Genomic DNA, 138,233 nt, shown 5'->3' with positions numbered 1-138,233 from the left:
AGCAGGCTCAGAGAGGGTGAGTGACCCGCCCAGGACCACACAGCAAGCACAGCCAATCCAGGTGCTATTCCAGGGCTGAGCTCTGTGCTCAGGGCTCCCCAGACCCTGCCCTGGGGGAAGGGACCAGGGACTCCCAGCTGCCTGGCCCTCCTGCCCCCACCCCCTCCCTCCACCCTGGGTGCCGCCCACTTCCCACCTGGGCGGGAGGGTCTGTGGCTCAGCGCAACACAGGGGCGAGCCCGGTGATGAGCCAGGCACATGGAGCAAGGACAAACTCACACACAACTCCCCGTCACCGGGTCCGGCTCTCCCGCAGCGGGACAGGAGAGAAGGGGGGTGAGTGATCTGCGTCAAGTCCCCAGCGTTCCGGCCTGTGGCTTTCCTGGTCCTGATGAAAGCGAACCACTTGCCAAAGCAGGGCTCCGTCTACCCTGGGAGCCAGCTCGGCCCCTGCTGGCCGCTGCCTTCCGTCTTCAAACCAGCGGGGTTCGCACCCCACTGCGGCCTGGTGCCCCTAATACCCGACACTAAGGCAGCAGACTGCCGTCCCCGCCCGCCCTACCGCGCTAGCTGGCCGCTGACCAGATGTGCCACAGGCCACTCCCAGCAGCCCAGGGCACTGGCTCTCTCTTGGATGCGACCAGGAGCAAATAGGAGGAGGCAGGTGTGTCTGCGGGAGACGCTCGCGCCCAGCTGAGCTGGCAATTCAAGGGTCTCCTTGCAAGCTGCCCCTTCCTGTCCCCCCCCACCCCGGGGGCTGCACCTTGTCTGACCTTGTCTGACCTTGAGGCAGGTGCGCTCTGGGCTCCTGGTGAGCACACTCCAGAGATGTCGCACCCACACCCCACGGGCGAGGGCTCCTGGGTCACCAAACCTCAGCCCCAGGACAGGCAGGCGGCTCCCTCTCACCGTCACTGCCCTGGACCACAGCAGAGCGGCTGCGGAGGCTGGCCACCCAGGGAGGCCTTCCCGGGCAGCTGGGCCAGGGCCGAGCTGACCCAGCAGCAGACGGTCCCTGGCCCACCCCCGCGCTGGCCGTGCTGCTCTCCCGAGAGCAGTAGCCGGAGCCTAGGGCTCGGCGGGCAGCCAGGGTGCAGCCCACAGAAAGCCAGGCCAGGTGCACCGACTTCCACCAGCACCGCCCCGTGACGCCGAGCCCTGCCACGGGGCTTCTCGGCCATGTTTGTTCTTACGCTTGTCAGCCTGGCAGGCTTCCTGTTGTTTTTTTAGCAAATCTTGTGTTTGGAGGAAAAGCAACTGCACCCAACGGTGTCATAAAAGCCGGCGCATCCGCTGGCACAGCACAGCTCCTGCTGAGCCACGGGGCTCGGGCTCCCCTGGACGGCTCGGGGCAGAGCCGTGACAGGCCACGCATGCAGGCACAGCCGGCGCCCGTGAGGTCTGTGTGAGAAGGGCTGGGCGAGTGTGGGCGTGGGAACGCGAAGGCAGATTGGAGCTGACCCTGCAGAGGCCGCGGCAGAGAAAGCAGGACCAACGCCCGCAAAGATGGCCGTGTGTCCAGTCCCTGTGCTGGGACAAGTGGCCGTGTCCCCAGGCCAGAGCAGCGCACTGGGCAAGTTTTATTTCAAATAATTGACAGAGTTTTTAAAAAAATGTTTCTTTAATTATTTGGAAGCCTGAGTTACAGAGAATGGGGAGAGGCAGAGAGAGAGAGAGAGAGCGAGAGAGAGAGAGCGAGCTTCCAACTGCCAGTTCACTCCCCAAATGACTGCAATGGTCCCAACTGGGCCAGGCTGAAGCCAGGAGCCCTGAACTCCATCTGGGTCTCCCAGGTGGGTGCAGGGGCCCGAGTACTGGGCCGTCCTCTGCCACTTTCCCAGGCCACAGCAGGGAGCTGGACTGGAAGTGGAGCGCCCATGCCGGATGCTTGTGTGGTGGGTGGCGGCTCTGTAAGGAGGATTTCTAGACGGAGCTGGGCTGCAAGGGTGGGAGGTGGAGGTGGGAGCCCTGTCCCCAAGGGGGACAGCTGGGGAGGGGGCTCTCATCCGTCTATAGGGAGAAGCGGGACAAGAGAGGCCAACGCCGCCTCTGGCCTCAGCCCACTGGGTTCCGGGGAGGTCTTGGCAAGCGCTCAGGACGAGACGTGGGGCCTGCTGTGTTCTTTTGGGGAGAGACCCAGAGGACGAGGCTCACCGAGGCCAGACCAGGATGGAGGCCGAGGTGCCTCAGATCCAGCCGCTCCGGGCACAGCCGCGGGGCTGTCAGCCTGCTCTCAGCACACGGTCAGACGTGGGGCTGCCAGGTCTTACAGGTGCGGGGAGCCACTGCCAGGGGTGCTTGGTGTCAGGTCCCAGGGTGACTGCAGGGCTGCAGAGAGGTGCTCCGGGCTGTCCAAGGGCAGATCCCCCTTCCACGGCCTCACCCCAGACCCCGCACACTGCTCCCTGCAGGCTATGCATCATCTTGGTCACAGGATGCCGTACGGGGCGTCCCCTGTGCAGGTGCTGGGGACATTGCCTGGTTTCTGGGAGCCACACAGGAGACCAAGGCAATGACATGGAATAGTTACAGTGTTTAACAATTACAGTGATGCATATGGTGCAGGGACCTTCCAGCCAGCTGGTCTACCTTCTAGGCTTAGCTCATGACTCCCAGTGGTGTCTTACCAGGGAGGTGCTGTGGCCTGCGGACGTGGGGTTGGGCCTGGGGCGAGGGCAACTCCTGCCATCCCCACACCCCTGGGTCCTTCACGCTGTGATGAGACCCCGTGATTGGAAGGCAGCGACCCCCTGCTGGTTATGAACGTTCTTTCCAGTTTTAACTTTTATTTATCTGAAAGAGATAGAGAGGGTTAAACACAGAGAGATCTTCCATCTCCTGGTTCACCCTCAGGTGCCCACAGCAGCCAGGGCTGCGCCAGAGAAAGCCGGGGATCAGGAAGTCCGTGTGGGTCTCCCCTGTGGGCAGCAGGGACTTGGATGCTTGACCATCGCCCACTGCCTCCCAGGGTGGACGTCAGCTGGAAGCCGATCGGGCGCGGAGCTGGGACGCGAACCCAGCACTGAGCAGAGATGCAGGCATCCCAGGCAGATTCTTAACCGCCGCTCTCGGCATACAATTCCACTGCCTGCTCCACACCTCTCCTGGGAAACCAAGACCAGACTCCGGGGTGAGGACAGGAGCCTACAGAGGCTTCTGATTTGGCGCCAAAGTCAGGGCTTCCACGGGACCAGCCCCCCACATCCCCCGGGGGATGGAGACATCCTGGCCTCGTTCAGGCTCTGGGGGCCCCTGTGCCCCAGGGCTTGGGGCTGCGTCTCTCCCATCTCTGCCGTCCTCCCATGGGCTCCCCCTTCCCCCATGCACGTCCGTCTCAAAACCCCCTCTGCTGAGCCTTCCAGGGGCTCGGCTAAGACGCGCGTGTCCCACGCGGGCTCCTTCCCAAGTCCAGCTCCCCGCGATGCGCACCTGGGGGCAGCCGGTCATGGCTCAAATACTGGGGGACCTGGGTGGAGCTCCCAGCTCCCAGCCCCAGCCTGGCCTGGTCCCAGCCACTGCAGGCCTCTGTGGGTGAACCGGCGGAAGGGGGGGGGTCTCACTTTCTCCCCCGACCCCCCGTCTCTAGAATAAATGAAAACAAAACCAAACCAAAAGACACACCTGATTGCATTCAGTGCCCACCCAGGTGACCCAGGTTAAACTCCCCCTTCCCAGAGGCTTGGTTTAAGCCCCCCTCCCTTATTTCAAAGATTTATTTATTGAAAATTAGAGTTAGAGAGAGGGAAAGACAGAGAGAGAACATCCACTAGTTCACTCCCCAGATGGTCGCAATGGCCAGGCCCAAGCCAGGAGCCAGGAGCTCCTTCCAGGTCTCCCACGTGGGTGCAGGGCCCAAGCACCCAGGTCACCTTCCACTGCTTTTCCCAGGCCATGAGCAGGGAGCTGGCTCAGAAGTGGAGCAGCCGGGACTCGAACCGGCGCCCATGTGTGTTGCTGGCGTTGCAGGCAGTGGCTTTACCTGTTACACTCAATGCCGGCCCGGGCTTAAGCCCCTCCTGCCACACCTGGAGCCGACGTGCACTCCTCTGTGGCCAAGGGGCGCTTGCATATTCTGGGGGTTGGGGTGCATCTGTGGTGGGGACCTTCACCCCAGCGGGTGCCAGTTCCCCGACTGACCCAGCCACGGCCACAGCAGCCTGAGCGGCAGGCGACTTCCTGCTGCGTGTAGGACTGTCCTCGACCTTGTGTCCGCACAAAAGACAAAGCTCTGGCCTCTCGGGGCCAGGGCGGCCCTCGTGCTGGAGGAGGGGAGGTGGTCGCCGTCCGCAGGGGCTTGGGTCCCGGACGGGCGCTGCTGCCCTGAGGGCGACATCAGGATCTGTGATCTGAAGAACACCCACGAGAGCCCAGGAAGCAGTGCGGTGGAGGCCGCAGCTCCCCAGGCCTCCGTGCATCTGCCTGCCCGGCACCCCCGCCGGGGACGGATGCCCTCTAGGGCCTGGGGAGGGTCTGACTGAGCGCTGCCCCTGCCGCCGGCCTCCCTAGTGGCTGTTCCGGTCACTGTGTCCCAGCGCTCAGGGCCTGGGGCCCCCTCCCTCCCTGCAGCCCTGCAGGTGCAGCTGGGCTGGGCGTGGCTTGTCCCTGAGGAAACAGCCTGGTTAGAGACAGCCAGCTCCAGGTGTGCATCCATGGGGAGCTGCACTTGGGGAGGAGCCCGCGGGGACATGAGCGTCTCAGCCCAGCCCTGAGAAGATCAGCAGAGGGGGTTTGAGAAGGACGTGCGCAGGGAGAAGGGGTAGCCCAGGAGAGCGTCCGGCAGAGATGGGAGACGCGCAGCCTCAAGCCCCGGCACACAGGGGCCCCCAGGCTCCCTGAGCCCCTTCCTCCGCTCCTCCGTCCCGAAGCCTGGCTCCTCCCCCACGGGGGGACACAGGGAGCCTCATTTCCCTCTCCTTGCAGAGAAGCCAGAAGCCCGGAGTGCCCTTTGTCAAGCGCTGTCCTCGTGACGGAAGCGGCCAGCGTGGGGCCGTCCGTGGACCCCTGGGCGTCTTGTCCGTGGGGAGCTGGATGTCACCTGCGGGGCCTGGGTCTCTTCTGCAGTGCGGTCGTTGGTGGAGCCGGCGTGTGCTCACCGGGAGGCGGGGCTCACGCTGCCTGCTCGCCCCCAGCCACGCACGCCCCCTCGCTTGTCCTGGGGACTGTATGAGGTAGGAGCCGCCCGTCCCCCATCACGAAGACCTGCCTCCTCCTGGCCAAACCAAGGCCGGGACATGGCGCCCGCTGTCCTGCCATCTGGTGTCTCACTGCCTTGTGGTCCAGCCACAGTCTCTGAGGTCCCAGGGGCCCACACTGGGAGGTCTGGATGCCTGAGGACCCCTCTCAGGCCCCTCCCCAGCTTCTCGCGGCCGCTGGTGGCCCTCAGCCGTCCTTAGCTGGCAGCTACTTGCTCCCGCTGCTGCCTCTGTCCTCTCCGGGTGCCTGTGCCTTCTCCTGTCCCCTCAGGCCCCTGGCATCCTGGGTGCAGACCCCACTCAGCCGCCACACCTGGAGGGCCGCCGTCCTCTGTGGCAGGTGGCTTGACCTCTGGGCAATGCAGCGGAACCCACGCCCGCTGCAAGGCCTGGACCTGCCCGGTCTCCTCGCGGACACCATCGCCGTGTGAGGTGAGTGATAGGCCCCTTCCCTGCAGTCTGGGTGGCCCCGCCCCCCAGAAGGTGGGGCGCTCCCTGGGTTGGGGCCGGCCGAGGTCCCCATGGCAGAGCTGTGGGAATCAGTGACGGTGGCCGGGGAGGGCCCTCAGCCCCGAGAGCAGGGCGTAAACATTCTCAAAGGCAACGTGGCTTCTCTTCCCCCCCGGAGGTCTCAGGGGGGCCCGTGGGGAGTCAGGACGGTAGAGGACGCTCAGGCCTCGCCCCGCTGCCAGGGCCGGCAGGGCCCCCCCGGGGGAACAGCCCCGCCTGGCAATGCTCCAACCCCGTGGCACCAAACTGCACTGGACGCACAGCTCTGCCCAGGCCGCCGCCGAAACCGTGGGATGAGGAGCCCGCGTCCCACCCACTGCCCGCCCTGGGTGCATCAGACACCAGCTCCGCCTTCTCGGCTCTCGTCCTTGGCCCCTCTGCCCCCCTCCCTCCGGGGTCTGCCGTGCTCAGCTTGGTTTTTCAAATACAGAAACCGCGAGGCGGTGAGCTGTCACTTCGCCGCCGGCAGCGAGAAGGGATGCGTGTGACAGCAGTTGGGGTAGCGTCCCCCAGACAGGACAGGAGGGCGTGCCCAGCTCGCTGGCTGCTCTCGGTGAGGACGGAGTGAGTGGGGGACAGACAGGGCCCCAGGGTGGGCGGGCACCCACGGGGAGGCAGCCGGAGTGCGGGGCTCTGCGGCCTGGGTCTGATGCCCCTCCGCGCTGTAGGATGCCCCGCCCCCCAGAGCCCGCGCCTCTCCAGCCCCCGCTCCCCACTGGCTCCCCCGCTCCCTGTCATCTGCCTGTGGGATCTGTGCACCACGGCAGCTGCCTTGACAACCAAGGTCGAAGCTTCTCGGAACAGCCGGTGGTTCTGGAGCGAGTGCTTCTGGGAGGGCCAGTGGGAGGGGACCCCTGTCCAGAGCCCCCCAACCTGGAATGCTGGTCCCCGGGGATGAGGGCACCGCTGGGTGGCTTCCTCAGGGTTCCAAGTGTCCCTACGCTGGGCCTGAGCCCTGATGGCAGCCGGTGCTGGGGCCGCTCCTACCCGAGGTCCCCCTCGCTGGCCCCCTGCCCACCCCAGGACCTCAGCCACACACAGGCCCGTGCTGTCATCCCCAGGACGCTGGAACGGGGGCTGCTCCGTGCGTCAGCGGCTTTCATGGCTCCAGTGCTGCCGCTCCCGGGGGCAGGAGCGCTCTCGCCGGGTTGTTAGAGAGCCACCCGCCAGGCGGGCAGTGAGCAGGCAGACACGCCGAGTGTCAGGTGCCCACGTGGAGCCGTGAGCTAACAGCTTCCCTGTGAACCGGGCCCGTGCTTTGCGCGTTGCGTGTGATTGCTAAAATTGCTCTAAAAATAAGCACCTGATAAAGTGGGTAATGATCCAAATTGCCGCACCCAGCACCCGGCCCCGCCCCTTGGGTTTCTGGACCAGGGCAGAAGCCACCCAGTCCTCCAGGCCTCCAGGGAGGCCCAGCACTTCCAGCCTGTCCGCCATGGTTGCTGTCACCAGCAACTCCCAGGGGTGGCAGCAGCAGTGGCCGGGCCAAGAGCAGGGGACCTGGGTGCACCTGAGCCCGGCAGTGAGCTCTGCAGGAGGTGGTGACAGGGCCCACAGAGCCGCGCTGGGCCTGAGGCAGAGCCACACCCGGGCATGGCCGGGGCACCGTGTTCATTCCCCAGAGCTGAGCGTGGCCCGGCAGGGCAGCAGGGGAGGGGGCGTGGTCCCTGCCTCGCTCCACGGACGAAGGATGAGGGGCTCACGGGGGGCTCACGTGCAGCTCCAGCAGTGCATGGAAGGCGACGTCTGTTCCAGTATTCAAAGCACGTGGGTCTGAGCCCCTGCTGGGGCGCCTGGCGGAACGTGGGAGAGGGTGGGGGGAGAAGGGGACCCTCCAGGAGTCGCCCAGAGCTGTGTCTTCAGACAGATCAGGCAAGGCAGAGGCCCCTGGGGTGGGCGACGAGGTGGGTACGGGCTCCCAGGCTAAAACACGCACACACTGGATACGGACGAGCGTGGTAGGAAACCGTCATAGCAACGCCAGGGCGTGAGGAACACGGCGGCCGGGGCTGGGACTGACCGTGGAGGCTCCATTGTCCAGGCGCTGGGGAGCCACGGAGGAACCAGAGAGAGGGCAGCGGACGAGGCCCGGGTGGGCTCTGGGCCCAGGCCAAGGGCGCGGAAGCCGCGACAAGGAAGACACCGAGGGTAGAGTGAGAGGCGCCAGCTGTGGGGCGGTCAGAGTCGGGGGTGAGGAGGAGACGGGACAGAGAGGGCACACAGGAGTCTGCAGACCGGGACGACCGTGTGCACAGAGCGTCTCACACACGCTCCCAGCACAAGCGCGTGCAAAGTGGGTGTGATGCGTGCTCCCAGCCTAAGCATGTATGCAGTGTATGCGATGCGTGTTCCAGCATAAGCGTGTACGTGGTGAGAGTGCAATACGTGCTCAGAGTGAGCGTGCCCAGCGTGTGTGAGGTGTGCTCCCAGGATAAGCGTGTGCACGGTGTGTGTGATGCATGTTCTCAGCAGAAGTATTTACATGGTGCATGTGTGACATGTGCTGTAAGCCTAAGCATGTATGTGGCGCGTGTGTGGCACGTGTGTGGCGCATGTGCGGTGTGTGTGTGGTGCGTGTGTGGTGCATGTGTGATGCGTGTGTGGTGCGTGTGTGATGCGTGCTCCCAGCCCAAGCGTGTACACGGTGCCTGTGTGATGTATGCTCTCAGGGCACGTGTGTATGCCGTGTGTGTATGATGCGTGCTCCCAGCCTAAGCGTGCATGTGGTGCATGTGTGGTGCATGTGTGGTGCGTGTGTGGAGCGTGTGTGGTACGTGCTCCCCGCCACGTCTTGCCGTTGGCTCACAGAGGCTCAGGTCTGGGGCCCTGTCGGAGCCGCAGCAATCCCTTCATCTGGGAAAAGAGGACGTGGACCAGGGACCCCGGGGACCCCTTCCTGGCAGAGCGGTGGACAGACGACACCCCAGGTCACTGATGTGTCTGGCTGAGCCCCAGGCTCTGCGGAGACCCTGAGCGGGGGCCGCAGGGAGGGTGCCTGCACAGAGGCGCTGCCCGCGGAGCTGAGCCTGGGGGCGTGGGGGTGACAGCCACACCGGCAGGGTCAGGGGTGACAGCCACACCGGCAGGGTCGGGGTGACCGCCACACCGGCAGGGTCGGGGTGACAGCCACGCCGGCAGGGTCGGGGTGACCGCCACACCGGCAGGGTCGGGGTGACAGCCACGCCGGCAGGGTCGGGGTGACCGCCACACCGGCAGGGTCAGGGGTGACAGCCACGCCGGCAGGGTCAGGGGTGTCAGCCACGCTGGCAGTGTCGGGGTGACAGCCACACTGGCAGGGTCAGGGGTGACAGCCACGCCGGCAGGGTCGGGGTGACAGCCACACTGCCAGGGTCAGGGGTGACAGCCATGCCAGCAGGGTCAGGGATTTCCCTGGCAGAGGTGGTGATGGGCCAGGCAGGAGGCGGAACATTCCAGAATGACAGCTGAGGGCCAGATGGGACCAGGTGAGACTGCTCCATTCAGGGGCCGGGGGCACCAGTGGCCAGTGCAGACGGGTCATTTCCTGGGTGACTGTGCTACTCCCTGCACCATGCTCGGGACTGCCCAGCACATGCCCAGGGTCCACTACTGCAGGGCCCGAGACAGCGCCACCCCCACCCCACCCCCACCCCCACCCCGAGCCGCCACACCGGGCTGAGCCGGAAGCTGCCGGGCCTCGCGCTGTGGGCTCGTTATTTTCGCAGGAACAGTTTCTAGCCACTTTGCCTGCCACTCAGGTCGTTATAAATACATCGTCGGATGCATTGCACAAGTGCTGTGGGTGGAAATCACCCTCCCGCGTTTGCGTGTGGCTGACTGCCGGGAAGACACTGGGCTCCCGGGCCCCGGCCCACTCCCGAGGCCCAGGCCTCCTGCTCCTTGGCCGAGAGCATGGGCCCCGGGGGCGTGGCCGCAGCCCAGTGCTGGGACAGCGTCCTCCATAGTCCCAGGGAAGACTGGATCCAGGAGCCACAGACAGGACGGGACAGGTGTGTGGGGCACGAAGCCCGTTCCAGCGATGGAGGTCTCAGCTCTGCAGAAAGACGGCTTCGGCGGCAGACAGATGGGACCCTGGTCCACACGGGGCAAGCAGGTGGCACAGGAGGACACTTGCACAGGTCATCCGTGCCCCTCTGTGGTTCGGAGCCCACGCTGGCGGGAACTCTCCCTCTAGCTCTCGGCTCCGTCCAACTGCAGGGGAGCTTACGGTGCCCCCACCGCCTCCCACCCCCGGGGGGCTCGCAGCTGCTCTGTCTATGTGGGAAGGACAAGGCCCCCAGCGCCTTGGCCCCTCCCCCTCCCCCACACGCTGTGGTGTCCACCGTGGGAGCTCCACACCTGAGGGGCACCAGGCACGCAGAGTCTTCAAGGACAGAGCAGTGTGGAGCGAGGCCAGCAGGGGCGCGTCGGGAGGTCGGGACGCGCAGCGCGGGCAGGAGGCCCAGAGGTTGGAGCCGGGAGGGTGAGTGTCAGGCCAGGAGGACCTGCGCTGGGAGGCCTGCCTCCACGCCCTCTGCGTCTGGAACGTTCCGTCTCTGAAGCAGGAGACTCTGCTGTGGTCTCCAGGGTGCTGGCCGGGCCCCAGTCACCCACAGAGCTCTCACTGCACAGGGAGACGCAACGCCGTCCCAGACGGCAGGGACAGAGACCCGAGTTTCCCAGAGTCTCAGTGGGTCTCGATGGCCCAAGTGGCTCCAGGGACAGAAGTCAGGCGGGAGTCACCTGTGCGGAGGGGAGTGGGGGCCAAGGGCTCTGATCCAGCTTCCTGCTGCTGCACACCTGGGAGGCAGCGGGACGGCCCCAGTGCCGGGGGCCCTGCCACCCACGTGGGAGACCTGCGCACCGGGCCGGGCCTCTGGCTTCAGCCTGGCCCAGCTCTAGGTGTGGGAATTCGGAGAGGGAACCAGAGGATGGAAGGTCTGCTTGTCTCTCTGTCTCTCTTCTGTCTTTCAGACACAATGAAAATTAATCAACAGAAGCTAAAGTCCGGCTTCCGAGAGTGAGAGAGGTGGCACGGCACCTCCCGGCAGAGCTGGTCACCTGTGCGTGCGCCAGAGCTGCTGAGTCGTCCCCTCCTGGTCTCTGTGTCCCCGCGCTCCCAGCAGTCCCTGGATTCACCCAGGGAAGGTCGGGCTCGGCGCGTCTGTACTGGGTGAAACAGACTGGCCCAGAGTTCTCCGCTCCAGAGAAGTCAACACAGCAGCGTCGCCACCCTGTTGTCCTAACGAGGGGCAGGGCCGTGTTCCAGGGCAAAGTGGGAGCTGGCGACGACAAATGCGCATTCTGCAGAAGTGTACTCATGCACACGGATGTTGAAACAGGACTGAAGATGCGTGCGTGTGCATGGGGGCGTCAGACAACCCGTGGGAAATGGAGGTAGCAGGTAAGTATCTTCGGACGAAACGCATTCTGAAACTCATGCGCAGTTTTTTCGTAGTATGCTTTTTCCAAGAAATTTTTGAGGGCCCCTTGTAAGTTTATATAAATACAATTTTAACAAGATATTTAAGTATAATTCAATATTACATTTTTTAAAAATATTTATTTTATTTATTTGAAAGACAGAGTTACAGAGAGAGGTAGAGACAGAGAGAGAGAGGTCTTCATCCGCTGGTTCACTCCCCAGATGGCCACAACAGCTGGAGCTGCACTGATCCAAAGTCAGGAGCCAGGAGCTTCTTCCAGGTCTCCCATGTGGGTGCAGGGCCCAAGGACTTGGGCCGTCCTCCACTGCTTTCCCAGGCCACAGCAGAGAGCTGGATTGGAAGTGGAGCAGCCGGGACTTGAACCGGTGTCCATATGGGATGCCAGCACTTCAGGCCAGAGCTTTAACCTGCTGCGCCATAGCGCCGGCCCCTTAAATATTACGTATTTTAAACCTACATAAAATGTAAAGATAAGACATAAAAAGGAATGTGTATCATCTGTTCGGGGTTTTCTGACGAGGGCACGCATTTTCAGTCTGTTTGACTGCATTTGACTCTGTTTCATAGAATTACCCTGCTCCGCTCTCTTCAAAGCCGCGATGTTTCTGGTTAATAAGTCTGAGCTGGTTCACACCCTCGCTGACTCCTCGCTGTTGGACCGTAACGTTTTTAAGTGAGACAGTTTTCTCTCTGTGGGAGCAGCCGTGCCCGGCAAACGCAGAGTAAACCCGGCTGGCACTGCTTCCCCTTTCCCGAGGTCCACACCCCTGCCCAGGCGTGCACCACAGCCCGACTACACCCCTGCCCAGGCGTGCACCGGGGGGAAGTTCGGCGAGGGAGTCGCCCTCTGTGTTTTCTGACTTTTCCATTCCAGCTGCACGGATTTCTCGCTTTGTTCCACTCTGGATCAGGGCATCCATTTATTTAATTAAAATCAAGGGCTTCATTGAGAGACGCTCTCTGTTAGCTGAGATATCCCGAGCTGGGCGACAGGATTTCCACAGTGACGGCGCTGGCTGTCAGCACTCCCGCCCGCACCGCTCGGGGTGGATTTCTTGTCTCCCTGTTTGCAAGCTTGGTCTCCATTAATTGCAATTTCCCCAAGGCTTTAGAAGCTGAAGGGGTTTTGTTGCTGCTTCTGTTCTCTGTGTTGAATTCGCTGGATTATTTGATGCCGCTGAAGTGCGGAGGGTTTGCTTTCAAGTGGTTCAATGACATCGTAGGACACGTGCGCTGCCTTACAAAGCGGCTCTTGAACAGCGGTGCTGACACTTCTAGAAGCTTCTTCGCGGCCAGCCGCAGCACAGCGGCGCCGTCACAGGTTTTCCAACATTCGATATCAGCTTTGTCACAAAATGTCACAACTCAGTTCCTCTAAGGGCAAACGCACATCTGCGCAGATCCGACAACTTCGATGCTTGCTTTCTGAGAGTTCGCTTGTCCCAACTGGGGCAAAGTTTGCTTATTTATTTATTGAAAGGCAGAGAGAGAGAGAGAGAGGGAGAGAGATCGCCCGTTCACTGGTCCACTCCCCAGACGCCCACAGCAGCCGGGGCTGGACTGGTGCTCCAGAAGTGTGGGAGCAGTGGACGTTGGGTCAAGGCTAGAGAAGGAGCCCGTCCAGACTCAGCGGGAATAGGGCGTCGCCATAGAAGCCAGGCCACTCCCTGCTTACCTCAACACAGCGTTTCCTGTCCATTCCCAAAGGAATATCCGACACAAATGCCGAACTGATCAGCACCAGGGCAGCCGGTGCAGACCGTGGTCCGCTACTGGGGGGGGGACAGTCCTGCCACTGCCCAGGGAGCCCCATCCTCCGTGAGCCCCTGGAGCAGCCCCACCCCTGCTCTAGCCCCTCCGGATGGGGCAGCTGCCCCTTACCCACTGCTAGCCACCCTGGCTGCTGCAGACACAGCCTGTGGGCTCCTTCTGAGCTCATCTGAGCCCACGCGTGAGAACCACCCACTAGAGTCTTCCACTGGCAGTGACCCGTAACATCCCCTGGTGAGGCCGGGTTGGGTGGCAGCCCCAGGGCGACTGTCCCTTGCCCTGCTGTTTGGAGGGACGCCTGCAGGGGGGGGGCAGCTCCTGTCTCTGCTCCCCGCCTCCTGAGCACATCTCCGCCCACGATGGCTGAGTTTTGCAGAGAACTCGGCTGCCCGCGGCTCCCCCAGGGCTGCCCGTGCCCTTGGCCAGTGTGATGTCCTGGGGAGCCCCCGCCACCCAGCCCTGATGGAAAAGTCCTCCTGCAGAGACTGCCCACGTAGCCGCTGCCCGCACGGACCAAAGGCGCTCACCATGGGCCAGCGGAGAGGCTGGAAGAAGGCGGGACCTCCATGAGAGCCAGGTCCCTCAGGGCCACACGCCGTGGCCCCTCGGCGGAGGAAATCCCCACCCTGGCTCGAGAGCAGGTGCATCCCTAAGTCGGAAAACCGACCCACACTCCCTGGAGGGACGGAGGACTACGATGGCTGCTTGCCTTGTCTGGGCGACGCTGGCCCCCGATGGCCCCATCCCGGATCCATCTCCTTCCTCCTGGCCGGGGCGTCCTCCTCCTCTCTCAGGGAGCCTTGTGCTTTGCAGGCATTGGCTGGGGTGGGGGTGGGGGTGGCTATGGCTGGGCCAGGCCTGCTCCTGTGCCCGCCTCCTTGTCCAACCCCATACCACAGCAACTGAGCAGAATTGCCTTACTACTCCTGGCTGTGTCTAGTCCCATCCTGGAGTTGCGCGTCTGGGGCTTTCCAGAATGTTCTGTGGACCGAGACGCCTTCAGGGGGGACTCCTTCAGTCTTCGAGGGCGCCCATGGCACTGCCTGCTTCCCAGCTGCCCAAACTGGAACACCCACGGAGAGACAGGTGCTGTGGCCTGTTAAGCCACGGCTTGCGACGCCTGCATCCCATGTTATCAGTCTAAATCCCAGCTACACTGCTCCCAGTCCGGCTCGGTGCTAACACATCCTGGGGGGCAGCTGATGACATCCCAAGTGCTTGGGCCCCTGCCACCCACGTGGGAGACCGGATGGAGCTCCTGGCTCCTGGCTCCTGGCTCCTGCCTGGCAAAGTCAGGAGCACTTGGGGAATGAGCCAGGATCTCCCTCTCCGTCTCCCTCTCTCACTACTGCTGTCTTTTAAGTAGAAGAAAATCAATAAATATTTTTATTAAAAACCCAGGGAGAAGGTGCTTTGGGAGGCTGGGCTCAGCTGGGCCCGGAGGTGGAGGCGTCACTGTAGCCCGCTGTCCATCGGCCGGCTGACCGCGGCCCAGCCGTCGGAAGGTGAGGCCAGGAGATGGGAGGGGTGACAGGAGTCCTCACTCTGGCGCTTCCTGCTCTGTGTCTGCAGCTGCGAGAGGCCCCGGTGGGTCCTGCCCTGGCCGCAGGTGTTCCCCGGGGCAGGGGAGGGCTGCTGTGAGACAGAGGCAGATGCACACACACACATGTTTGCACACACATGTGCACACACACCCATACACACGCACACATGCATGCACACACCCACACATGCACACCCCCATGAGCACATACATATGCACACATGCATGCACACACATGTGCACACCCACACGTATATACATACACACACGTCTGCACACACATGTACACACACCCACGTGCACACCCACACATGTGCACATTCATGCATATACATGCATAGATCCACACTCACATGCTCATCCACATACCCCCATGCACACACAACCACACACATGCACACACCCATACACACGCACACACATACACACGCGCACATGCACACACATACCCACTGGTACACACACACGTGTACACCCCCACACGCACACACACACACATGCGCACACGTCTCATGAAGCAGGGTGTTGCTCAGAGAGGGACAACAAGCGACAGCGACACCTGTGAACCCCGACCCCAGAGGCTGCGGAGCTGCCCGGGCGGGGGCGTCGTGCTGCCCGCCCTCCAGGGCCCAGGGCAGCGTCCTGTCTGCAGGCGGCCCCTGCTCTGAGCCGAGGGACCCTGCAGAGCTCCGCCCTGGGTCTCACACTCGGGCGCCATGGCTCGCTGGACTGAAGCCCTGAAGGCTGTCCTATGTCCGGGGCGGGGCTGCTCTGGCCACTCCTCCCCTGGCCTCCTTCTGCGAGCCCGCAGGCAGAGAGCCGGCAGCCCTGGCCACGGGAGAGCCGCCACGCAGGTGCCGGGGTGGGGGAATTAATGGCCCCACAGAGGGGAGTCGAGGCCGGGGCCCCTGGGAGGGAGGGAGGCTGGGGGACGAGGCCTCCAGCCCGGCTCCCGCAGCCGCGAAGATGGAAGTCTGGAGACTGCGTGGGTCAGCCCACAGTGCGTCCAGAGCACTGGCCCTGGCCTCGGGGTCCCAGCGTCATGAGGTGAGGCTGCGAGCCGTGGGTGTGGCTACACTCTGCGTCTACACCATGGCTACACTCCATGCGTCTACACCACAGGTACACTCTATGTCTACACTACGGCTACACTCCATGCATCTACACCACAGGTATACCCTATGTCTACACCACGGCTACACTCCATGCGTCCACACCACAGGTACACTCTGCGTCTACACCAGCCCTATATATTTTGCTGTGTTGTTGTCTACTCCATGTGTCCCTTACTAAGCGTCCGTCCATCATCCCCACATCCCCACGATGTGAATGGCTACTCAGGACTTTGTCCCCAGGTCCTAAGCCCCTGACACACCGGGCGCAGTGCAGATGAAGCAAGGACCCAGTGAGTCGGCCGTGAGAGTTAACAGGTGCAGGTGCGAGCTGTGTGGCTCACGTGGGGTCGGGCCCAACAGAAGGAGGACGTGGTTCCAGCCTGTGGAGCCCTGCCCTGCACCCACTGCACAGCCCACAGGAGCAGCAGCTCAGGGCGGGCGTGGGGCCCACAGGGGCGGGGCCCCAGGCTGAGCCACGCGACCACAATGTGACTATAGAGCAGCAGCATCAGACCTGACCCAGGTGACAGTGACTGCGGTGGTGACCTGAGTCCAGGTCTGGGGGCAGCCACAGAGCAGGGTGGGTGTGGGTGGGGGAGGGGGAGGAGGGGGAGAAGGAGGAGGGGGAGGAGGGGGAGGAGGGGGAGGAGGAGGAGGAGGGGGAGGAGGAGGGGGAGGTGATGGGGGAGGGGGAGGAGGAGGAGGTGATGGAGGAGGAGGTGATGGAGGAGGAGGGGGAGGAGGAGGGGGAGGAGGAGGAGGGGGGATGAGGAGGAGGAGGGGGGAGAAGGAGGGGGAGGAGGGGGAGGAGGAGGTGATGGGGGAGGAGGAGGAGGAGGAGGTGATGGAGGAGGAGGAGGGGGGAGAAGGAGGAGGGGGAGGGGGAGGAGGGGGAGAAGGAGGAGGAGGAGGGGGAGGGGGAGGAGGAGGGGCAGGGGGAGGAGGAGGGGGAGGAGGAGGGGGAGGTGATGGTGGAGGAGGAGGAGGAGGAGGTGATGGAGGAGGAGGTGATGGTGGAGGAGGAGGAGGAGGAGGTGATGGAGGAGGAGGTGATGGAGGAGGAGGGGGAGGGGAGGAGGGGGAGAAGGAGGAGGGGGAGGAGGGGGAGGAGGGGGAGGAGGAGGTGGAGGGGGAGGAGGAGGGGGAGGAGGAGGGGGAGGTGATGGTGGAGGAGGAGGAGGAGGAGGTGATGGAGGAGGAGGTGATGGAGGAGGAGGGGGAGGAGGAGGGGGAGGAGGAGGAGGGGGGATGAGGAGGAGGAGGGGGGAGAAGGAGGGGGAGGTGATGGTGGAGGAGGAGGAGGAGGTGATGGAGGAGGAGGTGATGGAGGAGGAGGGGGAGGAGGAGGAGGGGGGATGAGGAGGAGGAGGGGGGAGAAGGAGGGGGAGGAGGGGGAGGAGGGGGAGGAGGAGGAGGGGGGACGAGGAGGAGGAGGGGGGAGAAGGAGGGGGAGGAGGGGGGAGGAGGAGGGGGAGGTGATGGAGGAGGAGGGGGGGAGGAGGAGGGGGAGGAGGTGATGGAGGAGAAGGGGGGAGGAGGAGGGGGAGGAGGGGGAGGGGGAGGAGAAGGAGGAGGAGGTGATGGAGGAGGAGGAGGGGGAGAAGGAGGGGGAGGAGGTGATGGAGGAGGAGGAGGGGGGAGGAGGAGGGGGAGGAGGAGGAGGAGGGGGAGGGGGAGGAGGAGGGGGAGGAGGGGGAGGAGGAAGTGGTGGAGAAGGAGGAGGAGGAAGTGGTGGAGGAGTCTGTGACTGGCACCGCTGGCCAGGGCGCAGGCCTGGGACGGAGTGAAGGTCAGAGAGGCTCCGCCTGCAGGAAGGCGCAGGACAGCGGGCGCGTGGGCTGGGGGAGGGGCGGCTGGTAGTGGCCCTAGAGAGGAGCCTGGCCCTGGAGAGTCAGGGCCAGAGTGACAGGGCCACTTGAACCTCACCAGGGAGTGCCATTGCCACGGTGACCACCCATGCCCCGGACCCCAGGGAGCACTGACTGCCCGCGCTGCCTGGGCTGGGCCTGTGAGGACCCCAGCAGTGAAACCCAGGGGACGGAGACTGCCCTGAGCCCAGTTTCTGGAAGAGACAATGGAGGCACAGGCAGCTAAAGTGACTTTTTAAAAGCACTGATTTTCATTTACTTGAAAGGCTGAGTGACAGAGAGGGGGGCGACAGCTGGTTTACCCCGAAGATGACTGCAACAGCCGGGCTGGGCCAGGACAAAGCTGGGAGCCAAGAACTCCATCCGGTCGGGTCTCCCACGGCGCAGGGGCCCAGGCACTTGGGCCACCTTCCGCTGCTGTCCCAGGCGCTGTAGCTGGGTTGGAAGTGGAGCAGCCGGGACTGAAAGTGGCGCTGGGTGTGGGACGCGAGCGTTGCAAGTGGAGGCTCCGCCTCTGCACCACAGCTGGGCCCCAGACCGGGAAGTCCGTTGCCCAAAGACGCAGAGCTGGGCCCTCCTGGGCAGAGACCCCGCCTTAGGCGAGCGTCTCCACTGTGACGGGGTGGGGGTCCCAGCTGCCTGTGAGCTGTGGCTCAGGGTGCGGAGGGCGTGGACGTTGCAGCCGCCCCGGTCCCGGGCCTCCTCATCCTGCTGATCGCGCCGGGTGCAATCCGTGCGTTTTCCATGGAGAGTCTGAAAGCTCCATTTTCAAAGGAGGCTCCTCGGGGCCCAGAGGAGCGGCCGCGCACGCCCGGAGCTCCGCTTTGCAATTCTGCAACGAAAGCTGGGGCTGGGACGGGGGAGGGGGTGGCAGGGGAGGGGCGGTCACAACGGCACAGCCATCACCGTCCTGCAGACAGGTGTCCCTTCGGAAGGTGAGGGAGGGCTCATAGTGCTCCCCGACTTCCTGCGTGAAACCTGAGGCCTCCCTTGCTGCTAGCAGGGCCGCGCTCAAGCCAGGGAAACGGAGCCTCCCGGAACGCCCCCCCCCAGGCAGCGGCCCCCCCGGCTCCGGAGGACCTGGCAAACAATGCCCTTGAGCCCGACACCAGCCCCGGGACCACCGAACCCCAGGGCAAATGCGCCCAGCATCTCCGGGCCAGGCCACATGTCCGTTCCGCAGGCAGGCCTTGGGGGGAGGCACTGTCCGCTCCGTGCCAGACCCAAGGACTCGCTCCCCGCGGAGCAGGTCTGTGGTGCGTTTCCGGGAAGGCCGGTGGAGCCTCGGGCGCTGGCCTGGAGGCGAGGAGAGCGCTCGGCTTTGCACCTGCTGGAGCAGGCGGGCCAGTGCGGAGCTGCGTCCTGCGTCCTGCTCGCCTGGGCTGCCCTCCCTCCGCCCCGTGAAGGTCATCTTCTGCATCTCGCTGGGAGCCCAGGAAGCTTCCGGGCAGGCTGTGCTGGGGACAGAAGTCACAAGATGCTCGCATCAGCGGGCCGTCCTTGGGAGCTGCAGAAAGAAAAATAATCGAAACGGCGGCGCGCGGGAGAGGAGCTGAGCCCTTGGAATGGGGTGGACGCTGCAGCCGCCGAGCCCGGCGTTGCCCGCCCCCCACGGGGAATCGCCGTGAAAGAAGGAGGGCTGCGCTCCTGGGTGCCCTGCAGGGCCGCAGTCCGCCCCTTGGGCCCTCAAGCGCGCGGGGTTTGGGGTTCCCAGGAGCTCCTGTGTCTGCGGCACCAGATGGAGGAGGAAGGGCCGGGACTCTCGGGGACGTCGGCAGCCCCTGTAGTGGACGCTCTCGGGGTGGGGGTGGGCTGGGCCTTCCTTGACCCTGGGGGCAGCAAAACCAGCAAACAGCTCCGTGTTGCTCTTTAACTCCGCTAAGGAGCCGCTGGCCTAGCAGGGCAACCAGGGGATGGGGGACGGGTGTTTTTGGGAATTTTCTGGACAGCCAGGAACCGGTCTGGATCCCTGGCCTGAGGGCAGACCTTGGCAGACCCCTGGGCATTAGGGCCTGGAGCTGCTGGCTGAGCTCAGCCCTGCTGTCCGGAAGCCGCAGAGGCCGGGGAGACCAGGGAGGCCGGGGAGGGCGGGGAGGGTGGGCCAGCCCTGGGCCGTGTCTGCTTGCCTCGTGCCTAAACTTGGTACCTAAACTTGGTTAACTCTGTCTGCATCCAGCGCCCTCCGGCCATGCGTGGCCCCCTTGTGTTTCACTGCTGTCTTCGTTCCATTGGTTTTCTTTGCTTTCAACAAGAGAAGGCCCTCGGATCCACCCACTCAAGACCACAGCAGCAACTCACGCGTGCCTCTGCAGGTTGCCGGAGAATCGCTCGTTCCACTTCCACTCCCAAAATCATCTTATCTGTGGATGCCTACGGATGTGTTCTTTCCATTATCTCTTCATTTTAAAGATTTACTTATTTGAAAGAGTTACAGAGAGAAAGATACACACACACACACACACACACAGAAGTCTTCCACCCACTGGTTCACTCCCCAGATGGCCACAACAGCCAGGGCTGGGCCAGGAGCCAGGAGCCAGGAGCTTCTTCCAGGTCTCCCACGTGGGTGCAGGGGCCCAAGCACCTGGACCACCTTCTGCTGTTTCCCAGGCCACAGTAGAGAGCTGGATTTTTTCTTTTTTGTAATAAGGAATCTTTTTTTTTAACAGAGAAGCAGAAGCAGAGAGAGAGAGAGAGAGAGAGAGAGAGGTCTTCCATTCCCTGGTTCATTCCCCAAATGGCTGCTATGGCCGGAGCTGAGCTGATCCGAAGCCAAGGGCCAGGAGCCTCCTCCAGGTCCCCCACGTGGGTGCAGGGGCCCAAGTATCTGGGCCATCTTCTGCTGCTTTTCCCAGGCCACAGCAGAGCTGGAATGGAAGTGGAGTGGCCGGGACTCGAACTGGCTCACAAACGGGATGCAAGTGTTCCCTGCAGTGGCTTCACCCGCTGTGCCACAGAGCTGGTCCGTTCTGTTATTTCCATTACCCAGTTCTTGGGTTCTTTTTGCTTTCCTTTTAATAAGTGGTGTGTGGGCATCTCATATTTACTTTGGATTTTTTTTCACCCAACCGGTTCACTAATGAGGTCAAGTGTTTCTTCCAGTAATTATTGCCCAGGTCTATCAGCCCATCCTCTGTTTCTACTGAGACGATGGAGTGCCACCTGCCTGCCCTTCTGTGCCGTTCATCCGAGGTCGGGTTGGGTGTCCCCGGGGAGAAGGCTGAGTCCAGGGTGCCCTCCCCCTGCCCAGGCTGCACATTCTGGGCTCCTCCCCCTGGCTCAGCATGAACTCCTCACCCAGGCCCACCCACCAAGGGTGCTTGGTGTCTCTCATAGGACAACGGATGGACGGACAGGATAATGGATGGGTGGATGGATGGACATAATGATGGGGGGATGGACAGACAGAATCATGGACTGATGGCTGGATGGGTGGGTTGATGGATGGACAGAGTGATAGGTGGACGATGGACGGACAGATTGATGGGTGGATGGACAGACAGAATCTTGGACTGATGGCTGGATGGGTGGGTTGATGGATGGACAGAGTGATGGATGGATGGATGGATGGATGGATGGACAGAGTGATGGGTGGGTGGACAGACAGAATCTTGGATTGATGGCTGGATAGGTGGGTTGATGGATGGACAGAGTGAAGGATGGGTGGATGGCTTCCTGGAGCTAACGATTCTCTCACTTTGCAGGTCTGCCTCAGGGGTCAGCTGGCCCCCACGGCACTGATGCGAGATAGAAACTAGGCCATGGGATTAGCTGTTGTTGACATCACCATCGTCACCATGCAAGCACACGGTGGCCACTCTGAGACTGAATGACTGACCGGGCAGCTACTCAAGCCCAGGAAGGACCCAGGAAGCCTTGTTTAGTCTACTTATTAACCAGCCCCAGAACTGGCTATGGAGCGCCTCATTTGGTTCTTAAAATTTGTGTTTATAAAATAGCATTTTTATTAAAAATAACATTTACAAATTAAAGTGAAATTGCACAAACAGCTGGATTCTGTCATTGTCTTCTTCATCCCATCTGCTGCAACCTGTTCTCGTGGAAACGCCAGGGCACTTCAGGAACGTCACAGAAACGGGGCTAAAAGGCGAGTTCATTCCAGTGCAAAGACCCTGGAACCCATAAATGGTTTTTCATAACACGCAATTTCCATGAACTTTTGAAGATGCTTTGTGCATGAAGGAGACTCGGTCTGCTGTACCCATACAGATGGGAGGAGATGAGCATGAGGGGTGAGGGGTGAGGGGTGAGGGGTGAACTGTGGTCTCAGGTGTGAACTGTGGTCTCAGGTGTGAACTGGGGTCTCATGTGTGAGGTGTGGTCTCAGGGTGTGTTGTGTCAGGGTCATGGTCTCAGGTGGGAGGTGTATTGGAGTGTATTGTGTGTCTCAGGGGTGTGAGGTGTGTTCTTGGGTGTGACTCAGGTGTGAACTGGGGTCTCATGCGTGAGGTGTGGTCTCAGGGTGTGAGGTGTGGTCTCAGGGTGTGTTGTGTCAGGGTATGAGTCATGGTCTCAGGTGGGAGGTGTATTGGAGTGTATTGTGTGTCTCAGGGGTGTGAGGTGTGCTCTTGGGTGTGACTCGGGTGTGAACTGGGGTCTCATGTGGGAGGTGTGGTCTCAGGGGTGTTGTGTGGTCTCAGGTGTGAAGTGTGCTGTCAAGGTATGAGGTGTGTTGTTAGAGTGTGACCTGGGGTCTCAGGTGTAAGGTGTGGCCTCAGGTGTGAGGTGTGGTCTCAGGTGTGAAATGTGATGTCAGGTGTAAGGTGTGGGTATCAGGGTGTGAACTGTGGTCTCAGGTGTGGCCTCGGGTGTGAGGTGTAGTTTTCAGGGGTGGGAACTGTCCTCTTCAGTGTAATTTCAGTCCTATTCAGTGGTTCCCAGATACGGGCCACCGTCACCCACGTCAGTTCCGGAAACTCCAGCGCCTGAACCGGACACTGCAGCAGGAGCTGAGCGCCATTCTCCCACCCACCCCCTCGTGCCTGCCCAGTCCCCTGTGGAGCCCCCGGACGGTTCTGTCCACACACACGGCCTCCCAGAGCCACTCTGCACTCAGCACCCTGCTGTCACGGGTCATCCACGTCAGACCACGTGTCAGACCCCGTTCTCTTGACGCCTTGTCCATTCATCCGTGGGCGGGCACTTGGGTGGTGTCCACCTGTGGCCGTTGTGGGTGTGGGAGCTCAGCGTCTGTGTGGACACCCCTGCTGCAATCCCTCAGCCCTCGGAGTTCTCACGGAAGTCCAGCTGCCCACACACCCCAGCTGCAGACCTGGGGCAGTCAGGTCTAGTGAGACTGTAAGCAGCCAGTAGCACGGGGCTGATGGCCTCGCGGGCGCACACAGGACAGGCCATGCGGGTCACAGCCAGAGGAGAGAGGACCCAGGAGAGGGCAGCCCTGCTGGTCCTGGGTCTTTGTCTCGCAGACTGCAGCACTGTCAGAGAAGCTTTGTCTGGCCACTGAGCCCCAGGCACGCTGTTCTGCCGTGGCGGCCCTAACTAGCGCCCATGTTCCCAGCTGGGCCGTGCTGAGAGCGAGATGGGCACCCGGGACGCTCCCTCCAGGACGTGGGCCCCGGCTGAGCAGGCGCTGCTGAAGCCCCGCCTTCTAATACGAGGCAGATGAGGGCACCTGTCTGTCTCCCCCGTCTCGGGCAGGGCCAAACGAGTCCAATGCGGCAGGTGCAGGAAGTTCCTGAGGTTTTTCACCTGCAGGTTTGGGGCTCAGGATTTGACCAGAGATATCTGGAGGTGAAATAGCTGCATCAGTAGCCTTTGACCCCACGTAAGTCCCAGGGGCTTCTGTCAAGCTGTCAACTCCCTGTCACTGTGTCAGGTCTTCGATTACGGAACTCACTAGAAGAAATCGGGAGCAAGCGGCCACAAGAGAGCCGCACAGAATCTATGTGGGGGACACAGACGAATGGACTGGAATGGACTGGACGGAATCCAGCTCTCTTTGGGGTCCACACTGTTGTCCCCCAGTAACTCACGGCCGATTCTGCCCTTCAGGCCAGGAGAGCCAGGCTCCCAGCCACTGTGGAGAGCACAGTGCTGGCAGGGATCATGGCGCTGAGCACCACCGAGGACGGTCAGACAGTGGCCTTTGGGAGAGGGTGGCCTTGGGGGTCTCATGGGCCTGTCCAGTTCCTGGATTCCCCTCAGGACCGCAAGCCCCAGGAGGGCAGAGGTCAAGCGTGCCCACCTTACCAAGTGCACCGGGCAGCTCGGCAGCCCTGGCTGTGCGAAGCGTGAGCCACCGGATCCCCGGCGAGCAGCCGCGGCGGCACTGGTCCCCGGCACTGGGCCGCGGGGCTGTCGGAGGGCCTTGTCCGGGGGAGGGTCCACAGCCTCCTGGGCTGCCCATTCCTCCTCTGCAGATCCGGCCAGCGGGGCTCAGAACGCTCAGAAGAGTTGCACCGCGCGATTCCTTCTCCTCGCCTTGTCTCACGTCTTCAACCCCTGGCGCAGCCTGCAGGCTGTAGGAGATCGAGAAGTCGCCTGGAGCGTCCGGGGGGACGTGAGGGTTCCATGCAAACCCTGCATGGACAGACAGGGCTGCTGGAACCAACCTCCTTCCCGCCATGGACGGGGGGACAGGCTCGATCCCGCATCCATTCCCCTCCCGTTTCCCAGGTGAGCTCGCGGCAGCCAGGCGGCTTCCCGGGGCTGAGCAGGTGCTGGGGTGTGGGGCCTGGACTTGGCGTTGTTGTTCGTGTTTTTGTTGAGTTAAACAGGAGCAGAACAAAGGCCGTGTCCTCTCCTTCGGCCTCCGGGCAAGGTGGGGGCAGACTTCTGGGGCCGCTGCTGCCAGGGTGGGGGCAGCAGGGGAGGACGGCCCCCAGGGGCTGGGGCTGCCTCCTCCACGCCTGGCCCAGGCAGGAGGAGACGCCACGGTGCACCCGGGCACGGGGAAGGCCTGCCTCGGCTCTGCCGCACCTGCTCGGGCAGCGCCAATGCCTTCGTGGGGGCCCTCCCTCTGGGGACCGAGCAGCTACCCAGAGCCAGTGCCACCATCTCCTCAGAGACTTGGCCCCCCCTCCTCACTCCGAGAAGTTTCCGGAAACACTGGAGCAAAGGGACAGTGGGCTCCTCAGCTTGGCCAGCCCCACCCCCATGTGGAACAGGACCCTGAGCGGGAACCACCAGTGTGGGTCAGAGGGGCTGGGGGTGACGTGGAGACCCCACAGGCAGCCTCATGTGGCAGCTCCACCCAGCGCTCAACAGCCTGGGCTGGGGAGGGGTGGACGTCACTGCCTGGACAGCCTGGGAGTCACTTCCCGGACAGTGTGGACGTCACTTCCTGGACAGCTTGGGCATCACTGCATGGGGAGTGTGGACATCAGTGCCCGGGGAGCCTTGGTGTCACTTCCTGGGCAGTGTGGACGTCACCTCCTGGACAGTGTGGATGTCACCTCCTGGGCAGCCTGGGCGTCACTTCCCAGACAGTGTGGACATCACCTCCTGGACAGCGTGGACGTCACTTCCTGGACAGTGTGGGTGTCACTGCCTGCATAGCCTGGGCGTCACTGCCTGGCCAGGCTGGACATCACTGGCTGGCCAGGCTGAACATCACTTCCTGGACAGTGTGGACGTCACTTTCCAGACAGTGTGGACATCACTGCCTGGCCAGGCTGGACATCACTTCCTGGACAGTGTGGATGTCACTTCCCGGACAGTGTGGACGTCACTTCACTTCCCAGACAGTGTGGACGTCACTGCCTGGCCAGGCTGGACATCACTTCCTGGACAGTGTGGAATGTCACTTCCTGGACAGTGTGGACATCACTTCCCAGACAGTGTGGGCGTCACTTCCCGGAGAGTGTGGACACCACTGCCTGGCCAGGCTGGACATCACTTCCTGGACAGTGTGGACATCACTTCCTGGACAGTGTGGGTGTCACTGCCTGCATAGCCTGGGCGTCACTGCCTGGACAGTCCGGACGTCACTGCCTGGCCAGGCTGGACATCACTTCCCAGACAGTGTGGACGTCACTTCCCGGACAGTGTGGACATCACTTCCCAGACAGTGTGGACGTCACTTCCCAGGCAGTGTGGACATCACTGCCTGGACAGTCCGGACGTCACTGCCTGACCAGGCTGGACATCACTTCCTGGACAGTGTGGATGTCACTTCCTGGACAGTGTGGGTGTCGCAGTCTGGAGCCCGTGTCGCCCCTGGGGGCGCCGCTGTTCAGCAGAGTCCACGTGGAAGGCAGTGGGGACGCGGGCTCCTCTGCAGAGTCTGTGTGAGTCACCGGGAGGCCCTGCGCTGGACAGGCCCGGGGCGGACCGCAGGCGTCTTCCCTTCTCTGCTGAGAGCTGTGCAGAAAATCCACCTGGGCCCTTCAGCCACGCTTAAACCCAGCTGTGGCTTGACAGCAGCCACTGCTTCCCAAGGCCGTCCCGGGGGCCTCAGTTCCCTCCCCAGGAGCCCAGGGCCATCCTGAGCCAAGGACAAGCTGGTCCCCGCCGGGCCCTGTGGCTGAGCCAGCCTCCACCCTGTGCCCAGGCGTATTTAAAACATTGGCCTAGAAAGCAGAATCACCCACCCTCCTGGTGGTTGAGGGGTTCAGTGGGGTCCCGGGCGCGACACGCACCCCGCGTGGCTGCTGCTTACAGACGGGGACACACACGGGCTGGGGATCTCTGTGTCCCGGCTGCCGGGTGAGCGCTGCCACGCGTCCTCTCTCCGCGAGCTCCGGAAGCCTGTCCGAGACCAAGGCCAGCGGCTGAGGCGGCCGTTGTGGAAGGAAGTGGCTTTTCTGCTCAATTACTCTCCAGACGGCAGCGCGCGGCTCAGACACCTCCAGGGCTCCGCTCGGGAGAGGTGGCTCCGACACCCCCCGCCCGGGAGGGGGGCCACGGAGGGCTCAGCGTCTGCTGACCGTGCGGAGCTGCAGATCTGGCCCTCAGCAAACTCCCACACGTGATGACCGTGGCTCAGAGGAGGAGGGGGGCGGTGGTGATGGTGGCCAGGAGGAGACGATGGTGATGGTGATGGTGACGAGGAGGAGGGTAGTGATGGTGGTGAGGAGGAGACGATGGTGGTGGTGATGGTGGTGAGGAGGAGATGATGGTGATGGTGGTGGTGGTGGTGATGGTGGTGGTGATGGTGAGAAGGAGGAGGGTGGTGATGGTGAGAAGGAGGAGGGTGGTGATGTTGATGGTGGTGGTGATGGTGATGGTGATGGTGGTGGTGGTGATGGTGATGGTGAGAAGGAGGAGGGTGGTGATGGTGGCGAGGAGAAGATGGTGGTGGTGGTGGTGAGGAGGAGGAGACGGTGGTGGTGGTGAGGAGGAGATGATGGTGGTGGTGGTGGTGGTGAGGAGATGATGGTGGTGGTGAGGAGGAGACGATGGTGATGTTGATGGTGGTGGTGATGGTGATGGTGATGGTGGTGGTGGTGATGGTGATGGTGAGAAGGAGGAGGGTGGTGATGGTGGCGAGGAGAAGATGGTGGTGGTGGTGGTGAGGAGGAGGAGACGGTGGTGGTGGTGAGGAGGAGATGATGGTGGTGGTGGTGGTGGTGAGGAGATGATGGTGGTGGCGAGGAGGAGATGATGGTGGTGGTGGTGGTGAGGAGGAGGAGACGGTGGTGGTGGTGAGGAGGAGATGATGGTGGTGGTGGTGGTGAGGAGGAGATGATGGTGGTGAGGAGGAGATGATGGTGGTGGTGGTGGTGGTGAGGAGGAGATGATGGTGGTGAGGAGGAGATGATGGTGATGGTGGTGGTGGTGAGGAGGAGACGATGGTGGTGGTGGTGGTAATGGTGATGGTGGTGGTGGTGAGGAGGAGATGATGGTGGTGATGGTGGTAAGGAGGAGACGATGGTGATGGTGGTGGTGGTGAGGAGGAGACGATGGTGGTGGTGATGGTGGTGGTGGTGGTGGTGATGGTGGTGAGGAGGAGACGATGGTGGTGGTGGTGGTGAGGAGGAGATGATGGTGGTGGTGAGGAGGAGATGATGGTGGTGGTGAGGAGGAGATGATGGTGGTGGTGGTGGTGGTGAGCAGGAGACGATGGTGGTGGTGATGGTGATGGTGGTGGTGGTGATGGTGGTGAGGAGGAGATGATGGTGGTGGTGGCGGTGGTGATCCTTGTTGACCGAGCTCAGTGGCCCCCAGGATGGAAGTGCAGCACGGGGCCGCATCATCCGAGCCCGCAGGGAAGAGCGGTCTCCCCCGTGCCCAGTCTTGGCGGCGAGCGCCTGGTTCTGCATTCCCGTCAGTGGTGAGGCTGTCTGGCTCAGAATCGCCGCGCCTTGGACACCTGAGGATCCACGTCAGGGCTCAGGCAGAGGAAGGCACACGGAGAGACCCCTCCAGGCTCTCCGCGGAGACGCGGCACGGCCAGTCCTCTTGGCAATGCGCGCAGGTGAGTGCGGAAGATGTTGACTCCCGGGCATCTCCTGTTCTCCCTGCGTGAAGTTCATCTGCTTGGCCAAGTAGCTCGCTTTTACCAAGGGCACGTGAGTGGGAGTGGCAAAGCCGCTGGCCCCCGGGGGCAGCTGTGCTGGCCGTGCTGTGGTCCCTCTGCTCCGAGCCCGGCGATGCTGTTGGTACGAGCGGCTGCTTCATCAGTCTCAGAATGAAGGCAGCGTGGAGCAGGGCTGATGCCAGGGTGGACGGCCGTGACCGCAGCAGGAAGTCGCCCCCTACTGAGTTAGGGCTCTGAGCTCGGGGGCTGCTGCCAATGCAGCGTCGTCTGGTCCCCCACGCAGGACCGAGGCGAGATGTCAACAGGTTCCTGCTTTGTCTCTTCTGCCTGGAGCGAGGGCCCCTGGACCTTGGGGGCAGCTCCCTGGGGGCAGCTCCAGCCCCGAGCCCCACGCTTGGAGCATCCCTGCCAGGGGCCAGCCTCACTGTCAGTGCTGTCTCCACACCTTCAGGGCTGGGTCAGCAAGGGGGCTGCACCACCTTCCCCGACTGCTGTAGCCGAGACCCTCCGATGCAGTACGAGACGCACCCCAGCTCCAGGGGCCTGAGTCCCTCGTGTTCCCCATGCCGCCTTCCCTTCAAACCCAAACTGTTTCCAGCCCCACTGAGCAGTGCCAAGTCGGCCATCACTTCCTGCCCCCTTCCAAGGCCCAGAGCCTCCTGGCCAGCAAGGGAGAAAGGGGCTTGTCCTCAAGTCTCTTCCAAGACAGTGGACACCTCTTCACCCTGGTTGCCCCACGGTGAAGCCCCCTGGCCCTTGCACCCGGACAAGGCTGGGAGCCGGGCCTGGCTCCCTGCAGGTCTGGAGGAAGGGGGAGGAGCAGAAGCCTTAGGCTGGGGTCACGGTCATGGCTGTAGCACATGTAAGGACCCACCTGGGCACTGCGGCCCCTCCCGGGGTGACCTCCGCCTCTGCCCGCCTCCCTCTAACTTCATGTCCCCCAACCTCGCATCCCCAGCCACGCCAGACAACTGTTTGCAATTGGGCCACTTTCTTCTGCAATGCGAGTGAATCCTCTTTCTCTGTCTCCTCTCTGCTCCCAACAGAGGAGCCAGCCTGGCAGCAGGCACTCCTGGAAGCCTGGAGATGCGAGGTTCCCTCCGGCCCCAGCCAGACCGGCTCCACAAGCAGCCCCGTCCCGTCCGTGACGCGCGTGGGTCCAGCGCAGTCGCGCCTCCTCTCTCTGGTGCACGAGCCTGGTCTGCGGGTCAGTGGAGACCTCCGGCTCCGGGCGGCACAGCCTCACCTGCGGCAGGTCTGGGGGGTGGGGCGGAGGCTCCAGCTCCTCCTCCCGGATCCAGGGGGCCACAGGCGGGTTCCGCAGGGTGGGGACGACTCGCGCAGAGAGGCAGAGGAGACAGGAGCGTGAAGACTCTCAAGGAATAGTTTCCATCAGCATTTTCCCTTCCATTTAAACTCACCAACTCAGCTACTTAATCAAATGTCATGCTTGAGTCACAGTTACCTCCTTGGGAGGGAAAGAACAATGGCAGCTCCGTTTGGCTGTGGATGGGTTTTAAAAATACTCAGGTCTGGGAAAGCCATTAGGTAAATGGCCTCCTCGGAGGCTTCAAGGAGGGCCCCTGCCGGGCGGCCGCTGCTCCTGCTGGAGGAATAGGGAAGGGACAGGCAGGGCACAGGCTCCGCGCCAGGGGACTTCCTAGGGCGGGTCCTGTGAGAGCTTCCCATTCGTAGACGGTGCACGTGTGTGTGTGCACACACGTGTGCCTGTGTGTGTGTGGGGGTGACGGTTCCCAAGGGGAGACGGATGGGACCTGTCAGAGTGGAGAGGCCCCCCAGCACGGGTCCAGGTCCGCTCTGCGCAAGGTGAAATGCACCACGTGGTCTCACTGTTTAGCACAGAATGTAAATATCCACAGTGTTTCTGCCGAGAGGCGACGAGCAGTCAGGAGAAGGGTGGGGCACCCATGTGGCGAGAGGGACTGAGCGGCTCTCGGCACAGGCTGAGCGCGCCCGGGTCCCGATCTGCAGCCTTCAGTGGGGAGGGGGAGGGCAGCCCCACACCCGACTCGGAACGACTCGGCTCTGCTCCTTGGGCACAGCCGTGGACTTGGGGCTCCGACCCCACACGACCACGTTGGCCACTTTTGCTAGGACACAGTGCTATGTTGTTTCGTTTTTATGAGGCTTATTTATTATTTTATTTCTATGTATTTGAAAGGCATAGGCAGAGAGAGGGGGCACTTCCACCCTCCTGGTCACTCCCCTAATGGTCACAATGGTCACAGTGGGGCTGGGCCAAAGTCAGTCCAGGAGCCCCAGGGCACAAGGACGGAATCATCCGTGCACCCCCCCCCACTCTGGGGGACACTCCTCCCTGCAGAGGTGGAGCACCAGCTCCTGGAGGGCCTGCATCTGCCAGCACCGTGCTGGCCACCGCCCCAGGGCGGCAGGTGCCTGCTCTGCGCATCTCGACGTCAGGACGGTGACGCCTGCGCACCTGCCGGCCGCTTCCCGAGCGAATTCGTGAGGAACATCGCTGCCAGTGTCAGGGATTTATTCCATTAACCTTTGGATAATGCGCTTCAGTACCAGTGGCCTCCGGTGACCCCGTGTGCTCTGCATCCCGAGTTCTCCAGGCGGCCGCGGGAGGGGCCCCGCGGAGGGTCAGCGCCGCTTCGCAGGCTGCGGCCTCAGAGGGCCCGCCGGGAGCCGCACCTCCTCCTCCGCGCGCCAGGTGGCAGCAGTGCGCCCGCCCGCCCGCCCGCCGGCCTCTGGGCCAGGTGGTTGTTCAGGGACCTGCAGCCTTTGCTCCCGGATGGGATCTGCTCGCTCTGCAAACCCCTCGGCCACAGGGCTCTCGGAGCAGGTGACCACGAGTGGCCGTTGCCCGCCAGGCAAAGTGCTGACTTGCCTGGGCCACACGGACCCCTGGCTGGCCCTCTCACTGCGGCTTCCTAGTCACAGAAATCCCTCTGGGGAAGGGGTTGTGAAACCCATTTCACAGATGAGCAGACTGAGGGCCAGGCTGGGTAAGCTGCCCCCAGGTCCCCAAGTGATGGAACGGTGGCCACCTGACGGGACTCCAGCAGCCTTCCCTGCCTCCTGCCGGCTCGTAGGGGTCAGGTGGGCAGGCTGACCCCTCCTCCTGCCACGTGCCCGAGAGTCCCACTCCTCAGAGGCCCAGGCATGAGGGGCTGCCTGCAGACCTCCCCGGGGCTGGGGAGACCCCGGCCCCCGAAAGGAGCAGAGCTGCAGGAAGTCTCTCAGCCCTGGACCTGGCCTGGCCTCCCTGGTTCCTGCGGACGCCTTCCTGGGCAAGATTTCTAAGGTGCTGGAGTCTGAACCCATTGGCAGCGTCAGACTGAGAAGAGAGCCGTCCTCCGTCCACCAGGGGTCGGCAGGTCTGGCCTTCAACCCTCGCCACCGCCTGGCCAGTGGGCTGGTGTGGCAGGGGCCGGGGGTGCCTGGTGGAGCCGGGGACCAAGGTTCCCGGAATTCTGCCCTGAGTCTTCCCCGGGGCAGGCCTGCCCAGAAAAGCTACCGTGCAGGAGCCGGCAGGAGCTGCAGGACCCGAGGCCCCAGGGACCACTGGATCCCCACGGCCTAGGCGGAGGCTGGGATCCGCGCTGGAGGGCAGAAGCTCTGACCCGGACCGCGGAGCCAGGGGCCCACGCAGCGGGAAGGGAAGGGCTCCCCCGGGGTGGGGGGGAGGATGCCCCTCCTCCAGCCTCCCGCAGCCTCTCCCGCGCGCGCACAGCTGCGCCCACAGGAAAGTTTGCGCGCAGCCCCTGTGTGTCGCGCCCCTCCGCGTTCTCCCTCGGGAACGCCCCCTCCCCGGGTCAGGACTCCAGGCTGGGCCCGCCGGGCGCACCCGAGTAACCGGGACAGAACCCGGAGCAGCTTCGCAAGCCATCCGGTTACCGTGGCAACACCATCCGCCGGCGCCCGGCGGTCCAATCGGAGCCTGCGGCCTCTCTCGAGCCTTTCCCAAGGTGGGGACCGGGACGAGGCCGGGGATGGGGAAGGGGCCGCCAGAGTCCCCGCCTGCGGGGTCGCCCAGGCCAGGCCACTGCGAGGCGCAGCAGCGAGCGGGAGCTGGGGTCGCGCCGGGGGCCCCCGGCTCCCGTCCGAGGGGCGGGGGAGGCGGGTGACGTGAGCGGGCCGGGCGGGCGGAGTTGGGACCCGCTTGAGGAGGCGGGGGCGAGCGGGCAGAGAGGCGGACGCGCAGAGGGAGGAGGCCGAGCGGCGCGGGCGGCTCTGCGGAGGGCGCGGTGGGCGCGGGCGGCGGGGCCCCGGGATCCCCGCGCGCCTCCTCCGCGCGGCGCCGCCGCCGCGCGTCCCCACGCCCCGCGCTCCCCGGCGCCCTCGCCCTGCGCGCCTCCCTTGCCAGCCTCCTTCCAGCCTCCTGGCCGCGGCCGTCTGCAGAGCGAGCGCTCAGACGGAGCTCCCGGGCGAGTGAAGCGGCGCCGACTGGCAGCGGAGTCCCCAGCGGAGCCCCTTGACCCGGCGGCGCTTAGAGGGGACCCGAGTCCGCCCGTGCCGCTGCCGCCCAAACCCCGGGGGCAGCGTCGCCCCTTCAGCCCGGGGCTCCGGAGGCAAGATCCGCGCGCAGCGAGACACGCACCGCGCGCGGCGGTGCCGCGGGCCTCGCTCCTCGCAGCCCGGGAGGGCGAAGCCGCAGCCCCTCGGACCCTCGCCGCGCAGCGACAGCACCAGAGCGCGCCCCACGCCGCCGCCGACACCGCCTTCGCTGTGTCGCCCCCGGAGGGGCTCGCCAGCCCCGCGCCCCGGCCGGAGGATGTGCGCCCCCGCGGGTCGCCCGGCTTGAGCCATGCGCCCCAACGGCGGCGGCGCGCCGGCCGGCATGGAGCCCCGCGCGGCCGCGCTGTGACTCGCTGTGCGCCCCGCGGCCGGCGGGCGGCGGGCGGCGGGCGGCGGCGGACCGAGAGCCGGAGATCGGCGCCGCGGGACGGAGGCGAGCGGGCGCGGGCGCCGCGCAGATGGCCGGGGCGAGCAAGGTCTGAGGCTCCGCTCCCCGAAACGTGACCATGTGGATTCAACAGCTTTTAGGACTCAGGTGAGCGGCCGGGCTGGCGCGGGGTGCGTGCGGGTGCGCAGCTGCGTTGAAGCGGCGCTTTCCTCAGTGTTGCGAATAAAGCGACCCCTGCTCGCCGCCAACCGGGTGCACGGGGGCCGGCGAGGGGCGCCCGCCCAGAGCCCGGAGCAACGCGATCCCGCAGGGAGCGGAAGGCTCTCCTGGGCTCCGCGCGTCCGGGATCCAGGCAGGGGCGCCCGCCCCAGCAATCCGGACAGCGGGGCCGGCCGGGCGCGCCCTAGCTCGCGGCGCCAGCAGCGCAGTGTCCTGGCCGGCCGCCCCGGCGCGCCTCCTCCCCAGGTCCCGGGCGAGGCGCGGGCCCTTGGGCGCGGCGGGCGCGGGGGCCGCGGCTCCGGGGCGGAGGGGAGGCGTGTGTAGGGGGGGAACCGGGTTCTCCTTGCTCCGAGAGAGAGCTTTGCAGGGAGACTTGGAGGAAGCCAGAACCAGGGCAGTCACTCTGCCGGCCCTGACCCCTCCTTGGGGCGCCGCGGGCGAATGGGGGTCTCCCAGGCTCGCAGCTGCCGATCCAGCTGTTTTCGGGTGACCCGGGGGCCAGGGAGCGCGCACAGCTGGCGGGCACCTGGGGGTGGGGGGAGAGGTGGGACTCTGGGGGCAGCTTCGCCTGGTGCCCTCCCCCCCCCACAAACACAGGAGCACACACCCCCGGGAGTGCGCTGTGTCCCGGACTCCAGGGCCGGCTGGAAGGATAACGGGGGTCCGGGTCCGCTGCGGGCGGTGGGGGATGTCAAGGGAGACCCTTCTTCGGAAACTTTGCGCGCCCCCGGCTTCTCTAGCTCTCGCCTGGGGCGACCAGGGCGCAGCGTCCTGTTGGCCGGTGGGGCTTTCTCTGCGCTCTCGCCCTCCTGGCGGGGGGCTCCCGCGCAGCCAGCGCGTTTGGGTCCCAGGCTGGAAAGGAGAGCGGAGAGGACGCAGGTGGAGGCGGAGGGAGCCGCGTGCGGTTCTCAAGTTTGTCCACTGGGATGCACTGCGCTCCCGCGTTGGGGAGGAGAGGGCCGGGAGGCACCTGAGCAGGCCAGGCTGCCTGCGCCGCCCCCACCCCCAGATAAGGCCGGGGGAGTGGGGCGAGGGGAGGGAGGATCGTGTGCGCGTCCTGATTTTCAGAAGTCGGCAGGGGACGGGCTGCGAGCGCGCCCGAGCTAGCCAGGATTGATGAGGATTCAGCACCCAGGGGTACAGGCTGTTGAACACAGGGGCCAGCATCTCAAACGTGAGGACTGGCCGCCCTTCTGGTCCTTGGTGCAGCCGGCCTGGGCTGCCCCGGAGCCGGGAGAGAGAGGTTAACCTCGCACCCCTGGGTGTCGGGTGTGGGGCGCTGGCTGGACCTCAGCCCCCTGGGCTGAGCCTGCTTGTGCCAGCTGAAGGCAGCCCGAGTGCTCAGGCTGGCTTTGCCGGGTGTCCCTGGCCCAAGTGCCCTCGCGCTGGGCTGAGGCTGTCCCAGGGTTCAGCCAGACCCCGAGGGGGCAGGGCGCCTGCTGGGGCCCTGGAAGGTTCCTTCATTGTTGTGGTTGCTAAGTTGCCAGATGGAAAGATGATAACATCTTGATAAGGAGGCCAGGGAGCTTGGGGAGTGCCGGCTGGGCGGCTGGAAATTCACGGAGGACAGTCCGGCTGACGCGTCCCCTGGGCCGGTCCCGGCTTCGGCTTTGGGCGGACAGGGTGCTCTCGGTGGTTTTGAAGTTTGACCTCTGTCTCTCCTGCTCCAGGCTGCACCGGAGTCTCTGTCACTGAGCTCCCGAGGAGGAGCTGGTACTGTCACCTCTGTGGGTCCCCCGGGCAGAGCTCTGGGAGGAGGGTCTGGGTCGCTTTGCATCACAAAGGGCGTGCAAGGGAGGCCGACCTGGTCCCCAGCGGGAGACGCACTGCTTAAGGCAGCTTCCCCTGGCCTTGCGGGTGAGCACTGGGCACCCGGCAGCCCGGCTCGGCCCTGGCTGGGGCAGGTAGGCGAGAGGCCGGGGGTCGGCAGGCAGCTGGCTGCGTCGGGGGAGGGGCTTCTCAGCTCAGGCTCCCAGAGTGCGGGCTTGGTTGGTTGTTTCTGCCTGGGACTGAGTTGTGTGTGGATCCTCTTTGTAGACGGAGGAACCAGGTTGAGTCTCAGGGAGCTGCTGCTGTAGGGTTTCTTTGGGGGGTGGGGAGGGGAATGTGGTCATATTGAGGGCTCCGAAGAACCCGCAGCTTGGCGAGGCCGCCCTCGCTGGAGCCCCGGTCGCCCCCTCGGCAGGCGCGGGGGCCCGCTGGTCCGGGAGCGGCTGGAGCAGCTTGTGGGGCGGTGCTTGCTCGGCAGGCAGCCCCAAGTGCGAGCTTCCTTGGGGGCTGGGGCGTGCACCCAGGCCCCGTGCGTCCCCTGCCCTGCTCCCGCCCGGGGTGTGGGGTGTGTCAGCCCAGCACTGGCGCGGTGCCGCGTCCGGGCCTCGAGGCAGGGAGCCGCTGGATTGGCTGTCGCCGTCCCCGGGATGAGTCCCTGAGCAGCTGGGGCCCTGGCGCTGAGCTCTAATGGCTGGAGTCAAACGCTGCGACCACAACATTGGCTCCCGGTGAATCCTGGCTCACGCCGGGTTCCAGCTGCTGCTGCTCCATTGATTGCCGCTGGAATCCATCTCGCGTCGGCGGCTGTGACACTCGTCGGGGACTGGAATGCTCCCTTCAATCACGACTTTAGGAGGCGGCTCCAATCTCCAGGCAGTGAGGGCGGCCCCTCCCCTCCCCCTGGGGCGCACTGCACCGGGGAGGGGGAGCAGGGGGTGGACCCCCCTGTCTGTTCCTGGCGTTTTATTTAATCACCTGCTTCCTTGCCTTCGGTGCCCTGGGGAGGGGAGCAGGGCCGCCCGTCGCGCCTGTGTGCAGCTCTCTACGCCACGCGTGGGCTGCGTGCTCGGGGGCAGGGGTCCCGCACTGGGCAGACCGGCCCCACCCCACCCTGCCTCCTCGTCCCGCCCCAGCGCCTCTGACCCGGAATCCAACAAGGTGCCTGGCGGATGTCGCTTTGCGAGCTTCCTGGGTCTCGCGTTCCCCAGAGAGTTCTTCCGTGGGAGACCCACGGGGAAGCTGCAGAAGGCAGAGCCTTCCGGAGCCAGGGGGCTTCTGGCTGGGGCTGCGTAAGAGACCTCGGCCCTACCCAAACACAGCTGCCAGGGTTTCTTCAAAGGGTTACAAGTCAGCAGAGACCGAACTGATGTAAAGATTAGCTGGGAAAGCCAAATATATCCTTGATCTAGATTTCTGCGTTTGAAGTCTGGCCTGACAGGGCTTCTCCCGCCTGGTGCCAGGCAGATGGGAGGGGCGGGCAGGAGCGGCGGCTTCGAGGGGGCCCGAGCCCAGGAGCAGGGGTGCGGCCGGTTTCTTCCTCGAAGCCCCCTTCCAAGAACGCAAGGGGGCCGGGACTCACGAGGCCGCTGAGTGGGGAGTGGCGGTTACGTAACAGATTAACTCCAGTTAGTCTGCCTCCAGTGACAGGCTGGGGGCTGCGGGGCTGCCCACGTCAGAGCCCTGGGGACCCCCACGCCCAGCCACACAGGGGCTCCCTCCAGCTGCCAGGACGAGGGCCCCTGGCCGGGCTCGGGGCTCCGCACCCAGCCGTGGCCAACCGAGAGTGCTCGGTACTACTTCAGGGCCAGGTCCCCGAAGCCCTCCCAGGACTCCCGCTGCTAGGGGCGGGTGGTGGCCTCCTAATTGTCTCCCAGGAGCCTCGGGACCCGACCTGTGTAATTGGGACGCCAGGAGTGGGGAGCTGACTTCAGAGCTGTGCTGGGCTCCCCCCTCGCCCCTCCCTTTGTGAAGGTCTGGCTGCGGGGGAGAGGCCGAGGCCCCCACTGGTCTGTGAGCAGGAGAGAGGCCAGCCAGGGTGGAGCGGGGCTCTAGAGGGCCAGCAGGTGCAGGAGGGCGGCGCCCGCTGTGGGTCCTGCGCCAGCGTGCTGCAGGATTCTTCTTCTGTACCCGCACCTCTCCCCAGGATGGAAGTCGGCCGTGGCGCGCTGCGCTCATCTGAGCTCTGGGTCTCCTGCCCTGCAGCCTTCCCAGCCCCCGACCACCCGTCTGCTCACTGGCCCTCCTGCCCTTGGCTGTCCTCCCTCTCGTCCTCGCTGCCTCCCACCGTGGCCAGCCCCGTGATGAGGCCCCCGGGGGCTTCCCCAGTGGCTGCTGGACAGAGGCAGCACCAGCAGTGGGAACTGAGGCCGGGCTGTGGGGCTGCGGGACGGGGCGGGGGAGTGTGTCTGCCAGGGGCTTCCTCATGGTCCGTGGTCTCAGAGTCCCTGTGAACAGGGGCCCCGCCCCTCCGCCCCTTCTTGGGAGGCGGCCTGATGTCTAGTGGATCTGCCTGCCCCCCGGCTGCTCCGTCGGGTCCTGCCCCATGCGCCCACTGCTGCTTGTGTGCCCACGTGGAGCCCAGACGGGATCGGGGTCCTGCTACCCTGGATGGCTTCTGCCTTCCCACCTGGACTCAGCACTGCTCCGGGTTCCACCATCCTAGTGTCATTCTGTCGGCTTGAGAATTTGTCATGATTGGCACGTAGATGAGCCCAGGAGAAGCCATCTCTTGTCTCTTCCAGTCATTATCACTTCAGTGTGAGTGAGAGAAGTGGGGCTGCAACTGCCTGGGGTGGGTTTAGGTGGGAAGGGGACGGGAGGAGGTGGTGGGGAGCGGGGAAGGCATCCATAAGGGAGAGAGGGCGACGTGGGGTGGGGGGCTTGGGGCTCGGAGGGAACACTCCCTGGCTTTGCCATGGGGCTCATGTCTCGGGGCTGCGCGAGTTCATTTGCTTCAGGGAGAGGTTCACTGGACACGGTCATGGTGGGCAAGAGCGGTCAGCACGGAGGCCCAAGGGGGCGGGGGAGGGGTCTGTGCAGGTGGCCACAGGTACGCACTTGCTGCTCTCCTGGGGAGCGGCAGGCCCCGGTTGTGCTCGGACACGGCACAGAATGTGGCGTCCTTTGTCACCAGAGCCAAGGCCCCGATGCCCACATCCGGGTTCCCTTCGTCCCTCAGTCCTTGTCCCAGGATCACATCCATTTCAGCCCCCACAGATGTCGAAGCCCAGTAGCGGCATGGGCGGGGGAGGGGAGCTGGGGGTGAAATTACTCAAATACTCAGGCTGGGACGGAGACCAGGCACCCCCACGTCTGTGTTCCAGAATTTCCAATAAGGGCTTCTCATGGGTCTCCCACGCGAGCACAGGGGCCCGAGCACTTGGGCCGTCTTCCGCTGCCTTCCCAGGCCACAGCAGAGAGCAGGATCCACAGGGGCTGCTGGCGCTGCAGGCGGAGGTGCCCCTACTACGCCACGGCGCCTGCCCCAGGATCGTATTTAACTGACCGCCATCCACCCAGACTGTGGCCGTCTGCTTGCCAAGCGGTGTAACCGGGGCCGGTGCCTGTGGCTGCTCCGTGCCAGTCTGCGATCTTATCCTCAGAAGCCCTCTGAGCTCCTGCCAGCCACGCTTCTCACTCCGGGTGCCCACGAGGGACCCGTGGCCAACGCAGTGGACGTCTGCTCAGGACAGGTGTTTCCTGTGGAAATTCCCAGCTGAGCAACGTGGTTTATTTTGAGGCAGACGCCTGCTACCCAACTGCTCCGAGGAGGCCGCCCCGGATGGCAGGGAACAGGCGGCCGCCGTCCCCAGCTGTGTGGCTGGGCTGTGCTGGGACAGCAGCTGCTGCCTTCAGTGGCCCATAGTCCGCGGAGGGAGATGGCTGTCCCAGTCCCAGATGGGCATTCACACCAGCTGGGCACCTCCCATACCAGTTTGTAAGGCTGTGCCTTGAGGACCGAGGAGGGTACGTCGGAAGTGTGGTCACTGGGACCCAGACCCAGAGCTCCCTGAGGCCAGGGCAGTGGGGTCAGCTGGGGGTCAGGCAGGAGGAGGGGCAGCCGGGCTCCTGGAGCAGACACGGCCGGTGTCCTCCATTGCAGGGGCTCCAGTCTGAGGGGATCCCCCTCAGGGAGACACGGGCACCTCTGGCTGCCCCGCCCCGAGCTGCAGGTGCACAGGCTCACTGTCCTGTCCCTGCCCCAGCACCTGCCACTGAGCCTCCGAGACTCCTGTCCCCTGGGTCTCCCTCGTGGGAGGACGAGAAGCAGTGAGTGGCCAAGGCCCGGCTGGAACACAGAGGGCTGGGAGCCTTGTTCCAGAAAAGTCTGTGTTGGTGTGTGTGTGCACACGTGTGTGCTTGTGGGCATCTGTGTGTATGCATGCAGTTGTATGTGTGGTTGTGTGCATCTGTGTGTGTGTGGCTGTGATTGTGTGCTTGTGTGTGGTGTGCAGGCACGTGCACGGTTGTGTGCACACGTTCATGTATGGATGTGGTTGTGGTTGCATGCACATGTGTGTGTGGTTGTGCATACATATGTGTACAAGTGTACATGTGTTTGGTTATGTGCACACATGCGTGGGTGTGGTTACATGCACAGGTGTGGTTTGTGTGCATATGTGTGTGCCTGTGCGAGGTTGTGCACCTGCAGTTGTGTTAATGCTTTTGTTGTGTGCATGTATGTGTACGTGTGTGATGTATGTTTACATGTGTGCGTGGGTGGATGGGGGAGGTTGAGGTCCGTGTGCTCCTGAGCATCTTTTTTTTAATATTTTATTTATTTGAGAGGCAGAGTTACAGACAGAGAGAGGGAGAGACAGAGAGACAGAGAGAGAGAGACAGAGAGGGAGAGACAGAGAGAGAGAGAGAGAGAGAGGGAGGTCGGTCTTCTATCTGCTGGTTCACTCCCCAGATGGCCGCAGCAGCTGGAGCTGGGCTGACCCGAGCTTCCTCCGGGTCTCCCACGAGGGTGCAGGGCCCCAAGCACTTGGGCCGTCTTCCACTGCCTTCCCAGGCATATTAGCAGGGAGCTGGATCAGAGAAGGAGAAGGTGGGACTTGAACTGGCGCCCATATGGGATGCAGGCACTGCAGGTGGAGGCCTAACAGACGGTGCCACAGCGCCAGCCCTGAGCGTTGCCAGGGGCTCTGTTGCCAGGTGAAGAAGTCGTTTTTCACCCAGGCCCCCTGCGCGGAAGCTCACAGGCCTGAGGCTCTGAGCGAGCACGGGACGCACGGGCCTCCGTGAGATCGCGGCTGCTGGAGGCCTGGGAGGAGGCACTGGTTCCACATGGGCTGACGGGAGCGGCTGCCAGTCACCCTCCCAGGGGCCTGGGCAGTGTGGCCCCGGCACTGACGAAGCCTCCACGGGCCGCTGGTGTGTGGGAGGCCTCACAGATTCCATGCAGAAGAACCTGACTCGTGCTGTGAGCAGAGAGTGTGACAGACCTGTCCCCCCCCCCCTTTCCAAATTGGCTGCCTGGCAGGGGCGTCCCCGACGGCTTCCCTGGGGACTGAGGTCAAGCCCTGGGTGGCAGAACAGCCACCGGTCTGGGTGCTGACTCTGACTCCAGTCCCTGAGCTCTGAGAAGGCTCCATGTTGATGCGACTTAAATTACGTCCAACGCCTGAGCTTCGTTAGCAGGACCAAGATCCCTTCGAAACCCTCCACGCTCACCTTCCAGAACTCGGGGTGGCAGGAGAGCACCAGTTCTGCCCAGAGCTGGTGCTGCAAGCTGCCCTGCCTGCTGTGGTGAGGATTCCGGGGGGGTGGGTAGGGGGGTAAGGCCGGGAGGGCAGCATCCCTCCCCACCTCCCCGGGGCTGGCCCCAGCCGTGGGATTGAGAGAGATGCGAGGCAGCTGGGTGGTGAGGAGCCACCCAGGGCTCCAGGGCCTGTGCTCGGCGTTTTCCTTCCGTTTTTCGGAATTCCTGGTCTTGAGGAGTGTTTCTGTTGACAGAAGGGAGGAGCCGGGGGGACAGTCTGGCTTCAGGAGAGAGCTATGAAAAGCTAACGTTTTCAATTCATTCCGTGAAGCTGGTGTTACTTTGATGTCAAGGCAACAGGGACAGTACAGAGAAAAGTGCAGACCAGTGTGATTCATGAAAATAGACGAAAAAGCCCCAGGAAAACAGGAGCGAATGAACAAGGGGGTTCGCTCCACCATGCAAGGATGGCTCAACACCGGGAGACCCTCGGTGCGAGCTCCACCAACAGAGGCGGAAGAAGAGAAGGCGTGCAGGCACATCTCCCGACGCAGTCACATTTGATAAATTCAGCGTGTGTTCCCAAAAAAGGCTCTCATGGGATGGGAAGAGGGGAGGCTTCCTCCAGCTGACCGGGAACATCTACATCAGCCTGTGCCTGGCCTCGTCTGTGCACCTGTGAGACCCTGCGTGCCTCCCCCTAAGGTTGGAGCAGGTGCAGGGTGGCTGTTGTCACCGTGGAGGCAGGGCCTCGAGCTGCTGCATTGCAGGAAGAGAAGGGATGGCATGCCTCGTTTTTAGGTGGCAAAGTCGGTGACCCAGCCTGGGGCTGGCACTGTGGTGCAGGGGGTTAAAGCCCCTGCCGGCAGCACCGACATCCCATGTGGGCGCCAGTTCGAGTCCCTGCTGCTGCACTTCTGACCCAGCGTGCAGTTTATAAACAACAGAAACTCCTAGAAGTTACAGGCGAGTTCTTGAAGGCCACAGAATGGAAGATAAATATACAAAGATAAACTGCATTTCTGTCTATGAGCCATGAATATGTAGACATTGTGGATAAAAGTACAATACCATTGACAGTCACTCAAGAAAGAACATATTTAGATGTAAATCTAAAAAAAAAAAAAAGCTGTGTGAGAATGTGTGTGCTAAGAACTACACGATGCTGATTAAACAAATGTAAGACTCACCCTGGACAGATATACCATGTCCATGGAGCAGAAGACTCAAAGCAGTGAGAGATCAATTCTTAGATTCATATGTATTAATAGAAATTTAGTGCATTTCCCCCTGAAGTTAGTTATTTATTTAAAAGAGAGAAAGATGTTCCATGAGCTCCTGGGGCTGGGCCAGGCAGAGGCCAGGGGCCCGGATTTCCATGTTCGGGCTTCCATGTGTCCTTGAGCCGTGGCCTGCTGCCTCCCATGCACGTGGACAGAGGCGGGTCAGAAGCAGAGCCGAGACTCCATCCCAGGCACTGCAACACGGGGTGCAGTGGCCACCCCAATGCGATTCTCACCCGATTTCCAGCAGTAGTTTTGTGCATAGCGATTATTCTAAGATTTACATGCAAAGGCAAAGATCACAAGACGTATTGTGTAGCTACAGTAGCCGAGAGTGTGTGGGAGAGAACAGAGACGCCAGCAGCACCCCCAGATGTGCCCAGGAGCCAAGCAGTGGGGCACTCACAGGGGGCCGTTTCCACAGAGGAGCTGCCGCAGGACCTCACGGCCAGGGAGGAGGGAGCAGCTCGGGGGATCGCCCACGTCACTCAAACACCAAACCCGGAATCCAGGGTGATGTGAGCAACTCCTGGAAGAAAATCAGACTCTTTTAGATGCAGGCCTGGGCGGAGAATTTTGAAATCTGACACCAAAGTCAAGATCCATAAAAGGCAAAAAACTGATAAATCGGAGCTCATCAAAATCTTAAAGTTCGCTCCTTGGAAGGCCCTCCCAAGAGGATGAAAAGGCAAGCTGCTGAGTGGGATGCGATTTGCAAACGCACCGCTGACAGAGGATTGTTCTAGAATATGTAAAGAGCTCTCCAAAATCAACAATGAGAAAACAGAGTCCAATTAACCATGGGCAGAAGGTGTCAGGGACACCACACCTAACAGGCTACTAGCGTGGCAGGAAGCAGCACGGAGGGGCCGGCGTTGGGCTGTTGGCCGAGCTGCCGGCTGGGGCTCTGTCCCACAGCGCGGTGCTGGGTTCCAGGCCTGGCTCTGCTCCCGGTTCCGGCTTCCTGCCGACGCCGACCCTGGGAGGCAGCTGTGGCGGCTGGGTTCCTGCCACTGGTGTGGGGCAGCACCCGGATTGAGTTTCCGGTTCCTGGCATTTGGAGAGCGAGCTGGCAGATGGAAGCTTGCTCTGTCTCTCAAATTAATTTTTTAAAAAAGTATTTTTAAAAGCACACAGAAGGATGTTAAACATCATTAGTCATTTGAGCAATGCACTTGAGAAATGTAAATTAAAGCCCGAGACATCACCCCACCTATCAGAATGGCTCAGACAGAAACCCAGGCTGCCCCAGCGCCGGCCAGGTGGGGGATGGGAACACGCGTTTGCTGCTGGCGGCGGCTGTGGGGCTTGAGTGCTGTTGACACTAATGGTGCCACCCCTCCTGTGACTGCCACACGGCAGGGCACCTCGCCTTCTATCTGTGGATGACCCCGGCCTGAAGCAGCCCAGGGGTCCCCTGGCCGGTGGAGGGTTAAGCGACGGCTGCACGTCCACTCTGGGGCTCCTCTCAGCCACAGAAGTGAGAGAACTGTGGGTCCCTCTGGCCACCGGTCCGGAGGTAGAGAGAGCTCCTGGGTGCCTGCAGGGCCACGGGGTGGTGGGGGAGGTGGGGGTGGTCAGAGGACCACTGTGGGACGGAACAGCTCTCTGTCTTGACTGTGTCCACGGCAGCACCCAGGGAACCCGGCGAGGGGCACGAGAAGCCCTGTGGCCCCGGCTCTCGGTGCTGGGAACCTGCAGTGACTCAGAAATGGAAACTTGTGTCTGGTGTTTTGGCGGGGTGGGCAAAACTGCCGCCTGCCATGCCGGCATCCCATAGGGGCACCGGTTCGAGTCCCGGCTGCTCCACTTCTGATCCAGCTCCCTGCTAATGGCCTGGGAAGGCATCGGAAGATGGCCCAAGTGCCTGGGCCCTGCACCCACGTGGGAGACCTGGATGGAGCGCCTGGCTCCGGGCTTCAGCTTGACCCAGCCCTGGGTGTTGCAGCCAGCTGGGGAGTGAACCCGCGGATGGAAGACCTCTCTCTATCTCTCTCTCTTCTTCTCTCTCTCTCTCTGCCTCTCAAATCAATAACTCGGCCTCTCCAGGGAAGTCCTTGGCAGCCACGGTGTGTCTGCCACCTCCCGGGCTGCAGGAGGCAGCAGCCTGTGGGTGTGAGGCGTCACCCGTGACGTGGTGGTGACGGCCGCGCGGTGCTGGGAGGAGCGGAGCTGTCCAGCGCCTGACGTGAACCAGGTCAGCTCTGACAGTGGAGCACCCTCTCCGGGGTCAGCGCCACTTCCCTGACGGCTCGCTCAAGTCCCGCACAGGAGTCCAGGCTTCCTGATTCTGGAGCAGCGGGACAGCGTCCCGGGCGCGCAGGTGGACGTGGGGCTGGCTCGCTCTGCCCGCATCCTGCAGGCTCTCAGGCGGAAGCCCTGGGCGTGCATCCGTGGGGCGCCCGTCAGGCCTGGCGAGTGGAAGAAGGGACACAGTGGTCAGCTCTGTCCTGCTGTTGGCCGTGAGCTTCTGTGACTTCTCGTCCTGTCTTTGACATCCATGCCCACGTCGGAGGTGTGGGGACTGACACGGTTTCTAGGCTGTTCCAGCTTCGTGCCCAGTGACCCAGCTGCCCTGTGGAAGCCTCCGCACCCTCGTGGGCTCAGCCAGTCCTCAGGGTCCACTCCATGGACAGTCCTGAGGCCCTGGGTGTCCTCAGGCGCTGCTGTCTGGGGAGGGCTGTCCCAGGGGGCCCAGTGGGCCCAGCTATGCTCTCTGCCTCCTGGCTGGCCCGTGCCTGGCCGTCGCCATCCTGCGGCCTCTGCAGAGCCAGACCCATCTCCAGCTGAGAACCTCCCAGCCAGGCCCCAAAGCAGCCCTCGCTGCCCTGCAGTGGCTGGGCATGGAGACGCCTCGGGGGAAGCTGACTGGTGCCTGGCCGCAGGAGACCCCCCCCCCCACCTGTCCCCGCAGGTTTGCCTGTCCCCAGGAGGGGGAGGGGATCCCGGAAGTGGAGTGGCTCCGCTTGGGTCTGATTTGTCTGATTCTCCACCGAGCACCGCACTCCTGGGGCTTGGCCCGGAGGCCCCGGGCGCCGTGCCATTGAGTCGTGTCCTGTCTCCTGGCCGATCCTCTCTCCGCTCGGGGCTGAAACAGACGAGGCCGCCGTGGACTTTCCTGTGTGGGCCTTGTCTCTGCTGCCCCCACACGCTGCTCTGTGGCCCCAGCACAAAGGCCTCGGGGGCCACAGGGAGCCTGGGTGCGACGAGGCTGGTGCGAAAGCGTACCCCGCTCGAGAGCAGGGCTCCCCACACACAAGCCGTGTTTGCTTGTTGGCTTCTTGTTCAGCAAGCACAGACTGGGTGCCCAGTGCGGGCCATCGCGCTGCGTCTTGGTGTGGTAAAGACAACGTGATGGCCGGCGCCATGGCTCACTTGGTTAATCCTCTGCCTGCAGTGCCGGCATCCCATATGGGCGCCGGATTCTGTCCCGGTTGCCCCTCTTCCAGTCCAGCTCTCTGCTGTGGCCCAGGAGGGCAGTGGAGGATGGCCCAAGTGCTTGGGCCCTGCACCCCATGGGAGACCAGGAGAAGCACCTGGCTCCTGGCTTCGGATCGGCGCAGCGCACTGGCCGTAGCGGCTATCTGGGGGGTGAACCAATGGAAGGAAGACCTCTCTCTCTCTCTCTCTCTCTCTCTCTCTCTCTCATTGTCTTACTCTGTCAAAGAAAGAAAAGACAAAGCAAGGAATTTCCCTTCTGCCTGGGCCCAGCCCTGCCGTGAGGGGGTTCCCGACTCCTGGGCACCAGGGCTCCTGGGCAGACAGGTGCCTGGAGCTGGGGGCGGGGGCTCAGCAGGTGTGTTCTCCTGGGACCCCAGCTGGGCTCGTGGGGCCTGTTTGGGGCGTGCACGCTGGGGGGGGGCACTGCTAGCCAGAGCTTCCGGGCGTTGTCCCAGATGACAGAGGTGCACCCGTGCACCGGCCCGTCCCAGGCTGGGCCTGCTGCAGACCGGGGTCCTGGCCCAGCCGGCCCTCCGGGGCTTCGTGGCAGTTGCCAGTCTGCCAGCTCTGTCAAGAGCAGGGGCTGCGCAGACCCCAGCGTGGGGGGCGCACGTCCACCCTGTGGCCTCGGAGGCCTCGAGCTTGGTTGAGAAGGAGTCTGAGTCCTTCCTGGGCTTCAGGAGGGAGAAGCGCCGTGCCGGCCGCGGTCTGTGCCAGCTGCGGGATGTGAGCTCGGCTGCCCCAGCGCCCCGGCCTCCTCTCCCTCTGCAGGAGGTGAGGGCAGGCCTCGCGGGCAGTCTGAGGTTGGGCGCCTTCACGGAGGCGTGTGTGGCTCAGGCTGGGGAGCACACGCGTGGGCTTGCTCTGCACCGGACACCGTTCCGAGCCCCGGCCCATCTAACTCCTCCCTGACAACACTGCTGTGATACAGGAGCTGTAATTATCTCCTGTTTCCGAGGAGACACAGAGAGGTCAGGGACTTGCTCCAGGTCACACAGCAAGCAGATCGCCAGAGCTGGGACTTAAATCTGTGCCGTGTTCTGTGTCTGACCCCTGGACCCGTGTGCCCAGCTCTTGCTGGTCTAAGATGGCACTCTGCGTCGGAATGCACTTCAGGCGCGTGCCGCCCGCCAGGCTGAGCAGGAGGGTTTGAGCCCCGCGTCCAGGGCCGGTTTCCCTCCTGCCTGTGTCTGTGCAGAGCACACGTGGGCTCGGGGATGTGGTGGTGAGGTCGCTTCAGGTGCTCTGAGCCTGGCCTGAAATGACCACGTGACGAAGGAAGCCGCCATGCTGCTGGGCCCCCTTGTGCAGAGTCAGGCGTGGCTGGGGCAGTGGCCAGGCCCAGTGAGCAGCTCGGGGGGAGGACCACACCCCAGGAGCGGCTCTGGGGCCTGCGGACAGCACCTTCTGCCCAGTGAGCTGGGTGGGGACGGCCCTGGGACCTGCGGCTCTGCTTCTCTGGGCCCGGGCCTGGGGGACTCTGCCCTTGGCTCCCAGGCTTCCATGCGGATCGCTAGGACAATGCCGCCCTCCTGGCCTGGCTGCAGACAGGAAATAGATGTCCGGCTGTAGACTCAGTTTCCCCAGAGTCTGTAGAGCCGTGTTAGCCAGGGGAGAAGATGCCTGCAGGCAGGGCCTGGACTGCCAGGCCTGAGCGCCGACTGCTGCCCAGTGGGCGCCAGGGAGGGCCCCAGGCCTGTCTGTGCCCAGGACACTCGGCCCTGCCTGTGCCCGGGAACACCTGGCCCTGTCTGTGCCCAGGACACCCAGCCCTGTCTGTGCCCAGGACACCCAGCCCTGCCTGTGCCCAGGACACCTGGCCCTGCCTGTGAACACCCAACCCTGTCTGTGCCCAGGACACCCGGCCCTGCCTGTGAACACCCAGCCCTGCCTGTGCCAGAACACCTGGCCCTGTCTGTGCCCAGGACACCCGGCCCTGTCTGTGCCTGGGAACACCCGGCCCTGCCTGTGCCCAGGACACCCGGCCCTGCCTGGGAACACCCGGCCCTGCCTGTGCCCAGGACACCCGGCCCTGCCTGTGCCCAGGACACCCAGGCCTGTGTCCCCCAGGGCCAGGCACCACCCCTGAAAGAGAAAACTCAGCCGAGTTACAACTGCAGACCCTCAGCCCTGGAGGAGGCCCCAGCAGGGGCTGATTTCCCACCCATCACTGCCCACCCTGCAGAGGGAGTGTGCGTGTGCGTGTGTGTGTGAGCACATGCATGCATGGCTTGTTTGTGTACATGCGTGTAGGGGTATGTGTGCATGGATGCAGGCGTGTCTGTGTGGAGGGTGTGTGTACATGAGCACATGTGTGCATGGGTTGTGTGTGTCAGTGTGTGTAGAGGTGTGTGCATGGATGCAGGCATGTCTGTGTGTGGAGGGTGTGTGTACATGAGCACATGTGTGCATGGCTTGTTTGTGTCAATGTGTGTAGAGGTGTGTGCATGTATGCAGGTGTGCTGTGTGTAGGGTGTGTGTACATGAGCACATGTGTGCATGGGTTGTGTGTGTCAGTGTGTGTAGAGGTGTGTGCATGTATGCAGGCGTGTCTGTATGTGTGTGGAGGGTGTGTGTACATGAGCACATGTGTGCATGGGTTGTGTGTGTCAGTGTGTGTAGAGGTGTGTGCATGTATGCAGGTGTGTCTGTGTGTAGGGTGCGTGTACATGAGCACATGTGTGCCTGGGTTGTGTGTGTCAGTGTGTGTAGAGGTGTGTGCATGGATGCAGGCGTGTCTGTATGTGTGTGGAGGGTGTGTGTACATGTGAGCACATGTGTGCCTGGGTTGTGTGTGGCTGTGTGTAGTGGGGTGTGTGCCCGTGTCTGAGCATCATGGATGTTGGGGGGCGACAGCAGGAGACCAGGAAATCACCCCTTAGTCCACCCCTGCCCTTCTGTTCCACTGGCTGCCAAGCCGTTCAAAAACTAATTAACAAACTCTCTCAGCAGCCCTCCAGGTCAGGAATTGTCATTAGCCTGTTTCACAGATGGGTAAACTGAGGTAGGATGGAAGTGAGTGGCGTCTCTAAGGTCAGCAAAGTCGGAAGAATGGTGCCCGAGGGCCCCGCAGCAGAGCCGGGGCCCCTCCCCTTCCTGATGCGCGCAGGGTGTGTCCTGGAGCCCACGGCCCCTGCCCAGGAGGCGTGATGCCCCCCGAGCCGCCCTCCACAGGGTGCAGCCTGCTCCAGCCAGGCTTGGGAGACCACAACTCTGAGGAGATAGGTGTCGTGGGCTTCACTCTGGCCTCCACAATCCCCCTCAGCCCTCCCCTCATCCTGCCACTCCCAAAGCTCCTGCTGTCTCAGCGGGTGGAGCTTACGTCGGTGGCCACAGGGAAGATCTGAATTTCACAGGAGGGACCTGGGCTCAGGTAGCAGATGGACTCAGACTCAGCCAATGGGAGGGACTCAGACTCAGCCAACGGGGACTCAGACTCAGCCAATGGGAGGGACTCAGACTCAGCCAATGGGAGGGACTCAGACTCAGCCAATGGGAGCGACTCAGACTCAGCCAACATTTCTCCTCTGGCTTGCTTTTTGAGTCGAGGTGGACTTCACACTTCGGCAACATGTAGTCCGCACCCCATGTTCCCGTTCTGACACCTCTGAGTCACCCCAGGAGGAATCCTTGCCCTCAGTGTCACACTCCATTGCCCTGGCAACCATGAGTCCACTTCTGGTCTCTGGCTTGACCTGTGCTGCACACGTCGTGGCACCATGGTGTGGGGCTCACCGGCGTGATACCTGGGATTTGCCCACACTGTGGCGTGGGTCCCTGCGCTGAGCTCTGTACCCAGCGCCGGCTCTCGGCTCCCGGCTGCACCAGGACTCTCCATGCATCCCCTCCTGGGCGCCTGCCTTGATTCCACCTCTAGGTATGGTGAGCGCTGTGTGCAAATGCTTGTACACGCGTGTGTCCACGGCTGGCACTGTCGCTGTCTCAGGGCTATGTGACCCCGGGCAGTCCCCGTGGTCTCTCAGCCTCAGCTTCTTCACTGAAGGGCAGTCCCTCCCCTGTGCACACGGCTGCCCGGCATGCACCGTGGCTGCCCCACGTCACAGGATGGAGCAGGCCCTGGCCACACCTGCGCACCTGGATGGGACGGGGCCCAGAACAGCGGCTGCGCTCTGTGCCTCTCGCGGCCCCGGGGAGGAGGCTCAGTGAGGAGCAGCACTCACATGGGCTGTGTGGCTGATGGCTTTGAGCGCTTGGGGAGTGGATTAAAGCCAGGGCCCCTGGGGTGAATCGTACTCTCAGTGCCTTTTTAAAAATTCATTTGTGTATTTGAAAGGCAGAGTTACAGAGAGAAAGGGGGGGGGGGGAGAGAGAGAGAGAGAGAGAGAGAGAGAGAGAGAGAGAGTTTCCATTTGCTGGTTCACTCTCCAAATGGCCACAACAGCCGGAGCTGCGCCGATCCAAAGCCAGGAGCCAGGAGCTTCTTCCAGGTCTCCCACGTGGGTGCAGGGGCCCAGGGACCTGGGCCATCTTCCACGGCTTTCCCAGGCCACAGCAGAGAGCTGGATCAGAAGTGGAGCAGCCGGGACTCGAACCAGTGCCCATATGGGATGTGGCACTATAGGCGCAGCTTTACCCGCCACGCCACAGCGCCGGCCCCTCTAAGCGGCTTCTGCTTTCAGAGCTGAGCCCTGTGGTCCGGTGGAGATGGCCTGAGCCAGCCATTTTCCTTGTAGCCAGGCATCAGTGAGGATGACCGTAACCGCAGTAACAGGGACCTGTGACCTCCGGGAGCCTGGAGCTTCCCAGGCGAGGACCTGCGTGTGAGCCTGTCATGTTTCATTTTCATTCTTTTTCTGCAAAGATTTACTTATTGGATTTGAAAGGCAGAGAGAGAGAGAGGGAGAGAGGGAGGGAAGAGGGGGGAGAGAGAGAGAGAGGTCTTCCAGCTACTGTTTTGCTCTCCAATTGGCTGCCCCGCCAGGGCTAGACCAGGCCAAAGCCAGGAGGCAGGAACTCAACCTGTCTCTGGCGTGGGTGGCAGGGACCCACGTGCTTAGGCTCACCACTGCTTCGCAGGTGCATTTTACCAAGGAGCTGTATCGGAGTAGCCGAGACCCACACCGTACTGTGTATGAGACCTGAGTGTCCCGAGCCCTGACGTTCCTGGCCCCACTGGCCACCCCTCGTTCTCATTCTTGCTTGGCACAGAGGAGCACTGCATCGCTCAGTGCCTCCCCTCCAGCACCCTGGTCACTGAGCAGTGATGGGGTGAGGTCTCACCCGTCTGCAGGTTCCTGTTCCGTGAACCCAGCAGGCAACAGGTGCAGGAAAATGTGTGAAGGCAAGAACAAACCCGAATTAACTGGAACCGAGCATTCTGGAAAGTTCTGGAGTGCTCCAGAATGGTTTGCCTCCTCCCTTCTGAAGGAGGTGGAGAACGTAAATGGCAGCAGACACATTGCTGTTGGAGATTTCTGTTTTTGGACTACACCCAGGGGTGTCCTGGTGTGCAAATCCCGGGGCCCAGCATCACAGCCGGTACTTCTCCGTGGACTGGAGGTGATGGGAGCGTCTGCGCACACGCACACCCTCGGACCTCTGCCCCACCCAGCACCGGGGCAGCTGGGGTTTCCCAGGCTCAGCTTGTCCCGAGTGCTCCTCTCCGGGAGGTGAAGGAGAGGGCGCAGCCAGGGCCTGCGGGCCTTCCGCACGTCCCCTCCTGATCCACATCCACTCTGGTCCCCAGCCAGGGCCCGCGGGCCTTCCCCACATCCCCTCCTGATCCCACATCCACTCTGGTCCCCAGCCAGGGCCCGCGGGCCTTCCCCACGCCCCCTCCTGATCCGCATCCCGTCGGTCCCCATCCATCAGAGGCGGTTGCCGGGGTGCCATGGAAACCTTGCTAGCCCTGCTTCTCATCTTTTATAAGATCCTGGCCCATTATTTTTCCTGCTTTTGTAAGTCCAGGGCCTGAGCAAAATCGCATCCCTGGGTAACCAGGAAATCAGAAGAATGGGAACCCAGTGCCTCTCGCGAAGAGGTTGGAAGCTGCCTTAGTGTGGATCCCTGGGACCCACAGCACTTGGATGCAGCTCCCTGCAGACCCCCGACCTGCCTCGGGGTCCCCATCAGCACTGCCGTGGCCACTCCTGAGACATGGGAGCCACCGTGAGCCGGGAGCTGCTGGCCGATGTGGGCCCGGTGCTGTCCCCCCGGGCAGGGAGTGGGAGGACTGCTGTGTCGTGCAGGAGCCGGGCAGCAGCCTGCGTCATCCGCAGCTGGACTCTGCCCAGCGTCCCTGAGCCCCCTGGACCCCCGTCCGCGGCGCTGGGCAGACACAGATCTACCCGCCGGACACCCCGAGCGCCGGGGGTCAGCGTGCTCACCCGGGCGCCCTCAGATGTGTCCGTCCTGGGGTGCAGGACTGTGAGGGCCGGCTGTGGCTTCTAATGAGCTTTGTTCCTGTGACGCTGGGACGTTTTCTGTGTGTAAGGCCCTTGGTGCTGCTTCATGATCCCCGGGAGGGCTCAGCTTAGGGCCCTGGAGCAGACATACAGGCGCTGGCCGGGTACCAGCAGGCGAGGGGTGGGGGTAGACCCGGTGCAGGCGCTGGCCGGGTACCAGCAGGTGAGGGGTGGGGGTAGGCCCGGTGCAGGCGCTGGCCGGGTACCAGCAGGCGAGGGGTGGGGGTAGACCCGGTGCAGGCGCTGGCCGGGTACCAGCAGGCAGGGGGTGGGGGTGGGGAGGCCTTTAGCAGGTGCAGGTTCTCTCCAGGTCATTGCCAGGGCTGGCCTGTGTCTTGGCACTGCTCCCGTCCCGTGGGTGTGACCGCGTTTCGGCGGTGGTGTGGTGGCGGGCACCACGAGGGGCTGGAGGGGCTGAGGCTCTGGAGCCCCTGCAGTGCTCGCTATGGGAGCCGCTGCTCCGGGCTGGCGGGCCCAGGGCGGAGCCAGCAGCCACACGGGCTCTGCCTCCCCTTCTGCTCACGGCGCTCGCGGAGGACCGTGTGCAGGCGCCAGGCTCACTCCACGCGCGCCTATTTCCGTCGCGCCGCCTGCCTCTGCTCTTCCTTGTGACATTCAGCGTTTTCAAACACGGGTTCTGCACGCATCCCGCGTGAGGCACGGTGCCACGCGGCGGGGAGAAGTCGGCTGGGGCGCCGGCTCCGGCGTCTTCCCACGGCCTCCGCCGCGAGCCTGGGGGCAGGGTTTTCCACGGCGGTGGGAGAGGAGCCAGCCCACCTGCGCCCTCCTCGCCTTCCTGGGCCCAGGGGGGGGGTCATCCCCACGACCACCCCACCCTGACGCCAGCTGCAGTGTCCAGGGGTCCCTGACCCTCGGCCACCCCGGCCTGCCCCGCTGCCCCGCAGGAGGTCAAGTGGAGACCACACGAGCCAAGGCCTCCACACTGGATCACACTGCTGGGCTGGCAGGTGGCCAAGGACCCCAGGCAGGAGAGTCGGGGGTGGGGGCTGGACGCCTCCCAGGGGCCAAGGGTGGGGGCCAACCTCCTGTGGGGAGGATGAAGTCCTGTACCGCACAGGGCACGCAGCCTGCGTGACCCCGAGCCGACGGTGATGGGGCCAAGCCAGGCACGGACGCAGGAAGACCCAGGGGAGGCAGCCGTGGGCTCTGTGTCCTCACACTGCCGAGTGGAGTGAGGGGAGGCACGGGGGCCGCCCACGCTGTGGCCCCCGCCCACGTGTCCTTGGGCAAGGCCAGCACCCGGCCACCCACCTGCTGCCCATCTCTGCCCGCTCCTCCTCTCTCATGGCTGCTGGACGCTGGAGGGGCATTGGGAGAGGAGCCCGGAGGGGCGGTCCGTCCCTGTTGCCACGGAGACAGGCGGCCCATGGCGCCTCCGTTTCATTTTGGGTGCCCGTGCGCCCGTCACGCTCCGCCCATGTCCTCATCGCCCGGGCATTTGCTCGTTCTTTTTTAAACCAGTTCCAAAAAAAGATGATTTGTGTGAAGGGAGTGAAAATTGGGTTTATTTACGACAAATCAGTAGAATCCAAACTTTGGCAAAGCAATCCAGAAGAGGCCGCTGGCTTGTGCGACGCGTCTGCTGGCGTCACAGAGCCTGGGGCTTCCGGTCCAGCTGGCTGGGCCAGGCTCTGACCCCGGCCCCCGTCCTGCTGGGCCCGGAGGCGCCCTCCACAGCTCCCGAGGCAGGCACGCCGGAGCCCACGCCGGCCGCGGGCTGTGCCGAGCGAGCTGGCGGCCTGGAGCCGGAGCCGGAGAGTTGTTGGAACATCCGTCCGCAGCAGGGGGCCGTGCTCTGCCCTGGGGCTGGCAGGGCAGGGGTCGGAGGGTGGCAGGTGCCCCGCTGTCCATCCCCCAGGCTTCAGGATGACGCCTCCTAAACAGCTCCTGTCCTCCAGTGCCTGTACCAAGGGGCATGGGTGGCCGGAAATGGCAAACCGAGGTTTCCAGCTAAAGGCGTCGCTGAATTTGTGCAAAGTAGGAAAAAAATCAGTGCAGCGGCGTTGGCTCCGAAAGTTCCATAAAAGTGAGGATAAAAGCAACGAAGACGAATCCCGCCAGCGCTGCTCTCCGTTTGCTCAGAGTCGGGGCCTGGGGTCCGGCGGGGGCCCACTCCGCAGGGCGCAGGGGAAGGAGGTGCAGGGCACTTGACGGCAGGAGCGCCAGCTGTCCTGAATCCCCGCATCGTCCTGGCCCCTCAGGCGGCCTCTGTACCCCCACCCCCGCTGTGCTCCCTGGAGAGCACGGCTCTGCCCCCCGCCCCGGGGAACAGGTGGCCTGGCTGCATCGCCTGCTGTGCCGGGAAGGGAGGAGCAGTTGGCACAGGCCAGGGGCAGGTCAGGGGGGCTGTGAAGGCCCCGCCTCCCCCCCCCCCACTGTGCCCCTTCCTGCCCAAGAGCTTGCACAGAGTTCCTGGAAGCACACAGAGCCGCCCGGCGTGCCCGTTGCCCGGGGTCTCTCCAGTTCGCCTGCTGTCACTCATGCAGGTCTTTGCTCCGATGGGCATCTCTGGCCCTCCCATGGCCACAGGCCTGTCCGTGCTTCTGTCTCACACCCATCACTGTTGGTGGGCATTGCGGACCATTACCCAGGAGAGCTGTGGCATTGTCCACCTGCTCCTCACGGTTCCAGTGCCTCGCGAGGGCCCACGGTGTCTCCAGGCAGGGCACGCTGACCCATCCATGGGGGACGGTGGCCGAGAGACTGAACGCAGGGCCTGTTGGTCCCTCCAGGACAGGAGGTGGCCTGGGAGAGTCGGGGGGGAGGTCGCGGTCACGAGAGCTGACATCACCACTCGCAGGGCTGTCTAGCCACAAACGCCCCGTGAGAGTGTGGGAGCCGTGGGCAGGGGTCTTGTGGAGCCTGGGAAGTAGTGACGTCATTGAGTGATGTCCAGGGGAGAAGTGAGCCCTGTGGTGAGTGAGTTCCCCGTGAGAGGAGGCGTGCAAGTCCAGGGCAAGGAGTGGGCGTGCCGGTGACGTCATGCAGACGTACGGGGTGGGGGTCCTCACTCATAGCCCCTGCCCCCTGACAGGCACGGCCCTGCGCGGCAGCCCCGCGGAGCTGGCGCCGAGATGAATTGCTTGTGTTTGTAGTAAATGAGCTCTTCAGAGGGAGGCGGGCCCGGACGGGAACTGGCCGGCGGCTCTTCTCTCTCCCCTTCCCCGGGGGGCTGCACCCTGCTCTCGGCCGCTCCGTCAGGCCAAGCGCCAGACACACGCGGGGGGGTGGGGATTTCAGCCCCACTTCTGAGAGCAAGGCTGGCCCGGCCGCGGGCGCAGGGCTCTGGGCATCCGGAGAGACGCTTTGAGGGTCAGGCGTGGGGCGGTCAGTGCGTGTGTGAGAACATGTGTGTGAGAGAACATGTGTGTGAGAGAACATGTCTGTGAAGGTGTGTGTGACAGTGTGTGTATGACAGTGTGAATGTGCCAGTGTGTATGTGCCAGTGTGTGTGACAGTGCACGGGTGTGTGAAAATGTGTGTGTGACTGTGAGTGCGACAGTGTGTGAGTGTGAATGTGGGTGACAGTGTGTGTGAGTGAGTGTGGTAGTGTGACGGTGTATGAGTGTGACAGTGCATGAGTGTGTGAGAATGTGACTGTAAGTGCAACAGTGTGTGAGTGTGAATGTGGGTGAGGATGAGCGTGTGTGATAGTGTGTGAGTGTATGTAATAGTGTGAGAACATGAGTGTGTTGACAGTGTGTGTGAATGTGAGTGTGTGTGACAGTGTGAGTGTGTAAGAATGTGTGTATGAGAATGTGAGTGTGTGAATATGTGAGTGTGAGTGTGAGAATGTGTGTGTGTGAATGTGAGTGTGTGTGACAGTGTGAGTGTGTAAGAATGTGTGTATGAGAGTGTGTGTATGAGAATGTGAGTGTGAGTGTGAGAATGTGTGAGTGTGAGTGTGAGAATGTGTGTGTGAGTGTGAGAATGTGTGTGTGAATGTATGTGTGTGTGAGTGTGAGAATGTGTGAGTGTGAGTGAGAATGTGAGTGTGTGTGAGTGTGAGTGCTGCATTTGTGTGCTCGGGTTCCTGTATGTCCTCTCCCTTCTTGCAGAGACACAGAGTGTGTCCGCCGTGTGGGGGCAGGGAACACACGGACACGCTGATGGGGTGGCTTCCTTCTCGGTACTTTGACTGCCGGATGCTGTGAAATCCGTGTGCATTCAGTAGAAACTGTACTTCACACAGGTACATACATGCACACACGTGTGCACACACATACACTTAGACATATACACATGCATGTACACACACAGACACGAACACATATACATGCACATACATGTGCACACAAACATGCTCATATGCACACACATATGCATATAACACATAATACACATAGACACACACTTGTCATACACAGAGACACACATGCATACACACATAAACATATACATGCATGTACTTACATAGACATACACACACGTACACAAGCACACAAATATATAAACATACACATATGCATGCTCACATATACATATACACACCATAAGTGCACTCACACATAGACACACACGTACATACACACATATGCACACATACATGCATATAGGCATAGATATATACATACATACACACAAACATATATACGTACATACTCACAGACATATACAAACCCACACATACACACATACACACATAGACACATGCATACACACGTATCCATACACGTGCATACATATATGCATATGAACACACATACACACAGATACACATAGACACATGCACACACATCCATACACGTGTACACATACAACATGCATACATGCACACACGCACATACACACATGGACACACACGGTACTCAGATGGAATTACAGGACAATCTCTTGGGTGCGAATCTTTCCGGGATCTGCGTTTGCTCATAGACTGCGTTTCCACGGACTTTCTGAATACCCTTGCTGTGCACGGAGCACAGATTTTTATGCATCAAAATTAGTGCCTGTTAATTCCGTTTTCTGTGAACTTACAGAATCCGTGTACACAGATACAGCCACGGAGGCGGGCAGTCCCAGGGGAGCCCGGGGCAGCCGACCGGGCCGGCCTTGCAGGTGTCTCAATTCCAGTTCCCCGGCAGGGAGACACCAGCGTCCGCGCCCACGGCCCCGCGCGGCAGGACGTCTTGCTCTCGCCCCCCCCACCATGGGTCTGGGATTGCCGGGAAGTGGCCTCGCACGCTGTGTGCATGTCAGGGTTGACGGGGTCGGCCGCATGATTCAGTCCGCGATTCCCACGCTGACCCCATCTGGACACGCCCTCCTGGACACGCCCAGGGCCAGCCCTGGTGTGGTCCAGGTGGGCAGTTAATGCTCACGATGGCCAGAGGGTCCTTAGGCTCCCCAGGATCCCTTAGGGCTGGGCTTAGTTTACCTCTCCAGAGATCCCACTTCCAGATGAGCTCGCGGCCTGAGCTGCTGGGTGGAGCTGGAGTTGGGGACACGGGTCACCACGGGGTACCCTGCGCCAGGCGGAGGCTCCGGGGCAGCGGGGCTGCAGGTCAGCCCGGTCTCTCCCCAACCCCGGCCCGTGCCTTGGGACGCAGTGACCGCCGTGGGCCCCGTAGCTGGCCACTGTCCAGGCTGCTGGTGTCCCCTTAGGACCCCTGACTCCCGTACAGACCCAACTCTGGACGGGGTTCAAGTTCTTTGTCTGACGGGAGCTGAGACAGACGGTGTCGCCCCAGGATTACCACTCAGGGTCTCGGAACCCGTGGGCTACAGGAGCTGCATCACAGGCCTCTGGCTTTGGAATTGGGGCGGATTTGGAGACACAGCGAGGATGAACTTGTGGCCAAGTCCTGTTGGAAATGGAGTGTTCTCGCGCGCCCGTTATTGGTTTAAAATCCCAGGGGGAAGAGTTCAGTGCATCAGAGAGACAGGTGCAGCTTTCAGATTTAATAGCCACACTCGCACAACAGCCCTCTGTCCGGACAGGACAAACACCGAGTGTTATTTCCGACAGTTTGATGAAACGCCTCACTGTTAACCCGCCGGCCACTAAATGCTTGCAGTGTTTGGCGAAACCCGCGGGGAGCCCGTGTCGCCGGCGGCACAGACAGCGTGCCACGGGGAGGACGGTGAGCGGGGCCACCCTGCTGGGCGCCGGCCAGAGCCCCAGCCACGCCCGGCCCCGGGGAGGCAGCAGGCACCGGGCGGACGCCCTGCCGAGGGGCTGGGTGCGACCGGTGCGCCGCTTCTGCTTGCCGCACCCCTGGGTGCAGCTGGGGCAGAGGCCACACCGGGGGCGGGGGCAGAGCTCCACTTGGGGCCCCCAGAAAGCAGCCGCTGCTCACAGGTGCTGGACAGAGCAAGGCCTGTGGGGGGGGGGGTGGGCTGCCGCCCGGGCCCCACCTGCTCCAGAGCGTCCGTGGGGTCCCGCAGCCCAGGGAGGGGACGGTGGCAGCTCCGGGATCTCAGGCAGCTCTCTCTGCATGTGCTGTCCGTGTTTGTGGGGGCCTGGGCCCGGGCCGAGCTCTGGTTGGTCCTCACGCCGACCCTGCGGCGATCCCCACCGCACAGAGAGGCTGAGCAGCTTAACAGGGCTGCACAGCCGGGAAGCACAGGGCCAGGATCCCTCCAAACCTGACTCAGGCCACTGAGGGCTCTGTGGCCCCTGGGTGCTGAAACCCTGGGTCCTCACTGCTGTGACCCCCAATGTCTGCTATGCGTGGCCGACAGATTAGGGTGGGGGCTTGATCCAGATGTGGTGGCCCAGGGAGAGGTCTTGGGGCTGCTGGTGTGTTTCAGGCAGGACCCCACCTCTACACAGGCAGGGCTCTCCCCGCCTCTCCTGCCTCCTGGCCACCCCCCCACCCCCATACAAGCAGGGCTGCCAGTCTCGGCCTGAGAAACCCACTTGCCAGATTCCCCCGGCCCCGGAGGCAACACCAGGCTCCTGCCGCCTGCACTGTAGCTGCTTCTGGGACAGCACCGCCCTGCTCTGGTCCTCGGAGACGCAACTCCACACCCCTGAGCTCGGCCGCCCTCCCCGATGCGGGCCCCTCTGCCCAGGCCCCCCCAGGCCCCACCTCCACCCTGGGCAGCACCTTCCCGGGCGGCTGGCAGCCCCGCTGGCCCTGGGCTCCTGTGGGGCTCTTCCCGGCCCCTGCTGCTTCCCTGTGTCCATCTCAAGCCCACGCCTGTGTGTGCTTCCTGCCCCAGGGCACCCGGAGTCACGCCGGCCCCTCCCGGGGTCTCTCCATGTGTGATGGCGGTGACCAGGGTTCTGTATCGAGTAGGGCTCCGTGGTCGTCCAGGCCCCTGGTCCTCTGTCTGCCCGTGGGAGTCCAGCCACGCGGTGTGGCTCCCAGAGGGACGGCTCTGCTGTGTGACCTTGGGTGTGTCTCTCACCTTCTCTGTGCTCATTCCAAAGTGGGTCACAGCCTCCCTCCTTGTAAAGTGACAAGCAGTGCTGGGGACATCCTGGCTGCTCTTGGATTGTGTGGGGCGGGCAGGCTCCACCCCCAGACTCAGAGGGGCGGAACCTGCAGGAAGGGCCCTCTCCCTGTGGCCCAGGGGGCCTGCCCCTCCCCCAGCCTGGCCCCAGGACCCAGCAGACTGGGAGTGCAATGCCTCCCACCCTCTCCCGTTCTTTCTGCGCTGTTTGTGCACCTGCCTAGAACAGGTGCAAGGTGAGGAGGTCCGAGAGGGGGGCAGGCCTGGGGAGGGGCCGTGGAGGGTGGGCATCTGTCACAGACGGACGGACGGGGTGGGAGTGGGGGAGGGGAGGGGCAGGGCCCTGGGGTCCCGCCGTAGGTTGGGTGCATTTCCAGCCTGCGTAGACAGCTCCAGGCGCAGATGCGGCTGCTGCCGGGGGTGTGTGGGGCCTGGGCCTGCCACCCCGGCGGGTAGGGGTGGGTGGTACTGAGCTCTCACTTCCTCCAGGGAGGCCGACCTCCTTCCAGGGGCTCCTGGCTCAACGCATCTCGCGGGGCAGGCGAGGCCTGAGACTGCCTGGTGCCTGGACGGGGGAGCTGCACTCCCACCTTCCTAAGCACCACTTTCAAACCTTGGCTAACTGAGCCACAGTGCCGGGCGGTCAGGGGAGAGGCTGGCCTGGCCATCCGGGGGCGCCTTCCAGCAGGTCCTGACCCCATGGCCTTTTCCTCCCTGCTTCTCAGACCCGCCACAGACACTGCCTGACCTGGGTGGGTCCTGGGAGGGAGAGATTTTTGCAAGGACCTCTGGCTCCTCCCTTGCTTCCAAAGAGCTCTGTTGAGAAGGATGGCATCTGCCCATTTCACAGACGGGAACACTGAGGCACGGAGCTCAAGGGTCTCTGGTCCGTGCAGAATGGTGTAGACACACAGTTAGACTGAGACCTCTGTGTGCCTGGCCAAGTGGGCTCCAAGGGCCCCTGGGGGAAGAGCCAGGAGTTTGTTGGACAGCAGGCCCCACTGGCACCGTGAGAATGGAGTCACAGAGCGGTCCCAGGCGATGCCTCGGGCCCCTTGCTGTTGCACAAATCCACGGCACCAACCTGCTCTGAGCAGGGCTCGTCTGGACGCTCCGTCCAGCGTCCAGGGTGTGTGTGGCCTCGCCAGACCCCAGAGGCACAGCGTTGCCCGCGGGATCGTGTCCAGAACCCGGGAGCCGTGAATCGCGCGTGTCCCTACGTCATGGGCAGCAAGGACACGACCTCGGCTCTCTGCTCCACGGACGCGTTCCCTAATCCATCAGAAAGGGAGTGCGGCTCCCCTTGCAGAATCCCATATGGAGTCAGCACTCATTTCGTTTCAAGAGCACAGCCTCTCCACGGGGCCGGCGTCCATGGGACCGGTGTCCGGCAGCCACGGTCGGGCCCAGCGCTGCGTCCCTGCCGCCCTGGGGGTGCTTTTCAGGGGGTCTTTGCCGGCCCTGCTGAGGGGTTACCTGCACGCGGTCTGCACGCTGCTAACAGCTCCTGTTCCCACCGAGCGCCTCCTGAACGTGGTGACGGGTCACCTGGCACAGCGTCCTGTCCTCAGCTGTGCTTGGCTTCCCAGGACCAGGGCCTAAGAGGGCAGGCAGCTCCTTTGCCAGGCAGGGGTGGAGAAGCTTACGATCAGCCATCTGGTCAACCAGAGACTACAGCTGGGGGCCCATTGGCCTGGTTATTAAGCCCTTTGCCAGCACTGGGGACGGCAGGACGTGGCAGGTGTCCTGTGAGGGTCACCTCCTGTCCCCTCTGGGCAAATCCAAGCTGCAGCCTGGATGTCAGGGTCCATCCCCAGTCCTCAGCAGCACTGGGCTCCAGGCAGCAGGTGGCTCACCCTTGGTGACCCTGGGACGGTGACCCTCGTCCCTGAAGCTCCCGGGGTCCCCTCCTCTCAGCAGCCCTTGGCTGGCAGCTGCGGGCAGCTCCTGGGAGGCTTAGAATGCCAGAGATGTCCTCTCCCACAGTCTCAGGCCAGAGGCCCGCAGGAGGGCGCTGGTAGGGCCCTGTCCCCCCTCCCCCAGCCCCCAGAAACCCTAGGGAGACCCTTCCTGGCCTCTGCCACTTCTGGTGGCCGCTGGTGCCTGTGCTTGGGCCCGTCGCTCCGGCTGCGCCTGCGCCTGCACCTGTGCCGCCCTGTCCCCAATCCCCCTTTGTCGGGCCTTTGTCTCCACCGGGTCCCCGGGGAGGCAGCACGGTCTCCTTGGCTCAGAAGCATAAGGACCGCTGTCACACGGGCCAGCGGCCGTCCTCAGCCCATGCCCGCTCCACGGGGTCAGGGTTTCGGGGGCCCTCAGAGGCCAGTGCAGTGGCACCATCACTGTCACGTCAGTCCCCGCTCTTTCTTTTCTTTAAGATTTATTGATTTATTTGAAAGGCAGAGTTGCAGAGAGAGGCAGGGGCAGAAAGAGAGGTCTTCCATCTGCGGGCTCGCTCCTTGAATGACCCAATTGTCTGGGGCTGGGCTAGGCTGAAGCCAGGAGCCAGGAGCTTCATCCAGGTCTCCCACGTGGGTGCCGGGGCCCAGGGACCTGGGTCATCCTCTGCTGCCTTCCCAGGCCGTTAGCAGGAAGCTGGATTGGAAGTGGAGCAGCCAGGACTTGAACCGGCGCCCATATGGGATGCCGGTGCCACAGGCGGGGCTTTCCCTGCTGCGCCACAGCACCGGCCGCTCTGCTCGCGCTCTCTGAAGCCCCCCCTGAGGACGCTGCTGAGGCCGGCGGAGGCACGGACGTCCCCGGGATCTGAGGCACAGCCTGGGAGCCAGCACTGGCCGTCTCCGTGGTCCAGACGCTCTCCTCTGATCCTGCATTTCCCCTCCCCAGCGGGAGCTGGGCGCAGGAGCTGGATTCCAATCCCCTGCTCCCCTAAGAGCACAGGAGCCCTCAAGGTCCCTGTGCCCGCAGGGCCACCGTCTCCAAGCGCGGCACCTTCGGCTTCAGCCGTAAGCGCCGAGCAGCCGGCCCTGCTGCCTCGCCCCCATCCCCGCTGGTCCCAGGATGTGGCCAAGCCCAGGCCAGGCCCCCAGGGCCTTCTCACGTCTGCCTGGCGGCTGACCCCGACACCCCGAAATAAAAAAGGAGGATGGCTGAGGCTCAGGGGGACGGCAGCTTCGCTCTGGGTCTTCCTCCTGCTCTTCGCGCTCGGTCAGGGCGCCAGCCTGGCCCTGCCTTTGGCTGTGGGCAGCGGAGACCCGTGCTCCCCGTGTCCCCTGGGGCTGCCAAGGCCTTGGGTCCTCTGATGCCCTGGCTTGCACCAGCCCCGCCTTTAGCTCTCAGCACCCATGCCAAGCGACAGGCCACTTCTGTGGAGGACCTGAGTGGACCTAGTGTCCCTTCTTTTTTTTTTTTTTTTTTTTGACAGGCAGAGTGGACAGTGAGTGAGAGACAGAGAGAAAGGTCTTCCTTTGCCGTTGGTTCACCCTCCAATGGCAGCCACAGCTGGTGCGCTGCAGCTGGGGCACCGCGCTGATCCGATGGCAGGAGCCAGGTACTTAGCCTGGTCTCCCATGGGGTGCAGGGCCCAAGCACTTGGGCCATCCTCCATTGCACTCCCGGGCCACAGCAGAGAGCTGGCCTGGAAGAGGGGCAACCGGGACGGAATCCGGCGCCCCGACCGGGACTACAACCCAGTGTGCTGGCGCCGCAAGGTGGAGGATCAGCCTAGTGAGCCACGGAGCCGGCCCTAGTGTCCCTTCTACCCCTTTTCACCTGTACTGAGCATGGCTGCCACCGTCAGCCACCTCGCACGGCCAGCCTGCAGGGCTGGGGCCCCCACAGGGGGGTGGGAACAGGAGCCAGATGTCCCTGACCCCCTCCAGACCCCTGTTGGCCTCACTCTGCCCTAAGTCTGCTTGCGCCTCTGTCTCTCTTGCACTGTCTCCTGCCTCTCTTATGGCCCTATTGCAGAAGCGCGGACATGTTTACTTCTGTAGCTCAGAGCTTGAAAACGTCTCGAAGTCTACCCTGGGCCCACGACGTGCGGCAGAACCTGGGAGTCTCCTCAGGGAAGCCAAGGTCATCGCTACTGTTCCCAAACCTTTCTGTCTGACGCGGTTCCCTTTCCGTGAGCACACGAAGGTGCAGAAGCACCTGCCCGTACCCCTCCGGCCCCAAACGTGCAGGCTCAGCCGTGACCTGGATTAGCGCCCAGCACCAGGTCACGCCCGGGGAGTGGCCAGGACGCCCTGGGCTCCGATGGGCAGGCGAGGTTCATTCCCACGTGTGTTCATTCACACATGCACGAATTCCCGTGGGCATTCATTCATTCCCACGTCATTCATTGCCACAGGCATCCATTCCTGCCCGCGGTCGTGAATTAGGCCTCATCCGTCCACCAGCCAGGTTTGGTGGGTGCTGGAGCTCACAGTGGAGTGAGACCCCAGCCCTGGGCGTGGCCGAGGGCGAAGCAGCGCTGTGGAGCCCAGCAGAGGCTGTGGCTCTCGGTGGTGCTGACGCGGGCCAGCCCTGCAGGGAGCGTTTCCCTGGGCCTGAGCACTCTGGGGTCCCGGGAGGCCCTCGTGGAAGCAGGGGTGCGTGGGAAGCTGGAGGGGGGTTGGGCTGTGCTGCAGGAGGCCAGAGGTGTCTAGAGCGGGTGGTGGGGGAGGTCTTTGAGCCGCCGTGGACTTGGGCGTGGGGGCACGGGTTAGGGGGCCAGTGGCCTGGCCCAGGGTGCGGGGGTGTGTCCTCAGTGAGCACACGCGTGTTCAGGCCCCAGGGCTGCTGGCCTGGCTGAGGCTGGCTCCCCTCTTTGTCCTAGTCCCCCCGGTATTCCTGCAGGTGCCGTCCCACGCTGCCTCGCACCACGTGGGGCCACCCAGGGCCCTACCCGGCACACCCTGGGCTCTCCCTACCATCGCCCCACGCCGAGAGCAGGCAGGTGCCTGTCTTTTAAGTCTGGGCTCGCAGCAAGGAGCTCACTCGGAGCAGGCCTGGCCGAGCTGTAAGCCGCCAGGTGGATGGAGAACGGCAGAAACGGGAGAGAGGGAGGCGGGGGAGGGGAGACGAGTCCTCGGGTGACCCTCAGCCCGTGGGAGGTCCAAACAAGACGCCCCAGGTGCCGCGCCGTGCTCGAAAACAAACAAGTGATTAGCTTGGGAGTGGCGCTCCGGGAGAAGGCTCTGGTTCATGTTTTTCTCGATGTCCTGCTGCCGTGGGGCTGTCTAGAGCTGACTCAGCTCAAGTCCGCATCCGGGGTTGTTCCTCTCCGCAGACAGGGAAACTGAGGCAGAGGTGCCCAGTGGGCACCCACAATGTGGGTGGGAAGAAGCACTCGGGCCCTTGAGTCTGAGACCCTCACCTGCCCCTGGCAGACCACGGCCCAGCGGCTGCACTCCGGACTGCTCAGTGTCTCCCCCAAAGTGTCCCCAGGTCTTGTGGACGGAGCGGCGTCCAGGCTGTCCCCAGCAGAAGAGACAGACACACCCTGCCCCAGGAGAGGCTTCAGGGACGATGGCGACCAACAGGTGGGCGCCTGCTGGGAGGTCTCTGACTGGGGCCAGAGGGTGGCCTCCTGTACCTGATTTCTGCTCTCAGAGAGTGGAGCCCAGCACAGCCCACGCATGGGCAGGCAGAGGGCTAGACCTCAGGGCCCGGGAGACAGGAGGTGGAAGGGTTTCCCCAGGATTGTGTCCAGGGCGGAGGGCGTCCAAGGCCTCCCAAGCATGGATGATGACCCCTGGGGTCCAGCCCAGAGGGACCCCCGCCCCCAGGCTGGAAGTGGGGACAGGGACCAGGTACAGATGGGGAAGGGTCCAGGAAGGCCTGGGCTCGGCTTCAGCTCCTGGCCAGCGGACTGTGAGTGCCCATTTCCTCAACCTCGAAGCACAGATTGCGGGGCTGACAGCTGCCGTCCAGGGCTGAGCGTGAACATGAACATAGCTTCTGAGCTGTGGCGCGTGCGACCAGGCCATGGGCGGCCAGAATCGTGTGAGCCCAGAAAGGCGGGAGGGGCTGAGAGAGTCGGGCCGCGAGGATGGAGCTGTGCTGTATGCTGGAGGCTTCCCCCAGCCGTCATCTTGACCTTGACCAGCAACTCTTGCCACCACGCCAGGCCACACAGGGGGCTGCCACTGTCCCCGCCACGCCAGGCCACACAGGGGGCTGCCACTGTCCCCGCCACGCCAGGCCACACAGGGTGCTGCCACTGTCCCCGCCACACCAGGCCACACAGGGCGCTGCCACTGTCCCGCCACGCCAGGCCACACAGGGCGCTGCCACTGTCCCCGCCACGCCAGGCCACACAGGGTGCTGCCCCTGTCCCCGCCACGCCAGGCCACACAGGGCGCTGCCACTGTCCCCGCCATGCCAGGCCACATGGGGTGCTGCCACTGTCCCTGCCACGCCAGGCCACACAGGGGGCTGCCACTGTCCCCACCACGCCAGGCCACACAGGGTGCTGCCACTGTCCCCGCCACGCCAGGCCACATGGGGTGCTGCCACTGTCCCTGCCACGCCAGGCCACACAGGGCACTGCCACTGTCCCCGCCACGCCAGGCCACACAGGGCACTGCCACTGTCCCCGCCACGCCAGGCCACACAGGGCACTGCCACTGCCACTGTCCCCACCATGCCAGGCCACACAGGGGGCTGCCACTGTCCCCGCCACGCCAGGCCACACAGGGCGCTGCCACTGTCCCCGCCACGCCAGGCCACACAGGGCGCTGCCACTGTCCCTGCCACGCCAGGCCACACAAGGGGCTGCCACTGTCCCCACCATGCCAGGCCACACAGGGCGCTGCCACTGTCCCCACCACGCCAGGCCACACAGGGGGCTGCCACTGTCCCCGCCATGCTAGGGCACACAGGGCGCTGCCACTGTCCCCACCACGCCAGGCCACACAGGGCGCTGCCTGTGTGAGTCCAGAGCCTGGGGCTGAGGGGCCCGAGGGCCATGCTCAGGCTCAGCAGTGGGCAGCTCTGCTCCTGCCTTAGGCAGATGCTTGTTGATCTCTGGGGGTCTCCTAGAGCCCCAAGAGGTAAGGGGCACTGGTACCACACCTGTGACCCCACTGCCCAAGGACGACCACAGCAGCTCCGCCTCCCTGGCCTCCCAGGGACCCCACAGATCAAGCTTCCACCTTCCTTCTGCTTCCTTCCCCTGAATCCTCTCCTGCTGAACGCCTACTTGGCATTCCTGACCCGTCACCTCCTCCAAGCAGCCTTCCAGGCTCTCCCAAGTACACCTGAACCCACCCCAGCAGGTTGACTGGCCTCCCTCTGGGTCTTGCCACCCAAGATACCTGCTTTCTCCAGTGGACTGTGAGCTCATCACCCCTTTATCCATGTGTCCATTCACCTATCCATCCACCAGTCCATCCATCCATCCACCAGTCCATCCATCATCCATCCATCATCCATAAATTCATAGATCTATTCTTCACCATCTGTCCATCCCTCATCCACCCGTCCGTCATCCATCATTCACCTGTCCATCATCCATCATCCACCTGTCCGTCATCCATCATCTGTCCATCCATCATCTCGCCATGTATCAATCCATCCATCATACACCCACCCACCCAGCCATCAGAGTGTCCATGCACTCGCTCCACAGTCGATCATGCAGGCGTGTTTGGGAGGGCTGTGGGCTGCGTGAGGGGCTGGAGAGGGAGGGGTGGGGCTTTCCCAGTTCTAGAACCCAGCGCCGTTGTCACCGCAGTGGCTGCGTAAGTGGTTATAGAATAATCGGGCAGAAGTGAAACCTCTCAGCACAGGCCCGCTGGTGTTAGTGATTGGCATTAGGTAAGAGCCCAGCTCCCTGGGCACCACCTCGGCCTTGCTCCACAGCACCTGTGCATGGCCCTGGCAGGTGGGCAGGGCTGGGGGCGTCTCCCGAGTGGTGGGGAGAAGACTGAGGACGCCTAGCCCGGTGTCCCCCAGATCCCAAGGCCCACGGATTGGGCAGGTTCCCCCAGGGATGCCAGGGCAGGTGCTGGCAGAGCTGGACCAGGCTTCAGAGAGAGAAACCCATGCGGACCAGGATGGAGTCATGGAGGGCTTCCTGGGGGTGGTGGGTGAGTGGACGGCCTAAGGGGACAAGGAGAGCTCCCTGGTTCAAGCACAAACAGCTGTGGATGGCCCTACCTCCGAAGGGTGTGGACTGCAGGTGCAGTGGGTGCCGAGTGGGAGAGAAAGAGAGACAGGAAGAGAGAAAGGCTGGGACAGAAAAATCCAGATAGGCAGAGAGTGAGGGGGAGAGAGAGAGAGAGAGAGAGAGAGAGAGAGATGACAGATGACGGATCACTCAGGTGAGAGATGTCCAGAGCCAGAGCCTGGGTCCCTGGAGGGGGAGGGGCAGTTGGAGACCCAGTGGGGGCCGCAGGGGGACTCGTGGGGAGGAGTCGGTGGGGGCACAGCTCACGTTCCTGTGAAGGGGGGATGCACAGTGACCCAGCTGGGGGTTAAGGGCCTAACGGGCGCTGGCGCCCTCTGAAGCTCCGCCCCCACCCCCCAGCCCCGCGTGGCCAGCATCCCTGGCATTCACTCCCGCAGGCCTTGTCCCCTCCTCCCATCCAGAGGTGCCCGGGGAGGGCTCCAGACAGAGGCGGGCAGGTGCACAGAAGGTCAATGGCATGGGAGGCAGGCGGTCATGCTGAGCTGGACGCGAGCTCGTGGCCCACAAGGGGCTGTCTCTGGGCTGAGGGTGAAGCGTAGGAGGGTGCACCTGGCAGAGCGTGGGCACCAGCGCCACTGCCTAGGCATCGCCTCCTGGGCACGGGGTGTCAGGAGCCAGTGGCCAAGTGGGCAGCGCCAGGGAGGGTCCAGACCCGGGGCCTGTGGGTGGGTGGGGGGTTGGCTGGAAGCAGTGAACGTGCAGGGAAATGCATGGAGGGTGGGCAGCCCCCGGGGTCAGCATCGCTTTGGCAGCTGAGTGAATGATGGGCGGCGTGGAGCCAGCACGGAGGGAGGAGTGGTCAGGGACGGCCTGCAGCCAGGCAAGATTGTGGCTTGGAGCAGGCAGAAGAGAGAGGAGACTGACCCGGGCTCTCAGTGGACGCTGCGGTGGAGGCCAGGGCAGCTGCGCGTGCCCTGCAGTGCCCAGAGTGACCTGGCCCAGTGCCCGGGGCGCCCAGGCTGACCACAGCATGCCCCCCCTACCGAGCGTGTTTGGGGGAGGGAGGAGGCAGGGCTGGGTCAGGTGGCTGTGTGGTGTCTTGTGGAATGGGCAAGGGTTTCCTGTGACTCGTCCACTCAGGAGCAAGGGCGGAGCCGTCACCCTAGGAGGAGTCTCAGCTTCCAGCCCCCTGCGCCCGTGCCTGCTGCCCGCTCCACTGTGTTCCCTTGGGAAGAAATTCCCCGGCCGACAGGGGGCACTGTCACGCGGCCAGTGCCAAGCTGCCCTGGGTGCTGGCTCCGGGCCCAGGAAGACAGTGTGCATCTGGTGGCGATGGCCAGGACGGTGAGATTTCACAGCTGGGCCACAAGAGGGGACGTTGGAGACCTGCAAGACAGCTGGGGCCTCGTGTGTGTGTGCACGTGTGTCTGTGTAGGCACGGAGAGTGTGTCTCCGGGTTTTTGTGTGCATGTGCGTTGTGCCTGTGTGTACATGTATGCACATGTGTGCACATGTGTGTGCTGTGTGTACATTTGTGCCTGTGTGCATGAGCGTGTAGGCATGGGTGGTGCGTCTCTGTATCTCTGTGTCTCTGTGTGGCTGTGCCTATGCACTTGTGCTGTGCCTGTGTGTCTGTGTGTGACTGTGTGTGCGTGTGTGTTGTGCATGCGTGCTCTTTGTGCAAGTGCGTGCTGTGTGTCTCTGTGCAAATGAGTGTGCGCAGGCTCGGAGGGTGCATCTCTGTGTGCGTGCGTGTGACGTGTGCACAGGCACCTCCTGGTGGGTTCTGAGCCCGCAGCTCTGAACTCGGTGGCCATCGCTCCTCCTCCCCGTGTCCAAGATGTGCTGGGACCACGATGCTTCAGCCCCACGGAGCCCCTTGCCACGGCCTCCCAGACAGAAGTCGGCCTGCCCTGGCTTTCCCTCAGGGACGGCCCGAGGGCTGGAGGTCAGACCAGATAACGAGGGCGGGGCTCTGAGCCTCAGCTCCCCTGGGGCTGTGGGGAGAGTCCAGCTCCCCTGTCCCTGGCTGACACATGCAGCCGTGCCCGCGGTGGGAGCTGCACCAGTGTCTCACTCTGGTCACGCCTTCGGGGTGCCCAGGCCAGGCCAAGGGACCTGCCCCTCCCCCGCCAGCCGTGTGGTCAGTGCTGCCCCCAGCTGTGCGCTCAGTGATCTGCCCTGTGCCAGGCTCTGCGCCCAAACCCACCAGGCCCCTGATGTTTTTCCGGTCTGGTTCTGGAGGCCCCTGCCCCTACACTGACCTCCGGTGGGGGGGGTGCGGCCCTGCTCCCTCCCTGGTCAGCTTCACCTGTGTGAGCGCAACGGCACAGACAGCAGAACCCACACCGGCCGCTGCCTGTGGAGCATCCCGCTCTGGCCGCCCTCGCGGGCTCGGCAATGGCACCAGGAGAGGCAAAGCCCCTGGGGAGCCCGCGGTTCCCAGGGGCGGGGGTCCCCGCAGCGTCGCCCCCACCAGCATGCTCGCAGTGCTTCCTGCAGTCGGGCTTCCGGGAGAGCCACAGCCACCCACCCTCCCTGTCTCTTCTGCAAGATCCTCCGGGCTGCCCCAGGCCTCACGCCGGGCGTCCTCACCCAGGCCCAGCGGCCGCCCCTCCCGCGGGCCGGCCTCTTCCGTGAGGTCTGCCACGCACTCCTGCCGTGGCTCCGTGTCGTCCCAGGGCGTCCGGGACCCCTGCGTGCTGGGCTCCTCAAGCTGCCAGCTCGGCTGTTTCGGCTCCTTCCTTGCTGCCGAGGGGTCGGCCGGCACCCGCGCCTCTCTCCTGCCACCCCCATCCAGCTTCTCTCCTGGGCAGCGGGCGCAGAGCAGGGCTCCGTGAGGCCCCAGTGAGGAACTGGAGACGCCCTCAGCCTGCACCCCGCTGCCCCGGCTCCTGCACGCACGGGGCTGGGCCTCAGGCCGAGCTCCCTGCTCCTGGCGGTTCTTGGTGAGACCCGGGCTGGGAACGCTGCTGGGAGGTGCAGCGTGGGCTCCGCCCCCTCCCACCCAGGCCCTCTGGGCACCCTGGCTCCAGGCTGACTGCTCATGAGGCTCTGGTTCAAACTTGATTCGTGTCTGCTCCTTTGCTGAGAAAGAGATGGAGACGGGGCACGTGGGCAGGCCAGCTCCTGCTGGGGGCTCCACCTGCAGGGGGAGCACAGGGGGTGTGGTCCAGGTGTGGTCCAGGGCGCCTGTCCAGGTGTGGCCCAGGTGTGGCTCATGTGTGGCCTAGGGCGCCTGTCCAGGTGTGGCCCAGGGCGTGGCCCAGGTGTGGCCCAGGGCGCCTGTTCAGGTATGGCCCAGGTGTGGTCCAGGGCGCCTGTCCAGGTGTGGCCCAGGGCGTGGCCCACGTGTGGCTCAGGGCACCCGTCCAGGTGGCCGTGGCTGAGCTGGGGTGGCTGCTGCTTACATCCTGGGTGCTGCCCAGAGGCGTGGGATGGTATCGAGGCGACAGCCGAGCTCAGCGGGCACTGGGCTGTGGGCACCACGCAGCGTGGGCGCCCCTGTCCTGCTGTGGAGCTGCTGCAGGGGTGCAGGGGGCCCACCCTCAGCGGCAGGGGCTCAGCTACAGGCAGGAGCCAGGCTCGCCACGCCCAGGACGGGAACACTGCCACCCACAGTCCCGCCCACCCACACTTGTCACCACCCCCCTCCTCCGGAATGCAGGCGGGCACGTTGCCCAGGCAACCAGAACCCAGCGCTGCTCCCCGAGCGTCTCCCGCTGGCACCTGGAAGTCGGCCGAGTGGCAGCCTCCGAGCCCCAGCGTTGCTGCGGGACCCCTGCAGCAGAGCCCCCCGGGATGGGGTCGGAGGGCACCCCGACACCATATTGTTCCCAGGACACCCCTGCAATGTGGGTACCTGCGGTCACCCCATTTCAGGTGGGGGAACCGAGGCACAGAGCTGCTACGCAGACTGCCCAAAGCTCTCGCCGCCCAGGTGCCAGGGCCAGAGGGAGGAGCCTGTGGACCCCCAGGCCTCAGCACTTCTGGCCTGCGCGAATCAGTACAAAGAGCTGTGCTGTCCGTGAGCCTCGTCCTCTGTCTGCCCAGGCCCGGGAGGGGTGGGCGATGCAGGTGTGGCGGTGTCTCCCGGCTCAGCCCCCTGGACGTCTGGGGCTGAGTGCGGCTGTGGGCGCCATAGCCTGTTTCCCAGCACCCCTCTCTCCATTGCTAATTGCAGCAGCACCTCGGGTGGCGCTGACCCAGTGGGTGTCCCGGCATTGCCAACTGTCCCTGGGGCCAGATCGTCCCCAGACGAGGATGAGTGATGGCACTGTAGGATGCCAGGTTGTGACCTTGTATGGGAAGGGGTGGCCTGTGGGGCCACCGGGCCAGGAGGCTGTGCAGGTGTGGGGCACCCCCCGCTCCTCCCACTGGTGCAGAGCTGAGGGACTCCTCTGCAGTGAGTCACCCCTGTTACAGGAGGCAGAACCGCGAGGTTTGCTTTGCAGCCGCTGACTTGTCGCTGGCGCCATGGGTGTGGGAGGGCGGGACCTAGTTCCTGAGCAGTGACTCTGGGCCTCGACCCAAGGCCAGCTCACCCTGCCTTGAGCTTCATCCTGTGCACCGCGTTGTCATTGTCAGGATAAGACCGCTCGTTCCTGACACGTGGCCTTGACGTACGACTCGCTGCCCTCAGACCTTCCATGGGAAAGACACTCCACGCGGCCCAGTGCTTCCTGGTGAGCGTGGCTGTGGAGCCCTCTGCCAAAGGTCCTACGGCCTTGCTGGTGTCCCACGCCCCAGGTTAAGGGCCGCGCATGGAGCAGGCCAGACCACACCTCCCAGCGGGGACCTCTGTGACCCCTGGGGTGGGGCAGGTGAGTGACAGCAGGTGCACCTCCCACGAAGATGTGAGCTGCCGTGTTGGAGCAGGGAGAGGTGTTCCGCTCCCCAGCCCCCTCCTAGAGCTGGCGAAGCCTGACCTCGGGCAGGACTGAGTCCGGCAGCCACGGGGAAGGGGCGAGAGGACCCGAGGACCCCGGGCTGCCCCTCTGGGCTCCGGCATGGCAGACGGAACCCGCCTGCCCCCAGCTTTCCATCCAACCCGACCAGTGGTTCCCACGCCGCTGCCTCTCACGGCATCAGACACCACGTGTGTGTCTGACACGGCGATGGGGAGAGCGCGAGTGGAGGGGTGGCTGTGACAGGACATGCCGTGACGTCAGCCCTTAGTGTGAACCAGGGCTCGGCGCCAGAGGGAAGTGGGCGGCCCCTCCTGAGCAGGGCTGGCACAGCTGCCGGGTTCCCGCCTCAGGGAAGCTGGTGGGGTCTCGGCTCTCAGGTGGAAGCCTGCACCGTCTCAGAAGTTACTCGGGGCAACCGGTCAGGGTCGGGTGTACCACGTGATGTGAGGGTCAGGTCAGGGTCGGGTGTACCCCGTGATGTTAGGGGTCAGGTCAGCACGGTGGGTACCACGTGATGTGAGGGGCAGGTCAGTGTTGGGTGTACTACATGACGTCAGGGGTCAGGTCAGGGTCGGGTGTACCACATGACGTTAGGGGTCAGGTCAGTATCGTGGGTACCACGTGACGTGAGGCTCAGGTCAGGGTCAGGTGTACCACATGACGTGAGGGGTCAGGTCAAGGTCAGCTGTACCATGTGATGTCAGGGTCAGGTCAGGGTCAGGTGTACCACGTGGTGTCAGGGGTCAGCTCAGGGTCAGCTGCACCACGTGACGTGAGTGGTCGGGTCAGCATTGTGGGTACCATGTGACGTCAGGGGTCAGCTCAGGGGCACCATGTGATGGGAGGGTCACATGTACCACGTGACATGAGGGTCAGGTCAGGGTCACGTGTACGTGACGTGAGGGTCAGGTCAGGGTTATGTGTACCACGTGATGGGAGGGTCAGGTCAGGGTCGGGTCAGGGTCAGATGTACCATGTGATGTCAGGGGTCAGGTCAGGGTCACGTGTACCATGTGACATCAGGGTTCAGGTCAGGGTCACGTGTACCACGTGACGTGAGGGCCAGGTCAGGGTCACGTGTACCACGTGATGTGAAATGTTCCTTAATTCTGAAGAGTCCCAGCAGCTGTCTGCTCTGGCAATGCTTAAGAACGTCTGAAAATCTCCCGGAGCACTGATTTAAGCGAAGTGGTAGCAGTGGGCAGCAGTGGGCAGCAGTGGCTGCGGCTGAGCTGCAGGTGTGAGTGCTGGGGCTTCAGGCTGGGGGGGCTTCGGGGGGGAGCCAGGCCCAGGGCTGCAGGGTCCGGCTCCCAGGGTCAGGGCTTCGCTAAGGTGGGACCGGCACAAAGCCCACTGCAGCCGCGTCCTTGCAAACGCCTCCATGCCTGCTGGCTGTGCCCCGTGAATTATTGATCACAGAGCCCTGGCTCTCAGAAGGAGCCCATCGCCCCGAGGTCTCCCATGGTGTCCCGTGGTGTCCCGCGGTCTCCAGTGATGACAGGAAGGCTGGGGATCGCAGAGCCGAAGCCGGGAGCCCAGGCTTAGAACTTTTCCATCAGTCCCCGCGGTCCCCCCTGTCCTGGAGCCAGGGGTGTCAAGACCAGGAGCCACTCGGGGTGGACGGGCCACCTGCCGGGCAGCTCCGGGAGCCTCAGGGCCACCCAGCCCCTGGGTCCCAGCCCGGCCCGGCTTCTCCCTGCCCACGGCCCTGGGGAGCAGATGCCACCAGCCCCAGAGAGGCACAGCGTTCCTTACCCGAGACGTCTTTGTCTCCTTTAATTGACAGCGATTTTTCCTCTGCGAAGAAAACAGGCAGAAGGTGGCGAATGGCAGCTCCATTCGCCGAATCTTATTAAACTGTTCTTTGGGAAAAAAGATTTCAATAAAAATTTAAAATGGAGAGAAGCCAGGAGGCTGCAAACCAGAAAATGAAGGGAGACGGAGCTGCGGAGCTGCATTTGAAAGGCACTGGGGGTGTGGGGGGTCCCGGTGCGCACCCCGGGAGTGAGCTCCGTGCCGGCGGCATGGATGGATGTGGAGTCGCCGTGGCATCTTCCTGGCAGTGCACCTGCTGCTTGGAGGGGCCGCCTGGGCCTCCCTCCCACCTGCTGGACGGCATCCCAGACCCATGCGCCCCCGCACCCCACTTGCCTTGCCCTGGCTCCCGCCCACTTCTCTGAAGTGTTCCCTTTTATTTTTATTGGGGGTAATTTACATGCCATTAAAGCCAACTTTGAGAGGCCCAGAGTTCAGTGGGTTTCGTGTCTTCACAGACCTGTGCAGCTGCCACCCCTGTTCTCATCAACCCCTCATCCCTCACCCCCAAAGAAGCCCCCGACCCCCTCCCTCCCATCACTGTCCACCCAGCCCCCAACAACCCCGGTCTCTCACCTGTCCCCGTGGGCCTGCGGGCCCTGGGCCCTCCTTGTCCGGCGGCTCACACACCACGTGGCCTTGTGTGGCCCTCCTTGTCCAGCGGCTCACACACCACGTGGCCTCGTGTGGCCCTCCTTGTCCAGCGGCTCACACAGCACGTGGCCTCGTGTGGCCCTCCTTGTCCAGCGACTCATACACCACGTGGCCTCGTGTGGCCCTCCTTGTCCAGCGGCTCACACACCACGTGGCCTCGTGTGGCCCTCCTTGTCCAGCGGCTCACACACCACATGGCCTCGTGTGGGACTTGTTGCACCTCGGGGTGCTCGTGAGGCCCAGCGCACGGCAGCGCATTCCGCGTGAGCTCTCCCCACCCGTGGTTTGTCCATTTCCCGTCCCTGACGTGAACCCCGGGGCCGGTCACCCCGCACGAGAGGTTGACTTGTGTTCTCTGCCCTGGTGGCCAAGGTCCAGGGTGGTGTCCTTCTTGTGGGCATCGCAGGGGGTGCAAAGCAGGAGTGGGGGTGGCTGTGTCTGGTCTCTCTCCCTCTTCTTGTAGCTGTCATGATGGGAACGTGGTGTCTGCACCTGCTGACCTCGCCTGGTCCTCCCCGCCCCCCACAGGGCCCTCAGAACACACAGTGCGACTCGGTTCTACACTCCTGATGCCTCACGGTGGGGGCCACACAAAGCCCACCCAGACCCTGCGTCCACGGATGGACATCTGGGCAGCTTGCACATTCGAACTCGGGCTGCTTGCACTCTTGAAGATTTATTTATTCATTCGAAAGGCAGAGTTACAGAGAGGCAGAGAGAGAGAGAGAGAGAGGTCTTCCACCTGTTGGTTCACTCCCCAGTTCGCCACAGTGGCTGGAGCTGCGCTGATCCAAAGCCAGGAGCCGGGAGCTTCTTCTAGGTCTCCCAAGTGGGTACAGGGTCCCAAGGACTTGGGCCATCTTCTACCGCTTTCCCAGGCCACAGCAGAGAGCTGGATCGGAAGTGGAGCAGCTGGGACTTGAACCAGCGCCCCTACGGGATGCTGGCACTACAGGAGTTGGCTTCACGTGCGTGCACTTTTGACCTCGTGCCATGTGGCAATGCTGTGTAGGACAGCGAGTGGATGGCCGTCTGCCTCTGAGTGTGGGCAGCAGGGCCCTGGGTAACCCCGCGTTCCAGGTGCTGAGGGTTTTCCGAACTCCCTGCAGCGTGGCGAGGGTCCCCGTCTCCCTGGTCCTCACTGTCCATTGTGGGAAGCTCTCTCCGTGGGTGTGAGCAGGGAGCATGCTCAGAGGGGCCTGCGGATGCCCCACAGGTTCCAGGGGGACCTGGCACCCCCTTGCCTGCCCCCTGGTCCGGTGGGCGTGTGGGTGCCCGCCTCCTGAGTGGCTCACAGCCGTGTGGTGTCTGCCTGGGGTGAGATCCTCCGAGTCCCCTAATCACGGAGTGGGAGGAGTCCGCCTGAGCTGAGTACTTTCTGGGTTCTTCTGGCCTCGGAGCTGGGTGGAGGAGCAGGGAGGAGCCTGGAGACACAGCCTTGTACTGGGAAGCCCCCGCCCCCGGGTGCTGGGGCCCTGGGGGAATCCAGAGCTCCCGTGGGCCTGGGGCAGCGTGGAGAGCCTGGGATCTTTGTGCCCTGAGAGACCCACGTGGGTTTTTTCAGGGCCTCCTCTCAGTGCTGCCCTCGCCGTGGGAGGGACTCTCTGGGTCTCCCTCCCATCGCCGTTTCCTGGCTGCTGGGCGTGGGGTGGGGCCTCTGTTGGGCCTGTCCACCTGCTATCTCTCTTCTCGCCCTGAGCAAGTCCCGTACTTCAAAGAGACAGAAACTGGACCTGCGGAGGAAGCAGCAGCGGGCTCCAGGCTCGTCCCGGCACCGCTGCTGTCGCTGGGTTTTCTGCATAACAGCTGGGTGTCTTGGAAATGAGGGGTTTCTATGGTAACGCATTACAGCCCAGGACTGGAGAAAAACCACAGAAGTACCCCGTGTGTGAGGTGGTGCCGGGCGCCGGGCACAGGCTTAGGTGCTGTGGTTGGCCTGCCGGTGCCTCGGGGGCGTCGTGAGGCCTGGTTTGGAGCCTTGTGCTGCTGGTTGACCTGGCGAGGCCTGGGGTGCGTGGAGGGGCCCAGCATCAGCGTAGAGCAGCACTTCACTGCCCGGGACCGACCCCCAGCCAGCTGTGCAGGCTGGGCACGGCCAGACAGAGGTCCTTGGCCAGGGGTGCCGTGCGTGTCTGCGTTGGGGCCTGGCGCTCCCGGGCGGTGACGCTGGCCTGGTCCCTGCGCCGAGCTGGGTCGCCGGTGCGCGGGTTCTGCACCCAGGAGCCCTGCGAGCAGACATTAGCATAATGAGCAGCAAAGCACTTTCAGTCTGATTAAAAACGGGGCCTTATTATCTGGAGCTTAGTCCTTCTCGGCAATTAGCGCTCGTTAACGCGCGTTTCTTCCTCGCAGCGTCCCCATGACCCTGGGGGAGCAGCTCGCTCCAAGCCTCCGTGACTTCAGCCCCAGGCGTGCCGTGCAGGACCAGGCGAGGCACGCACCCTCCCGTGACACACGGCTGACACAGACACCCGTGGGCACGCCCACACACACGCACTCGCCCTGGTGCACATGCTCACACGCACACACACGCTGGTGCCCACACCCGCTCAGTCTCCCCCGCACTCATGCTGACACACTCGTGCAGACACACGCACACACGTGACAACGTGCCTATGCAGACCACACCCTCGTGCACACTGAACAATGACACACACACACTGATTCATTCTTAGACGGCAGAACTGCCCGACTCACTTCCAGGCCTGGCTGAGTGGCGGCTCTGGCGGGGGTGGGTGCACCTGACTCCCTCGCCCCCACCCCCTGGCAGCGAGGTGCTGGATTCGCTGTAACTTTCCCACGCGAGGCTGCTGACGACAGCCGACTTTGAATGGCACCTGTAATGACTTCTCAATTATCCCTGCTGGGGGAGCAGCAACGTGGGCTGCAGCCTCCAGTCCCTCCACGTGGCTGGCTTGGCACCACGCGAGCACCCGCCCGTCCGGAGGCGACCCTAGCCCCGGGGGCACGAAGCTGCTCCTGGGGACGGAGTAGGGGGGGACCGGCTTGTGGGCCCGGGCCAGCCGCTGCTGCAGCTCCTCCGTCTTCCGCCGCTGCCAGCCCCCGCCCTCGCCGAGCTGGGCGGGGCTTGCCCTCCCTCCTGCCTGCGCCCTCTGAGGAGGTGGAGGAGGGTTGCAAAGGGCACCTGCACTGCAGATAAACAGGAGCGAAATGTCAGCACAACAAACATCTGGCCCGTGCGTTTCAGCTTATCCGGAGCAGATCTCCTTCCCGGTGACGCCCCGCCAGGCCTGGAGCACGCAGCTTTCCCACGGAGGCGGGACAGGCGTGCTCAGCCTGAGGGCAAGAGCTTGGTGGGCAGTGGGCGCCCCCGGCCACGCCCCTCCCCGGGGGATGGGGACCGTGCCGTCCCCTGGGAGTCTGCAGCCCGGTCCTGCCCGGCCCTTGGGGAGCGCAGCGGCCACATGAGCAGGGTTGCTGTGTCACAGAGGGAGGGGCCTGGCCGGGAACCCCCCTGGAGCCGGGGTCCTGCCGACGTCTCGCCCTCTGCCCTGTGGTGCCCACGTTCGGGTCGTGTGTCCGAGCTGGCGCTGGGTGGGTCCCGAGGCGCCGTGTCCCCGCCCTACAGTGACCGTGTCTGGCCAGGTCCTCGGCACCCGGTGCCAGGCGACAGCTGTCGGTGGCGGTGGTGCTGACGCCGAGGGGGCCCTGAGCAACGCACACTGGAGCCCTGCCTGGTCCTGGGTCCCCGTCTCCCCGGGGGCCTCGTCCAGGTTGCGGGTGCAGAGCGTGGGCTCCCGGTGACCGCTCTTCTCTCTCTCCACACAGCTCCATGTCCCTCCGCTGGCCAGGCCGCTCCCTGGGAAGCCACGCGTGGATACTGATGGCCGTGCTCCAGCTCGCTGTGGGCCTCCCCTCCTGCGAGTCGCGGGGCCCCAGCCCTGACTTCCGGCTCCTGCCCCGGCCGCCGCCCCGGCCGCCCCGGCTGTGGAGTCTCAAGAGCGGACATCCGGCCAGGCCCACCGCCCCCGTCTGGAGCCCCCGACCGCCCCGCGGGGAGCGGGCGCACGGGCCCATGCAGACTCCACGCGCCAAGCGGGCCCACAGGCCCAGGGACCAGGCGGCAGCCCTCGTGCCCAGAGCCGGGCTCACCAAGCCCCCTGCGGCCGCCCAGTCCAGCCCCGTCCTTGCCTCCTCTGCTTCCGCCCGGGCCCCGGCGGCGGCGGCCGGTGGCACCGCCACGGAACAGCACGACCTCCTGAGCAGGGCCAGGAGGCAGGTGCAGGGGCCTGGTTTCAGCAGCTTTGACTTCCGGGGCGGCCGGCCCACCACGGAGACGGAGTTCATCGCCTGGGGGCCCACGGGGGACGAGGAGGCCCTGGAGTCCAACACGTTCCCGGGCGTGTTCGGCCCCACCACGGTCGCCGTCGTACAGACACGGAAGACCACAGTGGCCACTGCCACCACCACCACCGCCACGGCCACCTCTGTGCCGCTGCAGACCAAGGGGGTCACCGAGCCCCTGGACCCCGGGAAAAGGATCCCGGCCGGGGTCAGCACAATGGAGCCTCCCACCAGTCCCGGCAGCAATGGGAAAGACATCCAGCCCCCGCGGATTCTGGGGGAGACGTCAGGTAAGGCCCTGGCTGCTGCTGATTCGGGGCTGGGTGGGGTCGGGAAGGGTGCCCAGACCACGGGGGCCGTGCCTGTGGCCTGCAGACTTGGACGCGGCCCCAGCCGCACCTCTGGCGTCAGAGAGCTTTGTGATGGAGGTACGGGGCAAGGGGGATGGTCTTCAGAAAGCTTCAGGGCTCTGTGCCCACCAGGCTGCAGGGGGATGGCCGGTGGGCTTGGGCCAGGATTGGGCGTGGCCTCAGGGGCGGGGAAGGTGGAGGCGGGGCGGAAGGGGTGCTTGCCTGGCAGCTAACGGGAGCATCTCCGGAGTGCAGGGGCCTGTCGCTGGGCTGGGCGGGGCGGGGCTGGGGCGTGTCTTGGGGACACAGCTTCTGAGGGACGGCTTCCGTTCTGCACTGTGACCCCGCCCCCGCCCCAGGACACTTGCACTCGCCGGCTCTGAAACCTTCCCTGTGGGCGGCTGCTTGTGTAGACGTCCTCCTGCCCCTGCTGCAGCCTGGGGAGGGGGCTCGGAGCCCGGGCCCCTGCCGTCGCCCCCACCTGAGGCTCCCTCTGCCTCTGCCTGTGGGCCCCGGCAAGCCCTGAGGTTCACAGACTCACCGCCCCCACCTGCCCGTTGTGTGCTGAGCTCCTCCCTGACAGCTGCACCTAAGCCCCGCCCCCCGCCCATGCTGGGCTCCAGGGGGTGGGCGCTGCCCAGGCCGCCTCCCCTCTCCCCTTCTCCAGGAATCCCTGTGGCGCAAACGACTAGCAAAGCCTTTGTTTTCGCCGCAATAAACTCCCCCGGTGTCGGCGTCGGCGTTGGCGTCGGCGTCGGCGTCGGCGTCGGCGTCGGTGGTCGGTGGCGTCGGTGGTCGGTGGAAATCAGGGCTCCTCTCGGTTGCCGTCACCGCCTCGGTCCCCGGCGCTTGCCACAGAGGCACGGATGAGAACACGAGTTCCCGTTTATTGCAAATTACGCTTGTTATTACTAAAGTTAAGCGCCCGGGACAACATTATAGGGCTTAGCAAATTAATTCACAGCACATTGGATGTTGCTAATCCAACGCGACAGATGCTTATCTTGGAAAAGATTTATGGTTTTCCATAATATAATCTGGTTCTAGATTAATTTGTTTGGCAAAACAAATTTAAATGGGGGGAAAATATGTGTGCTGGCTTCCGACACAGAGGAATGTTAGCTCTGGAGGGCGCGGCGGCCGGCCCAGTTGGGGAGGAGGCACACCCGGCCGCTCTCGCTGGGCGCTGAGCACGGTCCCCAGCGGCCACGGGAGAGGGAATGCGGAGAGGATTCTCAGGGCCGGGTGCGTCACAGCCCCGTGGGTGCTGCAGAAGTGCGTTAGACACAGCAGGAGATATTCCGGTTAGACACCAGGCAGAACCGGCTCATGACACAGGAGGTCAGCTCTCTCTGGCCTCCTTGTCCTGAAAGCACAGGTACAGGGGCTTGGGGTGGGGGCGGGGGGCGGGGCAGGAGAGTACGGTTGAAGCTGCCTGGGTGGGGCAGAGAGCACCAGGCCCCAGAGGTGGACCTGGGTCCCCCCGTTTGTGGACTGCGACCACTGCTCACCCTAGACGGCTCCAAGGCGGTAAGGGAGCCCGCACGTGTGGCTGTGGTGGGCGTGCACTCCGAGGCCGTGGTCCCGGTGGGCCGGGGTCGCCGCCTGCAGCTGCGGGCCCTGGTAAGGTCTCCTTTCTCTGCAGCAGAGTGGAGGCTCGGTGCAGTGTGGACCGTGTGACTGGACACGAGCGTGCGGGCGGTGGCCGGACCCTGAGCATAGCTGGTGCAGTGGCTGTGAGGCCAGGGCCGCGGTGTCGGGGGACGGGGACCCAGGCCCACCCGGCCTTGCCCTCCAGCCTGGGAGCCCTGTTAGGGCCGTGGGAGGCTGTCGGAGCGTTCACGCTGCGGTTCTGCCCCTGGAGCCGGGCTGTTCCTGTCTGCAGCGTGGGAAGTAGCTCCGGCCTCGCGGGGCCCGGGACGCTCTGGAACCCCGCAGGGGCGCTGTGGTGTGGCGCAGCCTGCACGCTCGGCGGAGGGCCGGTTACAGCGCCAACAGCACTTGCCCCCAAACGCGGCAGAGGCTCGCCCCCGAGTCTCGCGTTCGTGCCCGGGGGAGGGGTGCTACAGTGCATGGGTGCCGGGTGCAGACCGGGCCTGACGGTGGCACCCGGGGGAGGCCGCCGGGGCTGGCCTTCGGCAGGTGGTTCGGGGCAGCAAGTGGGCTCTGTGAGCCAGGAAGCTTCTGTCTCTGTCTCGTGGTGTGACCGGCCCTCGGTCACCCCCAGCCTCAGCAGACGCAGGAACCAGCGGGGCCGCCGGACGCTGGGCTGGGAGCGGAAGTGAAGGTTCTTCCCGTCCAGGAGCCCCCGTGGGTGTGTCCGTGAGAGGCAGAGGGCTGACCGCCGCAGGGCCTCGGGAGTCCCAGCTGCAGGCGAGACAGCTGGGCCGGCTGCCCTAGGAAGGTGGCCGGGGGGATGGGGCACTGCGGTGCAGGGGACGGCTCAGGCCCCCACTGCCTTCCCAGGCCTGGCTTCCCCGCGTGGGAGCTGTGTGCGCTCCGACCGCCTGCTTGACTTCTCTGTGCCTCCGTGGGAAGGAGAAGGCCAGCCCTCTGCCAGCGTCCTCGTGAGGATTCCAGGGGATGGCGCAAGCCCAGCGCTCGGTGCCGGCACACGAGGATGGCGCAGATGGGCCTGCTGCTCCCGATGCCGGAGGACGGCGGTGCTGGCGCTGGTGAGGGTGGTGACGGTGCTGGTGCTGGTGGACATGCGCCCTATGATGATGGTGGTCATTATGGTGAGGGTGGTGGTGGTCATGATGAGGGTGGTGGTGATGGTGAGGGTGGTGATGGACATGTGCCCTATGGTGATGATGGTGGTGGTGGTGATGGTGAGGGTGGTAGTGGGGGTGGTGACGGACATGCGCCCTACGGTGATGATGATGGTGGTGTTGGTGCTGTGACAGTGAGGGGGGAGGGGAGCAGATGGTGATGGTGATGATGGCCGTGTTCACGGCTATGGTTGTGCTAACTGCCGCCAGCTCTAAGGGTCATCTGATGAGAGCTCCAGGCCTCCCCCGTCCCGGCCTTGGTGCCCCCTGCAGAGGCGCGGGTGGCCCCGGCTGGGAGTGGCCTGGGGTGGGTGGAAAATCCCCGGGTGCAGGTGCCCAGCAGCGCTGCGCTCTTGGCTCTCGGGCGCCGGCCGTGGGCAGCGTCACGTGGGCGAGAGTTCGCTCGAGGCCGCGAGCGGAGGCCCCAGCTCAGCTCCGTCCTGCGGGTCGTGTTCTGAATCCCGAATCACAAGGTCTCCCCCGAGAGAGGCAGGAAGCCGTTTCCTGAGCTGTTATCTGCAGGCCACACAGCGAGCTGCTGGGGGCCTGCGCCGGGGATGCCTGCCACCGAAAACGCCCGGCAGGCCTGCCGGGGGCCGGGGCGCCTCCGCACGGTGGCGCTCGGGAGAGAGGTCCGCCCCTGCTTAGAGGAGTCTCACGCCCTCCCCATCTCCCAGGAGGCACAGCCAGGAGGGGCCGGGGAGCCCTGGGGGCCCCATTGTCATTCAGTTTGTCCCTGTGGGGCTAGGCTGTGTGGTGTTGGAGTCTGGGATGGGATGGCTCAGGCGCCACCCAGCCGGGCCTGGTAATTTTTGCACTGGAGTTCACCCGTGCATGTCCAGGAATGATTTCTACGCTGCTTTGTCCTTGCGGTCAGAACGCCTTCACCAGGGACAGGCTGGTGTCCCTTCGTCCCTTCGTCTTCATCCCCCAGCCAGCTGACCCGGTCAGGAACCCAGGCTGGCCAACTCAGGGGTCAGTCTCGGGACATTGAAACATTCCTCCTTCTCCTGAGATTTCTTTCTTTATTTTTGAAAGAGTTACAGAGAGAAGGGGAGAGAGAGAGAGAGGTCTTCCATCTGCTGGTTCACTCTCCAGCTGGCCGTAATGGCCAAGGCTGGGTCAGGTCACAGCCAGGAGCCAGGAGCTTCTTCCAGGTCTCCAACGTGGGTGCAGGGGCTCAAGCACTTGGCCCATCTTCCACTGCTTTCCCAGGCTCATCAGCAGGGAGCTGGATCGGAAGAGGAGCAGCCGGGACTCGAACCTACACCCTTATGGGATGCCGGCATCACAGGTGGCGGCTTAACCGTCTCGCCACAACACTGGCCCTGGCATTGAACTGTTTTCCGAGGACCAGAATGGGAGCGGGAGGGGCTGAGGCGAGGGTGTGAGAGGAGAGGCAGACCCTCCCCCTTCTGTGAGAGCCTCTGGCGATTTGAACGCTGAGCCTGTTTTAACAAAGTTGTCGGGGATGGGCTGCCAGGGAGGTGACTCTGTCCTCAATTTAAAGATATTGGAAGCCAATGACTCATGGACCTCAACGTTTTGAGGGCTTAATTGGGATCAGAGCAGCAAAGAGCGAGGAGCATGGGGGCAGCTGAACACCCTGGACGCTGTCCACAGCGAGGCCGTCTCCCGGGTCTTCACGGAGACCTTGCGAGTGGACACGGCGCGGCCAGTCCCCAGGACGGGGGTCTCAGGGCACCGGGGGCAGGGTGATGGGAAAGCCAGAGCCGGCTCGGCCTCTGTTTCCACCCAGCTCCGCGGGGATGGGTGCGCGCCGCTCATCACAGCCTCTGATTTGTCGGGAGACAAGTCTGTCTCAGGCTTCCCTTCAGCTCCCACTCACTGCCCACTGCCCACTGCTCCCCACTCCCACGGGCTGCGGTCAGGGCTTCTCAGATGCCCTGGTTCCCCGAGGGCCTGGTTCCCCTCCTAGGAGCGTGCCAGGGACGGGGAGGCTGGGCTCCTGCACCCCGTGGTGCCCATCCTGACCTTCCGTCTGCCGGGGCCACCTGGCCTCGGGCCCTGACCAGCCCCTGCCTGGCGTCAGGCCCTGACCGGCCCCTCTGTAGCTGATCCCAGTCTCCTTAAAGGGGCCGGGTGCAGCTCAGGTAGATCTGTCCTACATCACGCATCGCACAAAATACTGGCTTGGCTCCAGATGCCTGGCACGCTGTGCGCTGAATTTATGGTTTGCATGCTCTCACAGAGGAGCGGCTCTGAGCACTGAGACTAAATATTGGACAGAAAACCATCTTTGGAGTTTTCCTTCCATGGTGTCAGCCGGAATCGTTTTAGAATTTCCGGCTTCTTGATCAATTATCCAATGAACCGTCAGTCTATACTTAGCTGATATTAAAACGCCAGGCCCCGGGTGGGGGAGGGAGGCGGCAGGAAGCAGGGCCTTGCCCTCCTTGCGAGATGTCTAACAACCTGTTCAGGAAAGAGAGACAGATAAGGACACATCCTTGCACCGGGGAGGAGTGACGGCAAGGACGGCAGGGACACGGCTCGGTTGCTCGCTTGCCTGTCACTCTGCCAACGCAGGTTCCAAGGAGGCGAGGCGAGGTCCGCGGGGGAGGGCCGAGTGGTACTGGAGGCAGAGGGTGGCCCCGGGGCCCAGGCACGGACCCTGCAGGAGTAGAGGGAGGTGGAAGAGGGTGGGCGGAGCCTGGGCAGACCTGGGCAGGGCCGGGAGTGGACACGGCAGAGGACGGCTGTGGAGACCCCGCCTCCAGCTTGCCCACCCTGCAAGTGACTGCCACCCAGAGATCCTCCTGCTGGTGGCCGGGCCTGTGGCCTTGGAGGGACTGCCCTCTCGGGTCAAAGGAGAATGCGGGGGACATTGGCCCCGCCCTTTCCACCGGCCACGGGGAGCAGGCTTTCACGAAGCCGACTGGGCATCGGAGAGCTGTAGGTGGCCGTGGCCTGGACTTTGGAGTCACCACTTTGGGGTGACGAGTCCCAGCAAGTGAGCCCCAGTGATGCTTGAGGGCTCCCCCGGCTTCTGGAGACCCGACCCAAGTCACGGTTGACACGCGTGTCGTGGATGGATGCGCCGTCTGGTTCCGGCTCGCCCGCCGCGGGGCTCAGCGGATCTTGCACACTCCCGCCTTGTGCTGGGATCGGCAGCGGCACAGGTGTTTTCTAGAAATTCCCATCAGCCGCAGGGCAGCCGTGTCTGCCATGGGCACAGTGGTGAGGGCACCGAATGGGCGGAGCTGGAGCCCAGGCCCCGGCTGTCACGGCAGCCAGCGGCGTGTCCCAGCGGTGCCCTGTGACCCCGAGGGGTCTCCGCCTCTGTGCTGCACAACTCGGGAGTCATCTCCAGCCCACAAGGTCGCTCCGAGCCGGGCCGCGTCTGCCTGGGGAAGCCGAGTGCCGCAGAGAGCCTTTTAGCGCTGCCGATCGAATCCCGAAGACGCACGCGGGCCACGTGCTGGGCCCCGCGGGGAAATCGCACGGTGTCCGGAAAGGGCAGCCTGTTTTCTGTGTCCTCCCCGCAGTCCACCAGGGCGTTTGGCCACTGCTCCGTGCCATTCTGTCCGTGTCCGTGGAAGGCAGGGCTAGCCCAGGAGCCGGCCCCGGGCCTGCGTGGGTTCCGTGCCCAGGGTAAGGGGCGGGGCCACTTCCCTTGCGGGAGGACAGCAGGACCCGGTGCCCAGGCTGCTCAGGGTGCCCAGGCTGAAGTCCTCAGTGACTCACTGTGAGCGCACCTGCCGTGGAAACAGAACCTGCTCCAGTGTGTTTGTTTGATTATTATTTTTTTAAAGACTTTATTTGAAAGGCAGAGCAAGGGGGGGGGAGAGAGAGAGAGAGAGAGAGAGAGAGAGAGAGAGGGATCTTCTATCCACCGGTTCACTCACCTGAAGGCTGCAGATGCCAGGGCCGAGCCAGGGGGAAGCCAGCAGCCTGGAGCTCCATCCTGGAGTCCAAAGTGTGGGAGGCCACGGCTCAGGCACTAGAGCCCCCAACGGCTGCCCCCAGGCACATTAGCAGGAAGCGGGATGGGAACTGGAGCAGCCGGGACTGCAAGCAGCTCTCCGATAGGGGGTGCAGACGTCACGGGCGTCTTAAGCCTTGCACCACCATGCCCGGTGGCTCCCCTGGAAGTCCGCGCGGTGCCCGGCAGGTGATGCGAGGACATGCCGGGGAGAGGCGCTGATGACCCCGTGCTGTCTGTGACCCTGTAGGTAACCAGGCTCCTGCTCACTTGTTCCCTGATGGTGCGGTGAGCAGGCCCTGGGCTCTCCGTGCAGCCTCACCAGCTGGTACAGTTCGGTGTCTGACTTGACGGAGACGGCCTCTGAAATGCTAGCTGATGCCTGGCTCCATGCGGGACAGAAGCTGTGCTGTCTTTGGATGCACGTGGTGGCTGTGGTCTTGGCTGCTTGCATGCTTACTGAAGCCCTGCAGAGCCCGTCCTGGCCTGGGTGGGCTGCCCAGGAGGCTGTGGGCCCAGGCAGCCTCAGAAGGACCTGCAGTAGCCATCGGACGTCCGTGGGCAGGGGAGCGCAGGCCTGGGGGATACACGGAGCCCCAGCCTTCTTCCAGGAGTGTTAGCCACAGTGACAGCCCAGCGTGCCTCCCGGGAGGCCCTGTCCCTAGGGTGGACATCCCGGAGGCGTCCCCATGGGGTCAGCCCCATCCTGCACCATTGCCTGCATCCTGTGTGGGCATCCCAGGACCCTGGACCAGAAGTGGTTCTCCCTGGCTGGGAGGCAGACATCGGGAATCGGGGCTGGGCAGAGCCACGCTGCCCTGACGGCTCTGGGAGGGTCCCTGTCCCCAGCCTCTTCCAGTGCCTGGTGGCCCCTGGCAGTCCTTGGCTTGTGGCCTCATCAGCTGGTCTCTGCCTCTGCCTAGACGACCTCACAGCCACGGGCTCTAGGGTGGGGACAAGGACCCTTCCTCGCAGGCCCCGGGCAGCCCCCACGACCGCCAGGCCTCTGCCGGCTGCGGCTGAGCAACCCCGCAGTGCTGGGGTCTCTCCTCCGGAAGCTGCCCCAGCCTTCGCCATGGCCTGAATCCTGGTTTTGCTGCAGTAGACGGCTGCCTGCGGAGGGCACTGGCCCGCCTTGCGGCCCCTCCCCAGCTCAGAGCTGCCCAGAGGCCGTCCTGGGCGTTCACTGTTCTCGCCCAGCGCTGAGCTGTGCCCTCCCACTGGCCTTGACCGCAGACAGCTCGCTCATTCGTGGTTAGCTCGTCGGCAAGCGTCCTGCACGTGATGCTCCCCCAGGACCGCGATGCCGGCTGCTCAGCGTGGGGACGACACACGCAGGGCGGGGGTGAGTGTGCGGGCGGGGACTGCCTGGGGAGTGTGTGCACGGTCAGGTGGAGGATGGTGCCGGACCCCCTGGCCAGAGCTGTTGGGAGAGGGACAGTGGGAAGGAGAGCACGGGAGCCTGGGAGGATGTGGTTACGATGGCGAGGGAGTGGCCAGCGTGCAGAGTCAGGGTGGGGGGCGGGGCCTGTCGGGGTGGACGGGCGGTGAGTGGGCGAGCGTGGGGATAGGCAGACTTCCTGAGGTGGCCGGTGGGCCGCAGGCGTGGGTGGGAACTTTGGTTCCATTTCGCATTTATTGGATGCGGGAGCGTGGGGGCAGCCTTGTGGTCCAGCTCTGTCTATCCCTGTGAGTGACCCCTAGGGGACGCACACTGGTGATGGACGGACGACGGGGTCAGGAGCAGGTGTGCCCCGTGCCCGCTGTTGGTGGCTGGCGGCTGCCCGGTGAGCAGGCCAGGCCAAGCTGGCTGCAGAGAGACCAGAGCCCTCGTGGCCGGGCTGCTGCGGGAAACTCTGCTCCCGTTCAAGGACAAATTCCCCTTTTCCCAGGCAACTCCATTGTGGGGGGGTAGTGACTCGGTGGGCAGCACAGCCCAGGCCCCGCCTCACTGGGCGGTGTCCCCAGGTGGGGAAGGCAGGACACAGGGGCACACAGAGCCCTGAGCACCGTGGGGGGTCAAGACTCTGGGGCCAGTGGGGCTGATGGAGGTCAGGGAGCAGGGTGGGCACTTTCTGGGGGGTCCTGCTGGGGGAGTGAGATGGGACCGGAGCCCCTGGGACCCCCGGGCAGGTGGGGTCTGCAGGGGAGGAGGTTGACTTGGGAGGAGCAGAAAGGAAGAGGAGGAGGAGGCGGGGCTGAGGAGGGAGTTGGGTTTTTCTTTCACTAAATGGAAACAGTTGGACAGTGGGTGTGCAGGTTCTGTCCCCACCTCTGTCCCACGGCCCCGGCAATGCCCCAGCCACCCTGTGGCCCTCACCTGCTCGTCGGAGTCACTGGAAGGCACTCCTGCCACTGCCCTGCACCCACACCTGCACCCGTCTCCCACGGTGCTGCACCCCACCTGCCCAGGTCACAAGCAGTTCTTGGGGACACACCACGGAATGCACCTGTGCCGAGTTCTCTTCCCGGCATGGAGGGGACCATCCCCTCTGTGACAGCATTCACCGGGCAGCCGGTGGCGCCTGTGACCCCAGGACAGGCCCTGCCCCTGCAGCACACGGTCAGGCATGGCCGAGACACGAAGTTGGCCTGGGCTCCCTGGGAATGCAGATGACGTCATTGGTCTTTGCAGGGACGTGGGTGGACACCGAGGCTGTGTGGACTGCAGCCCCAGGCAGCCCCAGGCAGCCCCAGGCCCCATCAGTGGTCACGGTTGTTCTGTGCGTGGCCAGTGGAGGGCGATACCCGTGGACCTCACCCTGAGTTGCTGTTTCCAGTGGAGAGGCCTCAGCCGAGGCTCAGAATCTGTGCAGCCACGGCAGCCTGAGCGCCCCTCGGCGGCAGGGAGGACCCTTGGCCGTGGGCAGCAGACGCTCCCGCCTGCCCCGCCGGGGCCCTCTGCTCCCATGCGTGGGGGTGCGGGAGGCTGAGCCTGGAGCCGGGGAGAGGCTTGTGAGTGTTGTATCCCCAGCCCTCCCGCCACGTGCCGGCTCATCAGCCTTTCCCGGCAACACGTCCTCCTCCCACCTCCCTGGCCTCTGGTGGCTGCCCCAGGCCCTGTGGGAGAGAGGAGCCTGGCAGCCCGGGGAGGGGGAGAAAGGAGGGACTAGGGCCCCCTGGATCCGTAGGGGCGCCCCCGGGGCCTGGCCTTGGCCGGGCCCTGGTCCTCCCCGGGCTAGGGGCTCTCGCCCGCCTCTCACCTCCGCCCTCTTCCCTCTGGGGTCCCTGGGCCGTCCGCGGCCACTTCGCTGGGTTCACCCAGATGCCTGTCATGCAGAAGCTCTTGTTCCCCAGACACCCGCAGTGGCCAGTGTCACTGGAGGGCTTGGTGGCTACCTGGGGACAGCAGCAGGCCTGCACCCCAGCTCTGTGCCTGCAGCCTTGGAGGCCGAGACGGCGATGGGCTCCCGGCACTGAGATACCTGTGGGTCTCTGGCTCTTCAGAAGGAAATGAGGGCAGTGGGGTGCCGACGCCCTGCCCTCTAGAGGGCGCTGTTCTGTGGCTCCCTTCTGTCCTGCTCTGGCCGCAGGTCAGGGCTGCATGAGTGTGGTCGGGCCAGCCTGCCCAGGCCTCCTGCCATGCTCTGGACAGCCCACGTCCGAGGTCAGAGTGAGCAGTGACACCACCCGCCACCCACAGGGGCCGTCCCAGGGACCCCCGTCCCAGCTCAGACTCGGGAGCCCTGGGCAGTGGTGAGCAGCTCCGGGCTGGGAGCGGTCTCCGCATGTGGGACCCTGGTGTAGCCGGGAGCCCTGTCCAGCAGGCCAGACAGGAAGGTCACCTCCACGGCAGAGCTGCGCTGGCACTGATCTCCCGGGAGAAACCATACGCGGCAACCTGGGCTCGCTTCGGTGAGCGCTGCCCCGTGCACTGTGCCGGGGTGGGGTGGGCAGACCCGTGGCAGAGACTCCCCTGCCCCGCCTGTGCCTCAGGGAACCCCTGGCCCATGCAGTTGCCGGAAGGGGCGTGTCCCTCCTGACCACAGTGCCCGTGCTCTTCCCGGGACAGTGCAGGGGGCAGATACCCAGCACAAGCCTCACAAGGCTCACAAAGACCCCGGGCTGTGGGGGTCCCTGTGTGTGCAGGTCATGGGCCCTGGGCTCGCGCCCACGTCCCTGGGCCTGTCTGCATTAGGAGAGGTCCCAGTGGGCGGCCTGGATCCTGAGGATGGATGTGTGTGTGTGGGGGGGGGGATGAGGTAGGCGGGGGTTGACAGCTCTCCTGATGCAGGGACCTGTACCTCCCCCTGCAGGTGGGCACTGAGCCTAACAGGCAGGGCCCCGGGCGGGGAGGGGCTGCCTCTGACGCCCAAAGCACTTGAACCCCAGCACAGAGGGCGTTCCACAGACCGCTCTTCGGGAGCTGGCTCTCGGGGGCCCCTGCAGGGGTGGCCCTCACTGTCCCCGAGCTTGGCCAGCCCTGGGCAAGCATCCAGGGTGAGATGCGGCCTCGTGGGGTTCAGGCAGCGCAGGGCTGACCAGTGATGTCCCCGGGGCCAGACCTGGCTGTGCCCTAACTTTTGTACATAAAGATTATTTTAAAAAATATTTATATATTTTAAAGTCAGAGTTAGGCTCATATATATATATATGTATATATATATATATATAGAGAGAGAGAGAGAGAGAGAGAGAGAGAGAAATCTTCCAGCTGCTGGTTCACTCTCCAGATGGCTGCAATGACCAGCGCTAGGCCAGGACAAAGCCAGGAGCCAGGAGCCAGGAGCTTCTTCCAGGTCTCCCACGTGGGTGCAGGGGCCCAAGCACTTGGACCATCTTCCATTGCTCTCCCAGGCCATTAGCAGGGAGCTGGATCAGAAATGGAGCAGCCGGGACTCGAACCAGCGTGCATATGGGATGCCGGCATCACGGGTGGTGGCCTTACCTGCTACCCCACAGTACCAACCCCACCTGCACTTACTTTATTAATATAAAAAGTTTTTTAGGACACAGCCCCTCCCATTCATGTCCATTCTGCCCCTGCCGCGTTGCGATGGCTGAGACCTGGCCGAGCCCAGACGGAAGGGACCTGTCCTCACTGTGGCTCTCGGCAGGACACGCTGGCCACCCCTGCGGGAGAGTCGCGTACCTGAGCCAGCGCCTCGCTACCGTCCTTGCCAACTTTTGTGCAGGCACCGTGATGGACCGAGGGTGGGCGAGGACAGGGGAGGGAGGAGGTGGGGGGCGGCAATCAGAGGCCGGCATGGCGGGGGCGGGGCTGCCCGGCACAGGACGGGGTCGTGTCCTTGCTGCAGGCGGTGCGCGCTGCCAGAGAGAGTGACCACAGCCACCGATGACCCGGCTGCCCATGGGAGTGACGCAGGAGCGTGACCAAGCTCTCCCGCCTTCCTGAAGGTTCCAGGCTGCTGCGGAGACTTGGCGCTGCGACAGGGAGGCTGGGACAAGTCCCTGGGATCCCACCACAGGGTGGGTGGGGCTGAGTCCCAGCCCTTCGGGTGGGGGAGGGAGTCCCAGCCCTTCGGCCATAGTCAGCGTCCCCGGGGAGTGCACTGGACCTTGGAGGCCCCGGCTGTCACGGGAAGAGCTCACCCCGGGAGCCGCGGCTTCTTCCTTGGTGGCGCACGGGGCTGCCGCAGCCAAGAGCAGCCGGCGCGTGGCCCGAGCAGCCGGAACCAACCCTGGTGCTCCTGGGGTCAGCAGTGCCAGGCCAAGGTGTCGGCAGCCTGGCTCCCGCCGCGTCTCTGACCGGGGCTGGCAGCGTCCCCCGGCTCCGCGCTCTCTCCTCCACCAGCACCTGCGGGAGGGGCTGCCCCTCTCTGTGCAGGCGTCCAGGGGTCCTAGACCCCGGTTCCGTCCACCTGGATCCCGTGGGCTGGGGGCTGGGTGCCCAGGACTGACACCAACCCCCCCTCTGATGGCAGCTGCACCTCAAGCTGTTCCCCTGTGCTCTAACCAACCCATGAAATTGGGGCGCCCACAGCCCCGTCATTGGGTTCAGGTCATTGGAGAACTTGGGGAGACACTGGCAGGGAGAGGGGGAGGTGCCGAGGGCAGGGGTGGGAGGGGTCCGAGCCCCAGGGTCCTCTCAGGCAGGGCCTCGCAGCCTCCGGCAGCGTGGGAGACTTCCTGGCATGTGCAGGACGGCTGGCGGCCACTGCAGGGAGCGGTGAGGCCAGCCTCTCTATCTGGGGCTCAGCGTTCCCTCCCCAGGCGCGTGCTGGGGGCGGGGCCCCCCGGAACAGGGTGGGGGGGGTCCGTGATGGCTCAGTCTGCACAGGCTGTGTGGGGACCAGGTTATGGGAACCGTGGACAAAAGCCCGAACATATGTGAGGGGGCTTCAGAGGGCTCACAGCAAGCGGGTATTCGGGGAGCCTGCGTGGACGTTGCCGCTTGCTCTCTCCGTGAAGGAGCTGCAGTGCCCTCGCTGCGCCACGTCCCGGCCCCTTCTCCCCGCGCCCGCGCCCGGGCTCTTCCTGGGAAGTCCCCCTGCCCCCCCACCGTGGCTCCTTGAAGGCTCCGTCCCCACAGACGGTCACCGTGGGGTGAGGGTGTCGCCGTGACAGGTCCTGGGCAGGATGGGGACATAAGAGTTGCCTCTGCTCATTCTGCACTCCCCCCCCCCCCCGTGCTAGGCAGAACGCGTCTGCTCAGAGCTGTGGCCCCAGGAGAGGGCGCTCTCGAGTAGACAGGGGCATTTGGCAGGCGACGGGGGTGGGGGGGCGGCTCCAGCCGGGGGTTGGCACCACCTGTGCACCTGCAAATTCTTTGTTTTTAAAGAGTTATTTGAAAGGCAGAGAGAAGGAGAGAGGGAGAGAGGGGGAGAGGGAGAGAGGGAGAGAGGGAGAGGGAGAGGGAGAGGGAGAGGGAGAGGGAGAGGGAGAGGGAGAGGGAGAGAGGGAGAGGGGAAGGAGGAGGGGATGGGGGAGGAGGAGGGGGAGGGGAACGGGGAGGTAGAGGGAGAGGGTGAGGGAGAGGGAGAGGGTAAGGGTAAGGGAGAGGGAGAGGGGGAGAGGGAGAGAGGGGGAGGAGGGGGAGAGGGAGAGAGGGGGAAGAGGAGGGGGGAGGGGGACGGGGAGGGAGAGGGAGAGAGGGGGAGGTAGAGGGAGAGGGAGAGGGAGAGGGGTCTTCCATCTGTTGTTTCTCTCCCTAAATGGCCAGGCCTGGGCTGGGCTGAAGCCAGGAGCCAGGAGCTCCAGCTGAGTCTCCCACGGGGTGCAGGGCCAAGCACTGGGCCGTCCTCTGCTGCCTCCCCAGCTCGTTAGCAGGGAGCCGGATTGGAAGTGAAGCAGCTGGGACTCGAACCGGGGCTGCACAAGGGGAGGGCGGTGTTGCAGGCGGCGACCGAATCCACTGCGCCAGGCAGGCCCCACCTGCAGCCTCCATGACGAAGGTGAGGGGGGATGGACGTTTCCAAGGCTCCTTGGCCGCAGGTGGATTCTCTAAGATCCTGTTGGAGGCCACGGGGAGCAAGGAGCTTGTTGCGTGTGGACAATTCTGCAGCCTTTGGTTTCATTGCCTGCTTTGGATTTGGGGGTGGGAGGTGGCACACGAGACGTGGAATCAGAATTCCCGGCACAGCAGCCCAGCGCAGCTGCTCCAGAGCCGGGATCATGCGAGGCCCAGCCGGCCTGAGGCCCTGGACCGAGTGGGTCCTGGGAAGGTGCCTGCTCGCCTCTCGTTTTTACAAGTTTTCAAGAAAAGCCAAAACAGCAGCCGCCGCTGCCCCTGCTGAACCTGTTGTTTGCCACATCGATTCCTGCAGGGCGGGCCTGGCTCCTGCTAACCCCGATCCGGGGAGACGCCGTGGGGCCTCCCTGTTCCACACCCGGCAAAGACACCGTCCGCACAGGGCCGCCTTGCAGGCCGCGAACCCGAGGAGAGGCGGCCCCCGGAGGAAGACCACGGACGAGTGTGCTGCTCGGCTGGCTCGCAGCTGCGCCTGCTGGAGGGGCAGCCCCACTGCCCTGTCCAGGCTGGCCAGGTGCAGCGTGGAGCTGGGGACCCCGAGGGGCACAGGAGGTGCAGACGCCGGGACCAGCGTTCAGCCCAGCCCTCCACCAGGCACCCCTGCGGGGCTGGAGCGCACGCTGCCTGCAGCCCTCCCTTTCTTCCTGCTCAGCTGGAAGCGGCGTCTGTGCCCTTGGCTGTCCCCTGCGTCACTCACTCTGCGCAGCAGACGCGAGCGCTCTTCCCTCGAGAGCCCCTGAGTGTTCCTCCTGTGTTCAGCTTCGTAAAGTAGCTGAGGAGCTCGGCGCCTGCACGGTGCTGTCCTGACCGCAGCTCTGCACCTGCTCTCGCCCCGGGAAGTGCCCTCGAGGCGTTTAAAGGGGGGCGGGGCACAGGCAGGAGGCAGGAGGAGGGGTCGGGGGAGGGGCAGTGGTGGCGGCCGCCGGCAGGAAGGCTTGGAACCTTCAGAGTTGCAGGGACAGCAGGAGGGAGACGCTGGTGGCTCTGGTCACTGTGGCCCGAAAGCTCGTTTGGTGGCACCTGGTGTCCAGGCAGAGCCACGCCCCCTCCGAGACGGCTCCGCCTGCGGAGGTGGTGCCTGTGCAGCTGTGTCTGGAGAGAGGTCTGGGGAGACCCAGCTCCTGGGAGAGCTGCTGGCCCCGCCCCGTCCCTGGGCTCAGATGGTGCCAGGCTGGGGGTCCCCACTCACTCCTCAAGGGAGGGGCCAGGAGCTCCCCTCCATGAGCCACTCCCTAGGGCCCCGCCACCCCCTCCTGCCACCAGGGCTCCTCCCCGGCCGTGTTGGAGACAGAGGGGTGGTGTGGGCCTGTCCTGCTCCTGGGCGTTTGGGAGCCTCCTCCTTCTGACTAGCAGCAGTGGTGCGCTGAGAGACACCTCTTCCTCCTGACTAGTCAGGGCTGCTCTGGGAGCCTCCTCCCTCTGACTAGTCAGGGCTGCTCTGGGGGAGGCTGCAGGAGGGGCAGTGGAGGGACGGGTCCCTTAGGTCGTGTGAGCACAGCAGCCCGGGCCCGCAGCCCCCAGCCACGTGGGCGTGAGGACGGCAGCCTTCTCCCCGCCTGCCCAGCCGTCCACGCTGGGTGTCCCACGGCTGACCTGGGCAAGGCCGTGTCTCCGGGGCCGGGGGAGATGGCTCGGGAACAGTGGACGTTGACCTGCCGTGCAGCCTGCCCAGGAGGCTGTGCCCTGCTTGAAGTCGCGAGGAGCAGCCCAGGTGGCTCTCAGCAGGTGCAGAGCCACCATCGGGGGCAGGCGGGCCCCAGGGCCCGGGGAGCTCGCGCGGAACGTGGGGAGACCCCCATGCTCCAGGCAGGCCCAGCCCAGCAGGAGGTAACAGGCAGGTGAAGGTGCCCCTTTCCCGGTGCTGCCGGAGAACTGGCCCCTGCACACGGACGGCTGTGCCCAGCTGGCTCCGGCTCTGCCGGCCCAGATCCTCACAGAAGAGCCGGCCCGGGAGTTCCGGCTCCTTCCTGCCCGGCAGGCCGTGTGGGAATCAAAGCTGCTGCTGCCCGGACCTTCACCTCAAGAGTCCCCGCGGGATGGTGTGGGCGGGGCTGGGCTCGCGACTTCGCGGCCTGGGCCCCGTTTGTGCGGGAATCTGGCTCCGCTTTTGGGTCCTGTGATGCTACCAGGCGGTCGTGGGTCTGGGCCTCGTCCTCTCCACGTCCTGGGCCCAGGGACCGACAGAGGCAGCCCACGCGGTAGGCAGACTCTGCCCCCGAGCACCCCACACGCTGGCTCACTGTTAGAGCATTCATTCATGGACCCCACCAAACACATGACCTGCCCATCCCGCTGGAGAACCCGGGAGCTGGTGGGCAGAGAAGCCGACGATGCCCCTGTCCCCACGGGGTGTGCAGGCCAGCAGGGGCCAATTCCAATGGCCCAGCTGCCTGTGCCGTCCAGGAGGCTCCTCAGCGCTGGTCTGGAGGAACCCATGGCCCAGGGGGCGTGGCTCGTGCAGCAGGTGCAGTGCGTCCTGAGGCCCGGCGAGGCCACCAGGAGCCCGCCGCTGTGACCTGCGCTCTTTCCCAGAGACAGACAATCCTGGCGTTGCCCTCGGCCCATGAGCCAGGAGCAGAAGGCGGGAGCCCCCACTGTGATCTCTGTGCCCAGAGCTCCCGGAAGACGCCCTTGCGAGACGGGTCGTAGGAGCTGGACGGAGCAGTCGCGCGAGCAAAGTGGGAGCCCCACAAGCAGGGCCCCGGCCAGCGCTCTGGTGGCTGCTTCCGGAAGGGACTGACCACACGCCACGTGTAGGCCGGGTTCGGCGCGGGAGGAGCGAGAGCCGTGTGCAAAAGGCCCTGCCACCATGACAGTTAAAACCCAGCCACGGACCCACAAGTGGCTGGAATCCCGTGCGCTTGTTCTGGGCACAGGAAGAGAGACTCCTGCCAGGGGCTGCACGGCTGTAGACAGCGGCGCCGCTCGGAGCCCTGTAGGCTGGAGGCCCGTCCCGTTTGCCACCCCTGTGTTGGTGTAACACGTGGAGCAGGTGTAGCTGGAGTTCAGGACCTGAAGTCTTGTAAGGCACACAGCAGATCTGGGAGGCAGGCCCTGTGCTCGAATCAGCAGAGGCAGCAACAGAGGCCCAGAGAGGTCAGGTGACTTGGTGGAGGTCACACAGCGCGATAGGGCGGCGTCGGGATTGGAGCCTGCGTCCGTGGGGCACTAACCCAGCCCTGTCTCAGCAGCTCTCTTGGTGAGAATAAGGAGCCTGTTCTGTGCTGTGGGCCGAAGTCTCCCCGATGCCGTGTGGTCCTGGGCCACTGGACTGGGGCCTGCTGGGTGCAGGGAGTGAGCTGGGCACAGTGCGCCATGCGCCGGAAGCCACCTCCAGTCCTGGGTCGTGAGCCAGCTTGGGGTCTTGTGGGAAGGTGGGAAGGGCGGCCCCAGAGAGGGATGGAGAGGAGGCAGCCCGGGACTCAGGTCTCCCCCGGTCCCCGGGGAGCGGCTCTGCCGTCCTCCGAGCCGGAGCGCACGCCGGGGCCCTTGCTGGCAGCTGGTCCTCCCCAGCACCCCGGAAGCCGCCCCGTGTTACTCTCCGGGTGGACGCACGTGTTTGGAGGTGATGGGGCGAGCCGGGGACTCCCCGCGTGTGCAAGATGCAGAGCGGGGCCGGGTCTCCTCCTGCTGGAAGGGGATGATGGGAAAATCACATGCGGCTCAGACCACTCCCAGCCCTTCCGGGACTGATTCTGGGGAGGCGGGGAGAGAAGCCACTCCGGGAACCTGCGCCTTGAGTGTGGGGTGAGACAGGAGTCTGGGGACAGGACGGAGTCGGGGTCGGGGGTGACAGGGGTCGGGAGCCTGGCACAGGGCTGGTGAGGCCCCAGCTGGGGGCAGACTCCCAGCACTCCTGGTTGAACGTGTCACCTGCTGTGATGGCTCAGTTTAGGGGTCAGCCGTCCCGGACGGGGCCACCGAGATGGCCAGTGTGTCAAGCAGTGACAGTGGGTGCGTCTGTGAGCTCGCTTCTGGGGGAAACTGGCCTGAGTCAGTAGATGGGCAGGGAGGGGGCGGACAGGCAGGCAGGTGGTGGACCACGTGGAGAGTGGGTGGACCACGTGGGGAGTCGGTGGACCACGTGGGGAGTCGGTGGACCACGTGGGGAGCGGGTGAACCATGTGGGGAAGGGATGGGCAGGTGGACAGCTGGTGGACCACCTGGGGAGTGGGTGGGCAGGCACCCTCAGTGTGGCTGGCAGTCGCCACCCTGACATCAGAGGACAGCGGCTTCTCCTGCCTGTGGACTTGGACGTGGCAGCTCTGGGTGGTCCTGGGGGGGGGTTCACTCGCATGCCCCCGTCAGGCAGGGCCTCCCTGAGCCAGTGTCCTGGTTGCAGTTGTGGGATGAGCCGAAGCCACGCCCAGGTCACAGCAGGGGTGGGGGTGGGGCGCGCCGGGCAGAGTGGAGATGGTTCCTGGATCCCGTGACACTGGGAACAAAGTGGAGACGGCCTGTGTCGAGCTGGCTCCCTGCCGTGCTGTGCTGTCCTTCTGGGCGGAGGTGGGCAGGGCAGCCGTGGGGGCTGGGCGGCTCTCATCTGACCAGACCCCGGCTGGGAGAGGCTGGAGGTGGGGGAGCCCAGGGCTGGGAGGTGGGGACCCCCGCAGATAGGCGGCCCCAAGGCTGTGCCTCCGCCTGCCCCTTCCCAGCCCTGCCTCTGCACAAGCCCCTCCCACGAGCCCTTGTTATACCCGAAGTGTCAGATTCCCACCAATTAAGACCACCAGGAGCCGAGGCTGATGCAAATGCAAGAGTTTCTGATCCCATGGCAGGAGCCAGGTGCTTCTCCTGGTCTCCCATGGGGTGCAGGGCCCAAGCACCTGGGCCATCCTCCACTGCCCTCCCGGGCCACAGCAGAGAGCTGGCCTGGAAGAGGGGCAACCGGGACAGAATCCGGCACCCCGACCGGGACTAGAACCCAGTGTGCCGGCGCCGCAAGGCGGAGGACTAGCCTAGTGAGCTGCGGCGCCGGCCAACAGGGGTGATTTTTCAAAAATTCTCATGAACCCGTGAATCCCCAAGAACTGTGGCGGGTCCACGTACAGGACATCGTGGGGGTCATCTAACAGGTCCTTGATTGAGGATTTGGGGAGCTCTGAAGAAGGGCAGGGTGGTTAGGAGTGGAAGGGGGGAGAGATGCAGGTAGCACTGGGGGACAGTGATGTAGGGAGGCGGGGCCAGCTGTGATTGGAGGAGGAGATGCATGGGAGGGCGGAGCCAGCTGTGATTGGAGGAGGAGGTGCACTGGGAGGGGCGGGCCAGCTCTGAGTGGAGGAGGGGATGCATTGGGAGGGGCGGGACCAGCTGTGAGTGGAGGAGGAGGTGCACTGGGAGGGGCGGGGCCAGCTGTGATTGGAGGAGGAGATACACTGGGAGGGGGGGGACCAGCTGTGAGTGGAGGAGGAGATACACTGGGAGGGGCGGGACCAGCTGTGAGTGGAGGAGGGGCTGCAGTGGGAGGGGCTGGCCTGGGCTGACAGCCATGGGCAGCATGTGGGGGTATCTCAAGGTTGTGCTAGGAGGCACCAAGGTCCAGGCTGCAGTCTCCGGTTCTGTGGGGAATGAGGACCTGGGCAGGGGGAGACAAGGGGGTCAGGGCACCACGGGAGACGTGTGGGTGGGGTGTGGCCTGACTTGGGTCAACCAGAAAGGGGCCCCTGGACATCTGGGGCCCAGGCCTGGGGGTGCCTGAGGGCTGTCACTCCCCGTGACGGAGGGGCGGGTGCCAGTCGCCTTTCGTCCCTTTAACTGAGATGCCCAGGAGAGAGAAGGCCCGGCTTAGCACGCGGCTGGGGCCGGGCGGCCCCTCTCGGCGGGTGTGCAGGAGCGAGCAGCAAGGCAGATGTCAGAGACCCGCCGTCGGAGGGCAGCCCCCACAACCCCCGAGGACCCCCTCACCCGCCCACCACTGGGACCAGGGCTTCAGAGCTTCCTCCTCTGCGTGGGTTTGGGGGATGGGTCCTGCTCAACCCTTACCGGTGGGAGTGGGGGAAGGGCACACTTGGGGGCTGGGACGTAGGGGGGCAGGGCCTTCCTGCTCCCCTCTCCCTCCCGGGAGCCTGCTTCTCCATCACTCCCGGGTGAGATGTTGGCTCCCTGTGGCGCCGGGAACCAGCCTCGGCGCTGGGAGAGGCCGTCCGAGCTCACGGGAAACGCTCGTGGCAAGAGGTCTGTGCGTGGATTTCAGCCGCTCCTGCACCAGCGTGAGCTTCCGCTTTTAATCCTGTTTTTGCGCCAACTTTAGGGTGTCCCTTGTGCTGTGGGGTGGGCAGCTTTGGGGGGGGGCAGCCCTGCCAGCCCGGCATGTGCAGCTCCCCGCTGTGGGCGCCCCGGCCGGCTGGTGCCCTGGGAGCCCGGTCCCCGGCCCTCCTGTGTCCCCGCCGAGCGAGGTGTGCACACCAGGCCCGCGTGCTGCCTTCGGAGCTTTTGGGGGAAATAAGTCAAAAAGTTAATTTGATGTTGAGCAGATCCTTAAGTCAGCCTGGAGAGGCAGCGAGTCATTCGCATCCCTCCCCCTCGGACTCAGTCATCCTGGCTGGGGTTCCTCTCGGCGGCTGGTGTCTCCGCTTCTCTCCCGGCCCAGAAGTGACCCCGGTGCCCTCAGAAGAGGGGGAGAGGCCGCACGCTCTGCTTGCTTCTGCGCCTTGGCTTCTGTTCTGTGCCGCGTGGCACAGTGTGGCTCGGTCACGTGGCCCTCGCCTGGGAGGCTGAACTGTGCATTTGGCCAAATTCGCGTTGTCTCCCTCTGAAAGGGACCCCCCTCCAACTCAGGGACCCCCCTCCATCTGGGAGGAAGAAGAGGGTCTCAGAGACCCTGTGGGGAGCAGGGTCCCCACGAGCCGCTTCCCCAGCGTGTTCACAGCAGACTCAGGTGGGAATGATGGACGCACACCGGACGGCGCCGTCTCTCCTTGTGTCCACCTTGAGAAGGAAGGAGATTCCGACACCTGCGCCAGAGAGAAGCCAGACTCAAAAAGGCGCGTGGGGAGGCGCTCCGCACCGTGGGGTCCCGGATGCAGGGTTGGGGGGGTTTCCCAGGCCCGGGGAGGGGCTGGGAGCAGGTGTTGGATGAAGGGGCGGGAGTCTCAGCGTGGGGAGTTGGGAGAGTCTGGAGTGGGTGTGGGTGCTGTGGTTAAGGCGCTGAGTTCCACGCCCTGTGTGCTTTACCACGATTGAGCCACAGAGAAAAAGGACCCGGCAGGGAGCGAGGCTTCTTGCAGGGCGAGGCCAGGTGTCCCGGCGTGGGGCTTCCTCCTGGCGAGGCCTCCTGGGTGGCTCAGCCAGGAGGAGCTGTCGGGCCTGCTAAGGCCCCCCGGGATGGTGCCGGAGGACCCCAGGCAGGGGGCTGGCAGGGCCGACCTTGGCCTTGAACAGGGGTTGAGGAATGGGCTCCAGGGAGACAGGGAGGGCGAGCCCGACGGTGCTGGGTGGCGTCGGGGGCAGCAGCTGTCTGCTTCCATTCCCTGCGGCCGTGGAGTCAAAGCAGTGACTCAAAGCCAGGGACGCCTCCCAGCTCCAGGGCGGGCAGGGCCAGGCCTTTGCGGCAGGCTCTGGGTTGGGGGCTTCCTCCAGCCTCTGCCACGTTGGGCTGGCTCCAGCCTGCCTTGTGCATGTCCGCCTCTCCCAGGCTCTGCCTCAGCTCACATGGCCCTCGCTCGCCGCCTCCCCTCTGACACGGATGCCAGGATTGGATCTAGGGCCACTGCCACGCGATGGAGCCTTGTCTCCGGTTACCCACGTGAGCGAAGGCCCAGCTTCGAGCCGGATCTCCCTCCGAGGGCCCTGTTGACTAGGACGTGGGGTGGGGGCTCCGCTCTGCGCATGGGGGACTTGGCACAGTGCCAGTGTTCTGAGCGTGTCCTGGGAGCGGCAGCCAGGCACGTGGGCCTTGCTTACCAACATTGTCCACGGAAGGCCCCGGGGCTGTCTGCTGGGTGGTTGACTCCAGGACTGGGACAGAGAAGCCACAGCCAAGCCTGGAAGATCTTAGTGCCGCTGGCATCAGGGAGCCGCTCTGCAGGGTGACAGCGGGGGCAGAGCTGAGTGCGTTTGCAGGAGAAAACAAGACCCAGGGCCGGCATCTGGCCGAGCGTGCTGATGCCCGCCGCCCGCCTCCCGCCTCGGAGCGCCGGGCTGGTTCTCAGCGGCAGCTCCTGGTCCCAGCCTCCCCCGGGAGGCGTCAGGGCTCAGCCGCCTGAGTTCCTGCCAAGCTCGTGGGAGACCTGGACTGAGCTCCAGGCTCCACTGCAGACATTCGGGCGTGAGCCAGACGATGGGCTCGCTCGCTCTCTCGCGCTCTCCCCCACCCCAAATAAACAAACGCAGCAAAACAGAGTTCTGTGGAGTAAAGATAGTGGTGGGACCCAAGAGAAGACAAAGGAAAGGCGTTCGCGTGGTGGACGCCAAGGGCAGCTCCTGAAAGCCGGGCTCTGACGACGGCGGGCCGGAGGCCTCGGCTGCTCGCAGGGCAGCGACGGGTCCCGAGTGAGCGGGGAATGTCCGTCTCCCTGCATTCGTCTCCTACAACATGCTGGGGCTCAGGGGGCGGGCATGACGCAGTGGCCGTCCCTGCCAGCGAGGGGCGGCTTGGAGCCCGTGCACCTCTGGAGGGAGCCGTACGGGAGTCAGCCTCACCCCCCGAATCTCCCCTCGCGCTCGTCACCCGGCCGCTCCCAAGGAGACTCCGGGAATCGCAGCCGGGCCCGTTGCGCAAAGTGACCGGTCGCTGGCCTTCACAGCTGCCCGGCTCGTGGCCGTCGCGGGTGGGGGCCCTGGGGAGTAGCTCCAGGCTGGGGGAGACGAGCGAGACGCGAGTGCTGCGTGCACTCTGGCGTTGAATCCTTTTGCTGCAAAGGCTGCGTGGGCCTGGGACTCCTGGGGAGACCACCGCGTCTTTCAAGTCCGTTTTCCTACTGAGTTCTTGAAATTTTCACTTTTGTTTGAAAGGCAGACACACACACACACACACAGGAGTAAGGATACACAGGGATGGCTGGCGCCACTGCTCACTTGGCTAATCCTCCGCCTAGCGGCGCCGGCACCCCGGGTTCTAGTCCCGGTCGGGGTGCCGGATTCTGTCCCGGTTGCCCCTCTTCCAGGCCAGCTCTCTGCTGTGGCCAGGGAGTGCAGCGGAGGATGGCCCAGGTGCTTGGGCCCTGCACCCCATGGGAGACCAGGAGAAGCACCTGACTCCTGACTTTGGATCAGCATGGTGTGCCGGCCGCGGCGGCCATTGGAGGGTGAACCAACGGCAAAGGAAGACCTTTCTCTCTGTCTCTCTCTCTCACTGTCCACTCTGCCTGTCAAAAAAAAAAGGATACACAGGGAGAGAACTTCCGCCGCTGGTTCACTCCCCTGCTGCTGCACCAGGCTGAGACGGGGGGGCCAGCTCTCCGTGGATCTCCCACACAAACAGCCCGTGTGCTTGAAGCGTCATCACCCGCTGCCTCCCAGGGTCCATGTGAGCAGGAAGCCGGCCTGGAAGTGGAGTGGTCAGGACTCACACTGGGCGTCCCAAGCAGCAAGTTGGCCAGAAGCCCTTCCCCTGCCCCTTGGACTTTTTTGCGTTTCCCTCGAGTGCGTGCACACGCCTCCTACGGACGTGCGCGGGCCTCCATTCCTGGGTGCACCCATTCGGCAGCAGCCCGGCGAGGAGACGCTGAGACCGCTGGCAGCCCAGCACCACGTGGGCCGAGCTGCGTTTCCGGTGTCTTCCCCCACTCCCCGCAGAGAGTTTGTCTTTTACGTTTTGACCTGAACTGTTAAGTGCTCTGTGCAGCTGGGAGGGATTTGCACGGTGAAGGTCAGGTTGGCTCAACCCCATCTACGGGAGGTCTCGGCAAGAGCCGCTTCTGCCGCCCCTCCCCACCGTCGACCGGGGGTAATTGGCCTCCCGACTTCAATCACGCTGGCCTGCTGACTCAGGCCTGATGGTAGAATTGCAGGAGAGGGCGGGGCTGCGGGCCCTGCACCGGCACAGCGCTGCTGGCTCAGCCTGCAGGGCAGGGCGGGCGGCGAAGGGGCGGGGCGGTTTCATGCGGGATGAGCTGGGGTCCGCAAGGGCCGGCCCCGGGGAGGAGTGGGAGGGTCGTGGAGGGCCTGGCATGGGAGGTGCAGAGTGCCAATTCCATTCGGAGTCGCCACGACCTGCAGGGACCCTGCCCTCCCAGGGCCTGGGTCGCTCTGTGACGGGCAGGGAAGCCGGCCGGGCCGCCGCGGCCCTCGCGTGCAGGCTCCAAGGCTCCCGAGTGCTGATGGCGGAAGTTTTGCCTTTGGTGCGAGCTGCCCGCCCTGCTGCGGTGCCCGCGCGGGACCTTCTGCTTATGCAATGCGTCTGATTTTTAAAGGGCTCTCACGCATTTCTCCCTGCGGTAGACGAGTGGGCTGAGAACATAAGCGATGGGTCCAAGGTCAACGAATCAATCACCAGAGTGATTATTGACTGTGCTAGACGGCGTGCTGCTCAGGGCCGTGGGGAGCGCCCGAGGAGGAGGAGCCGGGCCTGACCCAGCCAGACAGCGAGGGGGGGTGTAGGCTAAGATGGGCCTCCCACCCAGCCAGGCACACACGGCACACAGGCCACAGACGCACAGGCACACGCACTTGTGCACACACCTTCACACAACACACAGTCACAGGTGCCCGGGCACAGATGCCCATGTACACACCCACCGATTTGCCTAGGACAGGTGGACACATGTGCACACACACCCTCACGCCCAGCCATGTGCACACAACACGCAGCCTGGCTGTATGCCCACAGGCACACACAGGTGTGTGTACACACAGCGTGGACACACAAAACCACTACCAGGAGCAGGCAGAGCGTGACAACCTGCCCGTGGGTGGGGCCAACAGTGAGTGACAGGCGAGGAGAGGAAGCGGAGCCCATGTGGGTTTCAGGCTTCGAACCACAGAGGGGCTGGAGCATGGGCTGGGCAGCACCTGAGGGGCCGACGGTTCAGACCAGACCTGCCCAGGAGAGCACCCTGAAGCCAGCGCCCTCTGGGGACCGAGGGACAGAAAGGAGCCCCTGTGCTGGTGCCTCCCCCCGCACGGCTGGAACCAAAATCGGCAGAACAATCAGGTGCAATCAAGCTACGCAGCAACGAGTAGCGACAAGTGGTCTCCAGAGACGCCCTCCGAGGCCTGGGGCTCGCTGGAGAGAGCAGGACGACGACTTCCTAAATTAATCGTTCCGGGCCTCGGGCCTTGGCTGCGTGCAGGGCAGGGGACAGGTGTCCAGGGCTCTGCTGTCCTCCTCGGCACATCTCGGTGTAAGGCCGCCCGCCCCCTCCCGCCTCGGCAGGTGCAGTTCTGGGATGCTTCAATCTGGAGACAACGGAGCTCCGTACAGCGTGCGGGACGGGGGCTGGGGTTCTGCGCGTCCGTCCACCGGGACCACGTTGCCCTCGTCCGCCTGCCGGCAGCGGCGTGCACCTCTCAGGCCGACGGATGCTCCAGGATGAGTTATGCATGCCCCGGAGTTCCCAGCGCACCGGCTGGGCGCAGCACACGGGAGATTAAAGGCGTGAAGCACACCTTGTGTGTTTGGCTGAGTCCACGGGGGCCGTGGGTAGTGGGGCGGGGGTGGAGTCCAGCCAGGGAGGCCGCCGAGTTTGGGGCACCACGTGCTCTGAGCCCAGAGTCCTCTCCTCCTCTCCCACCTCCCTCTGCTGTGGGGGTGAGGACTGGTGGAGGGTGCGTGGGTGTGGGCGGCAGGTGTGCCGCTTAGCGGGCTATAGGAGACCCGGATGCATCTCCCCGCCCCCCTCAGCCTCGCGGTCCCCTTTGCAAAACGAGGGCAGCAAATCAACTGCACTCGTTTCCCGTGGCTGCCACGACACGGTGCCACACACGGGGCATTGGAAGCCCCGTGTGGGCCGACCCAGGTCAGGAGGCCGGAGTCTGAGATGAGGGAGTCAGCAGGGACGACCTCTCCGAGGGTGCTGGGGGCCCCCCCGCTCTTCCAGTGGCTCCAGGTGCCCCAGCATCGCCGCAGTCCCTGCCACCATCACCCCCTGGCCTCCTCGGGCCCCTCCGTGTCCCAGGTCTCCTCCTTGCTCTCACGGGGACACCCAACACTGGGTTTCCCTCTGGGATGATCGGGCTCTTTAATCTTGTCTACAGAAGCCAGGTTTCTGGGTCCGGTCCCACTCGCAGGGCCAGGACTCAGACCTGTCTTTCATGGCGTGGGGGGTGGGCACCAGGCTCACCCTCCTCCACGTAGCTTGCAAGATTATGGTGGCAGTCGCAGCAAGCAAGGTGCCACGGAACGAACGGGCCAGCGCGGCACCTGGCGTGTGGCAGGGAAGCAGACATGTGGGGGAGGGGGTGCACGCTCACCAGCCGTGGCCGGGCCCACACTGCCACGTCGACCACTCCAAGCCCATTCTAAGGCTGACTCTGCGTCGTGACCCAAAATAGCACGTCACGGCTTATAACGAGAAGTCACCCCGAGCAGCACAAACCGCGCTCCCGACTCCCAGCCACACAGAGGCGGCTGCGTGGGCGCCCCCTGCATGGCTGGTGGGGGCAGCGCTGGTGGGCCCCAGCACTTCTGGGGACATCGGGGCTGGGCGGTGTGGATGTGACAGGGAGGTCAGTGTGGCTGGAGCCCAGAGTCACTCCCCAGCCCACGTCTCTTCAGGAAGCTCTGTCCACGGGGACACAGGTGCCTGGTCCCCCAGATTCCGGTCTGCACCGTCTGTGTTGGTTCCCGTGGCTCCGTCACTTCTGCACGCTGCGTGGTTCCAACAGCAGAAGCGGCAGGGCTCGCGGCCCAGGTGTTAAGGCGCTGCTCGGGACGCCTGCACCCTTGTCCCAGCGCCTCTTGAAGACGCCAGCTCCACTTCCCTCCCAGCTTCCTGCTAACCCACCTGGGAAGGCAGCAGGCGATGGCGCAAGCTGCCCACATGGGAGACAGGGAAGGAGCTCCTGGCTGTCGCAGGAAGATCTCTCTCTCTCTCTCTGTCTCTCTCTCTCTCTGTCTCTCTCTCTCTCTCTCTGTGTGTGTCTCTCTGTCTCTGTCTCTGTCTGTCTGTCTCTCCCTCTCCTTCCCAGCCCCACCCCTCACTCCTAGCCCCACCTTTTAAGTAGATGAAAAATAAAATTAGAAACCAGAGATTTCTTCCCTCGTGGCTCAGGAGACCAGAGACCTGAATCCAAGGTGTCCAGGGGCTCCTCCAGCGTCTGGTGGCTCCGTGTGTCCGGTAGCCATGGCCGCCTCCCTCCCACACCTCTGTCTTCCCTCTGCCTCTGTCTGCCCATGAGGACTCCAGCCGTGCGCGATGCGGGGCCACCCTCTCCCGCTGTGACCCCACCCACCCCCTTAGCTCATTTCCCCTGCGGCTGAGCCAGCCCCAGCTGCAGTCCTGTTCTCCAGGCCTGGGGCTGACGCTGGCCATGGCTGGAACACCTGTGTCCCAGCCCCGGGGGACGGAGTGGGCCACGGGGGAGTGGGTCGGCCACGAGAGGCCTTTGCTGTGCCGCCGTTTGGAGAGTGGCAGCGATACAGGACCCCGTGGGACACTGGGAGCTCGGGAGGACCCAGGCTCGTCCAGCACAGCCTGGCCAGCGCTGAGAGACCCCAGTGCTCCGGCAGGAAGGCAGCTGCTGGGATGAGGCCGGGGGTGCACTCACTTCCGCCCTCCGTGGCCCGCGGCTGCTGCTCGGCGGGGGCGGGGGGTGGGGCACAGTGAGTGAGAGAGGCTTCGTCCAGGAGAGCAGGAAGCGTCGCCACGACCTCTCAGGCCCTGACCTGCGGTGTCGCTCCTTCCAGTCTTCCAAGCCTGTGTTTGCCTGCGACCATCCCGCCCTTCCCCTCCCCGCCAATGCCGCTCCTGCCTCTGGAGCCGCCAGGCTGCCCCTCGCCCTCGCCCTGACCCAGCCAGAGACTCCCAGCCCAGTGTGGGCTTTGAGCTGAATCCCGCCTGCCCGCGGTGGGAAAGCAGACAGGAGGCAGCGCTGTCCAGAGAGGCTCGGGGTGGCCCAGAGCTGCCCCTGGATTCTGCTCCAGCCCCTGGGGGCTTCGGGCTCCAGGGGGCAGTGTGGAGGCCACAGACTGAGGCCCAGGTCCCCATTGCTCTGCTGGGGAAGGTGGCGCCCTGGTGCTGTCATGTGTGTGCTGGGCGTTGTGTCCGAGATGCCCGGGCTCCACATCCTGCTGGCTCCTGCACCTGTGCCCCCCCACTCCAGCTAGGAGGCTTTCTGCACAGTTGAGTGTTGGCTTTTCTGCCTCTAGAAAATTGTTCACAAATTGTATTTCAGTGTGCATGACCGGGCTTTGATTGGCAAGCGGCCACGCCCACTCCCCCCAGCTCTGGGACTCCTATCACCATCCATGTGGACATGCCCCAAGACCCCTCTCCCCACATGTCTGGTCTACCCCGTGGCTCCTCTGGGTCATTCTGCATCCCTGGCTCCAAGGGGTCTCTGCCTGGTCCTGAGCTGCGTGCGGGGCAGAGCGGGTGGCGCAGAGGGAGCCGTGCGGTCTGTGGCCGTTTGCTGACCCTTGTCCCTACCATGGACGGAACTCACGCTGTCTTCCGGTGAGCAGTGACGCTGGGGTTCTGTGGACCGGAAAGAGGGTTTGGGTCCCCCACTGAGGGTCCCTGTCGGCCTCCGTCTGTGTCTCCCCAGCCCGCGGGGCCTCCAGGGAGCCGGCGCTGGTGAGGGGAAGGCGGCACTTTTCCTGTGCTGTGTCCCAACACGAGGGCCGTCTCGGCTGCCCCCTCCCCAGCTGGCTGCGACGTCTGGGTATTTGCTTCCGTGTGTCCCCTGTGACTCCGTCTGTCTTGAGCCTGGAAAACCCTTCTTGGCCACAGGAGTTAGGATGTTGCAGGACCCTGAGCAGAAGCGAAGAGCTGTTCTTGTCCCGTCGGCCTGCTTCCTACCCCTAAGCCCCCCACTCGCAATCTCAACCCAGAGCCTGGTGTTGTGGGGCGATGCCCATGGTCCCACGGCCTGGGCCTCTCCTACACGCCGGCAGTAGCCGCAGCGGGCAGGTGCAGGGACCCCAGCAGTGCCGGGCCAGGCCCTTGTCCTCCGACCCCAGAGCTGCAGCAGTGACGGCCCACATTCTCCTCGTGTGGCCACAGGTGGCCGCCCCCATCCTCTGGGGGAAGAGTCACCGGACGCCTGCCCCTCCCCAAGGGAGCCCCCCGGGCAGGAGGGCGCCAGGAGCCAGGGGCCTTTCCCATGCGGCTGTGTATCTGTTTACGGTTTTTAATAGTGACTGTTGGTAGCATCAGGACAGCAGCTGCGCTGATTGTAATGACTTTCCCCCCAGGGAGCCTCCGACAGCTCCGAGGACCCCTGGGAAGCCGGCCTCTTCCACTCCCCTGCCCCTCCCACCCGTAAAGCGGCATTGAAATTCCCCTTGACATTCCGGCTGCTTAGAGGCTGCCGCGGACCACGGGGCAGGGCGGGGTGGGGGGCGGCGTCCCTCCTGCCTGCCCCCCGACACTGCCCCGGGTGGGACTCTGACTGTGGCTCTGAGCCTTGCTTGCTGGGGAGGATCAGGCTGCACCCGTCCACTCGCCCTGCCCCCAGCTCAGTCCAAACCTGGGCCCCATCTCAGAGCTCGTAGTGAGGGGGTGGGAGAGGCTCCCTGATGGGTGTGGGGGCCTGGGCGGGACTCGCAGAGCCGAGGAGTTGGGTGGGGGCGGGGGGAGGGAAGGGACCCCGAGGAGGCGTGGGCAGAGGGGGCTGCTGCTGGCTGTGGCCACGGAGGGGAGCGCTGGCCGGGGACCACCAGGTGGCTGCACCTCACCTGCGTGGCAGGCACCGGAGACCTGGTCAGATGTGGAAGGTGGCCGGGTGTGGCGGGAGGGGCTCTGGGCGCTTGACTGAGCTGCGTGGGCAGAGCAGAAGGCCCTGGCACTTTGGCACTTGCAGAAGCTGTGTCTCTCCGCGTGGGGGCGGCGGTGTGGCCTCTCTTCCCACCTGGGGGCCTGAGCCAGAAGGAGCCGGCCGAAGTGAGCCAAGGACAGCTCGGGGAGGGCGGGGGAGTGGGCGGCCACACGGCAGAGCGGGCAGCTGGAGCCCAGGCCCAGCACAGGGGTGGGGGGTGGTGGTGGCGGTGAGCGCGTCCCGGTCAGCCCCGCTCTGGAGGGAGCAGGACCTTGCCCAAGCCACGAGCCAGCCGCAGTAATGGCCTCCCCGGGTCGAGTTCTCCTCTCAGCTGGGGCTCCTGGAGGCCGGAGTGGGGGAGGCGCAGACCACAGACCCTGAGGTGGCGGCTCCCGGCCTCCTGCTGTGCCCAGGGAGCCCCTTCCCCAGGCGGATCAGACACAGGCGAGGGGCCTTCAAAACCTTCCTGGAGAGTAAAATTCAAAGTATATTTTGGTGCAAAAAAAAATATTAAAATCTGCCTTCAGATTGTCTTCAACAAGTTGCTGAAAAATGTGTATTACGGAAAATTTGCGTGCGGATTTCAACGTTATTTTGCCCCCAAATGAACCTAGCTTTTGCTTCCATTGTCCTGGGACCATTTGGCATCCCCGGCGTGCTCCGTGGGAGAAGCAGGTGGCGGTGAAGTGGACCCAGAGGCTGCGTCGCCGTGGGGAGGCTGAGAATGGTCCCGCGAGGTGGCGAGGATGGGAGGCGGCCCCGGGCTCGGCTGATGCTCTCGGCTCTCGGCTTTCGGCTCTCGGAATTGGTGGCTGCTTCCTCCCAGGGTCGTGGGGGACAGAAACTCCCCTCTGTCCTATTAGCGATGTCGCCCACTGGGAGCCTCCCAGGCTGCCCTCGCCCCGTCCTACCACAGTCAGGCCTCACCCCTCCTCGTCAGCGTGTCAGCCCCCAAAATGCCGTGGGGCAAGCACGTCCCAGTCCCGAGCAGACTGCTGGGTGCACTCACGTGTCTGCGGCCAGCCTGGGAGGGAGCGCAGCCAGCCGCCGCCGCGGGCCCTGGCTCAGCAAGCGGCTGTCTGGCCACATTCTCATGAGACAGGGGACCTGCGGACTTGCTGCCTCTGCTGGTGGTGCTGGCCCAGCCCAGAGGCGACCGCAGCCGGTGTCCTGGCAAGGATGGGGCTGGAGAGGCCAGGCCCACATGCACGTCCAGGAGCAGTCCCAGGCCTCCCTGGGCTTCCTGGGGGGCTCCATTGTTGGCCCTCTCGGTGCCTCTGGTCATCATGGCTCGCTCACAGATGCATTCTTTTTTTTATTTTTTAAGATTTTATTTTGTTTATTTGAAGGACAGAGTTACAGAGAGAAGCAGAGCCAGCAAGAGAGAGAGGTCTTCCATCCGCTGGTTCACTGCCACATTGACTGACACAGCCAGAGCTGAGCTGATCTGAAGCCAGGAGCCAGGAGCCTCTTCCAGGTCTCCCACGTGGGCGCAGGGGCCCAAGGACCTGGGCCGTCCTCTACCGCTTTCCCAGGCCACAGCAGAGAGCTGGATTGGAAGTGGAGCAGCCGGGACGTGACCCGGTGCCCATATGGGATGCTGGTGCTGCAGGCCGGGGCTTTAACCTGCTGCGCCACAGCGCCGGCCCCCAGGTGCATTCTTGCGGCTGCTCGGCTGGTGTCTACACCCGAGCCCCAGGGCTGCAGCCGGCTCTGGCCGGTCCCGGCCGGCTTTTGTCTGCACGGCAGCCTCAGGAGCTGACCTGTGCCTGCACAGCAGGTCCTCAGCCAACAGTGTGGACGGAGGCAACGGCACCTTCCTGTCTGGCAGGGCCTTCCAGGGACAACATGTCGCGCTTGGACGCTGTCCCCCTGGGGCGTGAGGGAGGGGAATCTGGGGGTGGCATCTGAGCTCCGGGGCACAGCAGGGAGACGCGTCCCCATCCTGCCTCGCGCGGGGCCCAGGGCGCACTGCAGGTGTCCCCGGCTGCTCAGTGTCAGTGTGGCTCCCCCAGGACATCCTGGTGCAGGCTGCCCTCCCCGCGGGGGCGGCTTCCATCTGCAGCCAAGTCCTGGGCTCCGGGCTCCGCTCTCCTCCACCGGGATCGCAGGGCGGAGCGGGGAGTGCTCCCGGCCCCGCGCCCCGTGCTGTGCTCAGGGCTTTTTGTGCACCGTCTGCAGGCTGTGCCCGTTAGCCGGGAAGGCGGCGGGAGCAACAGCTCAGCTGGGAATGCACGGCCAAGCGGCTCCGCACGGCCCGGCTCGCCGGCTTAGCCCATCTCCTGGCACCACAAGGAGGTCCCCGAGGCTGGGTCATTTGCAAAGAACCGATGTTTTCAGCTCACGCCCTGGGAGCTGCAGGTCCTAGGGCGTGTGTCCGGTGTCCGTGGGGGGCGTCACAAAGCCAGACGGAGCAGGCCGCCAGCTCGGCCCCCACAGAGCCACTGATGCCATCATGGGGGCTGCACACTGGCGGCTCCCTCTGATCCTAACCGCCTCCCACTGTCTCCGCCTCTGAACACAGTTAACGGAAGAATCTGGAGATGGCTCTGGGAGACAGACTCGCACGGCTGCTATGGCTGCCCCCTGCCTGGACCACAGCTCAGGGCTTCTCTCTGGATTGCTGAGCTGCTCCCTGGGCCATGGCCAGAATCGGAGGGCTCTCGAGTCACTGGGTTTTTGCTACTTTAAGTAAAGTTCATGGGAGGAGACTCAGGCAGGAAGAAGGTCTGTGTCGGCTTCACTTCTGCAGGTTCACAGTCTGAGACGGCCCAGTGTTTGATGAAGCTTGAGGAGGCCAAGGCTGGGGCACCGGGAGTGGGGAGCACCTGGGAGTGGGAGCACCTGGGGAGTGGGGAGCACCTAGGGAATGGGGAGCACCTGGGAGTGGGGAGCAGCTGTGGGCAGGGCAGCATCTGGGAGTGGGGAGCACCTGGGAGTGGGAGCGCCTGGGAGTGGGAGAACCAGAGAGTGGGAGCGCCTGGGGAGGAGGAGCAGCTGGGGAGGAGGAGCAGCTGGGAGTGGGGAGCAGCTGTGGGCAGGGCAGCATCTGGGAGTGGGGAACACCTGGGAGTGGGGAGCACCTGGGAGTGGGGAGCACCTGGGGAGTGGGGAGTACCTGTGGGCAGGGCAGCACCTGGGGAGTGGGCAGCACCTGGGGAGGAGGAGCACCTGGGAGTGGGGAGCAGCTGGGGAGGAAGAGCAGCTGGGGAGTGGGGAGCACCTAGGAGTGGGGAGCACCTGGGGAGGAGGAGCAGCTGGGGAGGAGGAGCAGCTGGGAGTGGGAGCACCTTGGAGTGGGGAGCAGCTGGGGAGTGGGGAGCACCTAGGAGTGGGGAGCACCTGGGGAGGAGGAGCAGCTGGGGAGGAGGAGCAGCTGGGAGTGGGGAGCACCTGTGGGCAGGGCAGCACCGGGGAGTGGGAACACCTGGGAGTGGGGAGCAGCTGGGGAGTGGGGAGCACCTGGGGAGGAGGAGCAGCTGGGGAGTGGGGAGCACCTGGGGAGGAGGAGCAGCTGGGGAGTGGGAGCAGAGGGCATGGGGGCCACGCTACAGCTCCTCCTCGGCGAGGTCCCTCTTTGGAAGTGCCGTGCTCTGGGCCTGGGACCCCACTCTAACCCAATCCATTCACCTCCCAGAGGCCCAGGTTCAGACGCTGTCACCGGACCAAGCCTCCGCCCGAGTCCATGACCCCGATCCACTGCCTGTCAGTGTAAGACACTGGGACTCGAGTGTCTGCCGGAGTTTGGGAGGCGACTCCTGCCCGGTCTGCACCGAGCCCCTGCTCCTTGCTTCCTGTGCTCTGACTTCAAGGTCATCTGTCCTGGGCCAGGGTCAGCGCTGGCTGAGACGTCCCTGGAAATCATCACATCAGGGCCCAGGACTGGAACCAGATGAAGCAAACGTCTTAGAATCCGGTTCCTGCTTCATGGTGTGCACGGGCGTCCTGGGGCCAGGGGGTGTGTCTTTCAAGAGACCCCACAATGCAAAGACCAATGGGCTTGGTCCCGTGGGGATGGGATCTGAACACGGCGGGGTTTTCGGCAAGGGACAGCGATAGCCATCGGCCCCAGCGTTTCCACAGTCCGAGTGTGTGCTCTGGGTCACACACTGAGCCAGGGCGCCCAGTCCTGTCCCCTTGCTCTGAGATGCTGGCCCGAGGCTCTGTGTGGAGTCCACTGTGCCCCTGGCCAGGGCAGAGCCCCGCCGTGTGCAGGCTCCCGACCCGGGCGCCTTCCCTCGCTGGCCATGCCTGCAGGGCTACAAGGGGGAGCTGCGCGGTCCCGCCCTGCGCTCCAGGGGGCGGGTACCCTCGGCTCTGCAGGGGCAGTGCACACCGCTGGCTTGGGAGCCTGGGTCCCTTCACTGTCTCTGGGCTAAACCCAGCTGCTGGCAGGGCCAGGGTGCTCACCGCGCCCTGGGAGCAGCCTGGGCAGCTGACCCCTGCCAGGCACAGACCTGGGATGGCCTCTGGGACTCAGATGGCCCCTGTGCTGTCCAAGGCCTCCCTTGCTCATGGGTACCACTTGAGGTCCTCCCTCCCAAGCCCCCCAACCTCTCCTTGACCTTAGCGTGCGGCCCGAGCCCTCATCCTTTGTGGAGAGTCAAATGCCGCAGGAAATCCGGTGAGAGAAGTGAGTCATCGCCACTTCAGTGCTGAGCTCCGGACTCCGTGTAGGGCTCCTGTTCTGCAGTGAGGACACGGAGCTTGGGGGTGGGGGGCCGGGGTTGCCTGCATGTTCACACCTGAGTCCTCCTAGGGGCTTGGATCCCCCCCAGGCCCGGCCTTGCTGCTGGGGGCGGTGCCGCCTGCCTGCCCGTCCCTGGGCTCTGCAGGCCTGGAGCCACGCTCCCTCCGCCCTGCTCGGCGTCCTGGTCACTGCTGACAGCTGGACGATGTGCAGCGTGAGTCACAGCGACCAGATGGACGGCCCTGGCTTCCATTTGTCACCCGTTTTCACAGCCATTAAATTCAATTCAGAAATTGCTTAGCCGAGCCTTCCTGTTGTCTGCAAGGAACGCCCGCTGGCTCCACCTGCCCTGCCGCGGGGGCCACGCGGTGGGAGGGGTGCGTGAGCCAGGGCCGCCCGTCTGACCCCCGCCACCTGGTGCACACCCTGCAGCGCCCACTCGGCGATCCTGGGTCCTCCAGGGCGGGGTCGTGTCCTGGTGCTGTGAGAGCCAGCAGTGAATGTGTGAGGCTCGTCCTGACCGCTCCCCTCTGCCCCTGCCTGCAGGCCGGGATCCGTGAGCAATGAATGGGCTTGGACGGGTTCCCATAAAGCTTTATTGGCACGAGCAACCAGGGGGCCACAGCTTTCTGACCTCCGTTTCACCGCTCCACGTGTGTCTGGCGCTGGTGCTCCCAGGGAGGGTGGGACAGGTGCATGGCTGCGTTCAAGTCCACATTCCTCTGCCTTCCCAGGCATCCGAGCGTCCCCGCAGGGCTGGGGCTCAGCTCCGAGGAGGAGCCCCAGGGCCCCCCTGAGGCAGACAGCGCTGTGTTCACCGTGGGCCCCTGTGCGCCAGGCACGGGGCCGACAGCCCCACACAGCCTCGGAGGAACCCCGCCAGGGCCTGCCGCGATCGCACCAGCGAGCGAACACCTTGCTGTCCTGGCCAGCAGCAAGGGACAGAGGCCACCATCATCCCAGAGGCTGAGTGCACAGTGCAGGGGGGAGGCCCTGCTCTCCCTGCCAGCTCTGGGGAGGGGTTCTCCCTCTCCTCCTCCAGCTGCTGGGGGCTGCACACTCGTGGCTGCCACACCCCCGTGCCTGCCCCGTCCACGTGGGCTTTCCTCTCCGTCTCTCTCCTTGGTCACTTGTAAGGACTCTAGCTGTGGAATTTAGGGCCCACACTGACCCACACGGATGCCACCTTAAGTGGTCAAGTCGGCAAAGACCCCGTTTCCAGATGAGGTCCCGCTCTGAGGCTCTAGGGACATGGATTCTGGGGGGACGCCGGTCAGCCCAGCGCAGCAAGGCTGTCCCTTACCCAGGGGCTCCACGCCAGTGTCCACTGTCTCTGGGGCCAGCAATGTGTGCAGTCCGGGCCATGGCGCTGAAGTCCGCTGTCTGGTAGGCTGTGGTTTTGCAAACACAGGGTGAGGGCTCTGGGCCTCCTTGCCCCTGACGGTCAGCCCCCCGCTGACCCCGGCCACCCCCAACTGTGGGTCCCAGGTGTGAGCGTGCAGTGCCTGCCCCTCAGGTGGGCAGCGAGCAGGCCGGCTCTGGCTAAGATGGGGCTCAGAGGAGAAGCAGGGCGGTGCTTCCGGGGCCTGGAGCCGGCTGCTGGCGGCCTTGTCCCCGCTCTCCCTGGCCCCCCTCTGTGGTGCGGGGCATCCTCGGCTTTTCAGCGCCCCCCAAGGGCCAGAGAACTCGCTCCGTGGTGTGGGCAGCCCAGCGTCCGGGGACATGAGGGCAGCTCCAGGGCCCTTCGGTGGCCGGTGGCCATCAGGGTGTGTGTGGAGGTTCCCACTGCTCCGTAGCCCACGCTGCAGGTCCGCTGGCCACCCTCGGGTGGCAAAAGGGCTGCCCTTCTCCCAGGGGCTACATGGGAGGTGGGTGAAGGGCTTGGGCTCCGGAGTCTAAACCGGGTGTTTATGGTGTCTTAGCCATGCCCCTGCCCGGCTCCCGGGAGGTGACCTGTAGACCCCTGACTGTCCTGCCTGCTAGCAGTGTCCTTGCCTCCTCGGGGCCCAGGGCCAGGCCAGCTGTAACGATGAGTTAGGGTGAGGGCCCTGGGCCACATGGTATCCAGCGGGCACCCACCGCTGCACGACCAAGCCCCTGCAACCTGTGGACCGCGAGGGCGGCTAGGGCGAACTGCGGCGTTTGGCGGTCCTCCGTGCGTGCCATCTCCGGCCGCTGCGGGGAGGCTCCGGCTGTCCATGGCCCTCCTCGGAGGGCACCTGCTCTCTCCTAGGCCGTGCCCTGTGCACCTCTTCCCTCTGCCGAGTTTAATTTGCCTCCTTCATTGCACTAAGTCATCACGGTGAGGACAGCTTTTCTGGGTGCTGTTGAGCCCCTGTGCACGGTCCCTTCACCTCCCCGTGTACTCAGGGGGCTCCCATGCCCACCTGGTGGTGTTGCCGTGAGCACGGCGCATGGGTGTTGGGGGCGGGGGTGCCCTGCCCAGGAAATCAGCCGCTTCGTGATGAGTCTGCAGGGCCGCGAAGGCAGCCCAGGCCCCTCACGCGCCCCCCCCCCGCCCCTCCCCAGCCCCTCCCGGCCCCTCCCGGCCTTGCTTTCCTGCAAGGAAAGGAAGGGATCGGAGCAAACGGGAGAGCAGCTCCCTGGCTGGGGCGTGGGACACCAGGCTTTCATGCCCAGCTCCGCAGAGGTCTGGGGCCAGGTCCCTGGTTCTCGGGGGTGGTCTGTGTGCTGTGGGCGCCTCACCAGTGGCTTTGGCCTCCACCCACCAGAGGCTGTAGATGCGCGCCCCCGCTCCGGGAGAGACAGCCAGGAATGTCTGCAGACATCGCCCGCTGGCCCCTGCCGCAGGCCTCTGCATTCGCCTTCCCTGCACGGGGCAAAGCTGAGCCCCTGAGCCCCGCCCTCCCCAGCATGGGCAGAGGGCGTCTCATCTGCCCGGGGGACCAGCCTGCGGCCCTCTTGGCGCCTGGTAAACCTCTCGGTCGTGTCTGCAGATGGCTGTCGGCGCCCAGCCGTCTGTAGCCCCGACTGGGGCCAGGGCGTCCCTGCTGTGCTTGTGTTTCCGCCAGCATCACGGTGCTGCTCCCGTCAGCCTGCCCGGGCCCTGGCCCCGGAGCGAGCCTGGACGCTGAAGCAGCTGCAGCTGAAGGCGTCAGCGGGCCCCTTTCCTGTCCCGCGCTGGACGCCACCCGCTGCACCCACTCAGGCCGGTGTGCACCGGAGCCTGCGTTTGCAGGCCTTTGTGGGGGACGGGGTGGCTTGTTCGTGGCAGGACTGGCACGTTGAGGGTGCCGGGTCCTCTGCCCCCACCACACTCACCCCTGCGGACAGGCGTCCTTGGAGCCCGTGACCCGTGGTCCTGGTTCCCGAGCCGCAGGCGTGCAAGACCCCGGTGTCCTAAGACGAGCTGTCAGAAGTAGAGAGATGCCATCCGCTCACCTCGGCACTCGGGGCACGGCTCCTGTCTGCACCAGGAGTGGCGGGCGTGTGCTGCCGCCCCCGTGTGCCGGGCAAGCAAGCCCTCCGCGGGTTTGTGTTCCCGGCCTTGTTCGAGCCCGGAGATGCGTCGCCTCCCTCCACATCCGTCTCCACGCCTGATCTTACTAGGAAGCCACAACCATAACCACAAAAGCCCCATTGATTCACACCGAGCTGCGTGATCCGTCTGCCCCATCTATTACGCTGCGTATAATTTTTCATTATCGGGATGGCAGCTGACTCCTAGCCCATTAGTACACAGCGGCAGTTACTAGGAGCGAAGAGAGCCCCTAAATTAGCAGGAACAATCACCTGGCGGGCAGGCGGCGGCCGTGTGCTCCCGGGCTCTGGGGCCAGGCCCCGGCTGCAGAGCTCAAAGATGGGCCTCGCTCCTGACCTTGGAGGGGGAGGGGAGGACATGGGGTTTCTCCCTCCTTTCTGGGGGGGCCAGTCTGTTCTCCCGAGGTGACCTCATTATCATCCGTCCCCCCGACAGCTGGCGAGGAGCCTGGCCTGGGGTCGACTGTGTTCATCCGAAAGGTGTTCGTGCTGTGTCATTTGACGGCCCCGGGGACCTGGCCGGCGGGCTGTGGAGGACGCTGTGAGGAAGGGGAGGAGCCGGGGTGCCCCTCCTAGACGGGTGGCCCTGCGAGGCATTGTGGAGCCTTTGGAGACGGTGGGCTGCGTCCCCCCGCCTGTGCCCATCCTGGGACCTGGGGCTTCCCGCCCTCCACAAGCCGCAGGTTCTTTTCCATGTAGGGAGCGGACTCTGAGCCCCGCGTGGCTGACGTCCTTCGGAGGCCCCTGGGGACGTTCCACCGGCAAATTCCCTGGACACACCGGCGGGTCAGGCCTCCCGCTGCCTCGTCCACGGCCCACGGGCAGGGGTGGCTGGGGCTGTCCTCGGAGCCACCTCTGCAGTGGCCTGTGGGCGGCCGAGCAGACCCTAGGCCCTGGCTGCTGGAGCTGGGAAGGGTCTTGAGTTTCGAGTCCGATTGTGTTTTGAGGGCCAGCTTTAACTAACCCTCAAAGGCTGGCGTATGCCTCTACTTAACTCCTCAGGGAGGCCTCCTGTGGCTGTTCCCCAAAGGCAGCGGCTGTCGGGTTTCGTACGTCGAGTTTGGTTGGAACAGAGCCAGGCCCGTGTGCTGGCTGGCTGTCCTGTGGCTGCTTCTGTCGTGTGATGGCCGTGTCTCCGGGGCACCCTGCACGCAAGCCTGAAGTGGTGACTCTCTGGCCTTGAAGACAGGGCGTGCCTCCTCGGGACCCACATGGGGACATCAGGGACTTGGCCAGAGTGGACGCGACTGCTGGTGTTTGGGGAGGACCGAGGGGCCGGTCAGAGGCTCGAGGCCCTGCCGTGCCGTGCTGCTGTCCACTGCGTAGCCGGCTTTCCAGGGCGACACGCAGTGCCCTGTCCTGCGTTTTCCGTTCCCAGCTTCCCAGGAACGTTGTGTGGATCGCGTGTGCATAGGCCCTGTCCTGGTCTGGCCGTCGTGGCTGTGGGGTCTGTAGGGGCTTCTCGTGGCGGTGGCTTCCTGTGCAGAGCCCAGTGTCTGGGCTTTGAGCCCAAGACGGCTTTCTTTGCAAGCTGATAGGTGAGGAGGAGGAGTGAAAGGGCTGTCTCTCACCATGCGTGTGGCAGGACGTGGCTGCCGAGGCTGGATTTGCGTGTGGATGTCTGATTTTCTCAGGGGCTCCGGAGCACACAACTGCCTTTTGTCCCGGCCCTGCGGGGGACCAGGGCAGAGTCAATCCACTGCCGCGAGTGTCAGGTGCCTGGCTGGCCAGACAGGTGCATAAAGCGCTGGATAAAAGTGGATGGGCTCAATGGTGTGTGAAGACTCCGCGGGGTCCTGGTGTGAAGAAATTGCTTCAGACAGCTAACCGCTGTGGCGCCTCTTCCAGACCCTCTCGCTGGTTGTCGGCACGTTGCTCCCCCTGGGGCTTCGCGTGGGGAGGCTGGTGGAGTGGATCCACACGGATCCGCAAGGGCTTCAGGACCCTGGCGCCTGCTCTCTGATGCTTATTCTGAATTTCGTGACTGTCACTCGGCTGCTCCTGCAAGTCTCTGTGTCGGGCAGCGCGCGTGCAGGGGCAGAGGGTGGCTGTGAAGCCGGCCGTGGGGTGGCCACGTGGTGCACTGGTCACGATGCCACGTGGGATGCCTGCCTCCTCTGTCGGGTGCCTGGATTCCAGTCCCGGCTCTGCTTTCAACTCCAGCTTCCTGCCCGCGGGCACCCAGGGGGGCAGCAAGTAATGGCTCAAGTACTTGAGCCCCTGCACCCACGTGGGAGATGCGGGTCGAGTCCTGGGCCCCTGGCTCCCACCTGGCTCAGCCCCACCCGCTGTGGGCACTTGGTGACTGAAGCAGCCATCGGAAGATCACTCTCTGTCTCTCCACCTTTAAAATCAATCGAAAAACATTAAAAAAAATTACATGGAGATGATGCAGATTTGGTCCCTGTTGTGTAAAGGGCTCAGAGGCTCCCGTGGGCCTCAGGGGAGGGGCTGAGCTGTTTGAGAGGCGTCCGCGGGGCAACCGCTACTCCCTCTGGGCCCCACTCTCTTCTGTACATCAGAAAGTTATTGCCAAAGCGTCCCCATCCCTACCCACAGGGAATTAAACACCGAAGCCACAGCTGGCCGTGGGACACTTCCAGGCCCTGGGCTTTGGCCACTGCAGAGATTCGACCCAACTGAGGAATTCCCTTAGTCAGACGTAAGAGGTCCAAACCTAGCAGTGCCCCGGGCAGAGCGCCCGACTCCTGCAGGCAGCCCTCCGTGCCTCTCGGGGGCCTGGCCTCCCAGGGGAAGCAGCCCCTGCTGCCCCCGCTGACCCACCTCTGCCTGCCTTGCTCTCGGGCAATGCCCCTCGCTGTAGGCACCGAATTCTCAGCCTTGGTCTAGAAGAAGGCAGGTCCAGCTCTCACCACGCGGAAGGAGATGCGACTCACCGAGAAATGGATGTGAGCTCTTGGCATGAGCCTGGAGCGCTCCCGAGAGGCCTTCCCAGGGGTGGGGTGGGATAAAAGCACCGGCCCCTTGATTGTAGAAGCCTGAAGAGGAGCGAGATGGAAGCCAGGAGGAGAAGGGAGAGGAGCCAGCTCCGTGGGAGGAGGGGGGAGTGTGGCCTTCAGCTCAGAGTGAGCCCTGCGTCACCAACCCGAGCTCAGAGTTGTGTCACCTGCTCGCAGGCAGGGCTTTGAGCCAGCAGACCCTGTGAGATGCAGGAGCTTGCGCTAACTCTCCCAGAGGTTTCCACCCCCATAGTCACTAGTGGCAGGGTCTGTCCTCAATGGTCATTGTCAGGAAAAACCGGTAACACACCTGGTGAGCCCCCCAACATTGTTGAATATGTGGATCATCACCACCACGGTATTTCTTAGCCCCCTCCAAATCATCCCCACCATCATTGTCAACACCATCATCATCACCATTACCAACACTGCCATCAACATCATCACCACCACCATCACCACCAACACTACCAACACTACCATCGCCATCATCACCATCACCATCACCATTATCACCATCATCACCACCATCATCATCACCACCATCACCATTGTCATCACCAAGACCACCATCATCACCAACACAGCCATCAACATCGTCACCACCACCATCACCATCACTACCATCACCACCATCACCACCACCACCATCACCATCATCATCACTACCATCACCACCAACACTGCCATCAACATCATCACCACCACCATCACCAACACAGCCATCAACATCACCACCACCACCATCACCACCACCACCATCACCACCAACACTGCCATCAACATTATCACCACCACCATCACCACTACCATCACCACCAACACTACCATCACCACCAACACCATCATCATCACCACCACCATCACCATTATCACCATCATCACCAACACTACCATCACCACCATCACCACCAACACTACCATCATCATCACCACCAACACTACCATCATCATCACCACCATCACCATTGTCATCACCAAGACCACCATCATCATCACCAACACAGCCATCAACATCGTCATCATCACCAACACTGCCATCAACATCACCACCACCACCACCACCACCACCATCATCATCACCAACACCACCATCACCATCATCACCACTACCATCACCACCATCACCACCAACACTACCATCGCCATCATCATTACCACCATCACCATTGTCATCACCAACACCATCATCATCACCAATGCCACCGTCACCATCATCATTGCCACCATCACCAACACCATCATCACCACCATCATCATTGCCACCATCATCACCAACACCACCATCATCATCATCACCAACACTGCCGTCAACATCATCACCACCACCATCACCATTATCACCATCATCATCATCACCAACACCACCATCACCACCATCATCACCAACACTACCATCATCATCATCACCACCATCATCACCATCACCACCATCACCATCATCATCACCAATGCCACTGTAACCATCATCACCAACACCGTCATCACCATAACCACCATCATCACCATCATCATCATCACCATCATCATCACCAACACTACCATTGCCATCATCATTACCACCATCACCACCATCATCATCGTCATCACCAACACCACCACTGTCATCACCATTATAACCATCATCGTCATCACCATCATCACCACCATCACCATCACCACCACCATCACCATCATCACCACCAATGCCACCATCATCATCATCACCAACACCGTCATCACCATTATCACCATCATCACTATTAGCATCATCATTACTATCACCATCATCATCATCACCACCATCATCACCACCAACACCATCATCACCATTATCACCATCATCATCATCACCACCACCATCATCACCACCACCATCACCAGCACCACCGTCAGCAAAGCCATCACCCGTCCCCATCGCCTCAGCCTGCTCCGCATGCACAGAGCACAGAAGGGATGAGCACGCAGCAGGACAGCATGAGTGTCTTCCTGACTGGCCCCAGGGCAGTGTGCGGTGCAGGAGGAGGGGAGAGTGAGCAGCCACACCTCCGTGTCCGTGTGAGAAGGTGCACGGCTCTCAGCACTCCCGCTGCCTGCAGGTCTGCTGGGTGTCAGGCGCCCTGGGGAATCAGTGTGGACAGGGATCTGCTGGGCTCTCTGTTGCCGGCGAGGCAGAGGTTGGTCTCTGTGCCACGACGCAGTTTTCCACTCCGCTGGATACCAGAGCTGGCAGTTCTGGGGGAGAAAGGAGAGTGGCCTACACGTTGGTAGCACAGGCGTGTGTGAGGTCACTGGCCAGAACCCGCAGTGAGTGCTGGAGCTAACAACTAGGCCCCATGCACCTGCTCCCTGAGGGTGGGCACCCTGGCTGCGCTGGCCGCCCCTGGCACCGTGTGGCACACAGCAGGAGCACGGCAGTTCTCCAGTCAATGGGAGACAACGGAGGGCACCCATGTTGCTCCTTGGGTGGCCCCGTCTTCCCGTGGAGCCGGCCCGTGGGCTCGGGGTGGGACTCCTTCACGTGGAACAGCAGTGAACTTGCTTCCTGGTTGTGCCGGCTTCTCCTTTTTCATCAGCCGTTTCTCCCACGGGCGTCAGCAGTGGAGAGGTGACATCTGTGTGCGACACTGTGTCCCTGGAAGGCTGCCAGCCAAGTCTCCACTCTCAGATCTGCCGTGCAGTAGCAGGCCCGTGTGGCCTCGTGCCCAGGGGCTGCCAGGTGGTCCGGGGCCAGGGACGGGGGCAGGGTGGTGTCCAGGTGTCTGGAGAACTTGAGCGCTTCGGGGGGACAGGTGCTCCAGCTGCAGGTTCCGCGAGCTCTCCTCGCCCCTTCATCTCCCTGCCCCTCGGGTGGCCTCCTGTGGCCGTGTCTCGGGAGGGATGTGGGAGATGCGTGCTGGGGTGCGGGCCCACCTTGCCCCTCGCCAGCCCTGGCCTGGTCGGCAGTCGCGTGACAGGAGTGTGGCGGACAGAGGCGGGGGCGGGGCAGAACTGCTGTGTTCATGGCCCGGCTCTGGCTGCCCTGCTGCCGGGGCAGTGAACCCTCAGTGCCTGCTCTGCTGATCCCACCGTGGACGGGGGCCCCTCCCTGGGGAGCATGCACCCTGGGTGTGGGTCTTTTCTTGCTGTTCCTAGACAGACACTGAACGCGGAGAGGACTTGGGGAAGACAGGGGTGTCCATCAATGACCCTTTGGGTGTCCATCAATGCCCCTGGGGGTGCAAGGGCATCTGTGCACCCCTCCAATAAAGCCCCAGGCCATCCTGGCTCCCTCCAGATCAGCTCAGCCCTGCCCATCTGCCTGGGTGCTCACAGCTCCAGAACTGAGGAGCGGAACTGCCCCAGAGTGCAAGGGGAGGAGGGAGAGGGCCACGGGTCCTCGGGACGCCTCGGCGGAGCTCCCCTGCCCCAGATGAAGAGTTTGGCAGGTGCAGGAAGCACACGGGCCGGTCCTGGGCTTCATCTCGGCTTGGGGACTGAGAGGCTGCTGGAAAGGAGAGGCCGGAGCCGGAGCCTCCTCTCCCGGACCCCGGTGAGGGCAGCCTCCGTGCTGGCAGCCCCTGCCACCCCGCCAGCTGCGTGTGGGGAAGGGGAGACCCCAGTGCCTTCCATGTCCCCTTGAAAAAGCCTCTTGGGGGTATTTGCCAGCTGATCCTGGATAGGACCTTCCCCGGTGCCCCCAGCATGGCTGTTGGCGCCCGTGTCCCCTGACCCCGGCTCACGCAGGCCTCTGCCCTCTGTCCCCCAGGTCTGGCCGTGCATCAGATCATCACCATCACCGTCTCCCTCATCATGGTCATTGCTGCTCTCATCACAACTCTTGTCTTAAAAAACTGGTAAGGCCTGGAAATGGGGGCGGGGCGTCCGTGGGGGTCCTCCCCTGGGAGGTGCACAGCAGGGACTCGCGTTCCACACACGCCCTGCCCTGACTCACAGCCCCGGGGCTGACTTTCCCCTTGGGGCCGTGGGCTCCACGTGGCTCCTGCCCCTCTGGTCGCCACAGGCTGCAGCGCTCCCAGGCATGGCCTCTCACCTCACCATGCAAGGGCCAGCCCTGGTGACACAGATTTGCAGCTGCTGCTGCTGCCCCCGCTCCCGGGTTCCACGTGCACCTGCGGCAGTGGCCCTCGCCGGGCAGAGCCCCTGCTCTGTCTCCCTCCGGACCTTCCCTGGAAGGCACAGGCAGGGGGCCCTGCACCCGCCCCTCACCGTCTCCTGGCTTCCTGCCTCCACGGCACCGGTGTCTGCTGAAGTAGGCTACCACCTTGCTCCAGGCCGCCTGCCTGTGCCCATTTCCTCCTGGAAACCGGCCTACTTTGCGGCTGGCCTTGCAGGGTGCGCACCTGACTCGCCCCTGGGAAAATCGGGGAAATGTGGGGTGACCCTGCGCCCGCCCGCAGCCTGCCTCCAGCAACCACAGCTGCCGACAGCCATCAAAGCTCCGTCTCTTCCCGGAGTAATAGGCTCAGGGAGCCGTGCCAGCTCAGGCAGGGTCGCTGCGGGGACAGGCACCGAGCCTGTCACGAGGAAACGCACGCAGCCAGGACAGAGCTGGTTGCAGGTCTCTGGCTGAGAAGGAGGCAGGTGCACGGGGCCGCAGAACCCTGGGACAGGCCTCCCACCCTGCCAGAGAGGCCTCCACGCCCCCTCCTGGCGGCCAGCAAACTGCTGTGTTTTCTGGGACAGCTCACTGCTGGGCTTCTGGGGCAGGGGTTGGCCAGGGAGGGGGATGCAGACCCCGGCCCACCCGGCTGTATGGCAGGATAAGCCCACGCGCCCTTTGTGAGGAACCTACCTGCCCCAAAGGAGGCTGCCTTGGGAGGCCGTGATGTGCTGGGTGCCCATCCTCACCTCTAAGGGGTCGTGCGAACCTGCATAGGCCGCCCGGGAAAGCCGCTTGAGGCGTGGGCCCTGACCCCTGCCCAGGTGGGCGTGGCCTCCGGGGTTTGCCTTCACCTACCCACTTGCTAAGGGGGGGCTGCACCTGCAGCTGTCAGGAGCCCTGCCCCTCGGAGGCCAGGCCAGGGTGGCTGAGATGCACGCGAAACCGGCTTCTGAGCCCAGCCCCCAGGCAGGGGCCTCGTTCCACAGGGCCCTGGAGTAGAGCAGGGGGGAGGGGCAGGGGGCTGCAGGGGGCCCTCCTAACCACCTGCATGTCCTTGAACTTGTCAACCAGGTTGCACCCGGAGCGGGGGGTGCAGGAGTCTCTGACTGCCTGCTCTGCCAGTCCCTCCCCTGGTGAGGGTGAGAATCTGTGGTGGCCCCCGGTGGCCCCGGCGGCCCCCACAGTCTACAGGAACAGGACGCTCCCTGTGTAGACAGCTCCGGGGAGGGGAGGAGTGCAGCCCTGGCTCAGCATGGGGCTGGGCGGGGCCACCCTCCCCAAGTTCCAGCTGCACCGACTAGGCCTTCCAACAGCAGGTGCCCGTCACGGGAGTCACCCTGGGGAAACCGAGTCACCTGTGGGGGACGCCCATGTGTGTATGGGCTCCCAGGTCTGTGTCCGCCAGAGCCTTCCCGGGCAGCAGGGGCACTGGCCTGGGGGGAGACTGCCCCCTGCCGGGGATGGGTGCCTGCCCGCCCGTTCTATTTAAAACAACTGGAAAGAGCCGACTGCTAGATTTCTCTGGAGAGCCTGGGAGTCTCACCTCGTGCTAGACGCAGCAGACCTAAGCTCTGGAAGCCCGGGTCCGGCCCCTCGGGCCCCGGGCCGTGTCCAGGGCAGGGCTCTGCTTCCGCCCGCCCCCCACCCTGTCCCTCTGTCCCCAGCTGTGCCCAGAGTGGGCGTGCGCGGAGGAGCAGCCACCAGCGCAAGATCAACCAGCAGGAAGAGAGCTGCCAGAACCTGACCGACTTCCCGCCAGCCCGGGTGCCCAGCTCCGTGGACATCTTCACGGCCTACAACGAGAGCCTGCAGTGCTCCCATGAGTGCGTGCGGGCGCCCGTGCCCACCTACGCGGACGACACGCTGCACTCGGCCGGGGAGTTCAAGTCCGCCTTTAACGGAAACCGGTAAGCTGGGCCCGGCGTGGCAGAACCCCAGACCCCGGCACGGGCAGCCTGGGGCCGCCGGGCTGCTAAGGTCCCCCCGAGGCGGCTCTGAGAGCTCAGCCAACCAGGCCGGAGGGAGCTCCCCCCCGAGGGAGCCGCAGCAGCCAGCAGCCCCGTGCACCCCCAGCCTGGGGCAGTGAAGGGGGCGCCGGCTGCACAGCCCTCAGGCCACAGGCCCCAGGAGCCCAGTTACTGGCTCCTAGATAGCCCCCAATTCCGAGCCGGTCCTCCCCACATCAGCCTCGCTGAGCCCGTCAATAAAATGTCAGCCGTCAGTCTGGCGAAAATGTGAAATCCCGAGGACTCCCAGAGCAGACGCTTATGAATTGCTCGCTCCAGGAGCGGCTCCCACAGCCACCCCGCCGGTGCGCGGGGACCCTGAGTCAGCTCTGGGAGCCTCGTCCGGGATGAGAGTGTCGCGGGCTGTTTCCAGGTGTGAAGTGTGAGCGTGCATCATTTTGTCGATTAGAGGAGGGAAAAAACCCTCCAATAACTTAAAAACAAATCTTAGGGAAGAGTCAGGAGGCTGCCCTGGAGGACCCTGCCCCGCTGTGGCTGCGGGGGCGCCCGGAAGGTCACGCCCGACCCAGGGGCCAGGACCTCCACCGGGGTCGCTCCTGGGAAAGCGTGGCTCGCTGTCTGGGGTGCCGGCTGGTGAGGGCTGCTGGCGCAGCTGGGAGCCGCAATGTTCCTTCAGCGCCTGCCTGCCGCACCCCTCCTCGGTCTGCACTTTGGGTCCACAGATGGCAGGGGCGTGGCCCCGCTGTTACGTCAGCAGCTGAGATGCCCACCTCCCGCACCAGAGGGCCTGGGTTCAATCCCCAGCCCTGCTCCTGGCTCCAGCTCCCTGCTGATGGAGGCAGCAGGTGTGGGCTCCCGGCCACCCTCGGGGGCCCCGAATTCAGCCCTGGCCCAGCCCAGGCCACTGCGGGCAGCAGGCGTCTGGGGAGGGAACCAGTAGACAGAATCTGTCTCTCAAGCAGTAAATGAGTCCATTCATGCAAAATGGATGAAAAGACAAGTTTACTTCAGGGCAGACATTTGTGAAACCCTAATAGCCTTATCGCAATGCGCATTCCCCGTGAACTGTGTGGGGCTCCTCCCGGTCCTCCCTGGAGGCACCCACTTCCGTTCCCTGAGAGCACAGGGTGCTGGGGAACCTCCCACCCGCTCGCAGCCTCTCTGGCTCACACCTGGGTGTCCGGGTTCCCTGGTGCTGTCCCAGCCTCCCTGGGGGCGGAGTTCGCTGAGAATAGCCAGACGGGCTTTCAAAGCGCTTGATTGACAGTGTGCACGGCGGCCTGTGGGGGGGGGGGGCGGGGCTGGGGGTCGGCCCTTGCTTCATTTTGTCCACTCGCTGCACCCCGTCCCGCGAGCACTGGGCCCAGGCCGTGCCCTGTCCAACCTCACTGCTGGCCGTGGTGAACACTTGCTTAGACTCAGAGCAAAATACGGGTGCTGTGCTGGGGGGCGGGGCCTGTCCTTTCTGTCCTGCACCTTGGGAACCTGAACTCTGGAAGTGGCCCAGGTGTGGGGGCCGGGCAGCCTCAGGGCCTGCACCCCCGACGGGCTCCTCGTGTGCACGTGGGCTCCAGGGTCTGTGTCCGCCAGAGCCTGCCCGGGCAGCAGGGGCACTGGCCTGGGGGATACTGCCCACTGCCCGCCCCGCACCCACACACCCGCATCTCTGCTCGCTGCAGACCCTCCTCCTCCGACCGGCATCTCATCCCCGTGGCCTTTGTGTCTGAGAAGTGGTTTGAAATCTCCTGCTGACTGGCTCAAGCCTTCTTTACCTCCTGGAGCAGGGCAGACGCCATGTGTCTGTTTCACGGTAGGTACCTCTCCCTGGACGCGGCATCTGACCCCTCCCCCACACCCCGCCCCGCCCCCACTTCCTGAGTGCCAACCAGGGGGCTGGGCTTTGGGCCTCCACGCTGCCCTCCTTAGAAACGTCCCGGGCCCTTGGGCCCAGCAGAGGTGGGTGACAGACGCCGAGGCTCGGTGAACCAACGTGGCCGGTGTGGGTGGGGCCGGCGGGACGCAGGCAGGGAGAACCCTCTCTGGCCACAGCTCGGATTGCGGTCTCCTACCCTGCAGCAGGAAGAGGTGAGGCCAGCCCAGCTGAGTGGCAGGGACCCCACGCCCGTGCCGGTTGTCTCTGCATCTGGGTGGGCGCCAGGCGGAGTTGAAACTCACTTTTGCAATGGAAAAAGAAGCGATAAGAAAGAACACGCCAGAAAAAGACAGTGGAGAGTCGAGACATCTACTAATTTGAAGCCAGGGACCGGCACCAAAACAGGATGAATTTTCCACGCTCTGCTAGATAGGAACATTCGGTTTGCTTTCGATGATATTAACTTTAATGCTGACGTTAAATTGCTTTCTTCTGCGCGGAGTCCTGCGTGCCGGGCTGCCAGGCGGGGGGCTGCAGAGAGCATCGTTCTGCAGGCAGCGCCCGCAGGTGCAGCCGGGGGTCGGCTGCGTGTTGTTTGTGACTGGCTTCTCTATGCATCGTGGCCCCAAGGACCTCGACTGGCTGACTCCCCTCAGCCACAGAGGAGCTGAACCCCCACCCCCCCGTGCCATCTTCCTGCTCCCGTGGCTGAGTTCCCTCCCCCGGCGTGGGAGCCCCACGCCAGGATGGGACTCTGCCGTCGTCCTGGGCACTCGAGCGTGCGGTGCTGTGGGGGCGCCAGCTGCCGTCAGGAGTCGGCAGGAACCGGCCAGTTCCTAATCCCGGCGCTAATGAATCGCGTGTTTGCTCCAAATCAAATCTGCAGCCTCACTCACACTCTGTCCCGAAGCCAAGATGTTCCGCCGGCGGGCAGGGGAGTGTAATTAGATTTGGTTGGAAATGTAGCCGCCCGCCAGGCCTCTGCCAGGGCTGCGTGGCCAAGGCAGGTGAGCGGCTGCCTGTGCCCGGCCGCTGTGCAGGCAGGCGCGCTGGGCACGGCACAGCCCCCAGGCCCGTGCTCGTCCGTCTCAACACGACTCAGCTCCTCGGGGCTGCGGCCGAGCCACCTTGGGAGCTGCAGCCGCGCCAGCCACCGGCACCTGCTTAGTGGCCGCCTCGGAAGCCTCTGCAGGTCCCAGGGCCGGGTCGCCAGTGTCTCTGTCCATTGCCAAAATTGCCATTTGCTGACCTGAGAGAGGCTGGGTTGGCCCTCGGAACCGGAAGCTGCTCACCTCGGGCCCAGGTGGGCTCCTCAGGTGCAGACCCCCAAGGAGCACAGGGGGACCTGCTGGGTCCTGCCAGGCAGGGACACTGAGGCCAGGGGTGGTGGGGTGACCTGGCCGCACCGTCCCCAGGCTGCCGGGTCCCAGGGCTGCTCCCTGCTCCGCCCTCACAAGGCCTGGCTGCAATCCCCTTGGGTGGTTCTGGACCGAGCCCCTGCATTGCATTATGGGTACTTGTCCCTGTTGCCCTAGCCCAACCTCAGGGATGGACAGCCGAGCAGTGAGGGTAAGAGCAGGATCCCGACTAGATGGGACCCCAGGGACACGCGGCTGGGCCCTGCAGGCAGAGGGGCGGGCCCTGCGGTCTAAAGGCTAAGGATAGGTGGCTGCTGCCTGTGCGTCGGTTCACTCCTCTGCCCCAGAGAGCCCGCCTGGCCCAGCAGCCGGGCCAGCAACACCGGAGCCCCCCGCCAGCAATCCCGCAGCCCCTGCCGGCCACAGCCGTGTCTCGCATGTCCACTCTGCTCCAGCACCACCCCCCGAGAGCTCGGCCCCTCCCCGTGGTCTCGGGCGGGCCCCTTGGGGGTGCGAGAGGAGCCAGGCCGACAGGACTCAGGCCGAGCCAGCCGGGGACGTGATCCGACGTGGACACACAGCCAGCGTCACCGCCGGCGAGTCTGTGCAGGCAGCCCTGTCAGGCCCGGATGAGTGCCGGCCGGCTCCGTGGCCGCTGCAATGAAGGCACTGGGGTTGCAGGTACCTGATTGTGCGATTAGCGCCCGGCCGTGAGAATGCAGGGGAGGACAGCCAGAAAGATCGCTCCGATCCGCCAGGCCTCATTGTCCCTCAAACAGAGAGCAATTCACGCTAAAACGTTTCATGGCGGTTTAAGAGCCGACAGAGAGATTTGTCTCTCGCGAAGCCGCTGGCCTCTCCAAATGGGTTTTTAATGGCGATGCGGCCCTTTGGTATGCCGGCGTGCGTGGTCTTCCCACCATAACCTGTACGCCGAGGGTGACCGAATACCTACAGGTGGTGGCGGTGACGCCCTGGCCCCTGGCTTTCCTGGTTCTGCCGCTGGTGGACCCCAGCCCCAGTTCCTGCCCCCACTGACCACCTCCTGGCACAGCTGGACAGTTCTGGACACAGGGAGCCGCCTGGGTTGGGCGGGGACCTCGGTCTCAGTGAAGCCCCCTTCCCAGCGAGTGAGAAGTGTGCCTGGGCCCCCGCGTGTCTGAGTCAGAGCTGGAGGATCAGGCTTTCGCAGTGCGGGGAACGGCCAGGCCCTGTGGAGGCCCAGCCCCAAGACTCGGGGGGCCCAACCGGCCATGGGGCTGCTCCATCGGCTCGGGGTTCTGCTGCTGCGTCCGCTGCGGGAGCTGCTGCCCCCCTCCCCCCCCGGAGGACGCTGCGCAGGTTGTTCTGTGAGGGGCTGATGCCGGGGGGAGGGGCCCAACATCGCCCCGGCCGCGAGCAGGCTGGCCACGTCGCAGCTGCCCACGCGCGCCTCTGGAGGGGCTCGGGGACTCTCAGCTTCTGCTCTGCCATCTCGATGGTGGACTTGTCGGGGTCCAGCCCCAAGGCCTGCTTGTTGTAGGGTGCAGAGGCTGCAGAGCCCACCCGGATGTGAAGCCCAAGGGCCCACGTGCGTCCCGAGTCCCCTTCAGCCAGCAGAGGGCAGGATTCCTCCCGGGTCCCAGGACCGCTTGGCAAACCCCACACACAGCCAGGGTGGACGCCCGCCTTTGTGGGGGGGGGGCCTGCTCCTCCCCCCGCCCCAGCTGGCCGGAGCTCCTCTGTTCTTGGGCTCTGGGCTCAGGCACCGGCCTTTGGAGCAGCGACACCCAAGCACTCCCCTGTGGACTGAAGCTAGAACTTAGCACGTGCCTGGGAGGCCCCTGACGCTGGGCCTCGGCCCTCCCTGTGCAGGCAGCCAGGGCTGGGCAAGTGCAGGTTGGAGCCCCCTCTCTGTCTCTCGCTCTGTCATCCTGCAGCGCTGGCGAGGGCCAGATGCCTGCGGAGCTGGGCGAGGCGCTCGCTTCCCCGCAGGCCACAGACGCTGCTATGGGGGACACGGTGCCTGCCAGCCGTCCCTGGGGCTGGGCTCGTCCCCCTGCATCCAGCGCAGCCTGTGACGGCTCAGCTCAGAGGCCCAGCAGGAAGCTGCGTCCTGGGCCGTGCCTTCCCACTGAGCCAGGCCCAGCGTCGGGACCTGGGTGGACTGAGGGTGACCCTGGAAGGAGAGCTGTGGAGCCAGCAGGGGACGCCTCGCACCTGCAGGACAGCAGGGCAGGTGACCTTGAAGGCAGCAGGACAGACACCAGGGGACAGACCCCACCCCGCCTGGTGGCCTCAGCTGTACCTGAAGGGGTGGGGGTTAGAAGTTGGCCTTCTGAGGTCAGAGAATCACCCAGAACACAGAGGGGATGTGGAGGAGGGGCGGCAGGGACCGGCCTGGAAGGGCCTGAGGGCCAGCGTAAGCGGCGGGCGAGTGTGCAGGAGGACAGCGCCTAGCGGGGTCTCCCTAGGGACACCTGGGCAGAATGGCCCTTGTTCGCTAACGGCCAAGCAAGGCGCGTGCGGGAAACCTGCCTCCTGGGGTCAGGCGGTCACGTGAGGCACGGCTCAACCCCAGCACTTCTGCGTGTAGACAGCTCCGTTACTTAGCAGCCGTCAGGGAGCACAGAGAGCCCCTCAGGCCAGAGACCGCCTGGACCACCAGGACCAGGTTGGGGCCGCCAGGCCCAGCCCTGAGTGACCCCTGGTGTGAAGCCGGCTGCTGCCACCACCATGCTCTGCACAGCTCAGTGGCACTCAGCACACGCACGCACTGTGCGTCTCCAGGTCTCTGCCCAGCCCCCAGCTCCCGCCCAGAATGCAACGTCTGCCCTCACGGGTCACCTCCTACCACGTGGCCTGGACAGCGACATTTCTGTCTGCGTGAACATGGAGGAGGCGGGCGAGGAGGGCGCCGCGGAGGAGGCTTCCACGCCGCCTTGTTCCGCGTGGCGACAACTGTGCCGCTGCCGGGCAGGCACTTCTGTGGGCACTCGCTCCATTCGGGGCTTGCGGACTTGCACCCATGGGTGTCACAGGGAGGCAGCTGCCGAGCCCGGAACTGGCCGTCTGCCCTGACCCCGGGAGAACAGGCTGTGACCTGCTGAGGTTCCTGGCACAGGGAGGGGCCAGCGCTGAGCAGCAGGAGCTCCAGGGCACTGCCCGCCTGCAGGTGCCTCCCTCCCTCCCAGCCAGGGCCGCAGCTCCGGGCTGATGGGGTCAGGAGGGAGAAGGCTGCTCCCTGACGTTGCAGAAGAGCCTGGCTGGCTGTCAGATTCACCCCGGGGAGCCCCTAGAGCTCACGTGCACAGGCCCCGCGCAGACGCCCTGGAACCCGCGTTTCTGAACCGCTCTGAAGACGGCTGCGGCGGAGCCGGTGCGGGCCCCCACGCCTCGGCGAGCTGCGGGGAAAGTGCCGGGCTCCGGCTGCCTGCCCCTCCCGATGCATCTGGGGTCCCTGGGTGGCCCTCCCCTGCTTCCTTCTGTGTCTTCTGCAAGGATGAGGGCTCCGTGGGGGCTCCCCTGGGTAGTTTGGGGGGGTCGCAGTGGGCTGTCATCAAGGGGAAGTGGTGGGGACTCTGGGTGACAGCGGAGACCAGGAACGGCTCCCAGCCTCGCACCTGGGACACGGCTCCCAGCAGGGCACTTGGGCGCTGACCTGGCCTGGGGGCACTGACCTGTGAGGGAGACCCCGAGTGGCTGCCGTTGAAGCGCACACAGAGGCCGGTCATGGCTACCCCCTTCCGGCCAGGGCTGCTGACCAGGGCAGCTGTGGCCAGCAGACCCGGCCCCTCACCTGGGAGGAGGCCCTCCTGATGCAGTCCTCAGCCTCTGCCGAGCTCAGAGAGCCAGAGCGAGGGGCCGGAGCGGGGCGGGACTGGGGGCGGGTGGCCAGCGAGCGGCACGGCCCCTTGTGGGCCACAGAGTTCCTGTGAGTAGAGGAGGGGTGGCCCCAGCCTGCCTGCCGAGGCCTGGCCCGCATGGATGACTGTCACCCCACGAGAGCCTGCCCGGGGTCCCAGCACGGCCCCTTCTCCTCGGGCGCCCGCTGACCGAGCGGAGGCCTCGCCACGCCCAGCCTGCGGCCACTTAACCTCTCCTTGTCTTCTCTCCACACAGGATTCCGTTGGTGAACCTGTACAAACAAACAAACAAACAAACAAACAAAAAAACACAAAACCTAGGACTCAGCCGTCTCCGGGGAGGGTCCCCGCACCTGCCGCTCCGCCCGCCGGGGGACCCGCAGAGCAAGGACGCTGGAGGCCAAATCTATTTTTGTAAAAGTGCTCGTGCCTAAGGGTGACCGCCTTCGCCCGGCGCCGTCCTGGAGAGCGGAGGAGGAAGGCGAGGCAGGACCTGGAAACGCAGGGGGAGGCCCGGCAGGACGCGCCCCAGGCCGGGACTCGCCCGGGATCGGAACCTGTGCCAATAATACCACTATGTGCCATGTACTGCCCCAGAGGCTCGGCCGCCAGGAAACAGGGGTGGGACTGTCTTCCGACAGAGTCGCTATTTCTGGTTAATATACATATATAAATATATAAATACCAACAGACACACACACACACCTTTTTTGTACTGTAGCAATTTTTGAAGCTCTTAAATGTTCCTTTTTAAAAAAAAACAGAATTGTGTTCTAGGTTACCAAAACCTGATTTATTCTCCATGCTTAGTACGAACAGAACACACTGGTGTTTTCTACCTTGGCCATGCACCCCACACATGTACCACGCCCGCACACACGCATACACACGCACACACACACGTGCACATTCGCCCACACCCTGGAAACCCAGGTCCGCAGGTGAGCATAGTCTTTATTATTTCTGGCGACCTGGTGTCCCACTCCCATCCGCCCGGGGGACAGCCTCGGCCCGGGCCGCGAGGTCCTGGAGGCGCACGGCCTGCGCCTGCCAGCCGTGCGCTGAGCGGCACCAGGGCTGTGGATCTGCTGCCTCGGGCCTGGGTTGAGGACGCCCTGGTTGTCTCTCTGTATCCACACCCCGCCCAGCAAGACCTTCTCCATGTCACCGTTTGTAAACGTCACCTAGCGGCCCAGCGCAGGGTCCCCGAGCCAGCCGCCGCTCCGCGGGCCCCAGGTGGCACCGGGAGGGAGTGGTGGATCCTTGGGCCTTTGTGTTATACAAGCATAGACTGAATTTTAAAACTTTCCGGTTCCAAACATTAAAGGAATATATCCTTAGCCTGTGTGTGCGTGAGTCAGGGCGGGGCTCCGGCTGCTCTGGAGGTGCTGTGTGCCCCTCGGGGGTCTCCACGCCCCCACAAGGCGCTGCTGTCCTGCCTTGTCCCCTGCCCTCTCAGGGCTTGGCCATCAGGGAGCCCACGAAGGAGCCCCCCAGGGGAACTCGGGGCCCAGAGCGCAGGTGCAGAGGATTCGCCCTCCTCGTGCTGAACTGGAAACAACGCCAGGCCCAAGGCAGGCAACCTCCGGAGGCTCTCGTGCCCTGCACCCGCCATCAGCAGGGGGCACTGTCGGGGCCGCGGGGACCCAGCTCAGGCACCCACTCCCACGTTGAAGGATGCTCCCTCCCTCCAGGGAGCGGCGGGGGGCCTGTCCCCGAGGGGTGCGTGTCCCACGTGTGGCCCGGGTGTGACTGATTGCTCCAGTGCTGGCGGAGCTCGGCTTTCCCTCGGGCTCCCGTGCAAGGTGCTGGAAGAATCCGCCGTCGCAGCTCCTGCCGCCTGGGGCGGAGGCCGGTGCTGGCCAAGGGGCGACTCCTTGGGTTTGGGTTTTGTCATTTCCCCCCCAAAGCTTCAGCAAACGCCGAGACCGAGCCAGCATCCGCCACTGGCTTTTGGGCCATCGCGGGTCCCTGGGACTCACCTGCATGGTGTTCAACCTTGTACCCCGCTCTCTCTCTCCCTCTCCATCTTCCAGCCCCCTGCTCCATCCCATGGCCCTCAAATTGTCCTCTCGCTGGAGACAGGGGCGGCCCCGCCCCGAGTGCAGCTGGGTACTGTGTGGGCACCAGCAGGAGGTGGAGGTGGCTGCTTCTGAGCTCCCCAGAGAGTGCTGCAGGAGGGGTGACAGCGGGGCCGCCCAGCTCAGGGCAGAGGCTCCTGGGGCTCCCGACGGGATGCTGGTGTCTGCTGTGCCGTGCCTGACCACAGCGCGGCCCAGCTGCAGGCCCCTGGGCTACGCTGACCCCGGAGGTTGGCAGAGTCCTTGCAACATCGAGCCTTCGGAAGGCGGTTACCAACGTCCCCATCGGCACACACTCCGGGCGGGCTCAGATCCCGCAGCTCAGCCACTGGGCAAGCGAATGTGCACCCGGCTCGGCAGAAAGCCCACGTCCATGCCGCCGCCTGCCCAGCCAGACCACGCAGGGGTGGGCCCTGTTGGATGTGGATTGGTGGGAGGGGGCGGTGGACTAAGATGTGTTGGTCTCCCAGGCTCTCCGGTGGGAACATGGGCTATGCCAGTGGAGACACAGGTGGAGGAGAGCTGGTCCTCGGAATCCTGCCCTGACCCTGGTCTGCAGGCCGTGGACGCAGGGCCTCCCCCTGTGGGGCCCGAGCAGCTCAGGTGCCGGTCCCTGCAGAGTCTGGCAAGGGCCGTCCTTCTGCACCTGGGGTACAGAGTTCTCTCTTCTGGGGTACAGAGTTCTCTCTTCTCTGCTGGATGCCAGCGTCCACTCACGGACACGACCATCTGCACCCGAGGCCTGGCTCTCACGTCTGCTCTGGGCTCCTTGTCCAGGAGGGACCTCAGGAAGGCGCTGTGGTTGGGCGAGGCCCCCAGCGTGTGTCCACCTCCGCCTTGAGCCCTCTGTGGCTCTGACGTTCCCGGCCGGCACTGACTGTCATCGGCTGCCGCAGGCCCCGGAATCCTCTGGGGACCAAAGTGCTCCTTCCCGCAGGGTCAGGTCCACTTGCAGGCACACGCCCGATGCCACTTCCGTCCCGAGACGTGGGTGCGGCTGCTTCTGTGGTGGAGTTCTGGGTGGGAGAGGTGTGGCAGGTTCCCGACCACGTCCTGCTGGGCATGGTGGCCTCATGGCCAGGGCAAAGGCCACGCCCTCCAGGTCTGGCTTCTCAGCCCAGCCCTCTCCCGCCCAGGGGGGTCGTGCGGTGACAGCCAGGGCAGGGCGTGGCCGTCGGCGCTGTGACAGGGTGACCGCCTCGCACGGAAAGGAGAGGCCGCTTGGTTTCCCCGTGGGCTTCCTCTCGCTCCAGTCTCGAGTTGGGGTGGACTCCCCGACGGCCGCCTGAGTCCTGGGCAGAGGGCTTTAAACTTAGGGGCCCAGTCACGGCAGCCAGCCTCGGGGCGGTGGCCTGCAGCCGCAAGCCTCTGTTCTCACGGCGCCTCGGCCTCCGGTCTGCAGGACTCGTGCGTGTGCAGGGCCAACCGAGCCGTCACAGGAGCAGGTCAGGGGCCTCTCTCTGCTGGGACTCCCCGCTCGAGGGGCTCTGCCTCCTCTCCTTCCTCACTCACGGGGTCCAGCAGCACCTGGGGCTCAGGACCCCCGTTTATGGGAAGACAAGGGAGCAGCTCTGAGGCCAGGACCGTGTCCTTCCCATGTGTCCACCTCACAGTGACACCAGGACACACCCCGCGCTGTGCACCTGCTGCCATCGTCACCTGTGCTCCTGGGAGGGTCTCACCGTGGGGCTGTACGCCCCTCTCTTCCCCAGTCAACTCACAGCGGGAGCAGACACCGGGACCCCGAGTTCCGGGCCATTCTTGGTTCAGCTGTGCGTTCTTTTAGACGCAGTTCACACAGGCGCTTGGAGGCCAGCGGGCTCTGCCTGGCGTGGCCTTACCGGCCCGGCACCCGCCGCTGCTGCCTGTGGGACTTCCCGCGTGTCGGCCGTGGGTAGGAAGCAAGATGGGCTCGGTCCTGCCCTCGTGGGTTTTAAGTTCCGGGGTGGGGAGGAAAAGGAGCTAATTTCCTGGCCGGGGGGAGGTAGGGTTGGGGGCAGGGGCTGTCAGTCGCTCCCCCACCTCCAGGCCGTCACTGTCATCGCCTGTGCTTTCCCCACCTGCTCACCGAGGGCGGGCCTGGGGCTGGATGGCACCGGCAGGCCTTCTTCTTCCCTCTTGGACACGAGCACAGCCCGGCGGCCAGGCCAGGCCAGGCCAGGACGTCCGATGGCCGCAGGCGGTGCCACCTGGCCGGCCGCCCAACCCTCATCAGGCCGCTGCAGCGCGGGCCGAGCGCCAGGGCCGCGGTGAGGGGCCCGGGTGAGCACCGTCCCTGCCTGGACGGCCTGCCGAGCGTTCCCTCCCTGCGGAGTCCCCGGCGGGGGCACCGAGCTCCCACGGGGACCAGGGAGCAGCAGGGCAGGACCCCGGCCGCCATGCCGCCCGGCGCGAGACCGCAGCTGCCTGTCCCGAAGTCGCCTCCGCCAGGGGCTCGCCCAGCAGCGCCTCCTGGCAACATCTGCTTTCAGCGAGCTGCACACCCCCCCCCCCCCCCCGCGCCGTGATTCACGCGATTTTGGAGTTGGTTACTTGGGTGCGGGGCGTCAGTTTGCTCTGCCATTCTGCTTTTTGATTGTTTGTTGTTTTTCCAGTGTAAACAGCACAGCCCACAGAAGTGAGCCAGGCTCTCGTCATCCTCCCGGCTCCTTCTCCTTCCCGCTTCTTCCGTGTCCACGTGCTGCCGGCCTCGGGGACGGCGCCTTCCTCTCCCGTCAC

At 64.3% G+C, this 138,233-nt stretch overlaps 1 protein-coding gene across 1 annotated transcript; it reads left to right on the top strand.

Moving 5' to 3' along the window:
* The first annotated feature begins 32,076 nt into the window (after positions 1-32,076).
* Positions 32,077-134,774, top strand: AJAP1 (adherens junctions associated protein 1). The gene is made up of 6 exons (XM_070077059.2): positions 32,077-32,927; positions 78,284-79,089; positions 124,035-124,122; positions 126,056-126,298; positions 128,038-128,168; positions 133,691-134,774. The coding sequence occupies exons 1-5, from the start codon at positions 32,899-32,901 to the stop codon at positions 128,108-128,110; spliced, it is 1,239 nt and encodes a 412-aa protein (XP_069933160.2). The 5' UTR covers positions 32,077-32,898; the 3' UTR covers positions 128,111-128,168; positions 133,691-134,774.
* The last annotated feature ends 3,459 nt before the right edge of the window (positions 134,775-138,233 follow it).

This window comes from Oryctolagus cuniculus, chromosome 7 (genome assembly GCF_051225735.1).
Source record: "Oryctolagus cuniculus isolate XC-2025 breed Fujian yellow rabbit chromosome 7, ASM5122573v1, whole genome shotgun sequence".
In the NCBI taxonomy this organism is placed as follows: Eukaryota; Metazoa; Chordata; class Mammalia; order Lagomorpha; family Leporidae; genus Oryctolagus; species Oryctolagus cuniculus.
The sequence above is the reverse complement of the archived record's forward strand: the minus strand, read 5'-3'. Positions and strand labels throughout refer to the sequence as shown.

Coding starts and splice junctions, on each gene's coding strand:
- AJAP1 (XM_070077059.2), top strand. CDS start 32,899: ATGTGGATTCAACAGCTTTTAGGACTCAG. Junction 79,090..124,034: donor GATTCTGGGGGAGACGTCAG/GTAAGGCCCTGG, acceptor TCTGTCCCCCAG/GTCTGGCCGTGCATCAGATC. Junction 124,123..126,055: donor ACTCTTGTCTTAAAAAACTG/GTAAGGCCTGGA, acceptor CTCTGTCCCCAG/CTGTGCCCAGAGTGGGCGTG.